This window comes from Mya arenaria, chromosome 4, assembly GCF_026914265.1.
Source record: "Mya arenaria isolate MELC-2E11 chromosome 4, ASM2691426v1".
In the NCBI taxonomy this organism is placed as follows: domain Eukaryota; kingdom Metazoa; phylum Mollusca; class Bivalvia; order Myida; family Myidae; genus Mya; species Mya arenaria.
The window spans coordinates 16,301,717-16,445,895 of NC_069125.1; the positions used below are offsets into that span (position 1 = coordinate 16,301,717).

The window sequence follows — 144,179 nt, forward strand, 5'->3', positions numbered from 1 at the left end:
GTCTTCTATACTGACTTACGAGAATTGGATTTTTGACGTAAGTATCAATGATTGCTTTCCACGTATATTGTGACGGAAAGGTCCCGCTATGCATGTAGTTTAGCAATATATCTAGAAGTCCGTATTTCGATAACAGTCTGTAAAAATCTGGTATACAGCCACGAGATTGGTTATCATATCCAAGGTACGTACACAGTCGTATGTTGAACACCTGTTTAGCGATATATGTATTTCGGAGCCGACATAATTGCCCGAAAAATTGAAGTTTTCGCAAATCCACATATGTTTCAATGGGTGGAAAGCTAAAGCACAGAGTGACCAGTCTGTATTGCTGCTCTTATGGAGTGATTGCATATATTTAATGCAAAATCGGTGCGCTCTTTCTAGTTTCAGTAAGTCCGATGGCGATATGAATGGCCATAATTCACACCCATATAAAGACTTCGGTATGACAATAGATGTATATATTGTCTTTGACGTCAGCGGGTTAAGAGTTTCAGGATGTAAACCACTATTACAAATGCTGATGAACGTTCCCTTCAGTTTGGTACATGCGTCACGAATAATATCCGAAGTATTTAGATGCGCGTCACATTTAATTCCCAAATGAGTATAGTCCTTTGCTTCATTTAGAAGTTTTTCACCAAGTTTGAATGTTCGTCTACTCTGTATGTTCTTACATTCATTAAATACCGATATTGAACATTTGTTAGCATTATATGTATATCTCCACTGTTTTGAATACAACTCGCAAATGTTTAACATGGAATTAAGTCCACTGACAGAAAAAGAGATAAGCACCATGTCATCTGCCACTGTTGGTGATCCGAGTTTCATGTCAAACATACAAAAACCATGACCGCTATTTTGTAGAGTGTTAATTAGTTCGTTGATGTATAGGAGGTAGATCAACGGCGAGGCCTTGCCCCCCTGCCTGGTACCCTGCCGGACCGGAAACCACTCGGAAATATTGCCCTGGTAGCGAACACAGCTAGTCATATCTCGGTACATCGCTGCATAACTTAATATGGAAGTGGGGTCCATCTTACACTCCTTTAATAGTTTGTAAAGGATTCCGGTGTGCCACACGGTATCGAATGCTTTCCTACAGTCCATAAACGCTGCGTACACCCTAGACCCATGTTCACGTGCGAAATGTACGCTTTCACGAAGGAAAAATGACGTCATGGAACACCCAAGACCTTCCTGAAAACCACCTTGTTGTTTATTGATGTTTTCCATAATACACTCTTTACTTCGCACTAACAGTATCTGTTCATACATCTTAAATAGAACCGGCGAAAGGGTAATTGCTCGATAATTGTCAGGATTATCCTTCGGTTTCTTCCCACCTTTATGTAGTGTTATGATGACCCCTCTTTTCAGTGAATTGGGAATGTCCCCGTTTCTAAGCATCCACGTAAAAACGTTAGCAATAGCGTGGGATAACGGTTTCGTCGCATGAATAAGATGTTCGTATTGTATGCCATCCATCCCAGCAGCTTTACCACGCGGAAGAGCGAAAATGACGTCATAAACCGTATCCGGAAGTACTGTAGCGTTACGATCTGGTTCCAGTGAAGCGATAGTATCCTGAACCTCAGCCGTCACCGACCGTTCCCAGTCGATGTAGTCGTCTGCTATGTCCGACGGCGTGTATAGATCCCGGAAATAGTCAGCCCACCATCCGTTATCACTTTGGGATTTCGTACCACTGTCCCTTTAAAGTTTATACCGGAACACAGTTTACTTTTACCACAATGTCGCCTTTTATTCACAAGTTTCCAGAAACCGTTGGCATCTACTTCAGCCATTTTGTCAATATCATGATCGAGTTTCTGTAAATATTGCGTCACACAGTACCTATGCAGACGACGAAAGTCGGTCTTTGCCGTTTTATAGTCAGTATAACTTTTGTTGGTGCCACCTCGTGGGCATCCGTCAGCACACCAAACGATCTTCAGCGCACGCTTATGTTTATGAGCATTTTTCAAATTAGTGTTCCAGTATGGCTTAAGGAATTTCATAAATCTTTTCTTTGGGATACAAGTATCAGCATAATATGACAGTTTATCAGCTAACATATTACATGCATTATCAATACCGTCAATATCAAGATCACAAGATCCTATATGCAAAATATCTCTGTCTCTTTCAATGGAATTATTGTACATATCAATGTCACAATTGTTTGCTTTACGCCAGTTAGGACATACATTTGGTACATGGGCTTCGTTATCAGTGAAAACAATATTCGGAACATGCAATTGTAAAAAGACAGGCACATGCCTTGACACATTAAGACAACTATCATCAAAAACGAAACATTTTGATATACAGTCAATGAGCTCCCTTGGAATGCATATGAAGTCGATCAGTGTTCGATATTTCTCATCATATGACACAAAAGAATATGGTGAACCCGTACACATGTGTAAACAGTTAACAGGTACAGTATTACAATCATCGAGAAATCGAATTAACAATTTGTCACGGTTACTAATACTAAAATTTGGTATGAACTTGGCATTAAAATCACCCAGAAACACACAAACACAAACTTATTTTTTTCAATGTCAATTGAATAACTCACGTTCTTAGATATTATTCAGTGTATTTTGGAAAATAAGATTATTTATTGTAAAGTTACATTTTTATTTGAGTTCCATATTTAATTAATGTTTTAATAGTTTTAACAATGGGGTAAAATCAATAATAAGTGTCGGCTGTTGCACGTGACTCATCTGGCATGAGGTGGGGTACAAAAATGGCAAAATTTACCGGAAATGCCTGTCCGATGTGCAAGAAAAAATATTGAAAGATAGATCATTATATTATGAAGAAAATTTATTAATCAATACATGAATAAATGTTGATATTGATAACATATGTTGCAAGAGTAAACTTATGATAATGTGCTACATATCTAATGTAACGGAATCGGTTGGAAACAATAATATTGATAATGGCAACTATTACCAGTTCATTTTACACCAGTCATAATATAGGTGTATGAATTATTGTAGAATTATAACGCGCGATTATTCATTGTCTTTTGAAATTGAATACACGGTAAAATATAATTTAGTATATGAAATTTGTTCAACCTCGTTTATGAATGCAGCTACCATAGAGATAAGAATTGAATATTTGCTATAAAAATGTTAGACAAACTGGCTTACTGTTTTGCATCTAGAAAGTATCGTTTAATTGTTGTGTTGAAGCGTCTGGTGTTTGTTGCAGCTTATCTACATGTCTGGTATATGAGAGAGTTTTACATCATTAATCATTGGCATACATTGATGTTAAACGAATTTGATTGCAATAAGTTATTGTCATCCGATCGCAAGGAGAGGCAGAGAGCAATTGACAGTTTGCACATCTTTCAAGCATAAAATACGTTACTATGGAGGAGCTTGCTGGCAGTGAAACTCCAAAGGCAAAAGGCGATCAGTTGCCATACGGAACAGAAGAGGACACGGATTTTCCAGTCGAATTTCATGGAAACGTGGAACAGCTTCAGCGACAACTGTATATTATACACCGTCCACAAAATATTTATTGTATTCATATCGATGGCAAACTGTCAAGTAAAGACTTCGAAGCAGTGTATGCACAAGCCAATGGTTATAAAAATGTTTTTCTTACTTCTCGTAGGGAAATAATGGTACATGGAAGTGTCACTGAAATTCGCGCCGAACTAAATTGCATGGAGGATCTTGTTAATAGCGGACATCGGTGGAAATACCTCATCCACCTTCCTGCCATAAGTTCCCCATTAATGACAAATTCCGAACTTGTTGAGGCACTCAAGTCGCATAAGGGCAAGAATATTGTTCATTCGAATTGGCCTGAGGAGCATATTCAATTTAAAAAGAGGCATTTTCTGGTTATTAAACAAAGTACCAAGTCTGGATACATCCGCCATACACAAGATCTTAAATCGAAGCCTCCCTTTGGTATCAAGCCTACTCCCGGTTTTAGTACTAATGTGTTTACTCGGGAGTTTGTGGATTGGGTATTGGTGGATACAAAGGCAAAAGAATTACTCAATTGAATGTCCGATATTATGTTTCCAGCTCAATATTATTGGGCAAAACTTAATAATCTGTACCACAACGGCGTTCTGCAGACCCCGGGAGGTGACTGCGGCATGTATTGACTTCTGAAACACTAACATTATTATCAGAATTTGGGTTTTTTGAACCTTTCCTTCTGTGTTGGTTTCCTACTCTGTTGTTTCACTTTAATCAGATTAGTCTAATCATAATATATTTTACAACGATTGTGATGCAAGTTATGATAACTCGTACTAAGTCACTCTCGTTGGCGATGTTGCGCAATAGTTTGGTCTTGTGTTGTGTGGGAAACCGGAGTACCCCGAGAACCCCACTTGTCCGGCTTGGTGACCGGCTTCACTAACCAAACTCACATGCGCCCAAGCTGGGTATTGGACCCGGGTCACCCTAGTGAGAAGCGATTTACCACTGCGATAACCGGACAATTTAGATAGATTCAGATTGCCCATTTTTGGTGTCAATTATTAACTTCTTATAGAAGGAGATGTCTGGTTGTTCCATCTGAGTGACAGTGTTTCAACCATAAATCTGATGATCTGTTTGATTTGTTATTAATACATTGAATTGTCGTTATTATAAAGTAATACAATAAAACTAATAAATTACAATATGAAGATTTTGTTTTCAGATGCTCCAGGTTTAAAGCAGTTTAATTTCTACTTAATTGGTTGGAAAGTGTCTTCAGATCGGGAGTTTGTCGGGCGGGCCACTATGTTCACAACACATGCGTGTATAGCGTCCAGGACCTAGCAACACTCACACAAAGACGGGAACTCGTTGCGAACAAATTTGACATATTATACGACCCTATCGTGTATATGTACATGGAATCGTGGATAAAGATTAAGACCAAAGGAAATCATTTGCAAAGGATATAACAGAATCTTTGGCTACATTAAATGAATGGGACTGAAAACCCTTCTCAATCTTACCTCCCAATTTCCGTATAAATATTGAGTTTCTGTGATTACTTTCAGTTTGGTATTGCAGTCCTCATTGTAACATTTTGCCGCGTCTCGCTCATGTTTTTGTTAAATGCACTTTTTTGTATGACGAAATCAAGTGCGGCAAATCATTTGGAGTGTTAAAATAAGATACCTACGGCTGGAGACCTTCACCAGATGTTGATATATACTCAAATATAGTCATTGAAGTATACGACTTAAAGGTTGTGTCATCTATATGTTTGTGTATGAGTCCTTGAGGAGTGTTTTTTTTTTCTTTGTTTTCATTGACTGTACCGGCGTGGGTTTGAAACAACCAAAAACAAGATTTTCTTATACTTATGAATATCTATATATGTGTGTGTGTGTGTGTGTATTTCTCTCCGCAATTTCGGTATCAAATATTTACATGAAGTTTTGGAGGTGTTTGGAAGGCTGTGAACCGAGTGCTTTTAAAACAAGGGGGCCATGATTGCCCTAAATAGCTCACCTGACTAAAAGTGCTTAACCTTTGATATCAATATACACACAATAAAGCACAATTAAGTACACTTGTATATTGTAAGAAAACAGTAAAGAACATATGACAACAACTTAAAATAGCACGTTTGTTATGCCCGTTGGTTTTCTACTTGCAGTATAAAGAAATTACTTCGTCATGTAACGTTTAATGTTGTCGAATTTTCCGATGATGTCATTGTCGACCTAAATTGTGCGTTTCAATGTATAGCTTGATCAACAAAATACTCTTTAATCAAAAACATAAACAATCAACTTTAAATATTCACACTTTCCAATTAACCTCTAATTATGACAGTTTATTATTTTGACACGCAAGGTAATTTAGCGACATGCCTCGAACCTTCATAACAATTTTCTCACCTACAACTCGATCTACATACAGTTCGACATATAAGGGACAAGGAAAATGTGTGCAATTCGACCACTTGGACTGAAATAGGAGGTCGACATAGCGAAGAAATCGAGATAGAAAAATCGACACAAGCAGATTTATTTTATATAGATTAAGAAGGAATGAATTCGGGACTGGAGAAAAAAAAATCGACATAACCGGAAAGTCGAGATATCCGACGTCGACATAGTGAGTTTGCACTGTAGTTTGATATTTGTTTTCAAAGCTGTACATATGATCCAAATTTCAAAACTGTATCTTCAAGTGTAAGACAAAAGGAACGAAGGACAGTGCACCCTCCAACACAATATATACTTGCTATAACCTATGTGGATTTGATATATCTATAATTTGACTAGCCTATAGTAACAATGTCTCAAATTCCATCCAACAACATGACTTTCCATCTGCTATTGAGAGTTAAAGTCCTGTGTATTCACTAACCATGTAAAAGAGAAAGATTGTAATTTACAATGGTCTACATGTAGTGCATTGGAAAAGTCTGATTATTAAATTCATCATTTGGTAAAAATGAAATTCTTCTACAAATTGAAGAGATATGATATTTCCTAACCTATAAACCTATAAAAAGAACAATTATTACCTTAGAAGTGACTGATTCGAAGAATTAATAAGATATAACATATAATCCCTTGTTACTTAAATTAGAAAAACTAAAAGTAGATAATCCACTCTTCAACAGAAAGAGAGACCAATGTAGCAAGATTTGCTGCCCTTGCTTCAAGAGTAATTCTTACATAACTATCCAGATTTTAACTGAAAGCAAAACAGTAAGTCGGCCATTTTGTTGTTGTTGTTGTTGTTGTTGATCAATCTCAATGCATTGTTGTATTATTGTAGAGAGCGATGCAATGAAGCTTCCTGTAAAGTTTCAGTGAATTTGGCCTGGCAGTTTCAGATGTTTTTTAAATTAAAACATTAAGTTGGCTAGATTGTTGTTGTTGTTGATCAATCGCGACCCCTTGTTGTGTATTTGTAGAAGGTTACCAAATGAAGCTTCATGTCAAGTTTAATTGAATTTGGACTGGTAGTTTTAGACGAGGTGTTTTTTAAAGCAAAACAGAAAGTCAGCCATTTTGTTGCTGTGGTTGTCGATGATCAATCATGACCCCTGTTGTATTTTTGTAGATGGTCACACAAGAAAGCTCCCTGTAAAGTCTCATTGAATTTGGACTGGTAGTTTCAGCGGAGATATTTTTTAAAGCAAAACAGGAAGTCGGCCATTTTGTTGTTGTTGTTGTTGATCAATCGTGACCCCTTGCACTATTTTTGTAAAGGGTCACCCAAAGAAGCTTCTATTAAAGTTTCTTTGAATTTGGACTGGTAGTTTTAGATGAGATGTATTTTAAAGCAAAACAGGAAGTCGGCTATGTTGTTGTTGATCAATCGTGACCCCTTGTGGTATGTTTGTAGAGGGACACCCAAGGAAGCTGTGAAGTTTCTTTGAATTTGGCCAGGTAGTTTCAGAGGAGACGGACAGTCGGACGGACGGACGACGAACAAAGACCGATCACAAAAGCTCACCTTAAGCACTTCGTGCTCTGGTGATCAAAAAAGAGTCGCAGTAAGGGATATGGCAACTTTGTAGTACTCATACTGTGTACAAAAGATGGGGTAAATATCATCATCTCCATTTGTTCCAACGATGTTGAAACAGTATTCTTGGTCTTCTGCATACAGAACGAAGCGTATATATGATTTGGGTAGAAAACATACAGTTAGTTTACAATTCATTTATTATATGCTATATTAATTTTTGTGCTATTATCATTTAGTGAGCCACTGTCAGGTCTGGTACATATATCAATTTTTAATTGCATAAGATTAAGCTGACTCGTAATTTCTCATAAGATTATTTAATATGTGCAGGTTTATAATTTAAACGAGATTCTTTTTTCATCGACTTGTATCTATGCTGTTACATGATATGTTGGTATTAAATGGTTTCCCATTTAGCTATATGTGTCAAAATGTGACCTAAAATGATAATGAGATAATGTTACATAATCGGGTACGTAATATACATGTCATCATTGTGCGTATGATAATAACTGAATTTGTCATTATATACGAAACGTAGTAAACGAATAAAAGAAAATAATAAAATTGGGTTAAATTTATTTTTAAAGAAAAGGTTTTTATTAAGTCATGGGTTGTGTCGCGTATATTTCACAATAAAAATCTATTTCGGCTCAAATTTCTCGTTACTGGTATTAGTTTCTATGATAATGTTACCCGATTTAAAGGCTAAATAAAATGGCATTCTCATAATTATGTTACCTGGTTTAAAGGCTGAATCAGAAAATAATGACATTATCTTCCTACAGCCAATCAATTTGCAAACGCCATACATGATTAGGCTTTGGTTTTCAGGAAATATATGACTAGAACTCGTATATGAGTTATGGTCTTATATAATTAAAAAAGTCCCAACAGCTTTACTGCGCACATGAAGTATTTTTTGTCTATATATTTAAATTGATCAACGAATTGTGTGAGTTTGAATCTTGCAACGCCCAGTCACTTATCTTTTCATTTTAATGATGGATATTCAAATCAACGCCGAAGCGTGTCGTTCAATTGCAAATAGGTACAGATATATAGCGGATGAATTGGACGTAAAGTATACCACAAAAAGAAAAGAAATGGAGGACAGCGCTGCTACGATGTTAAAGGGCCAAAGGATTGCAAGATATATACTTTGGATTGTCGTCAAGGAGTCATTGCATTTATTTATTCGCTAATTGGTCCGTCTTCCCTGAAAGGACTTAACTTAATAGGTAGGTGTGAGTTCAGTGTCATTTATTGCTTGATAAACTTTGATACACTTTGTTATATGCATAAAAGCTACTCCACACGTTGACTTTGTATTTCCGTCAGGAAAGTAAGGTATTATTCTGATTTTTCTGTTTCATGGTCAGACATACAGTGTTCTATATTTTGTCTCTTGTATTTATTTCAGAACTATTCTCAATGCCAACATAGATGCAGTACTCGGTTTAAGAAATCAGTGCTGATATGATGATGATGACGATGATGATGATGATGATGATGATGATGATGATGCCGTGTTTGTTTTTGGCCATTTCATTCATCAAACAACGCTCTACCTGTACACATTACAATGGCGAGATTGGACAAAAAAAACAAACAAATTTCACTGTTTCTTCAACTGTTTATTATTTTACGACTTAAGTGTGTGCAGATTACAGTAAATATGTGTTGCGGCTTTGGTCGTCGTTTTTACAACAGTTGTTCAATGATTCTTGCAAACGAGAATTAAAACATTAACCAAATTCTACCTAGTTTGGCGATTACTTCGAAATGTGTTTTTAGAAAAAGAGCCCTTTGTTTTCAAATTCACAAAAATGTTTCTTTGAATGCGCGCCAACACAATTCCGAGATATTATGTCATTGTAAACATACAAATTTTCGAATACCTTTGGATCGTACATTGAATGTAAACAAATGTCAAATGTTTGGGGAACATAAACGAACATAGAACCGAAACCCTCGGAAACGAATGATTTTGACAAATCATCAAAGATGTTTTATAAGACATAAGATTTTAATAATAGGAACGAACAATGAGAAAAAAAAATGCTCTAAAACGTTATGGTAGGCGAAGTTTCCGAGAATTATCAATACAATAATTTTATTTCTCGTACACCGGATAAAGATTTCTAATGAAATTGGGCTTGCTGGAAAGTTCAATATGGCACCCCCATGATAGATGCGTCATGCGCAACAAAGCAACATTTCTTATTTATGTTACTGTTTGTGCTCCCATCACACTTAGCCACCTTCCAACTACGTCCTCAAAATCTGGCAGGACGCAGAATCAGGACGTAGTAGGAAGTTAATAAGAACGTTTTAACGACGACATGTACGTAGTGAAGGCGTAACTAAAACCTAGTAGGAACTTGTTTGACGTAGTGCAAGCGTGGTACTGGACGGGAAATATCGAATGGCGTTTTCATCGCGTTATCTCTAGGTTGTCATTGCGTTCTTGCTACGTCAATCCAATTCCCACCACAACTTTTCCACGCTTTTACTACGACTATGGTACGTTCGTGCCACGCTGTATATGACCTCGTTCGGTTGCTAATACGTTCTTTTGGTGCTTAACACGTCTTCGACACGTTTGTATTAGGTTATTACCACGTCCTGTCAGGTTCTTTACTAAGGGCATGTATTAATAGGGCTTCAACTCCCCTGTGACTTCATTTTATACCAACACTAGATATCAATGAAAAATATACCAGTTATAAATAGAACACGGTCATTCCATCTCGATCACATTAACAAATAAATTCAAGTCATTAGAACGTAATAAGGAAGTAGTAAGCACTTGATTGGTAAACGCGTGGTGCAGTCTTCCTGGTCGCAGTAAGAACGTATAAAGAACGCATTGGACGTGGTGCACGCTTATCAAGAACACCTTGGACGTGGTGTGCGCATGAAGATGCGCGCAGTCAAAAAGTATTTCGAACATGTGAGAAATAGTGAATGTCTGGCAGGGACGCAGTATGAACTTGCGTAAAGCATATTTTTTCACGAATTTGACTGCGTCATCGCCGCATTCGTTGAAATTACCAGGACTCAGTGCGGTCTTCAAGGACTTCGTCTAGTGTGATGGGGGTATTAGTTTACGTAGATACCAGTGTGGCATTTCAATAGAGCGCAATCGAATGTATAATTATTCAAGATTTTTTTTTTCACGAATTGAAATTAGAACATCTTTTTAAAGGACTTCTTATACGTCAAAATTAAAATAAAATCATTATATATTTCAAATTTATTTTTACGCACAAGTTTAAATCAATGTATGTAAGACAATACAACTGTCACGAGTTTCCAACCATCTGGCGCGCTAGGCAAGACTCGATAACGCACTTGGATATGACAGCAAAACAACTGTCACGAGTTTCCAACCATCTTGCGCGCTGGGCAAGACTCGATAACGCGCTGGGATACGACAGCAATACAACTGTCACGAGTTTCCAACCATCTGGCACGCTAAGCAAGACTCGATAACGCACTGGGATACGACAGCAATACAACTGTCACGAGTTTCCAACCATCTGGCACGCTAAGCAAGACTCGATTACGCACTTGGATATGACAGCAATACAACTGTCACGAGTTTCCAACCATCTGGCACGCTAAGCAAGACTCGATAACGCACTTGGATATGACAGCAATACAACTGTCACGAGTTTCCAACCATCTGGTGCGCTAGGCAAGATTCGATAACGCACTTCGATATGACAGCAATACAACTGTCACAAGTTTCCAACCATCTGGCGCGCTGGGCAAGACTCGATAACGTACTGGGATACGACAGCAATACAACAGTCACGAGTTTCCAACCATCTGGCGCGCTAAGCAAGACTCGATAACGCACTGGGATACGACAGCAATACAACTGATTTAAACATATTGCTTTCTGTAAAACCTTTATTATATAAAATATATAATGACGATCTGCTCAATTTTTGAGAAACGAAATATGTTCAAAATGGGGTTTTTCCATGTAAACCACCTGCAGGGTAAACTTGATAAGGTAACTTTTAAATCACGAGCAGTGAAGAGCTCACATGTTCTTTTCGTTCATTATTTGTTTGCCTTATGTCATTACTATAAATCATTTACTGTTATTATTGTACAAACATATCAAGTTTGAATGGTTTCCTCCCTTGATTAAGTAAATTTGGTCATAACCATGCCAATCATAGCAACATTATATGGCTCAAGACCACAGTTATCTGCCCTCGTTGACCAAGATCCGGATGTGAATACAGAAAAAGAGTGCTTGTGTTCAAGTATTAATATTTTATTAAAGTTGAATGAAAAAAATGCAAAAAATGTTCTTTTTGCAGAGAACTTGACTGAATTTGACACTCTATTGCAGAAATTGATAGTTTTCGGTGTAAATATTGGAAAAATCATAGCTTGTGGAAGTCTGAAAATTAGTTGTTTGTAGCCGATTGACTCCTTGACGAAAGGGTTATGTATTTGAACTCAATTTTGACAGTCGGGTCAATGGTCAACATGGTGTTTTCTTGTGATTATATTTTGTGTCTTGAATTGTTCTAGAGATGCCATGTCCTTTGTTTTTCAATTGGGATGTGTATAAAGTCAAAAGCTAGGTTAGTGTCTATATGAAACATATAGTAAAAATAACTGTGGTCTCACGCCATATCTAAAATAAAATAGGTCATATTTTCATATTTGTCACGAACGTTTTATCTATCAAAATAACCTGTATTAGGCATTTGCAGTTGTCTTTGTTTTCTTAAACGAAACGAAGTAAATATTGCGTATCTTATCAAACACACATGCAGGTATCAAATATATATATATATTGAACATTCAGTTCATAACGTTGTACTTCCTCGAGTTATACATACTAGTAAACATGGAATCAAAAGAAAAAGAAGTTGTTCGGAGATTGTCACTAATAGGGGACGAAATTTAATTACATATATTTCGAAAAAAACACTGTGTTTAATGAAGTAGATTTGAGTAAAACCGATAACTCAATTGATGGTCGTAACAGTTGGCTCTCCCTTTTAAGAAATGTTTTTGGATTTATTTGTTTCGGTGAATCAGTGCCCTAGACTTGAATAGATACTGTACATAGAGGTAGGTTAGGTTTTTTGTCTTAGTAATTGTTTATCTCATCAAGTTTCAGTAACATTTCTTTTCAAGTCATTCAAATTACGTACAGGTCACAAATCAATCAAAATGTATACCGGGCAAATGCATGCTAAGCCGAATAAAAACGACACTAATTGTGTGGTCAAAGGGTTTCTTTTATTATAATTATGAAAATGTTCATATTTAAGCACTTTTTAAGCATTTTTTAACACCATAGTGATTGTATATTTTACAGGCTTATGTGTGAAATGAACAAAACGACTTCCGCGCAGAAAGATTTGTATGCGGTCAATCTGCTCGCAGATCGCATAGTGTCAAATCGCATCGGCACATGCGAGAGTGATAGACTGCAAACGCATTGTCAACGCATTGTCATTCTCATAAGACAGCCGTATTCCTTACTGAACAATCACAACATGAAGCGGGTGTGTTTGTACAACTCCTTAAACTGTACAAACTTGAAATGTGCATTGTGCGATGGAAAATTGTGGTTTTAGGTAGACGGTGATCAGTAATATAGCTTTTGTCAAAATTACTTTTCTCGGACAAATGAATGTTTATGAAGTTAGCAAAACAGAAGTTGATCCATCTGTTACCAAAATGACTTTGATCGCTGTATATATTCAATCAATAATAAAGTATATGTATGTATATATCTATGAATACCAAAATCCTTTATATGTTGAGATACGCATAAATAAATGATAAAATATCAATACCATTGTGGTTTTCACTTTCGTACACTTGGGTACGGTTAGAAGAGCAGTGAGCATAACGAATAGAGTTTGCTTCCGGTTTCCCGACTACCTGTTTATTTTCCGCCCGACTCCTATCTATTTACTCTATCGGACAATTGTAAATGTTAACCCAGATCAGATCATATTGCACCGGATCAAAGTATGACACTGCTGTTCAGACACAACATCGATCGATCTATAAATTTTAATTGGATCTAAGAACGATATAACTAATCTGATTACTTGTCATTTATAACTGACTATTAGTGTTAATGATATAAGACTGTCAATCTTGCTTAAGTTGAGTATTAAATACCACCCCTATTCTTTTATTTTGAATCGGAAACAAACATTTTTCGACCGAAGCACACTCAGTTTTCCCAAAGGGCCGTAAAGATTGTATAATTTGGTAATTTTGAAAAATATATAACTTTTTTTAAATATCCTTTTTTATTGTTTTTTAGTAATCGCCTTATTTGAGTGTTGTTGAACGGGAGTCCCGTATGATAGTGCTATACTTTCGCACATGTTTAGAAAAGCAGGCTAGACCTTAACAGATTTAACCTACACAGTGATATCCCCTGACAAGGAAAATAGATCTATGCCACCATGCTTGAGTTTTAATCTAATTTCAATTAGTCAAGGTACAGTGTGGTTAAAACACAAAACAATTCAAATTCATGGTAATTAACAATATTTACCGATATTTACAGTATAATAATTATGAGTGTCTATGGACATGTGATTTTCACAGTGGCAAATATAAACTACTATAATTAAAGACACAATGCGTGCACTTGGTCTGTGCAATTGGCACCACAATCTGATACTCTCACTGGGAATGACGCCCATGTATCAATATGGTTCGTTGGCGTAGTACAAAAAAACGTTCATTCCACGAAATATTCAATTTGCGTCGCTTATGTCAATGATTGATTTCAACAACTCGCCTTAGTTCGTTGCTATGTGACGAGTGCTTACGCCATAAGCACAAACACATCCCCGTTGTTACTTTTCATCGTTTTTAAATATAAATGTATTTCTTCTATTTCCTCCGCCTCCTCCTGTCTTTTAGTATTTTGGAAAGCGGAAGTTCTGTTCAGGTTGACGCGCTAAGGTCGTCTATCAAGCGTGTGTTTTAAGTAGTTGGCAACTCTTAAAATTTCATATACTTGAGCTCTACAATACAACACCAGGTTTTAAATCAAAATCGATGTGTCGCAAATTATTTCCATGCAACGTTAGTGGTCACTGCTTTCTATATTACTCTTAATTCATATGTGACCTTTGAAATAAAACATAACTTAAAAACATAACTTAAAAATAGTCCATCATGGCGGCACCCGTATTGAATATGTTGAATGTGTTTTCAGTCGGAAAGAGATATATTAAATGAATACATGGCATAGAGTATGAAGCTATTTATTTTTGAACAGGGTTGTTTTCAACCCTGTTCAGTGTAGCCACAAACTCGACACTCATAACAGAAAACTCCTATTAATAGCAACAAATGTCGCCAGTCGATTTACCACTTAAAATATAGTTTGAAAAAGTGCAGACTATATAAATTGCAAGCTATGTTTCCAATAACCGAGGTACATTTGACAAAGCAAGAAGCTATCTTAACGCAATATCTATATAAATAATTTAATATGTTGAACTTAGATAAAGATAACATTAAAGTAGTAGCCCTGTGCCAAAAATGATTGAACATCGATTCGCAAACAAAGAATTACTATCCACTCAAAGCGCATCATTCAATCACGTGACACAATGATGAAGCCAAGTGAATTTACACTCGAAGAGAGATAATCCTGTAATGAGATAATGCAGTAAGTTAATCAGATTTCTCTCCCTTACATTTGTAAAGAAGAAGCGGGAAATCTCAAGCGTGATTGATTTTCGTGCATAGTTGAAGTTTACAGAGATGTTTGTTTTACTTTGATTTAGAAAACTTGATTGTTTTACTTGGAATCTGATGTTTTGATGGTTAGTATTGATTTGCATTTGTAGTTTTTTTTGTGTTTGTCTTGGGTTAGCAATGGATTGGACTGATCATTATTTCATTTAGCTGCATTTATTTAGTTTTGTCATGAATTTTTACGAATGTCGAATGTTTGAGGAACGTAGATTGATCGTTAACGAACACATGACCGAAACTCTCAGCCTCTCATGCGAATGATTGTGAAAAGATGTTTTATGATACGTCAGATTTAAATAATCGGAATAAACAACGAGCAAAGATTTTTCCGAGAATTATCAATACGAGAACTATATTTCTTGCACACCGGATAGGGTTAAAAGTTGGCGTGCAGACAAATATCATATGGCACCCCCATATTAGGTGCGTCATGTGCAACAACGCGCCATTTCTTATTTATTTCACTCATTTTGCTCCATTACACTCAGCCACGTTCCCACTACGTCCTCAAACATCTGACAGGACTCAGTCAGAACTTTGTCAACGAAGAAGGAACGTAGTATACGTAAGAGCGTGGTGTGGTTTTTATGGACGTGAAGTACGTTAGCGGACGTTGAACATATTAAAAAAAGGTGTAGTGATGACGTGATCGAATCAGGACGAAGTAAGAAGTTAATAAGAACGTATTAGCGAGAGCATGAAGGTAGTGAAGGCATAACTAAAACCATGTAGGAGCTTGATTGACCTAGAGCAAGCCTGGTACTGGACAGGAAATATTGAATGGCGTTCTCATCGCGTTGTCTCTAGGTTGTCATTGTATTCTTGCTACGTCAATGGAGTTCTCACCACAACCTGTCCACGCTTTTACTACCACTATGGTACGTTCGTGCCACGTTGTAGATGACCTCGTTCGGTTTTTAATACGTTCTTTCGGTGCTTAACACGTCTTCGACACGTTTGCATCAGGTTCTTACCAAGTCCTGTCAGGTTCTGTACTATGAGCATGTATAAATACTGGATTCAACTCCCCTATAACTTCATTTTATACCAACACTAGATATGAAAGAAAAATAGGCCAGTTATAAATAAAACACGGTTATTCCATCTCGATCAGATTTTCAAATGAATTCAAGTAATTAGAACGCAATAAGGAAGTGATAAGCACTTGATTGGTAAGCGCGTGGTGCAGTCTTCCTGGTCGTAGTAAGAATGTACAAAGAACGCATTTAACGTGGTGCGCGCTTATCAAGAACGCATTGGACGTGGTGCGCGCTTATCAAGAACGCATTGAACGTGGTGCGCGCTTATCAAGAACGCATTGGACGTGGTGCGCGCTTATCAAGAACGCATTGGACGTGGTGCGCGCATAAAGATGCGCGCAGTAAGAACGTATTTAGAACATGTGAGACTCAGTGAATGCCTTGCAGGGACGCAGTAAGGAAGTAGTATGAACTTGAGTAAAGCATTTTTGCGAATTTCACTGCGTCCGCGCTGCGTTCGTCGAAATTGCCAGGACTTAGTGCGGTCTTCATTGTTTTCGTCTAGTGTGACAGGGGTAAGAGTTTACATAGATAAAAGTGTGGCATTTCAATAGAGCGCAATCGAATGTATAAGTATTCAAGATTATTTTTCACAAATTTAATTAAAACATCTTTATAAAGGACTTCTTATACGTCAAAATTGAAATAAAATCAGTTCGCCCTATGACATCAGTAAACTACGTCGCAATTTGGTGATATTTGCAAAAAGAAACATATTTCAAAGTCATTTTTACACAAATGTAAAAAAAGATAAATCACGTGTTTCCAACCATCTGGCACGCTAGCCAAGATAACGCACTAGGATAAGACAACGACACAAATGATTTTAACATATTGCTTTCTGTAAAACCTTTATAACGTACTGTAATAGCAATCCGCACAGGTTTTGAGAAACGAAAATGGGTTTCTCCCATGTAAACCACCTGCAGCGTAAACTTGATAAGGTAACTTAATCACTACAGTGAAGAGCTCACATGTTCTCTTCGTTCATTATTTGTTTGCCTTATGTCATTACTATAAATCATTTACTGTTAATATTGTACAAACATATCAAGTTTGAATGGGTTTCTCCCTTGATTTGGGCATAACCATGCCAATTATAGCAACATTATATCTAAAAAGAATATAGGTCATATTTTTATATTTGGCACGAACGTTTTATCTATCAAAATAACCTGTATTACGCATTTGGATTTGTCTTCGTTTTCTTAAGCGAAACGAAGTAAATATTGCGTCTTTTATCAAACACACATGTATGTATCAAATATATAAATATTGAATATTTAGTTCACAACGTTGTACTTCCTCGAGTTACACATACTAGTAAACATGGAATTAAAAGAAAAAGAAGTTGTTCGGAAATTGTCACTAATAGGGGACGAAATTAATGACATGTATTTCGAACAGAACACTGTGTTTAATGAACTAGTTTTGAGAAGAAACGAAAAATCAATTGATGGTGGAAATAGTTGGATGTTGTTTCTACGGAATGTTTTTGGATTTATTTGTTTTGTGGGCACAATTCCCTAAACATGAATAGATACAGTATATGGAGGTAGATAAGACTAATGCTATAACAAAATTAATAACTATTTTTTGTCTAAGTAATTGCTTATCTTAAGCCGATAATTATCGATTCTCAGTAACTTTTCTTTAAAAAAAGAATCCAATTTAGTACATGTTTTCAAACAGAATGTACTCCGGACAATAAATTATGTATGCTACGCCGAATTAAAACGAAACCAATTGTATGGTGAAAGGTTTATTTTATTGTTATGAAATAGTTTATACTAACGCTCTTTTTAAAGCAATTAATTTTAACACCATGGTGATTGTATATTTTACAGGCTTATGTGTGAATTCAACAAAACGACTTCCGCGCAGAACAACTTGTATGAGAGCCAAACGACTCGCAGATCGCATGATGTCAAATGGCATCGGCAGATGAGAGAGAGAAAGAGAGAGCAAACGGTCAACCGAAATGCAGAACGTTGAGAAATATGACAGCACAGCAAAAACTGTTGATTCTTATAAGACAGCCGTATCCCGTACTGAACAATCACAGCATGAAGTGGGTGTGTTTGTACAACTTGAAATGTGCATTGTGCAATGGAATATTGTGATTTTAGGTAGACTGTGATCAGTAATATAGCTTCTGTCAAAATGACTTTTGTCGGACAAATTAATGTTTATGAAGTTAGCAAAACAGACGTTGATCCATCGGTTACCAAAATGACTTTGATTGTTGTATATATTTAATCATTAATAGCATATATGTATGCATCTATCTATGAATACCAAAAACCTTTAGACATGTTGAGACATGTCATAAATAAAAGATAAATTATCAATACCATTGTCGTTTTTACTTTCGTACACTTGGTTACGGTAGGAAGAGCATTGTGCATAACAAAACAGTTTATTTCCGGTTTTCCGATCTATCTGATTATTTTCCGCCCGACTCCAATCTATTTACTCTATCGGACAATTGTAAACGTTAAACCAGATCAGATCAAATTGCACCGGATCAATATATGACACTGCTGTTCAGACACAACGAACCGAACAATATAATTATGGACAAATGAAATATATCGATAGATCTATAATTTTTTATTGGATCTAAGAACGATGTAACTAATCAGATTACTTGTTATTGATAACTGAGTAATAGTGTTAATGATGTCAATGATGAAGGACTATAAAACTTACTTAAGTTGTATATTGAATACCACCCCTACTCTTTTCTTTTGATTAATGATGCGGAAACAAACATGTTAGCACCGTAGCACACTCAATCCTCCAAAAGGGCCGTAAAATTGTATAATTTAGTAATTTCGAAAAAAGTTACTGATCCATTTTCTAGAGGTTGGACACGTGACTGTTATTCCAGTGGTCGTAGGTTCATTCTTCCGTCTTGCCACTAGTAATACTAATCGCCTTCTTGGAGTGTTGTTAAACAGAAGTCCTGTACGATAGTGCTATACTTGAATGTTTCGAAAAGCAGGGTAGACCTTAACAGAGTTAATAATCTCCTACACAGTAATCTCCTCTGACAAGAAAATAGACCTTTGCCACCATGAGCGAATATAGCTTGATTTCAGCTATATAACCTTTCTTTATTATCTTTTTTTGGATAGTTTATATCAAATTTAAATTCTTTAAGCTGCATTGAGGTAAAAACTTTTTTTTTAAATTAAAGATAATTTACAATCTTTACCAATATGATATCTTAACGATATATGAGTATCAGTGGACACGCGATTTGCATGGCGGCAGTGATAACTGTACTGTCAGGGAAGTAACACTCTGAGGAGTTTGCAGAGTTGTATTTGGTCAGTGCATTTTGCGCCCCAATCTGATACTCTCACTTGGAATGACGCCCATGTATAACATTATGGTCCGTTGGCGTAATACAAAAAACGTAAATTACACGAAATACTCAATTTCCGTCGCTTATGTCAATTATGGATTTCACAAAGCCACACATATGGTTATTAACATCATCATCGTTTCAACAAATCCAAAAGGGTCATTCGGTATTGCAGCCAATGGGTGCGGGCAGGCCTTAAGGAAATCCAAAACAACAAGAGTTAACTAAGAACTACTTTAGTAGCTAAATATTAGTCTGCTTGAAAACACCGGATACACCGATATATGACTGTTTAATTAGGATTGGATATTGCATAAATATAGAATCACGAATCGTCATAAAATACTATAATGTTGTTAATTAGGTGATTTCATACTGGCCCAGTTATTTGTTTAAGGTTATCTGTATTTGCCTGAGCCCGAAGATCGAAGGCAACACAGCTGACCGAGGACGAATAACTCGGCCAATGTAAAATCACATATTTAATAAATATTTTATTAATTAACTATTACCATTTTGGTTAAAAACATTCTGATAACATACCTTCGTTCATATTGAAGACGTTTTTATCCCTTATTCGTTCATGGTGTCTGCTTTCCTACACTTTATTTTGCTGATTTTAACATGCATCCTTAAAGCGACATTGCACATACTTATGAATAAAGCACTGTACAGTGGCTTCCTAATCAAATAGCCCCAAAGTCAAATAGCCCTCAAGTCAAATGGCTCCCATTCTGGTCATATAGCCCACACTCACATTTTAAAATTGGTCAAATAGCCCCCAAAAAACTTTTTTTATTTTTTTATATGTATGTATGCATACTTATGTTATTCAAAAACATTTTTAAACCTTTATTTTTTCAAAATAAAGTGCAACCAATATTATTTGTATTCTGTACAGTATTGATAAATCTGACAATTTAACCAAGTAAGAATAACAAACGCTTTTAAATATTACTTATAAGTCAATAAATAATATAATATCATATCTACATTTTAAATGTTTGTTAGCCATAAGTTTTTATTGCTTTTCCTTTTTTTTAAATATTTTTTTACGCATCAAAATTTAAGGAACAAAAAAGAGACATAATTCAACTGACGGACGGACGACGGACAAAGACCGATCACAATAGCTCACCTTGAGCACTTCGTGCTCTGGTGAGCTTAAAAGAGTCGCATTAAGGGATATGCCAATGTTGTAGTCCTCATACTGTGTACAAAAGATGGGGTAAATATCATCATCTCCATTTGTTCCATCAATGTTAACGATGTTGAAACAATATTCTTGGTCTTCTGCATACAGAACGCAGCGTGTATATGATTTGGGTAGAAAATATGCTGTTAGTTTACAATTCATTTATTATATTCTATATTATTTTTGTACTATTATCCTTCATATATGTCACATATATCAATTTTAACTTGCATAAAATGAAACCGTGTATGGTCATAATTTAGAGGTTATTTAATATATGAAGGTTTATAATTACAACAAGATTTCTTTTTCATAGCTTTGTATTTATAACTGTAACATGATATGTGTATTAAATGGTTTCCCATCAAGATATGTGTAAAATTTTGACCTAAATGCGATAATGAGGTAACGTTACATAATGGACGACTTGATTAACATGTCGTCATTGTGAGTATGAGGCATAACTATATTTGTCAAAATATTCGAAACGCAGTAAACGAATAAAATTGGATTCAATTTTTTTTAAGAAAAAGGTTTTTTAAGTCATTGGTTGTGTCGCGTAAATTTGACTATGAAATAAAACTTCGGTTCAAATTTCGCTTAACTGATATCAGTTTCTATGATTATGTTACCTGGTTTAAAGGCGAACTAAAACAAAAAACATTCTCATAATTTTGTTTCCTTGTTAAAAGGCTAAATCAGAAAACATTTTCATAATGCCGTTATCTTTTTACAGCCAATCAATTTGCAAACGCCATACATGATTAGGCGTTGGTTTTCAGGAAATATATGACTAGAACCCGTATATGAGTTATGGTCTTTTATCATTAAAAAAAGTCCCAACATCTTTACTGTGCACATGAACTATTTTCTATATATATATATAATAGGACACGTGACTGTTATTCCAGTGGTCGTAGGTTTATTCTCCACTCTCGCCACTAATAATACTAATCGCCTTCTTGGTGTGTTGGTATGCGGGAGTCCCATATGATAGTGCTATACTTTCGCGCATGTTTAGAAAGCAAGGTAGACCCTAACACAGTTAACAATCTTCTACACAGTGATCTCACCTGACAAAAAAATTAGATCTTTGCCACCATGAGCGAGTACAGCTTAATTTCAGCTATATAACTTTTTTTTAATATCTTTGTTTGTTAATTTTTATCTAATTTCAATTATTCAAGGTACATTGTGGTTAAAACACAAATTAATTTAAAATTCAAGATAATTTAAAATCTTTACCGATGTGATATTTAACAGTATAATAATGATGAGTGTCTATGGACACGTGATTTTCACGGTGGCAACGATAGATGAACTATAAAGAAACACGCAATTTTGGAGTCACACTTGGTCTGTAAGCTTGGCATCACAATGTGATACTCTTACTTGGAATGACGACAATGTATCATTATGGTACGTTGGCGTAGTACAAAAAACGTTAATTCCACGAAATATTCAATTTGCGTCGCTTATGTCAATGATGGATTTCACAAGCCACTCGCATTATTATTAGCATCATCCTAGTTTCAACAAATCCGAAAGGGTCAATCCATATTGCAGCCAAATGGTGCGGGCATGCCTTTAGGTAATCCAAAACAACAAGAGTTAACTAAGAACTATTTTAGTAGCTTAAAATGGTCTGCTGGAATACACCGATATATGACTGTTAAATTAGGCTTGGATATTGCATAAATATAGAATCTGTAACGAAACGTCATAAAAACACTCCTTTATTCAACGAATTTAGGAAAATTGTGTTATCTTTCTTATCTTTACTAACATATTTCCTTGCCGAGATGAATAAGTGTGTATTATATTATGATAGGTGTCAGATTTTTTTTTCACATGCATTAATGCGGTATGAAATAACAAAAAAAAAACCTGCTTGTTTCAACTGCCAAACTGCCAAAGCAATACCGGAATAATTAAAAACAAACTACTTTTATCAGATGGTTTAAATTTCGTTTATAAGTAGAATGAATACTGATATGATACATGATTGGCAACTGTTAGAATTTTCTATACTTGAAGTCTACAATACAACAACAGTTTTAAATCAATTTCGATGTGTCACAAATTGTTCCATGCAACGGTAGTGGTCGCTGCATTCCTAATTACTCTTAATGAATTACGAATCGCAGGATAACTGAACAACATAATAGAGCATCACAGTGCACAATCGGAACACATCGTCCATTTTCCAACATATGTGACGTTTGAAATAAAACGTGTTTTTAAAAATAGTCTATCATATCGGCACCCATATTGAATATATTGTATATGTTTTCAGCCGGCAAGTGATATATTAAACTAACACATGGCTGAGAGTATCAAGCTGTTTTACTTTGAATTGAATTTCAAGTTGTTAAGGCAAGAATCAAAATCATTCATTTTAGCACAGTGTTTTCGATATCGAATGAGTCTACATAGCGTTATAATAATTGCATTAACCGGCAGGGGTTTCATCACATTTTCTTATATATTGAAGCCTTTTTCCCCTAAAGTTTGCCGGAAATCACCGAGTTGTTACGATTATCCAGTGCGCTGTGTTGAGAGATACCCGAAGAGCTCTAATCGTAGTGTAAAGAACTATATAGATAATATGCCCGATCATAGAGCCACACATTAATCGTAGTGTTACTGTACATAACATAACCATAAACATGGTGATTATATGGACACCGTATTTGGTGGGGGGCAAGGTTTATAAAGATTGCAGTGATGGCGAGTATAACAGTAAAGGAAAGAGTACCATGTTTGAGGCTGTTTTCTTTGTTATCGTCTAAAAATTAACTCCCGTGCATTGTAACAAGTATAATGGACATTATGGCTCAATAATAATCGTGCGGATTAACGCTACAACGCTATGCACTAAAACAGTACGCTATTTATTGAACTTGTCTCTAACAGCATGTTCAAAAACAGTGACGCCACCCTCTGATCTCGTGATTAAAACTATACTTTCGCACTGCAACTGTGTATAACTTTAACAATATTGGTTGTTGGTGCAGTAACTGTCATTTATCGGACGTGGGGAGCTCTTTGCGCAGAGAAGAAACACACATTGTCATGACACAAAGTGTATATCGAGAGCTTCCGTATGCGGTGTTAATATCGCTTGATGGTCTCAAACATTAACAAAGATATATCTTTTTATTTTGCAACACTTCAAGGTCCTATTCTGTTTAAAAAAAAAAAAAATATCAACAATATTTTTCCTCAATGTATGACAAATAAATAGCACTGGGGACCGCCCTTTTTTTCTTCTGATAGCTTTGATATATGCGAACAAATGAAAACATAAATTATGACCATCATGTTTATTTCTTTGCGAAATATTATCAATTTCATTAAAAACGCAAAAAACAAAACAAAACAAAAAACAAAACAAAAAACAACAAACAAACAGAACAACCAAACCAAACAGTGTGTGGAGTACTGGCATTAAAGAATAAAATGACACCCGGTCCTTTTGGTTGCTATTCATTGTTTGTATTGGTTTGTTTAAAAACGATACAATTTTATTGAACAGACATTGCTTATTTTAATAGGTAATGACCTAAGATTAACTGGAGGAGATTAAATCACTAAAATGACTTGTCAAACACTTCTAACATTTGCAAACAAAAAGTGTAAACAAAAAATGACACTCAACAATGCATGATACATGTACCCCACCTTTTTTATAATTCTCATAACATGGACACCAATGTTCCTTATCCAAAAAGGTGCCTTCCTACTAGGAATTTACTTCTAGTTGAATTATTCTGAAAAATGTTTTATATAAGACAGATGTGAAATGACGGGGTTCATAAACTTACTACACATTTATCCGTACAGTACTTTACAAATACAGAATGGACATTGTAAAACGTGAATTTGAACGAAAACTTCAATACAAAGGCGACAGAAAGTACAAACAAAGAGTGGTAGAACATCGCCGGATAGGACAAGATCGAAGGCAAATGATTCAAGAAGTTGTTAGATCTGTTTTGCATTTGTTTTATTTATTTGTTTTTACTTTGCCACAGTATTATTAGCCACACTGAAGATTTCTGAAGAAGACAGAAGAGGACATATACTATAACCAAATTCTACCTCAAATATATGGGCATTTTATACCATATACGACTCGTATTTTCTAGTCTCCCAGTTATATTTGACAACCGTTAAAATACTTTTGAGCGACATAGTATGAGGACGATTCAAACGGACCACCATGGACCCGGTAATGATGTCCACATTTCAGCGTTTACGACTGTCACTGAAGTCTGTACTTAGTGTAATTTAAAGAGGACACAACTCAGGGAAAAGTTATCTTGATCCGGGAAAAATATCAATATATCTATGAACAGATTGGCTGCAAGACAGGACGAATTACAAACTGTATGGAATATATTTAGGAAGCCAAGGACACAAACTAATAAATGATAACTAATGTGCACACACTGTCAATAAACCGATAGACACTCGAATGAAGACGGTAGAAGTCGCCAATTTTGCCTTTTTACATCATAATACACTAAATATTTGATTGGCAGTGACAAAAGAAATATTCATTTCAAACTAAACATTTATAACACATGAACAATTACATATGTGTTAACGATTTTATGTCCATTACAAATGATTAAAATATGCTCATTAAATTTCTTTTTTGTTTTGTGAATGCCAAGCAAATTGTAATCACGTGCAATTATTTTGTTGTGTGAACATGTCTTATATTTGTCTTTGAATTATAATTTGTTTATGCTGTGGTGATTTTAAGGACTTCAACTTTATCTCTCTAAGAAATGGTACATCTATGTGTTTCATTTATTCCCTACTGTTCCATAATTCTCTATTATATTTAACTGCTAAATCCAATATACAACCCATTGCATACCATTAACATGAAACAGTAACCAGTAAAAGAACTCACTGAACCAACCAGGAAGTTTATGGAGGACTGTCATTTAATTGCTAAAATGACGCCTGGTTCAGTGCTTAAGTCAGACTTTTGTTCACAAGCAAAACAACTGTATTCAATAGACGAGATATTTACGTTGTTGGTAACCCGCTTCGTTGAACAGTCATTTTTTTCTCACAGTTTATTATGACCCTAATCCTTCTTAACTTCCTTGATCTCGTATCATTATGAATTTTTACTATTATGCTTATTTCAACCTCAAATGAACCAATATTTATAAGTACATATGTAATAAAATAGCATGAATTATCAAAATATTTGGTTCGGTGTAATTATAGTTTATTCTACATGTAAATTTGACATGCGATACACATTATCTTGATATTTATGATACGACTATTATCTATAATACATATAAATGGAAAGCCATTTTTACCAGATTAAATCGGTGTTTTCCCATTACGAAGTATCAATTTCCAAATTATGTAATCCTCAAACACACAGATTATATAAGAAAGTAATGAAATAACGAGGTTCAGAAAACTTACAACACATAAGACCGTACAGTTTACAGAATGGACAGTTCACTGGAAAACGAAAGATCTTGTCGTGAAATTGGACGACAACTTCAATTCATAGGCGACGGGATGTACAAAGAGTGGCAGAACATCGCCGGAAGGGACACAAGAGAAAAGAAATGGCTCAACATGTTGTTAGATCGTTGTTGCATTTGTTCTTTGGTATCATTGGACATACAGCAGGCTTCACATGAAGTCCGAACAGGGCATAGTTTCCGCTTCCCTCTTCAGACAACCGCATGTGAACAGGAACTTGCATGATCGGTGGAGAGTAAAGGATATATCGACACCTATGTTGAGGAATTAAGATCATACATCGACGGTATCTCGATAGCGCCTTCATAACATAACAGGACTATTCATTTTTGAGGTACTCAGTCGGAAGCAGCAGCACAAAGGTCATTCTACGAGTTTTCATGGACTGCGCTGAAATCATCGGTAGAATGTTACATCGGTCTCAACTGTGCATCCATCAGGCAACCCAATTCTACCTCAACTATATGGGCATTTTATACCAAATATTTTCTAGTCTCTATGTCATATTTGATAACCGTCAAACTACTCTTAGACAGCAAAGTATGAGTGTGATTCAAATGGACCACCACGGAACTCGGGAAGAATGTCCACATTGTGTGGACAAAAGACATTGACATGAGTATTCAGTATGATGAAGTGGACATAGCTCAGACGGTATAGTTATTTTGTTGTTGGGAAATTATCCATCTATCCATCAAGGGAATGATAACAAAACAGAAGGAGTTACAAACTAAAAAGAAGATAGTTATAAAGTCACGGACATAAACTAGTTAATGATTAGTATTTTATACACGATGTCAATGAAACGAAGGACACTCGAACGAAGGAGGATATCTTTAAAAGATAGGAGGACTCGATCTAGCCTTTTGTATTCAACATTCCTGTTATAGGTGATTGACACTGACGAAGAAATGTTCTATCGAAACAAATATTGATAACACATATACAATAGTATTTATATTTACGAGTTAATGTCAATGATAAATTGCAAACTGTTGAAATGATCTCACTTTTTATTTTATATATTTGTAGATGCCATGCCGATTTTATTTATTTATAATTGGTTTGATGTACATGTCTCATCTATGTTAAGAGAGTAAATGAAAATAAAAATATTGAATTATACATAATTTGTGCTTTGGTGATTTTAACCACTTAGTGTTTTTCCTCTCCAGTATATGGAACATCTAAATGCTGGCGCACAGTTATTCCCTACCATTCATTAACCTTTTATTATATTAAACTGCCTTTGTTAAACAATGATATGCTTTCTTCGTGCTAGGTTCCATTAAACAACTCACTGCAGAACAAATCGCATTTGTACGATGTATATTTATAGACAGATCTCTGGTCCGCCCGGTTAGCTCAATCGGTAGAGCGTTGGACTCTGATTCGGACAACCCGGGTTCGATTCCCGGGACCCTTTAATGTGCTCACGCCGGGATCGGGAGAAGAAACTACTAACACCATCAGACAGATCTCCGAATACTGCATAATACTTATATATCTTCTTCCACCCCACAACATGAGCTGCTTTGTCAAACAATGGTATACTTATTGTTCCAATATCAAACACCCTGCAAAACATATCGCGTATCTAAAACTTAAATTTAGACACATCTCCGCATTCTATATAAAAGGTGTATAAATATATATATTCAACAACCCCCCACGATGAATTAATAGACCCTGATACTATCAGATTTATTAATATCCATTAGCTTATACAAGCACCGTCATATTCCTGTAATAAAACCATATTCAATGAACGAACATACAAAACTTCCCCTTAAATATTATGAGTATAGAGTTGCACACATGTTATCTGATACAAGGTTAAACGAAGCAATAACACAATGTCATGTAATCTGACGCCTTTGAGATTAACAAACTAGACTGTGTCCTTGCGTAATGGCCTAAAGAGAAAATGACATAAATTCGACAGAAACAAACTAAAAACAAGAAGAAACCAAATGTGATGATATGAAATTTCAAATATTAATAAATACTATCGTTGAGACGTGTTAGTTTTTTTACCCACAATAATTTGAAGGAAATGAACTCCTGCTGAGGTTGTAGATGACCTGTAGAATATTAAGTGACATTTAAAGGCCTAGTTTATAGACCGTTTGGCATGAGAATCCCCTGCTGTGCGTCTTCTGATAATTGCACTGGTGTCACATTAGGGACCAATTTCATGTATATTGGTTTATTAGCTTAGGGCCATTAAGGGTCCAATATTATAATGAAACCTCCAAAACTGCACAGCAGGATACACAGAATGGAGATCTGATAAGAAGGCACCAGGCAATTAGATTAAAATCAATACACAGAGGTTGTGTACTATACACCGATTTGGGGCGGGGGTCACTTATAGAAGGCTTAAACTAGCCCTTTAACCTTTTTCTGTTTCAGATTTATGTAGGGGGTCACTCTTACCAACGCTCTTGCCTCAAATAACTAATCATAACTGAAGTTAAAAATGTCAGAAATTCTCTTAATACCTAAATAGCCTAGGCTTAATGTCACCAAATGTTTAACAGGTCATATGACACCAAAACAGGATGACTGTGTTTGTTTTATAAGAACGACATCTGTCTTATATAACTAAAAGCATACATTTAATTTCTAAATGAAGAATATTAGTATAAAAAATTGATATTGACATAAGAAAATGTATTTATAATCGAAGATTCACAATTTAAGTCATGTTTCAAAATAAAGATGCGAGCTTTATTGCTTTCTAAGAAGTCGTTTTTACCTTAATTTGTAAAACAGTTACGATAGCGGATGACTCAGGTACAGACCAAAATACAAACAATTATGACGCAATCGTTTCTTTGACCACGTCGCTTGGAATAACAAATAAGTTAAAAAGAAATTTCCCCCAAAATTAAATGCACAATGTGCAATGACTTTGGAAACTCTTAATGACACATCGTCATATGATTTTAAAAATAAAAGTTTATACGTTCCCACAAAATTGATCATATTTCATCATTTGAGATTTCTCTTTGAAAATTAAAAATATATCTGACCTCGGACTTCTTGATCACTATATTATACGACAAACTAGTTGTTAGGTATACAAAATAATCATCAAAGGAAGCCGAAAATGAGAACATGATTACGGGTCATTGAATGCACAAGAATAAATGTATGTCTTATCTAATACTTCCGCTATTAAAATGAAATAAGATAAGTCCTCAATTAGGTAGGATTTTGTAAATGAAAAAGGTTAATATCAATTTCAGAAAAAAAAACAATAAAAAATAAATGAAATTTCAACATCGAAGTCTGTGAAACTTTTGTTTTAAAGCTATTAATGGTTACAATCATGTATAATAAATCGATTCCTCGCAGACTTTATTTGTTAAGGTAATCAATTTAAAATAATACCTATGCGACGCAAAATGTATGACGTATCAAAAAGGTACATATAATAAAAAAAATGCTAAGATCTAAAATATCTTTATTTAGAAAAAAAACTAAAAATAGAACGGGGCATTCCGTGTGGTGTTTAAGCTATCAAAATGTTGTCGCTTTTTACAAGCTTATTTTAACTTCAGATCTCATGATTTTATCAAATCATGATTATTTCGTTAAAAAGTCCCAAATGCATACTAGTTATATTATATATATATATATAATTAACTTAAAGTGCACATTTAAGTCCGTAATACATGCTTATGTGTTTTTCTTATATTAAATGCTTACTTAATACTTTATAAATTTGATATAGTTCCTAATACGTAAGTTCCCAAATACTGCAATAAGCCATAACAAATGCAGCCCCTTGTAAATGCGTATTTTCAGTCAATTTTAAATGCTTATTTGGGTCTCTAATAAATGTTTACTTTATACCTTATAAATGAGACTTAGTTCCTAATATAAAGTTCCAAATCCATGCAACATTTCCTTACAAAAGCAAACCCTAATAAATGCGTAATAATGTCCCTATAAAATGCTTAGAAGGCCTTCAACAGAAACCTGCTTTAATTTCGTTTTGGTTTTCGAAATCACACGCCGTCCTTCGGCCGTCAGTTTGGCGTTGTTAAACACCAGTCTCTGTATGGTCCTGTTTTGGCGAATGGCGGTGACAAGTCGGGTACACATCTCAGTGTTCAATTCGCAGTCACTTAGGTCAAGGCTTTCTAGAGAATGCGTCAACTTTATGTACTCTGCAAGGGCGATAATGCATGGCCTGTCAAGTCGAGCTCCCCGGACGTGCTTTCACACATTTGCATTCCTTGAAATATCGCCACGAATTCACTACTGTTAAGTTTTGTGTGACTCAGATCAAGAGCCATAATGGCTGTATTCCCATGTAGTTGATTCGCGACCTGCCCCGCACACATGACGTTGAAGGCACACCCAGTGAAGTTGATTTGCTCGATTGACGTTGGAATGTGCTGAAGCAAGTGATTCACAACAGCTGTCACGTGACAATTTACGAACGCCAACTTTTGAAGTGACGTCGTATTGCTGCACGCGGACTTCAAGGCGGCCCAACTCGCAGCGGACACTGGATGGTTAAATTTCACCTTCAGATCCTCAGTTATATACAATGTTTCAATATGGTCGCAGCTTCCCATGACGACTTCGAGATACTTCGCCATAAGGTCCAAGGACGACCACGTGAATTTGATTGACCGGATGTTGCGGCATTTTCCGGTGTAGGCGGCGAGCTGCAGGAAAACCGGAAGTTGGAAGTGGTGGTACTGATGTAGTTCAAGTTCAAGCTCCTGAATGGTGCATTCAGGGTGGTCCATACAGAGACAAAGGCCTTGCAGCGTCTTCAGGGCGATCATGCGTTCCGGTCTGATAATGAGCCTGAAATACCATTTTACCGAGATTTGTACAAACAATGGAGAAGTTTAAGTGAGTTTATCCAAATATAGCCCATATTCACTATTGTCTTCAGTCTGAATTTAAAAATACTAGTAAGACTAAGTTTGAGAATCAGGACAGATAATTTTCAAATTTCTCAACAAGTTGATATAATTATTCGATGATTGTTACACAAGATATTCATGGCCAATAGTTCAATGTTTGTTATAGCATAGGTGCTTGTTTTAAAAAAAATACAACTCATTCAAGATAAAAAAAGGTTTTAGTCCTGAATTCAGAGTCAACGCGGAAGCGAATATGGGACCATATTCCAAATTCAGAGTCAACGTGGAAGCGAATATAGAGCCATATTCCAAATTCAGAGTCAAGAGGGTAATGAGGGAGTGGCGTCTAAGCTCGGTCACAAAAGGTTAGTGTTTGTCAGGGGCCGTATTCACGTACATATACGTGAATACGGCCCCGGGACGTCGGTATCAAAGCAACTTATGATTTGTTTCTCACATCGGCGTATATAAAGGAAACAAAATATCAACGCATTCTTTTGCAAAACACACAATATGTTTCCATAAAATATGTGTGTGTTAATAGGTGCACTATTATAAAATGTTTCGTTTTTCATATGCTTTATTATCACAATGTATATTGTAATCATTCATGCGGAAGATATAATTGGTATTTGATGCAGCAAAAGCCACGCTTCTATGACTTGTCTTCGGTCATTAGGCTCCCGTCTATAGTAAGAATGATGCACGTTGAGACCAAGCACATTCGGGCCTTACTGGTAATTTTCATGTATCGTGATTTATTTATCAAACTGATCATTAAACGGAAAGATATAATCTAATGTGTAATCTGGATATTAAGTGCAAATAACGTAAATGAAATTTTTTTTTATGAGAGAACTTCAACACACTGCAACTCATAATGGTTTCCATTTTACCTGTAGGTTTTTAGGACAAATTACATCATTACTATAATAAGTGACCAATCAGAATATGAAAAGCTATTATAGCAATGATTATCACGAGATTAACCGGGTCCAGCTCTTCAGTACATTTATATTTGTCAGTAGTCAAGAACAAATGGCAATGTAGGCACATAGCACTATAAAGGTTTTTTTTAAAAGAATTGTATCATGCGAATTCATTGGAAGAAGGGTTGTCTCCCCTCATGCCTCATGCATATTCATTTAAAACGAGATTTTTTCAGTCAATTGCCGCACGGTATGTTTGAATTGTAATGGAAGACAGTACCGTTGTTGCCCACGATGAACACTCACTAACTACGCCCAATACATACCTCTGCGGAAGGGATTGTGCGATAGTCTGAACGGCGTCTTCGCGGGCTGGATACTCGGACAGACACTGGAGACTCGTAACAAAGTCCTCCAGCACGCCACGGGGAACCTTCGGTCGCTGCTCACTGGAATACAGAAGATTAGGGTTAATATAGACCTGCTGCCTCTTTATGTGTGATTACGTTTGCAGTTATATTCAGAGTTAATTAAAAGGAGTGAGGCAAGATCCAACATCAAGAATTATTCTAAAAGTAACTAATTGAAGTTTCAATCCCCATAGACTGTAAGAAAATGTGACGTCATAAGAACGGTTCGCCTAGTGATTTTTTGACACTCTATTTTGGACACGAAAAAATTGATGCATAGGATTAAATAATAATACAGAAGAAATACCGACCAGTATAAATACTTAAATAACGCTTATATGCTTTGATATACTCCGGATTATAAATATGGATTGTCGATAATCTAGCAGGCAGGCACAAGTTGACGTAATACTATGGTATCTCAAGTAGTGTTTATTTGGTCATGGTCAACGATGACTCAAATGTCGGAGCTGATAATTAGAACTCCGGATGCATTATTCATGTTAATATTTCAGAAGCTGACGTCATAAGTGACGTCATACAAACCTTGTCATGGACGCCGGTGACTCCAACGTCGGGGTCGGGAGATAGAAGCCTCGGATGCAATATTCGTTGCGAGCTGCCAGTTGGTCACATAGGGTCGTCACGGTATTGGCCACAAAGGAAAGACATCAACTGGACAAATATGTGGGGGATAAAACATGTGCATATAAATTCGAACCCGTTGGCTAGACCTCCCATAGACCGGCGAAATACGTTAACCTCGGAAAATTCGAGCGAAGCGGAAATGCTTACATTCAGTATAAAAATCGGTCCATTCATCTAGTTTGAGCCAACGAGAAATTCGAGCCAAGCGATTTCGAGCCAAAGGGTTTTACTGTATAGTTTAGATATTTAATCTCGTATAATAGTTTAGTCCCATGTTGAAATTCATTAGATTATTAATAATTAGCAAGCAAACCACAGTTACTTAAACTTAGCATTTTTGTTATCTAAACATATATAGAAACAGTCGAACCCCGTTGGCTCGAACTAGTTTGGCTCGAAAATTATGTTAAGGACCAATTTCTTTATACTGACGAAAATAATTTCCTCTTGGCTGGAATTTTCCGAGGCTCGAAATATTTTCGCCGTTCCATAGGAGTTCGAGCCAACGGGGTTCGACTGTATACCAATATCGGGATACTCATGTTACAAATAGCTTTTAAGTTTATTAGCATGACTAATAGAATGGTAAACGATCATGTAAGCTACAGACTTCTTAACAATAAAATAAACAAACCTGCGAATATTTCGCAAACTTGAACATCTTATTCTTCATAACGACAGTCTCAATATCTTCATATGGAATGTCGGCGATATGGCGGGCCGCGAGGAAATCCATGGAAATACCACAAGCGAACCGCAAGGTGGTTCCCGGCTGAAACCTTCTAAAGCCCCCAAACTGTAGAACCATTGGTTCCCCAGTCGACTGAACGACTTCTTCTTCTTTAAAACTTGGCCGCCCCGACATCAGACAATTGAACGCAAAATGATCCAACAAGTCTATTGCACTAAGAACTTCGTCCGGAAATTCAAACCCGACTATGTCGATTTGCTGTTTCCGGCAGTATTGCGTTGCCATGGCAACTCCGTATTTCTCCAGAATATCACAGGTCGTTTTCATATCTCGGAGCATAGTGCCTTTCTTCAAGATGCTAAACACAGCAAAAGCCATCACTGCTAGCATCGGGTTTGATAGATGTGGTCGCAGTAGCCATGACTCGCGGGATGCAAGATAGTACAGTTTCTCAAATCAGTCGTGCTCGAGTTGTGACAGAGATACACAGTTCCTAAAGCACCTTTTGATATTGCTTTCGCTAAATCCTAAGTTGAACCACTTCCGGTCTGGTGCAAATCCTATGGGCATTTTCGTATTGGGTCTTGCAGTCAATATCACAGTACTCTTTTTCAACCGTGTTCCACTGAGAATAGCACTAATATCTATTCACATTCCCGATCATAATCGTCAATGACAAGTAACACATTCTGGGCATTCCTTTCCAACATGTTCCAAAATTCGTTAACGCTAATCTTAAAATTGTCCGGAAATAGACTCCTGTACACAGCGGTCTCAAAATTGCCCTCAAGTTCTGCCATATTGAGCAATAGCACGTGCTGGTAGGTGTTCCGGAAATAGTTGGGCGTGGTCGCCCACATGTAGGCCAGCCATGAGCACAACAGGGACTTTCCACTTCCGCTTTCGCCCTCCAGTACTATCCTGTTGCCCTTCCCGTCTTTCCATGGTGGCGGAAGAAACTCGGTTGAGGATATCTTTTGCCTGTAGGCAAAGGGAGATCATGCAATTAAAGAACAGTATTTAGGCTTACAGGAGTACATGTTTACTTCTCTTTCATATCTCGTGTATTCCGTCAAAAGGCACTATTTCAACCTTGTCAGTAGTTCATAGCCTTGGGCCAGACTTAAAAGTTGGTTCCCCTTCAACAACAGACCTGAACAAAATCGGTCTGACGAAATAATTTTACCATGTTTTACAGCACAGCAAATAACAATAACGATCTGTTTCAGCAACATTTAAGCCTTATAGTGTTGCGTTATCTTCGCTCGTTCAAACATTAAACAACAAATTATAAATATCTAAGTATCTATACTTCCATAACAATACAAATCTTCTTTATTCTGGATAAAAATAACTATACACAAGTTACGAACCGATCCACACCTAATAAACCTAGGTCGTTGAGTGGAGCCAAAGAATATGTTTTGTCTGCCTTACATCTGCGATTTGTTATTTATTAACACAACCAATTGTATATACACGTGTTCTATTAGTTACATTGGTTTAACCATTACATGTTTTACAACGATTGTGAAGAAAGTAATTATAACTTAAACGAAGTCACTCTCGTTGGCACAATGTTGCGCGAGAGTGTGGTCGTGTGTTGTGAGGTAAACCGGAGTACCCGGAGAAAACCCACCCACTTGTCCGGAATGGTGACCACAAACCAAAATCACATGCGCCCAGTCTGGGAATCGAACCCGGGTCTGATGAGAACCAAGTGCACTAACCACTGCGCTTACCGGACAAAACAGCCCTATTAGTTACATTGTTACGTTGTAGATGGGGTGAATGGGATATACACCCTCAGTGGTTTTATACCATGCGAGAATGGGTGTAATTCCCAATCACCCCATCTACTAACAGGGTTACAGTCATATCTCACCGAGTACCTTTTACAAGTAATATATACTTATAGGGTATAAAATTACAAGGGCTGTATGGACAAAAAACTCCGTCAACGTGATCGCTCTAGACCAATCGAAGAGCGTCATTTATGTTGGAAGTGAGATATATAAGTTTACATACTTAAAGGGTATAAAATTACAAGAGGTGTAAGTATTATACACGCCCACCACGTGACCGCTCTAGACTAATCAGATAACGTCATTTATGTAGGGGGTGAGATATATGCGAATATGCATTAATATTTGAATTTACTCCTCACTATCCACAATTTCAAGCGGTGTATAGACGTCTCTTGCGGTACCGTACACTCCGTCAGTCCAGGGGAAGGGGTAGACACGCCCCAGCCGGACTTTGTACTGGTTCACCAACGCTGTTTCTGTGATTCCCTCAACATCTGTGAGTGATAAAGGGGAGGTAAGTATCTAAAGAGATTTCAGTTTTAATCAATGGATTATAAATAAACCTATGAAAGTTATATGTAATCACGATCTTTTCTGTATTCACTATTATTGAAAGAATAACTCCGATTTCGTATGATATTTAACATCCTCGGTTCCCACGTTATCATCACAATTTAAGTCATATATGTTATGAATACCATGGAAAACCAAGGATGGATATTTGATATCAGAACTAAAACATAGCAAATGATGTTTCTTTTACAAAAATACAACAACACATTACAGTTCCATATAATGTTTAACAGACACACTGTACATTGATTTGGAACCGTGTTACACTTGAATCAATTATGAGCCTAGCGTAAACATTATTCATTATTCATTGTCCTTTATACATAAGCTTCTTAAGAAAATGTTCACATATTTTAATTTCAGTTTTGGAAATTGTAGTTTCCATTTCTAAAAGTGTACGTTTCCCTATCTTTACGAAATATTATACACTATACATAACACTTTCCACCAGTGAAATGAAACAGTTAAGGAATGTGCTTTATTGAAGGAAAAGGTACAATTTTCACTTATGATTCATCTAAAATATGGACCTACGACTAATTTGCATGTCCTAGGACCTACCTATTGTCGTGACCACGCCTTCCTTGTACGTCTGTTTTCTGACTTCGATACAGTGGTCATGTAGCTTCTTGTATTTAAGCTTCATGGCGTCAAACAGCGCCTTCAACGAATATGCGAGCTTGGACTCCGATATCTTGTCCAACAGCAACTGTTTAAAAAAAGATTTCATGTAAATTTAAGAACAGTTCAGTAACGTTTTAGACACCTGCGTTCACTGAAGACGTCAGTGATGTCATAATTAATTAAACAATAACGCCATTTTTCTGCAAGAGCATTCCGTCAGTTTGATAACTTGAGGACCAGCTTCTTTCAAAGACGGTCAATGGCGCCACCATTTGCTACGTCATTATAACGCTGTCATAAAACATTTTCTTTTTCTTCGCGCAAAACCATTCCAAATGATACCTAGGTGATACAGAGTCACCAGGTATCAAAAACACCCACATTTGTGTATCGAATATCTTAAACAGATAACTTGCAAATATTAAATGAATGGACGTCACAATTAGGCCATGAGCGGAAAGGGTTTTGCCCCCCCCCCCACCAGGGGAAATTTTGTAGACCATGATTTTATGATAGTGTATCATCTCAAAAACATTTTAAGACATGTTTACGCCTTGGCCGTTGGGGCGTTTGGAAACTAGAGCATTTTAAAGTTCGTTACCAAATAATTTTAAACGTTCGAACGTAGCTTTCACTTGTAGAATACTGTCGTTTTTTAAAAGAAAAAGTTTAGAAAACTGTTTTAATTCAATAATATATAATGTAATTTTACGCACTAATAGTTTTTCAGCTAAAAACAAAGATGTGTCATGGCTCACTATACTGTAATTTACGTTACTCCAAAACTTGCAATATTTTATGACGAAAAACAAGCATCAAAATAAACTGCATCGATTTGGTCGTCAGTTTGGCGTTGTTAAATACCAGTCTCTGTATGGTCCTGTTTTAGCAAATGGCGGTGACAAGTCGGGTACACATCTCAGTGTTCAATTCGCAGTCACTTAGGTCAAGGCTTTCTAGAGAATGCGTCAACTTTATGTACTCTGCAAGGGCGATAATGCATGGCCTGTCAAGTCGAGCTCCCCGGACGCGCACGTGTCATATGCTTTCACACATTTGCATTCCTTGAAATATCGCCACTAATTCACTACTGTTAAGTTTTGTGTGACTCAGATCAAGAGCGAGAATGGCTGTATTCCCATGTAAATGATTCGACCTGCCCCACACACATGACGTTGAAGGCACACCCAGTGAAGTTGATTTGCTCGATTGACGTTGGAATGTGCTGAAGCACGTGATTCACGACAGCTGTCACGTGACAATTTACGAACGCAAACTTTTGAAGTGACGTCGTATTGCTGAACGCGGACGGCAAGGCGGCCCAAGTCGCAGCGGACACTGGATGGTTAAATTTCACCTTCAGATCCTCAGTTATATACAATGTTTCAATATGGTCGCAGCTTGCCATGACGCCTTCGAGATACTTCGCCATAAGGTCCAAGGACGACCACGTGAATTTGATTGACCGGATGTTGCGGCATTTTCCGGTGGAGGCGGCGAGCTGCAGGAAAACCGGAAGTTGGAAGTGGTGGTACTGATGTAGCACAAGTTCAAGTTCCTGAATGGTGCATTCAGGGTGGTCCATACAGAGACTAAGGCCTTGCAGCGTCTTCAGGGCGATCATGCGTTCCGGTCTGATAATGAGCCTGAAATACCATTTTACCGAGATTTGTACAAACAATGGAGAAGTTTAAGTGAGTTTATCCAAATATAGCCCATATTCACTATCGTCTTCAGTCTGAATTTAAAAATACTAGTAAGACTAAGTTTGAGAATCAGGACAGATAATTTTCAAATTTCTCAACAAGTTGATATAATTATTCGATGATTGTTACACAAGATATTCATGGCCAATAGTTCAATGTTTGTTATAGCATAGGTGCTTGTTTTAAAAAATATACAACTCATTCTAGATAAAATAGGTTTTAGTCCTGAATTCAGAGTCAACGCGGAAGTGAATATGGGACCATATTCCAAATTCAGAGTCAACGTGGAAGCGAATATAGAGCCATATTCCAAATTCAGAGTCAAGAGGGTAATGAGGGAGCGGCGTCTAAGCTCGGTCACAAAAGGTTAGTGTTTGTCAGGGGCCGTATTCACGTACATATACGTGAATACGGCCCCGGGACGTCGGTATCAAAGCAACTTATGATTTGTTTCTCACATCGGCGTATATAAAGGAAACAAAATATCAACGCATTATTTTGCAAAACACACAATATGTTTCCATAAATGTGTGTGTTAATAGGTGTACTATTATAAAATGTTTCGTTTTTCATATGCTTTATTATCACAATGTATATTGTAATCATTTATGCGGAAGACATAATTGGTATTTAATGCAGCCAAGGCCACGCTTCTATGACTTGTCTTCGGTCATTAGGCTCCCGTCTATAGTAAGAATGATGCACGTTGAAACCAAGCACATTCGAGGCCCGAATCGGGCCTTACTGGTAATTTTCATGTATCGTGATTTATTTATCAAACTGATCATTAAACGGAAAGATATATAATCTAATATGTAATTTGGATATAAAGTGCAAATAACGTAAATGAAAATTAAACTCGTTTTTATTAGAGAACTTCAACACATCGCAACTCATAATGGTTTCCATTTTACCTGTAGGTTTTTAGGACAAATGACATCATTACTATAACAAGTGACCAATCAGAATATGAAACGCTATTATAGCCATGATTATCACGAGATTAACCTGGTCCACCTCTTCAGTACATTTATATTTGTCAGTAGTCAAGAACAAATGGCAATGTAGGCACATAACACTAGAAGTTTTTTTTTAAAGAATTGTATCATGCGAATTCATTGGAAGAAGGGTTGTCTCCCCTGCCTCATGCATATTCATTTAAAACGAGATTTTTTCAGTCAATTGCCGCACGGTATGTTTGAATTGTAATGGAAGATAGAACCGTTGGTGCCCACGATGAACACTCACTTACTACGCCCAATACATACCTCTGCGGAAGGGATTGTGCGATAGTCTGAACGGCGTCTTCGCGGGCTGGACACTCGGACAGACACTGGAGACTCGTAACAAAGTCCTCCAGCACGCCACGGGGAACCTTCGGTCGCTGCTCACTGGAATACAGAAGATTAGGGTTAATATAGACCTGCTGCCTCTTTATGTGTGATTACGTGTGCAGCTATATTCAGAGTTAATTAAGGGGAGTGAGGCAAGATCCAACATCAAGAATTATTCTAAAAGTAGCTAATTGAAGTTTCAATCCCCATAGACTGTAAGAAAATGTGACGTCATAAGAACGGTTCGCCTAGTGATTTTTTGACACTCTATTTTGGACACGAAAAAATTGATGCATAGGATTAATTAATAATACAGAAGAAATACCGACCAGTATAAATACTTAAATAACGCTTATATGCTTTGATATACTCCGGATTATAAATATGGATTGCCGATAATCTAGCAGGCACAAGTTGACGTAATACTATGGTATCTCAAGTAGTGACGTCATGTTTATTTGGTCATGGTCAACGATGACTCAAATGTCGGAGCTGATAGTAAGAACTCCGGATGCATTATTCATGTTAATATTTCAGAAGCTGACGTTATAAGTGACGTCATACAAACCTTGTCATGGACGCAGGTGACTCCAACGTCGGGGCCGGGAGATAGAAGCCTCGGATGCAATATTCGTCGCGAGCTGCCAGTTGGTCACATAGGGACTGGAGGACCTGAGTGTCTGCCTCGTCACGGTATTGGCCGCAAAGGAAAGACATCAACTGGAAAAATATGTGGGGGATAAAACATGTGCATATAAATTCGAACCCCGTCGGCTAGACCTCCCATGGACCGGCGAAATACGTTAACCTCGGAAAATTCGAGCGAAGCGGAAATGCTTACATTCAGTATAAAAAATCGGTACATTCATCTAGTTTGAGCCAACGACAAATTCGAGCCAAGCGATTTCGAGCCAAAGGGTTTGACTGTATTGTTTAGATATTTAATCTCGTATAATAGTTTAGTCCCATGTTGAAATTCATTAGATTATTAATAATTAGCAAGCAAACCACAGTTACTTAAACTTAGCATTTTTGTTATCTAAACATATATAGAAACAGTCGAACCCCGTTGGCTCGAACTCGTTTGGCTCGAAAATTATGTTAAGGACCAATTTCTTTATACTGACGAAAATAATTTGCTCTTGGCTGGAATTTTCCGAGGCTCGAAATATTTTCGCCGTTCCATAGGAGTTCGAGCCAACGGGGTTCGACTGTATACCAATATCGGGATACTCATGTTACAAATAGTTTTTAAGTTTATTAGCATGACTAATAGAATGGTAAACGATCATGTATTTTGTAGACTTCTTAACAATAAAATAAACAAACCTGCGAATATTTCGCAAACTTGAACATCTTATTCTTCATAACGACAGTATCAATATCTTCATATGGCATGTCGGCGATATGGCGGGCCGCGAGGAAATCCATGGAAATACCACAAGCGAACCGCAAGGTGGTTCCCGGCTGAAACCTGCTAAAGGCCCCAAACTGAAGAACCATTGGTTCCCCAGTCGACTGAACGACTTCTTATTCTTTAAAACTTGGCCGCCCCGACATCAGACAATTGAACGCAAAATGATCCAACAAGTCTATTGCACTAAGAACTTCGTCCGGAAATTCAAACCCGACTATGTCGATTTTCTCTTTCCGGCAGTATTGCGTTGCCATGGCAACTCCGTATTTCTCCAGAAGATCACAGGTCCTTTTCATATCTCGTAGCATAGTGCCTTTCTTCAAGATGCTAAACACAGCAAAAGCCATCACTGCTAGCATCGGGTTTGATAGATGTGGTCGCAGTAGCCATGACTCGCGGGATGCAAGATGGTACAGTTTCTCAAATTGGTCGTGCTCTAGTTGGGACAGAGATACACAATTCCTAAAGCACCTTTTGATATTGCTTTCGCTAAATCCTAAGTTGAACCACTTCCGGTCTGGTGCAAATCCTATGGGCATTTTCGTATTGGGTCTTGCAGTCAATATCACAGTACTCTTTTTCAACCGTGTTCCACTGAGAATAGCACGAATATCTATTTCACATCCCGATCATAATCGTCAATGACTAGTAACACATTCTGGGCATTCCTTTCCAACATGTTCCAAAAATCGTTAACGCTAATCTTAAAATTGTCCGGAAATAGACTCCTGTACACAGCGGTCTCAAAATTTCCCTCAAGTTCTGCCATATTGAGCAATAGCACGTGCTGGTAGGTGTTCCGGAAATAGGTGGGCGTGGTCGCCAACATGTAGGCCAGCCCTGAGCACAACAGGGACTTTCCACTTCCGCTTTCGCCCTCCAGTACTATCTTGTTGCCCTTCCCGTCTTTCCATGGCGGCGGAAGAAACTCGGTTGAGGATATATTTTGCCTGTAGGCAAAGGGAGATCATGCAATTAAAGAACAGTATTTAGGCTTACAGGAGTACATGTTTACTTCTCTTTCATATCTCGTGTATTCCTTCATAGGGCACTATTTCAACCGTGTCAGTAATTCATAGCCTTGGGCCAGACTTAAAAGTTGGTTCCCCTTCAACAACAGACCTGAACAAAATCGGTCTGACGAAATAATTTTACCATGTTTTACAGCACAGCAAATAACAATAATGATCTGTTTCAGCAACATTTAAGCCTTATAGTTTTTCGTTATCTTCGCTCGTTCAAACATTAAACAACAAATTATAAATATCTAAGTATCTATACTTTCATAACAATACAAATCTTCTCCATTCTGGAAAAAAATAACTATACACAAGTTACGAGCCGATCCACACCTAATAAACCTAGGTCGTTGAGTGGAGCCAAATAATATGTTTTGTCTGCCTTACATCTGCGATTTGTTATTCATTAACACAACCAATTGTATATACACGTGTTCTATTAGTTACATTGGTTTAACCATTACATGTTTTACAACGATTGTGAAGAAAGTAATTATAACTTAAACGAAGTCACTCTCGTTGGCACAATGTTGCGCGAGAGTGTGGTCGTGTGTTGTGAGGTAAACCGGAGTACCCGGAGAAAACCCACCCACTTGTCCGGAATGGTGACCACAAACCAAAATCACATGCGCCCAGTCTGGGAATCGAACCCGGGTCTGATGAGAACCAAGTGCACTAACCACTGCGCTTACCGGACAAAACAGCCCTATTAGTTACATTGTTACGTTGTAGATGGGGTGAATGGGATATATACCCTCAGTGGTTTTATACCATGCGAGAAAGGGTGTAAATCCCAATCACCCCATCTACTTACAGGGTAACAGTCATATCTCACCGAGTACCTTTTACAAGTAATATATACTTATAGGGAATAAAATTACAAGGGCTGTATGGACAAAAAACTCCGTCAACGTGATCGCTCTAGACCAATCGAAGAGCGTCATTTATGTAGGAAGTGAGATATATAAGTTATACATACTTAAAGAGTATAAAATTACAAGAGGTGTATGTATTATACACGCCCACCACGTGACCGCTCTAGACTAATCAGATAACGTCATTAATGTAGGGGGTGAGATATATGCGAATATGCATTAGCACGAACTACACGAATGTATCGTTTGAAGGACATTTGTAGTACTTTTAATATTTGAATTTACCCCTCACTATCCACAATATCAAGCGGTGTATAGACGTCTCTTGCGGTACCGTACACTCCGTCAGTCCAGGGGAAGGGGTAGACACGCCTCATCCGGACTTTGTACTGGTTCACCAACGCTGTTTCTGTGATTCCCTCAACATCTGTGAGTGATAAAGGGGATGTAATTATCTAAAGAGATTTCAGTTTTAATCAATGGATTATAAATAAACCTATGAAAGTTATATGTAATCACGATCTTTTCTGTATTCACTATTATTGAAAGAATAACTCCGACTTCGTATGATATTTAACATCCTCGGTACCCACGTTATCATCACAGTTTAAGTCATATATGTTATGAATACCATGGATGGATATTTGATATCAGAACTAAAACATAGCAAATGATGTTTCTTTTACAAAAATACAACAACACATTACAGTTCCATATAATGTTTAACAGACACACTGTTTATTGATTTGGAACTGTGTTACAGTTGAATCAATTATGAGCCTAGCGTAAACATTATTCATTATTCATTGTCCTTTATACATAAGCTTCTTAAGAAAATATTCACATATTTTAATTTCAGTTTTGGAAATTTGAAAAAAAAAAATCTTAAAAAAGTAGTTTCCATTTCTAAAAGTGTACGTTTCCCTATCTTTACGAAATATTATACACTATACATAACACTTTCCACCAGTGAAATGAAACAGTTAAGGAATGTGCTTTATTGAAGGAAAAGGTACAATTTTCACTTATGATTCTTCTTAAATATGGACCTACGACTAATTTGCATGTCCTAGGACCTACCTATTGTCGTGACCACGCCTTCCTTGTACGTCTGTTTTCTGACAGCGATATAGTGGTCATGTAGCTTCTTGTATTTAAACTTCATGGCGTCAAACAGCGCCTTCAATGAATATGCGAGCTTGGACTCCGATATCTTGTCCAACAGCAACTGTTTAAAAAAAGATTTCATGTAAATTTAAGAACAGTTCAGTAACGTTTTAGACACCTGCGTTCACTGAAGACGTCAGTGATATCATAATTAATTAAACAATAACGCCATTTTTCTGCAAGAGTATTCCGTCAGTTTGATAACTTGAGGACCAGCTTCTTTCAAAGACGGTCAATGGCGCCACCATTTGCTACGTCATTATAACGCTGTCAAAAAACATTTTCTTTTTCTTCGCGCAAAACCATTCCAAATGATACCTAGGTGATACAAAGTCACCAGGTATTAAAAAGACCCCCATTTGTGTATCGAATATCTTAAACAGATAACTTGCAAATTTTAAATGAATGGACGTCACAATTAGGCCATGAGCGGAAAAGGGTTTTGCCCCGCCCCCCCCCCCCCAGGGGAAATTTTGTAGACCATGATTTTATGATAGTGTATCATCTCAAAAACATTTTAAGACATGTTTACGCCTTGGCCGTTGGGGCGTTTGAAAACTACAGCATTTTAAAGTTCGTTACCAAATAATTTTAAACGTTCGAACGTAGCTTTCACTTGTAAAATACTGTCGTTTTTAAAAGAAAAAGTTTTAATTCAAAAATATATAATGTAATTTTACGCACCGATAGTGTTTCAGCTAAAAACAAAGATGTTTCATGGCTCACTATACTGTAATTTACGTTGCTCCAAAAGTTGCAATATTTTATGACGAAAAACAGGCATCAAAATAAACTGCATCGATTTGATGAGAAATCTTGATATAGACATTAAATTTCAGACAGTACTGATGAATAAGACATAATGTAAAGTTAACTTTTCACATGTATATCACGTTAAATCATCAGAAAAGTATGTTGGCTGTTTCTACATATTAAATAGTTTGCAATCCTATCTATACAGTGATCCTTGTTTATGGCATAAACGTAAATTACAAATATATTTTAGAAAAACAATCACATTTTCTGATGAATGTGCATGAAGAATACGTTAACTTGTAAAGAATACGTTACAGACAATTTCTTAAGTAAACAGGTCTAGATGTATTAACTTCACACTTTTCACATCACAATTCTAATCTGTTATGCAAGATTGAATTGAAAAAACAAAATTAACGATCAAAACATCATTAAATTTAAATTAGAAATATGTCAACAAAATACTAATCTGCATATAAAATACTTTTATATACTTCAAATTTCAACTACATGACTTGACATTTTGAACCGATAAGTCATAACATATCACTCCTATATATTTTATGTAATAGGATTAGAAAAATCAATTACATTCTTAAATGGGAATACTATTGCATCTGTCAATTGTAGTTTACTTACCAGTGTTAACACGATTATTCTTAACCATGCAACGGGACAATATACAATTATAATTGTACACAATATATTTCAAATCACAGTCTAGAAATTTGCTGTACACGCTCGTGTGTACCTTACAATGTGTGATGCATGCAGTTCTCTTTCATGACATTAAAACAACTTGACATTTGTTAACAGTATGTGTCATATACGTGACATATTGTAATGCTCATACATCTTACCAATTTTGCATAATTTACATGAATAAAATGTCTACACGTTTTTAAAATCATTCATTATATTTTAATTTTGGAAAACATTGCAATCAGTGAAGTAAATTAACTTTATTTAATGTTTGTAATACTTTTAAAGATGTACTTTTACTTCCAAATATGATTTACCACAAATAATACAAATACTTCAATAAACTAAAAAGGATATATAAACGTCAAAAAAAAGTTCTTATAAGGACACCGAGTGTAGATGTAGACAACACGGTATTTCCAACTTATGAGACGAAAATAGATCACAGTAAATCTTTAGTACTCACCAATCTCAGAAAACTGCGTGTTAAAATCTGGTTATCATTATATACTATTTCACAAAAATGTATGTTTGCATAAGTTTCAAACGTAAAAGTTTTTTCACTCAAAATCTATGTTTGTTTTTATACATGGGTGTGTAAGAGTGTCACTCTACCTTATATGCTCGTAATATAGCAACGTCCTGTTCAAGTCTGTATCAGATTCATGTTCAAATACGATGTCAGTCATATTATCAAGCTCCACTTCCTCGTCATCCTTTTCCAAGTCACTGTAATTCTCATCTTCCAAAGTACACAAACTTTTAATAACTTCTTCTGAAACATACTTATTACATGTCCACACGTTTCCGATACTACTTTGGACGTATCCAATCACTTCATTTGATATCTCAAAGTTAAAGTGGAGAATTTTCATGGAATTATTGCCAGATGTACAAGTGGTTGTTGACCATGCACATGTTGATATTGTTTTAGGAGTCTAGAGAGAAACCTTGAACACCTAGGTTCTTTTTTGCAGAATGTGTCATATCCCAATTTGATCACCTGTGTTTATCTTGGTTTACCATTCAGCAGACAAAGCATTCGATTCTTTCAAGAATGTGACCAAGTTCAGACAGTGAACCCATATGGAATTGATAAAAGTCCCTTTTTGGGATTTCAAGGGGCGCCATTGTTGTATCACACATTGTGAAGCTATGAATGGATAATATTACTGAACAATTATCTTCTCATTTTGACCAATTTCATTTCCAAAGAAAAGTCGCCGCTTGTTACCTACACCAGTATGAAAAAAACTGATATATCTCGCTCAAACCTCTAGGACATCTGGAGATCTAACAATGAACGCTTTAATGCCTGCCTCTTGTTAGGACGATTGCAATGCCTTTTTGTGAAATTTTTCAACATTGGCACTTTCAAGACTTGTAAGATTTTAACATATTTAACAGGGTCTCAAAACTTTTCTGCAAAAGTTGTCATTTTTCCCTTGGTGGAAAGTAAACATGACATTTAGGTTACTAGTAAGTCATTGTTGCCCATAAAAGGAGTTCTTGTTTCGGGACCAAATATATAGAATGTTGGCGAAGTTCTTTTTTTGCATTCAACTTGAATAAATCAGGGTAATCAACCAGTTTTCCGAATGTATCAGGTACTCATAGTAGGCTTTGAATTGTTGCATTGCCGACATATGTTTGTGCAACATCCTCACATGGTTTTAAAAGCCTTTCTGTTAGCAGTTTCTAAGGACCATGTAACTTGTCAAGGTTAGGGCAGTTTTGTTCACAATTGGATTTAATCTATTTATATATTTATGTTTATGTTTGAAACTGCAATTTAATGAATGTTCATGCTGTATTGAGTATGGATTGTATTTTTTTTATTTTGCCTATGTACAAGTTCTGTTGAACAAATATATATATATATTTTATTTTTGTGTTTTTACATTTAATTGATTGCAACTATATTTGATTTTACCAATTTTCCACATGCAACTTAAAAAAACCATTCAAATATTTTGTCTAAGTAACGTAATCATGGTTACGTAGGTTCTATCACTGGTTCACATAAAAAAATAGAACCAGAATATATACGTATTTAAGATACGGCACAGCTCTTTCAACAAGCACAAAAACATGACTTTATTTGTATAAGCACTCTGTGTAACATATTATTTCTATAAAAACTTTGCTCATTATGTTACGTTTAATAAGTAACGTAGTTTACACCAATTCGCGCGGTATGAATTATTAGAAAACCTTCATCGAACTTACAATTATTTACCAACTTTATCTAATACGCGATCATTGTACGTGGAAGAATTAGTGCAAATAAAATTTAAAAGTTACTACTTAGGGTAACGTAGTTTAAAAGTCCGTTACTCACTTATGCTCCCTCCCCAGAGCGTAAACATATCTCTTTTTTTAGCGTTTTGCTTAAGCTTTAAGGAAATCATAACTCTTTAAAATAGGAGCAGGGTCAATTGGCAGCTCAAGGTCTATATTTCTTACTGAATTTCGTATTATATTACAAATCTACGGAACCCTACCGAACGACTATCGTGGCTGGATAGTATGACATTAACACAAGAACTAAAATCGAAAACAGTCGTTTTAATGCTTTTAAACTTCATGAAATGTCCGTTTTTGCAGTTGTATTAATCTTGCATTGCCATTGTTGAAGATTGATATCAACTTACTGTGATGTACTTGACATGATAAACATATGGGCATGGTTAATAAAAATGATAGTATACCCTTACACATTGACTTCTTCAATAAGCAATTAAAATGGTTAAAACTGTCACTTATTTTACCAATCTACGATGATGTTAATCTTGTTGTTTAAAACAGAACAAATTCAGGCGTAGTATCCAGATATTACGTCCGGCACTAATGAACAGTTTTGATATCCCTTTAAAAATGGCATGCTGTATTCACGTGTGTGTTTGCATGTATTTTTTCGACAAAACTAAGGTTGATAATTTAATGGGGGAGGTGTGGGCCCTGCCCCCTGGATTCGCTGTTGCCAAGGATTTACGTCAGAAAAGAAATATTGTTTATGGTGGCAGAAATTTCAGATACTTGTAAAGGGAGATCACTGTGTATTGAAACTATTTCGGTTTCCCACATTATTGAAAGAGTTATCATGCTTTTGGACTTGACGTGCCTGTTCAATTTACATTTATCAATGTTTTCATTTCCTTAAAAAAAACAATATACTAAAATGAATATAAACAGAGACTCTTTTTTAAAAGAAATACAACGACTAAACAATAAAATAAAGTTTAAGCAAAGACTCATTCAATAGTTGCTTTTTAAGTTGTGTTATAAGTATCACAGTACCACAATTAATAAAATTGCTTTAATTTATCGAATTGGTTGAATAAATATCGAAAACAATGGTTCCCATGAAGGATACCGTGTTTAAATTGAAAGAAATGCGCAGAAAATGAAATATTGTTTCTTTATGAGACGAAAATTGATCACTGTAAACCTTTTACAACCCACCAGTTATTATATATTTGCGCGTTTTCGGCTATTAAATAAACGGTTACAATCTTGTTATCAGTAATTAGTATTTTCCACAAATGCATCATTTAGTAAGCAGTTCAAGTATGTATTGTTTTCAATACAATTCCTATATTCTGTATAACAAAAAATACTATTTTTGCAAAATGTCTCCAAAGATGCTTTATATTTTCACTTTTGTACTTTTGAAACCTTTCTGTAATATATTTTTGACATATTTATCGACTACTGAAATTGAATTTGGCAATATGATATTTAATCTACTAATATCCTGTTCCTTTGTTTTTGTGTGTTTCTTATTGTATGTTAGCATACTGTTTTTTCCGCTGTAGTTTCTATTGTATCATTAAAACCTGATACAACTTAATCGATAGTCACGTACTTATGATGTGCAGGCTGTTTCCTCCTTTTATTTTATTGATTTACATAACATTTATGATAACATTATAAAAATCGGAATGATTGGGATGTATAGAAGCCGGATCGCTTATGATCAGAATTCCGGTAAGTTCATTTTCTTTTATATTGTTTTGCACTTTTTATCAACCTAGTAATGGGGTCATTTGCAGTGTTTCACACATTTCTTCAGCAATGAACTGTCTCTATTTAAACCGAACCTGCTACTATTAGCGCAGCTTTCTTTTGACAAAAAGAAGTCGTGGCACTTTGATATCATAAGTATCCTTGACGGTGTCATCGGTGTGCTACAACTAAATCAATGTGATCTTTGGCCATTACCCATAAGACGTTTAGGATATTCAAAAACAACTTAGAATTCAACTTGGAAGAGACAAATCGCAGGTGTGTTTAGCAGGACATTAACTCACGGCCCTTATAGTTGTTGACTTTTTTCTGAATATTAAATCAGGCGAGTATTGACATATGTTTACGATGCTGTTGTTTTACCTAAAATGGTGCGTTTTGATTGTTGTGAATTTATAGTGCATCCAGTTACATTGATAGTGGAAATAATTACCACGTGAATATCTATTTAAAACACACACGCTGTCGAATGTACTATAATATACCGCACATCACGTTGCTAGAGGTAGTCTATCGTGTTGCAATTATAATTTCTGTCAAACAAACCGTCTGTGCTCTTGTTATTATTTGAATTAATATGTATGTGTCCTTTGTTTCCAGATGGTTCTGTAAATATTCTGTTCATACGATCAAAAGGGAAAAAGTTGAAACGATGGATATCTTTTCAAAACCAGACGAATTTCACGAAGTTTTGTATCTACACGTGCGCCCTAATTGTTACCGGATTACTATGCTTAATGCTTGGAAATGGCTTCATTAGAACATTGGTCAACAGTTTCGAAATTATGGACATTAACGAATCTGGTTCAGAGCATCGCGGAGAAATATCTCAATGGCCAAATATGCCAAACCTTGGACTGAAGGACGACGATGTACTGAAAGCTGCAGCAGATAACACGCAGAAGGAGACAGTTTCAATAATATATACTGAGAAACCGAATGCATTTAGAGAGGCACGGCACGAAAACACATATGGACATTCTGAGAATGGCATACCAAAAGGCTTTAAGGAACAACTAAAAGAAAAAAGAAATGAATATGATAACAAAGGTCTACCGGCATTTTTCCTTGAGGAGCAGAAAGAGGCTACAACGGAATACCTTGACCCTATGGGAACCTGTGCTCCTACAACATTTCGGCCTCAGGAATGGTGGCACAAGCTCTTTGCTATCAAGAAGAGAAACTAACAATTCAGTTGGCTTCCGATCATCTGAAATATTATTCAAAGAGGATGAACAATTTGTTAACATACCACACGGAATAATATTATAGATTGATATTTCCTCTAGATTTCGTGCACAATAAAAAGTTCATACACTTTATAACGTGTACGTTATGAGCCTGTTTGCTAGCTTCGGGACAGCTGTGGATAACAGACACAGCGGAATGGTTCGTGTACATATATATCAACTAATAAACAAATCCTTGTTACACGTATTTATATAAACACACAGGCGTTAATGTAAATAAACCTTTTAGCTTAGCATAACTATGGTTAATCTCCGCTTAATGGACACAAGGTTCAACGAGAGACACACAATGGGCCGATTGTTCAGAACTTTGTTAAAGTTAAGAACGTGATTAAAATCATTGTTTTAACCTTTTAAATCTATTCTGCTCTGGAGGTTTAATAGATACACTTGTGAACTGCAGTATTTTCAATAGTGAAGACTTCTATTTTAGCCGATTTTAATTAAATATAATCAAATCATTCACGTTAAAAAGTTAACATAGATCTTGTATATCACGCTGTTTACTTTAACAAAGTTAAGAACAATCAAATATCATAACACAACAACATAGATCAAGATAAATATTCAAATACCGTTATCAATCAAATAAAGTTGATGCAATTAAAACAGGATTAAAAGGGGTGGTGGTACGGGGGGGGGGGGGGGTTGTTACCGGGTATGGATTAGTACTCAATATCACCTCACATTTGCTCCAACGATTATCAAAAAAGCATAAAATTAAACGGTCTCAAACGAAGACAATAAAATTGAACTAGCTTAATCATAGTGTGTATTATACCCTACTCGTGAGAGTTCCTCTAAACCGGACTGGAAACCAATGATATTATTACATACCTTAAAAAAAATGACTTGATCATTGATATAGAAAACGCATTTTTGTACATTTATAGAAAAAAAACGACGTTCAACCTTGTTAACTGACGTCATGCTACGTTTTATGTTTTTTTTAATGTTAAAGTGAAGACGGTCTTTTATAAATTGCATTTTTTAAGATAATTCATTGTCTTTTAGATATATTGTAGAGTTACATTTTAAATCGAGTTCCATTGTAAACTCATGTTTAAATAGTTTAACTATGAATAAAAATTAATAATAAAGTGTCGGTTGTTGCGCGTGACTCATCTGGTATTGGGTGGGGTATAAAAATGGCAAAATTTACCAGAAATGCGTGACCGATGTGCAAGAAAAAATATTGAAAGGTGAATCATAATATTATGAAGAAAAGTTATTGAGCGATACATGAAGAATACGTTGATATTGATAGCATATGTTGCAAGAGTAAACTTATGTTAATGTGTTACATATCTAATGTAACGGAATCGGTTGGAAACAATAATATTGATAATGGCAGCCATTACCAATTCAGTTTACAGCAGACGTAATATAGGTGTATGGAATATTGTAGAATTATAACTCGCGTTTTTAAAAAATTATTCCTTGTATTTTGGAAATTAAGATTATTGAATACACGCTACAAATATTTAGTTCTTGAACTGTTTTCAACATTGTTTATGAATGCAGCTTCACTAGATAGGAATGAAATATTTTCTATAAAAATGTTCGACAAACTGACGTTTTCTTTTCCATGTAGAAAGTATCGTTTAATTGTTGTGTTGACGCTTCTGATGTTTGTTGCAGCTTATCTATATGTTTGGTATATGAGAGAGTTTCACATCACTAATCATTTGCATACCATGGCGTTAAACGAATTTGACTGCAAAAATTTATTGTCATCCGATAGCAAAGAGATGGAGAAAGCAATTGACTATCTTGAGGGAAAGAACAAACAATTTGCACATCTTCCAAGCATACAATACGATACTATGGAGAAGCTGGCTGGCAGAGAAACTCCAAAGGCAAAAGGCGTTCAGTTGCCATACGGAACCGAAGAGAACACTGATTTTCCAGTCGCATTTTACATATCATTTCATGAAAATGTGGTACAGCTTCAACGACTATTGTATATTATACACCGTGCACAAAATATTTATTGTGTTCATGTTGATGACAAACTGTCAAGTAAAGACTTCGAAGCAGTGTATCGAGTAGCCAATTGTTACAAAAATGTTTTTCTTACTTCTCGTAGGGAAATTATGATATATGGAAGTGTAACTGAAATTCGCGCCGAACTAAATTGCATGGAGGATCTTGTTAATAGCGGACATCGGTGGAAATACCTCATCCATTTTACCGCCAAAAGTTTTCCTTTAATGAAAAATTCCGAACTTGTTGAGGCACTTAAGTCGCACAAAGGCAAGAACATTGTTCATTCGAATTGGCCGGAGGAGCATATTCAATTTAAAAGGAGGCATATTCTGGTTGTTGAACAAATTACCAAGTCTGGATACATCCGCCATACGCAAGATCTTAAACCGAAGCCTCCCTTTGGTATCAAGCCTACTCCCGGTTTTAGTACTAATGTGTTTACTCGGGAGTTTGTGGATTGGGTATTGGTGGATACAAAGGCAAAAGAAGTACTCAATTGGATGTCAGATATTATGTATCCAGCCCAATATTATTGGGCAACACTTAATAATCTGTATCACAACGGCATTCTACAGACCCCGGGAGGTGACTGCGGTATGTACGGACTTCTTAAAAACGTTATTTTAAGAAAACGCAAAAAAAGGTTTTTCAACCTTTTCTACTGTGTTAGTTTTCGAATCTATTGTTCAACTTAAAGCAGACTAGTTTCAACGCAATATATTTCACAACGACTGTGAAGAAAGTTATGATAACTGATACTAAGTCACTGTCGTTGGCACGATGTTGCGCAAGAGTGTGGTCTTTTGTTATGTGGGAAACCGGAGTACCCCGAGAAAACCCAATTGTCCGGCTTGTTGACCAATAATCAATCTCACATGCGCCCAAGCTGGGAATTGGACCAGGGTCGCCCTAATAAGAAGCGATTGCGCTTACCACTGCGATAACCGGACGACCTAGATAGATTCAGATTGCCCATTTTGGGTGACAATTTTTAACTTCTTATAGAAGGGGATGTCAGGCTGTTCCATCTGAGCAACAGTGTTTAAACTATGAATCCTGATTTGTTTGATTTATTATCAATACATTGAATTGTGGTATTTTTACAACTTGACATAATAAAACTAATAAATAACAATATAATTATTTCGTTTTCAGATGCCCCAGGTTTAAAGCAGTTAAATTTCTACTTAATTGGCTGGAACGTGCCTGCTGATCGGAAGCTTTGTCGTTCGGGCCACTATGTTCGCAACACATGCATGTTTAGCGTCCAGGACCTAGCAGCACTCACGCAAAGACGGGAACTCGTTGCAAACAAATTTGACATATCATACGACCCTATCGTGTATATGTGTATGGAGCAGTGGATTACGAATAAGACACGAGGGAATCATTTGTAAGGGACGTAAAGGGTCTTCGGCTACACTGAATAAATGGGAACGAAAAACTTTCTCAATCTTACCTACAAATTTTCGTATAAGATCTTAGTTTCTATGATTAATCTCAATTTCGTATTGCATGTAATATTGTAACATTCATCAGGGACACGCTTATGTTTTTTGTTAAATGCACTTTTTTGTATGACGAAATACAGTGAGGCAAATCATAATGAGTGTTAAACTTAGATACTTACGGCAGGAGTCCTTCAACAATTTTGATAAATGCTTAAATTTTGTCTTTGAAGATTTTGAAAAGCGTTATAAGCGCAATTTAACAAAAAGATTAAAGGCTAAGTTATCCGTATGTTTCATTCGCACATAACGCAGCGTATATATGATTTCGGTAGATAGTTTAGTGTAAGTTAACAATCATTTATTAAATTATTATATTCTTTTTGTATTATTATCATTTTGTTAGCCTCTGTCAGATATGTTACATATATCAATTTTTAATCACATTCAATTAAGCTGACTCGCAATTTCTCATAGCTTAAAGGTTTATTTATATGTGCAGGTTTATAATTTAAACGAGATTCTTTTTCATTGACTTGTATCTATGCTGTTACATGATATGTAGGTATTAAATGGTTTCCCATCTAGATTTGTCTCATAATGTGACCTAAAATGGTAATGAGATAATGTTACATAATCGGGTACTTGACATACATGTCATCATTGTGTGTATGAGAATAACTTAATTTGTCATAATATACGAAACGTAGTAAACGAATAAAAGGAAAACAATTGGGTTAAATTTATTTTTAAAAAAGAAGGCTTTGAATAAGTCATTTGATGTGTTGCGTATATTTGACAATGAAATAAAATTTCGGTTCAAATTTTTCGTTACTGGTATCAGTTTCTATGATTATGTTGTTACCTGGTTTAAAGGCTAAATAAAAAGACATTCTCATAATTATGATACCTGGTTTAAAGGCTAAATCAGAAAACATTCTCATAATTCCATTATCTTTGTACAGCCAAACAATTTGCAAACGCCATACATGATTAGGCTTTGGTTTTCAGGAAATATATGACTAGAACCTGCATATGAGTTATTGTCTTATATCATTGAAAAAAGTCCTAACATCTTTATTGCGCACATGAAATATTTTTTCTATATATATAAATCAATCAACAAATTGTGTGAGTTTGAATCTTACAGCGCCCAGTAACTTATCCATTCATTTTTATGATGGATATTCAAATCAACGCCGAAGCGAGTCGTTCAATTGCCAATAGATACAGATATGTAGCAGATGAATTGGAAGAAAAGTATACCACAAGAAAAAAAGAAATGGAGGATAACGCTGCTAAGATATTAAGGCGCCAGAGGATGGCAAGACATATACTTTGGGCTGTCGTCGAGGAGTCATTGCATTTATTTATTCGCTAATTGGTCCGTCTTCCCTGAAAGAACTTAGCTTAGGTAGGTGTGATTTCAGTGTCATTTATTTCTAGATACACTCTGTTATATGCATGAACACTGCTACACACGTTTAATTTTGTATTTCCGTCAGGAAAGTCAGGTATTATTTTGATCTTTACATTTCATGGTCAGACATACAGTGTTTTATTTTTTGTCTCTTGTATTTATTTCAGAACTATTCGTAATGCCAGCATACTAGATGAAGCACTCGGTTTAAGGGGTCAGTGCTTATAATTTATGAGGATGATGATGATGATGATGATGATGATGATGCCGTGTTTGTTTTTGACCATTTCATTCATCAACCAACGCTCTACCTGTGCACATTACAATGGCGAGAAAGGAAAAAAAGAACAAATATTCTTTGCTGTTTCTTTAACTGTTATTATTATTTTACGATTTAATTGTGTGCAGATGATGGTAAATATGTGTTGCGGCGTTAGTCGTTGTTATTATACAGTTTATAACAGTTGTTCAATGATTCTTGCAGAAGAGAAATAAAACATATACAAAATTCTACCTAGTTTTATGATTACGTCGAAATGTGTTTTTAGAAAAAGGAGCACTTTGTTTTTGTCAAGTTTTTTTGAATGCACGCTAATACCATTCCGAGATATCTATGTCATTGTAAACGTAACATTGTCGAATTCCTTGGGATCGCAGATTGAATGTAAACGAATGTCGAATGTTTGAGGAACGTAAATTGATAGTAAACGAAACACTCGGAAACTCATGCGAATGATCGTGACAAATCATCAAAGATGTTTTATAAGACGTAAGAATTTAATAATCGGAATAAACAATGAGCAAAAATTTGCTCTAAAACGTTATGGTAGGCGAATTCTCCGAGAATTATCAATACAAGAACTATATTTCTTGCACACCGGATATATATTTCTAATGAAATTGGGCATGCTGGAAAATTCCATATGGCACACCTATGCTTGATGCGTCATGCGCAACAAAACGCCAGTTTTTATTTATTTTACTGTGTATGGCCCCATCACACTTAGCCACGTTCTCACTACGTCCTCAAAAATCTGGCAGGACTCAGTCAAAACTTAGTCAACGTAAAAGGAACCGATAAGGACGTGGTATGGTCTTTATGGACGTGAGCTTGAACATGTTGAGAAAAGACGTAGTGAGGACGTGGTCGAATCAGGACGTAGTAAGAAATTAATAAGAAAGTATTAAGGACGGCCTGGCCGTAGTGAAGCCGTAACTAAAACCTAGTAGGATTGACTTAGAGCAAGCGTGGCACTGGACGGGAAATATTGAATGGCGTTCTCATTGCGTTATCCCTAGGTTGTCATTGCTTTCTTGCTACGTCAATGGAGTTCTCACCACAACCTTTCCACGCTTTTACTACGACTATTGTACGTTCGTGCCACGTTGTAGATGACCTCGTTCGGTTGTTAATACGTTCTTTCGGTGCTTAACACGTTTAAAACACGTTTGTATCAGGTTCTTAACACGTCCTGTCAGGTTCTGCACAGTGATTATGTATGAATACGGGATTCAACTCCCCTATAACTTCATTTTATACCAACACTACATGTAAATAAACAATAGGCCAGTTATAAATAGAACACGGTTATTCCATCTCGGTCACATTTACAAATAAATTCAAGTCATAAGAATGTAATAAGGAAGTGATAAGCACCTGATTGGTAAGCGCGTGGTGCAGTCTTCCTGGTCGTAGTAAGAACGTAAAAATAACGCATTGGACGTGGTGCGCGCTTATCAAGAACGCATTGGACGTGGTGCGCGCATGAAGATGCGCGCAGTAAGAACGTATTTCGAACATGTGAGACGCACTGAATGCCTGGCAGTAACGCAGTAAGGACATAATATGAACTTAAGTAAAGCATTTTTTTACGAATTTGACCGCGTCCTCGCTGTGTTCGTTGAAATTGCTAGGACGTAGTGCGGTCTTCATGGTCTTTGTCTAGAGTAATGGGGTATTAGATTACATAGATACAAATGTGGCATTTCAATAGAGCGCAATCGAATGTATAATTATTCAAGAAATTTATTCACGAAATTTAATAAGAACATCTTTTTAAAGGACTTCTTAAACGTCAAAATTGAATCGCCTTATGACATCAATAAACAACGTCGCAATTTGGCGATATTCACAAAAAAGTAAATTATTTTTACGCTCATGTTTAAATTAATGTATGCAAGAAAAAAACTTGTCACGTGTTTCTAACCATCTGGTACGCTAAGCAAGACTCGATAACGCACTGAAATGAGACAACAATACAACAGATTGCTTTCTGTACAACCTTTATAACGTACTATAATACCGATCCGCACAGTTTTTGAGAAACGAAATATGTTCATAATGGCTTTCTCCCATGTAAACCACCTGCAGGGTAAACTTGATAAGGTAACTTAATTACGAGCAGTTAAGAGCTCACATGTTCTCTTCGTGCATTATTTGTTTGCCTTATGTCATTACTATAAATCATTTAATGTTATTAATATACACATATATCAAGCTTTAATAGGTTCCTCCCTTGATTAAGAAAATTAGATCATAACCATGCCAATTATTGCAACATTATATCTAAAATAATATAGGTCATATTTTTTATATTTGGCACGAACGTTTTATCTATCAAAATAACCTGTATTACGCATTTGCAGTTGTTTTTGTTTTCTTAAACGAAACGAAGTAAATATTGCGTATCTTATCAAGCACACATGTATGTATCAAATATATCAATATTGAATATTTAGTTCACAACGTTGTACTTCCTCCAGTTACACATACTAGTAAACATGGAATTAATAGAAAAAGAAGTTGTTCGGAAATTGTCACTAATAGGTGACGAAATTAATGACATACATTTCGCACAGAACACTTTGTTTAATGAAATAGTTTTGAGAAGAACCGATAATTCAATTGATGGTCGTAACAGTTGGCTCTCATTTTTAAGGAATGTTTTTGGATTTATTTGTTTCGGGGGAACAGTGCCCTAGACTGTATATAAATACTGTTTATGGAGGTAGGTTAGTTTTTTTGTCTTAGTAATTGTTTATCTCATCAAGTTTCAGTAACATTTCTTTTCAAGACATTCTAAATACGTACAGGTCACAAATCAAACAAAATGTATACAGGGCAAAATGAATGCTACGCCGAATAAAAATGACATGAATTGTGTGGGCAAAGTTTTTTATTATTACGAAATTGTTCATATTTAAGCACTTTTTAAAGCATTTTTTTAACACCAAAGTGATTGTATATTTTACAGGCTTATGTGTGAAATCAACAAAACGACTTCCGCGCAGAAAGATTAGTATGAGGGTCAAACGGCCCACAGATCGCATGATGTCAAATCGCATCATCAGAAGAGAGAGAGAGAGAGAGAGAGAAAGGGGAGCAAACGCATCGTCGACCGTAATGCAGAATGTTGAGAAATATGACAGCCCAGCAAAAACTGTTGATTCTCGAAAGTCAGCCGTATCTCATACTGAACAATCACAGTATGAAGTGAGTGTATTTGTACAATACGAAGAAAACAAACCTGAAATGTGCATTATGCGATGAAATATTGTGATTTAAGGTAGACTGTGATCAGTTATATAGCTTCTGTCAAAATGACTTTTGTCGGACAAATGAATGTTTATAAAGTTAGCAAAACAGAAGTTGATACATCGGTTACCGAAATGACTTTGATCGCTGTATATATTAAATTATTAATAACATATATGTATGCTTCTCACTATGCCAGCTAAAGTTTTAGCTTTTTATGTTGAGACATGTGATAAATAAAAGATAAATCATCAATACCATTGTCGTTTTCACTTTCGTACGCTTGGGTACGGTTTGAAGAGCATTGTGCATAACAAAAAGAGTGTGCTTCCGGTTTCCCGACTACCTGTTTATTTTCCGCTCGACTCTTATCTATTTACTCTATCGGATAATTGTAAACGTTATCCCAGATCAGATCAAAATGCACCGGATCAATGTATGACACTGTTGCTCAGACACAACGAGCCTAACAATAAAATTATGAAGAAAATATCGATCGATCTATAAATTTTAATTGGATCTAAGAACGATGTAAGTAATCAGATTACTTGTCATTAATAACTGAGTAATAGTGTTAATGATGTAAGACTATAAAACTGCTTAAGTTGTATATTAAATACCACCCCTACTCTTTTCTTTTGAATCGGAAACAAACATTTTTCGACCGTAGCACACTCAGTTCTCCCAAAGGGCCGTAAAGATTGTATAATTTGGTAATTTTGAAAACAAAGTTGCTGATCCGTGTCTGATGGTAGGACACGTGACTGTTATTCCAGTGGTCGTAGGTTTATTCTCCACTCTCGTCACTAATAATACTAATCGCCTTCTTGGAGTGTTGTTGAACGGGAGTGCCGTATGATAGTGCTAACTTTCGCACATGTTTAGAAAAGCAGGGTAGACCTTAACCGAGTTAACCTACACAGTAATCTCCCCTGACAAGAAAAATAGATCTATGCCACTAAGCTTGATATCAGCTATATGACTTTTTTATATCTTTTTTGATAGTTTTAATCTAATTTCAATTAGTCAAGGTACAGTGTGGTTAAAACACAAAACAATTCAAACTTCATGATAATTAACAATCTTTACCGATACGATATATATAAGTGTAATCATTATGAGTGTCTATGGACACGTGATTTTCACGGTGGCAACTATAAACTACTATAAAGCAAGACACAATGCGCGCACTTGGTCTGTGCACTTGGCACCACAATCTGATACTCTCACTTGGAATGACGCCCATGTATCATTATGGTCCGTTGGCGTAGACAAAAAACGTAAATTCCACGAAATATTCAATTTGCGTCGCTTATGTCAATGATGGATTTCACTAAGCCACTCACATTATTATCTACATCATCCTCATTTTGCGAAATCTTGAAGGGTCAAGCCATAATGGCCAATAGGTGCGGGCATGCCTTTAGGAAATTAAACAACAAGAGTTAACTAAGAACTGTTTTCGTAGCTAAAAATAGCCTGCTTGAATACACCGATATATGACTGTTAAATTAGGCTTTGATATTGCATAAATATAGAATCTGTAACGAAACGTCATAAAAACACTCCTTTATTCAACGAATTTAGGAAAATTGTGTTATCTTTGTTATCTTTACTAACATATTTCCTTTACGAGATGAATGAATGTGTATTATTTAATGACAGGTATCAGATTCTTTTTCACATGCATTTATATGCGGTATGAAATAACAAAAAAAGACCTGCCTGTTGCAACTACCGAACTGACAAAGCCATACCGGAAAAATTAAAATCAAACTATATTATCAGATGGCGTAAAGTTCGTTTATTTAAGGAATGAATTGCGGGGTTGATGTCAGTATCGGGGTTTGTACGCAATTGGGCTGGTCAAAGTGTGTGGAGTCCATTTAAGTGTTTGAGCACATTTATTCCCAACCGTTCCATAATTCTCTATTATATTAAACTGCTTTAGTCAACTATCCAACCCATTTCATAGCATTAACTTGGAACAGTAACTATTCTATCAAAATAACTCACTGAACCAACCAAACCAGAAAGTTGAAGACTATAATGACACCTGGTTTAATGCTTGAGTTATACTTTTTTTCAAAAGCTATATTCAATAGGCGAAACATATACGTTGTTGTAAACTCGTTTCGTTAAACAGTCATTTATAAAAACGGATTTATTTGGTTTCTCACAGATCATTATGACCTTATTTTTTCTTAACTTCCTTGATCTCGTATGAATTTTTACTATTATGCTTATTTCAACCTCAAATGAGCCAATATTCATAAGTACATATGTAATAAAATAGCATGAAATATCAAAATCTTTGGTTCGGTTTAATTATAGCTTACACTACTTGAAAATATAACATGCGATACACATTATCATGCCATTTATGATACGACTATTATCTATAATACTCATAACTGGGAAGCCATTTTTTACCTGATTAAATCTGTGTTTTCCTATTACGAATTAATTATTAATTTCCAGTTATATTATGTCATTCTTAAACCTGCATATTATATAAGAAAGTAGTGAACTAACGAGAGAAAGAAAAGAAGACCCGATCTAGCCTTCTTAATTCAACATTCCTCTTTTAATTGATTGACTCTGTTCATTCAAAACAAACATTGATAACAAATAAACAATAGTACATATATTGACGATTTTATGTCAATGATTAATTGCAAAATATTGAAATAATCTCACTATTTTATTTTTATTTTATATATTTGTAGATGTCAGCCCTATTTTAATTATTTGTTATTGTTTTGATGTACATGTCTCATCTTTGTTAAGAGAGTAAATGAAAATAAAAGTATTTCATTATACATTTGTGTTGTGGTGATTTTACGCACTCCGTGTATTTCTCTCTCATATATGGAAACTAGTGTTGAAGCACAGTAATTCCCTACAATTCCACGACACTCCATTATATTAAACTGCTTATGTCAATCAATGATATACTTATTGTTCCATATCCAACACACTGAAAAACAAATCGCATATGTAAGATGTATATATAGATAGATCTTGACATTCTATATAAAATGTATATATCTTACCCTATTCCCACGATAAAAAACACGGCTACTTTTAGATTTATTAATATCCTTCAGCTTAAACAAGCACCGTAAAAATATTCCTGTCATTATCAACACATTTAATGAATGAAGTACATGACTTACTTTTATATATTTTGAGTATACATTTACATACATGTTATCTGATACAAGTTGGATCAAAGCGATACAGCAGTGTCATACAATCTTACGCCTTTAAAATGAACTAACTAGATCGCGTCCTTGGGTAATGACCTTCAGAGACAATAACATCTCTATTCGACAATAAAATAGAATGAAATGTGATGGTATGAATTTTCAAATATCAAATAAATACTATCGCGGACAAGTTTTAGTGTTTTGTCGAGAACGGCAACTGTCTTATAGAACTTAAAATGCCATTGATTTTCTAATTAAAGAAGTATTTGTGTATAAATTTGATGTTGTCAATAAGAAAATATTTTTATAATTAAAAAGTTCCATTATTGAAGTATCGTCTGAATATTAATATTTGAGCTGTATTTTATCTAGATGTTTTAAAACTGATAAGAAGTCGTTTTAGCATTACGTTGATTTGAAAAAAAGAGGATAAGATCGCACATGACTACGGTACAAAATTTTGTCACAAATAATGATTACGCATTTGTTTCCTTGATCACATCGCTTAGAATATCAAAATAGTTAGAAATAGTTTTTTATCAAAAATTTAAATGCACAATGTGCAATGGCCTTGGTAAACGCTGATGACACATCGTCATGTGAATTAAAAAAACATATTGAATACGTTAGCACAAAACGGATTATATTTCATCACGGGATTACTCTTTGAAATATAAAACAAAAATCATCTGACGTTGGACTGATGACTATTTATATGGTACACTGTTTTATTTTAAAAGACAACATTATTGAAAGTAAGCCGAAAATGAGAACACGAGTACGGGTTAATAAGTAAACAGGAATAAATGCATACCATTTCATAAACTTCCGCTACATGCATATTGATATAAGATATGTCATCAATGGGGTAGGTTCCTGTAAACAAAAAAAGTGAAATACTGATTTCAGGGGAAAAACAACAATACATGTTATTTCTAACAAGATCAGAGACCATTGTTTCCGCCATACATGTTTATATTTAAATATGTGAGCATATCATCAAATATTACACTTTAAAATGTTAACAACGATGGTGCAAATTGTTAACTTTAACGTATCTTTTTAACAATCGGCCCATTGTAGGAAGTACTGCCACCATTTACAAAGCAACTATTCATAGTTTGTATTGCTTTGTTTAAGTAATACTTGTTCAAAATCGATACACTTATATTCAAAGACGCATTATTTATTTCGCTGTAATTTCGCTTCATGAAACAATCATTTACGATTATTAACAATTTGGTTTAGTTTTTCTCAAACGTCAAAACCTTATAACCTTATCTCCTTTGATCTTGAATCATATGACTAAACTGATTATGCATGACATGTAATGTAGGTTAACAGGAAGAGATATAACGAAACCTTGATATATTGGTACAAGATAAGGACATAAGTAAAGTTCGACAATCTTTATCCTCTTTATTCAGGAGTTATCTGCCTTTTAAGGAGAGTATATGGGTCGGCATTTTCATTACCAATGACCTACCAGATAGTATATGTTTAATGTTCGCGGATGAAATTGCAAACTTGAAATCAACCATTTATGAGACACCAAGTTGGTTGTCTCTCTGCATACCATCTTCTTCTAGAAATTAACAAATAAATGAAAACAATCATGATTAGAATGTAAATGTATCTACTCGGATTCATTTTCTTGACACAACTCGTATATTATTTGTTTTATTGTGAGTGTCACGTATTTTGGGATGATGGCCATTATTTACTAAAAAATGTTTTGGCTTGAATTTTTTTGACTTGAAGTATGACTTGTTAAAATGCTCTGTAACTATGCAATACAAGAGCAAACTAAACTGACACACGATATGCAGACTTGAGATATTGTTAACATAGAACATGATACTTATTACTATAAACATGATTATTTTCGTATCATTGATATCGTAAACCTTTGTTAAAGCTGTACTCTCACATTTCTGCACTGATATGAATCATGTACCCGATTTTTTTTAGCATACTCATAACTGGGAAGCCACTGTTTCTAACCCGATATTCCTTTGGTGTTTTCCTGTTTCGAATTTACTTCCAATTGAAATATGTCATCCTAAAACATATGGTTTATATAATACAGTAGTTTTATGGTGAGGTTCAAAACCCTACAGCACACTAGACAGTACAGTACTTCACACATACAATATGGACATTTCATTGGAAAACGAAGGCGCTTGTCGTGAAATTGGAAGACAACTTAAATACACAGGTGACGGGATGTACAAACAAATAGTAGCAGAACATCGCCGAATGCAAATGGTTCAAAAAGTTGTTAGATTAGTGTTGCATTTGTTCTACAGTATCATTGGACATAAAGCAGGCTTCACATGAAGTCCGAAGACGTCATAGTTTCAGCTTCCCTCTTCAGACAACAACATTAAAACTGGAACTTACACATTCGGGGAAGATCAACAATAAAGGTTATACCGATAATTGTATTGAGGAACTGCGATGCTACGTCGACGGTAACTCGATAGTGCCTTCAGTATCAAAAACTAACCAGGACTATTCATTATTGGGGTACTTAAATTGAAGCAGCAGCACAAAAGTCTTTCTATGGGTTTTCATAAACAGCACGGACATCACCGGTTCAATGTTCCAACGATCTGAACTGTGCATCCGTCAGGGCAACCCAATTCTTCCTCAACTACATGGACATATTATACCATATCTTTTCTAGTCTCTAGGTCATATTTGATAACCGTCAAAATACTCTTAGACAGCAATGTATGAGCATGATTCAAATGTACCACCAAGAAACTCGGGAAGAATGTCCACATAGAGGCGTTTACAAAAGACATTGAAGTGTGTATTCGGTATGATAGTGGACAAAGCTTAGACGGTATAGTTTTTTTGCTGTGGGGAAAAATCGATCTATCCACCAAGGGAATGGTTACGAGACAAATGAAATTAGAACTATAAAGAAGATGGGTATGAAGTCATGGACACGAACTAGTAAATAGTTACTAATGTTTACATGCTGTCAATAAAACGAAATACACTCGAACGGAGGAGGAAATCTTTAGAAGATAAAAGGACTCGATCAATTTTTCTTAATTCAACATTCCTCTTATATATGATTGACACTGACGAAGAAATGTTCATCTAAACAAACATTGACAATAACAAAAAATGTACATATATTGACGATTTGTGTCAATGATTAATTGCAAACTATTGAAATGATCTCAGTATTTTATTTCATATATTTGTAGATGCCAAACCAATTTTAAATATTTTTAATTGTTTTGATGTACATGTCTCATCTTTGTTAAGAGAGTAAATGAAAATAAAAGTATTGCTTTATACATGTGTGCTGTGGTGATTTTACACACTTAAATGTATTTCTCTTTCATATATGGAAACTCGATGTGTCGGAGCACAGTAATTCCCTACAAGTCCTTAACTATCTATTATATTAAACTCATAATGTCAATCAATGATATACTAATTGTTCCAATATCCAACACACTGCAAAACAAATATCTTTGTAAGACCTATATATAGATAGATCTCCGCATTTTATATAAAAATGTATATATCTTCCCCAACCCCCATGAAGAAAAAAAACCCTGATACTTGCCTATTTATTAATATCCATTAGCTTATACATGTACCGTCATAGAATTCCTATCATTAAAAAACATATTCAATAAATGAAGTTACATTACTTCCTCTTATATATTATGTGTAGACAGTTACATTCATGTTATCTGATAAACGTTTGATCAAAGCGATACAGCAGTGTCATACAACCTGGCGCTTTGAAATTAACAAACTAGATCGAGTCCTTGGATAATGACCTAAAGAGACAATGACATATATACTCGCCGAAAAAAAAAGAGAAAGATGGCGATTGTTATGAATTTTCAATTATTAAATAAATACTATCGCTGACAAGTTTAAGTGTTTTGTCGAGAATGGCAACTGTACAACTTAAATAATACCATTGATTTTCTAATTAAAGTATTCGAATATAAATTTGATGTTGACAATAAGAACATGTATTGACAATCAAATTTCCGTAATTGAAGTATCGTTTGAAAATAAAGATTTGAACTGTATTTTTTTGTGCATGGTTTTAAATTGATAATAAGTCGATTTGGGATTTTACGTTTATTTAAAAAAACTTTTATCGCACATGTCTAAGGTACAGAATTGTGCACAAACAATGATCGCATTCGTTTCCATGATATATAATATTAAATCAGGTAAAAACAATTTGTACCTGAATAAAATGCACATTGTGCACTGGGTTGGGCAAGGCTTGCTAACACATCGTCATGTGAATTAATGTTTTTTTATTGAATACGTTCATACAAAAAAGAATCATATTTCATCGCGGGATTTATCTTTGAAATATAAAAATACATCTGACATTGGACTAATTACTATTTATATGGCAAACTGATTGTTTTATCTTAAATTAATCAAAGGAAGCCGAAATTAAGAACACGAATACAGGTTAATAAGTGAACAGGAATAAATGCTTGTCATATCATAAACTTCCGCTAAATGCATATTGAAATAAGATTAGTCATCAATGATTTAAGTTCCTGTAAACAAAAAATACTGATTTCAGGAAAAAAACAACAATACATGTTATTTCAACACCGAAGGAATGATTTCATGTTTCAAAATTAAAAAATATTAAAAAAATACTTATGCGACGCAAACGTATGAAATGTACATATGATTAAATTCGATATCGGCCAAGTTCTACCCATACAACAATCTAAGAAATAAGGGTTCTCAAATTCTTGCTATGATCAAATTATCTATTTTTTTATATTTATGGAACAAATGCATACAGTTTCTTTATTTTTTTCCATGGAATTTAACTTTTCAAACTCTAATTCCCTTTTCTCGCTTTATTTTGCAAATTTCTTTATACTTTAGAACTGATGATGTCATAAAATATACGGTACAAGAAGGGAATCACGATTTATGTTTTACTAGGTCTACAGTTATAAAGTTTGCGTTTGGGTGTCTTTAAGGTCGACGCCCAGCTAAAGTCCCCTAAGATTCGTTGCAACATCAAAACGTTCCATAATATTTCCTAATGAATACATATTTATGATTATTTCGTAAAAACTCCCCTAACAAACACAATAGCACAAAAAAACTGAACCGTCGTGACATTGAACCGATTGTTCAGAACTTTGAATTAACGTCAGCGTTATCAACTTTCAAATTTGTTACTGCTCTGGAAGTTTAATGGATAACCTTTTGATCTTCCGTATTTCCAACAAGATCAGAGACCATTGTTTCAGTTATGCCTGTAAACTCGCTTCATAAGACAGTCATTTACGTTTATCAACGATTTGTTCTGTTTTTTTTCCTCACACGTCAGAACATTTTAACCTTTATCTCCCATAAACTTCCTTGATCTTGTAGCATATGACTTTGATTAAACTGATTATTTTAATAGATTATGAACTAATATTAACAGGACTTGATATAGCCACGAAGTATGACTTGTGTCAAATATTATGCAATACAAGTGTACTCTAAAATTGACACACGACATGCATTGTCATACTTTCATGATACATGTACCCTTTTTCTACTCTCCTCGTAACTGGGAAGCCACTGTTTCTAACTCGATTTTCCTTTGGTGTTTCCCTGTTTCGCATTTTCTTCCAATTGAATTATGTCATCCTTAAACATATGGTTTATATAAGACATTAGTGTCATGTCGAGGTTCATAAATTTACAACACATAAGACCGAACAGTACTTCACACATACAGAATGGACATTTCATTGGAAAATGAAAGAACTTGCCGTGAACTTGGAAGACAACTACAATACATAGGCGACGGGATGTACAAACAAAGAGTGGCAGAACATCGCCGGAAGGAGCATCAGCGAATGCAAATGGCTCAACAAATTGTTAGATCAGTGTTGCATTTGTTCTACAGTGTCATTGGAAATACAGCAGGCTTCACATAAAGTCCGAAGAGGACATGATTTCCGCTTCCCTCTTTGGACAACAACATTCAAACAGGAACATAAACAACCGATGCAGATCAACATTAAAGCATATACCGATACTTGTGTATAGGAACTCAAGATCCTGCATCGACTGTAACTCGATAGTGCCTTTACATAATATACCAGGACTATTCATTATTGAGGTATTCAGCCGGAAGCAGCAGCGCAAAGGTCATTCTACGAATGTTCATGGACTGCGCTGACATCATCGGTAGAATGTTCCAACGGTCTCAACTGTTTATCCGTCAGGGCAACCCAATTCTACCTCAACTATATGGACATTGTATACCATATCTTTTCTAGTCTCTATGTCAAATTTGGTCAACGTCAAAATACTCTTAGACAGCAAAGTATGAGTATGATTCAAATGGACCACCAAGAAATTCGGGAAGAATGTCCACATTGGAGCGTTTACAAAAGACATTGAAATGTGTATCCAGTATGATAAAATGGACATAGCTGATAAGACGGTATAGTTGTTTTGTTGTGTGAAAAATATCGATCTATCTATCAAGGGAATGGTTACGAATGAAAAAGGATATCTTCAAATGATAGGAAGACTCCATCATAACTGTTTGACACCAACGAAGAAATTTTCATTCAAAACAAACATTGATAACAGATAAACAATAGAATACATGTATATATTCACGATTTTATGTGAACAATTAATTGCAAACAATTGAAATGATCTCTCTATCTTATTTTATTTTATTTTATATATTTGTAGATGCCAAGCCAATTTTATTTATTTGTATTTGGTTTGATGTGCATGTCTCATCTTTTAGAGAGTATATGAAAATAAAAGTATTGAATTATACATTTGTGCTGTGGTGATTTTACGCACTCCGTGTATTTCTCTCTAAAATAAGGAGCATCTTAGGGTTTAAGTAGCGTTATTCCCTACTTTTCCATAACTCTCTATTATATTAAACTGCCTTTGTCCACAATGAAATAATTTTCTTGCTAGGTTCCATTATACAACGCACTGGAAAACAAATCGCATATGTAAAATGTACATTTATAGACAGATCTCTGAATACTGTATAAAACGTATATATCTTCCTCCACCCCACACGATGAACTGCTTTGTCAAACAATAGTATACTTATTGATCCAATATCCAACACACTGTAAAACAAATCGCATATGTAAGCCGTATATTTAGATACATCTCCGCATTCTAAATAAAAGGTGTATAAATATATATATTTCACAACCCCCACGATGAAAAAATAACCCTGATACTTTCAGATTTAATAATATCCATTAGCTTATACAAGCACCGTCATAATAATCCTGTAATAATAAACACATTCAATGAATGAACATACAAAACTTCCCCTTAAATATTATGAGTATACAGATGCAATCATGTTATCTGATACATGTGTAAACAAAGCGATAACACAATGTCATACAATATGACGCCTTTGAGATTAACAAACTAGACTGCGTCCTTGAGAAAATGACATATATTCAACAGAAACAAACTATAAAAACGGAAAACACGAAAATGCGATGATATGAAATTTCAAATATTAGATAAATACTATCGTTGAGAGGAGTTAGTATTTTTACCCACAATCATTTGAAGGAAATGAACTCCTGCTGAGGTTGTATATGACCTGTAGAATATTAAGCGACATTTTTTTTTTCAGATTTATGTCCTACCAACGCTCTTGTCTGAAATAACTAAACTTAACTATAGTTTAAAAATGTAAAAATAACTCTAAATACGTAAATAGACTAGGCTTAATGTCACTAAATGTTTTACAGGTCATATGACACCAATGCAGGAGTTTATTCCCTTCAAATGACTGTGTTTTCAAAAGAACGGCATCTGTCTTATACAACTCAAAACATACAATGAATTTCTTAATAAAGTATATTGGTATATAAATTTGATGTTGACAATAAAAACATGTATTTATAATCGATAATTCACAATTGAAGTAATGTTTGAAAATAAAGATTCGAGCTTTCTTGTTTTCTACTTGTTTTAGAATTAATAAGAAGTCTTTTTTTTACGTTGATTTGTAAAAAAATGATACATAGCAGATGCCTCAGGTAAAAACCAAAATACAAAACAATGATGACGCAATCGTTTCCTTGACCACGTCGCTTGGAATATTAAATCAGTTATAAAAAAATTTCCCCCAAAATTAAATGCACAATGTGCAATGACTTTGGAAAGTTTTGATTACACATCGTCATATGAATTTTAAAAATAAATTAAAATGCGTTCCAACAAAGTTGATCATGTTTCATCACGAGAGATTTCTCTTTGAAAAATAAAAATAAAATATCTGACCTTGGACTACTTGATCACTTTATTATATGACAAACTAGTTGTTAGGTATACAAACTAATCATCAAAGGAAGCCGAAAATGAGAACATGATTACGGGTTATTAAGTGAACAAGAATAAATGTATGTCTTATCTAATACGTCCGCTATTAAATAAGATAAATCCTCAATTAGGTAGGATTTTTTAAATGAAAATGTTAATATCAATTTCAGAAAAAACACAACAATAAATGTATTTCAACATTCAACAAATTCTGTTTCAAATGGTTAAAATCATGTATAATAAATCTACTTCTTACATACCTATTTAACACATACCTATGCGACGCAAATGTATGAAGTATCAAGATAAGTATATATAATAAAAAAATGATAAGATCTAAATAATCTATTTTAGATTGATTTAAAAAAAGTCTAAAAATAGAATTGGGCATTCCGTTTGGAGTTTGGTGTTTTCTTTTGTCGCTTTATTTTGCAAACTTATTTCAACCTTAGATCTGATGATGTATCAAATTATGATTATTACGTAAATAAGTCCCAAATGCATATGTATTAATCTCTAATAACTGCGTATTAAGTCCCTTTTAAATGCATATGTATTAACCTCAAATAACTGTGTATTAAGTCCCTTTCAAATGCATATGTATTAACCTCAAATAACTGCGTATTAAGTCCCTTTGAAATGCATATGTATTAATCTCTAATAACTGCCACCTATTTAAGTTCCAAATCAAAGCATCATTCCCTTACAAAAGCAATCCCTAATAAATACGTAATCATGTCTCTAATAAATGCTTATTATATTATGTCTCTAATAAATGCGTATTTATGTCTCTAATAAATGCGTAGAAGACCTTCAACCGAAACCGGTTTTAATTTCGTTTTGGTTTTCGAAATCACACGCCGTCCTTCGGTCGTCAGTTTGGCATTGTTAAATACCAGTCTCTGTATGGTCCTGTTTTGGCGAATGGCGGTGACAAGTTGGGTACACATCTCAGTGTTTAATTCACAGTCACTAAGATCTAGACTTTCTAGAGAATGCGTCAACTTTATGTACTCTGCAAGGGCGATAATGCATGGCCTGTCTAATCGAGCTCCCCGGACGCGCACGTGCCGTATGCTTTCGCACATTTGCATTCCTTGAAAAATCGCCACGAATTCACTACTGTTCAGTTTGGTGTGACTCAAATCAAGAGCGAGAATGGCTGTATTCCCATGTAAATGATTCGCAACCTGCCCCGCACACATGACATTGAAGGCACATCCCGTGAAGTTGATTTGCTCTATTGACGTCGGAATGTGCTGAAGCACGTGATTCACGACAGCTGTCACGTGACAATTTACGAACGCCAACTGTTGTAGTGACGTCGTGTTGCTGCACGCGGACTGCAAGGCGGCCCAAGTCGCAGCGGACACCGGGTGGTTAAATTTCACTTTCGGATCCTCAGTAATATACAAGGTTTCAATATGGTCGCAGCTTCCCATGACGCCTGCGAGATACTTCGCCATAAGATCTAATGACGACCACGTGATTTTGATTGACCTGATGTTTCGGCATTTTCCGGTGGAGGCGGCGAGCTGCAGGAAAACCGGAAGTTGGAAGTGGTGGTACTGATGTAGCTCAAGTTCAAGTTCCTGAATGGTGCATTCAGGGTGGTCCATACAGAGACAAAGCCCTTGCAGCGTCTTCAAGGCGATCATGCCTTCCGGTCTGATAATGAGCCTGAAATACCATTTTACCGAGATTTATACAAATAGTGGGGAAGTTTAAGTGTTATCACTCAACTGATCATGAGTTTACCCAAATTAGCCCAAATTCACTATCGTCTTCAGTCTGAATTTAAGAGTACTAGTAAGAAAAAGTTTGAAACTCAGAATCAGGACAGATAATTTTCAAAAGTCTCAACAAGTTGATATAATTATTCATTGTTCTTTTTACACAAAATATCAATGGACAAAAGATCAATGTTTTTTTATACCAGGTGCTTGTTTTAAAGAATATTTACAACTCATTCAAGATGAAAAAAGGTTTCAGTTCTTAATTCAGAGTCAACGCGTTAGCGGTTATGGGGCCATATTCCAAATTCAGAGTCAACGTGGAAGCGAATATGGGGCCATATTCCAAATTCAGAGTCAACGCGGAAGCGAATATGGGGCCATATTCCAAATTCAGAGTCAAAGCGTAAGCGAATATGGGGCCATATTCCAAATTCAGAGACAAGAGGTTAATGAATATGAGGACGGAGTCTAAGCTCAGTCTCAAAAGGCTACTGTTGGTCCAGGACGTCGATGTCACAGCAACTAATGATTTGTTTCTCATAAAGGCGTATATAAAGGAAACAAAAGATCAACGCATTCTTTTGCAAAATACACAATTTGTTTCCATGAATGTGTGTGTGTTAATAGGTGCACCATTATAAAATGTTTCGTTCTTCACATGCTGCATTATTACAATGTATATCGTAATCATCTATGCGGAAGATATAATTGGTATTTAATGCAGCCAAGGCCACGCTTCTATGACTCGTCTTGGGTCATTAGGTTCCCATCGAAACAATGTAGTAAAAATGATGCACTTTGAAACTCAGCACATTCGAGGCCCAAATCGGGCCTCACTGGTAATTTTCATATATCGCTATTTATTCACCAAACTGAACATTTACGGAAAGATATCTAATCTAATGTGTAATCTAGATATGAAGTGCATATAACGTAAATGCAAATTAAACACCCATTTATGAGAGAGTTTCAATACACTGCAACTCAAAATGGCAGCCATTTATATTGTTTCATATGTAGGTATTTAGGGCAAATGACGTCATTACTATAAATTGTGACCAATCAGAATATGAAAAGCTATAATAGCCATGATTATCACGAGATGAACCGGGGCCGCCTATTCAGTACAATATTAATCGTCAGTAATGAAAACCATGTGTCCATTGAGGCTACTGACACTTTAAAAATTAAAAAAAAAATAAAAAAAATTGCAACATGCATTTGATTGAAAGAAGGGTTGTCTCTCCTGCCTCATGCATACTCATTGAAACGAGAATTTGTCAGTCAATTATTCCACGGTATGTATGAATGTAATGGAAGACAGTACCGTTGTTGCCCACGATGAACACTCACTAACTACGCCAAAGACATACCTCTGCGGAAGTGATTGTGCGATAGTCTGAACGGCGTCTTCGCGGGCTAGACATTCGGACAAACACTGCAGGCTCGTAACAAAGTCCTCCAGCACGCCACGGGGAACCTTCGGTCGCTGATCACTGGAATACGGAAAACTAGGGATAATATAGAACTGCTGTCTTTTTATGTGTTATTACGTTTGCAGTTATATTCAGAGATAATGAAGGGGTGTGAGGCAAGATCCAACATCAAGAATTATTCTAATAGTAACTAATTGAAGTTTCAATCTCCATATGTGACGCCATAAGAACGGTTCACCAGTGGATTTTTTGACACTCCATTTTGGACACGAGAAAATAGATTCCTAGGATTAATTAACCATTAAGAAGAAAAATCAACTAGTATAAATACTAAAATTACTCTTAAATGTTATGAGATATGTTGGATTACGAATATGGACGGCCGATAAACTAGCAGGAAATGACGCCATACTATGGTATATCACGTTATGACGTCAAACTGAAATTGGCCAATGACTCCAGTGTCAGAGGTTACTAGGTTTTAGCCCCGGATATCATTTTTGTTACAAGCGGTCAATAATTCAGAAGATGACGTCAAAGCAGCCAAAATTAAAGGGGACGTCATACAAACCTCGTCATGGAGGCCGGTGACTCCAACGTTGGGGTAGGAAGATAGAAGCCTCGAATGCAGTATTCGTTGCGAGCTGCCAGTTGGTCACAGAGGGACTGAAGGACTTGAGTGTCTGTGTCGTCACGGTATTGGCCGCACAGGAAAGACATCAACTGGAAGATGAAAATGTGGATGATAAAAATATATACAGTCGAACCCCATTGGCTCGAACTCTCAGGGACCGGCTTAAATACCTCGAACCTCTGAAAATTCGAGCCAAGCGGGAATGCTTACATTCAGTATAAATATATCACTCCTTTACATCAAATTCGAGCCAACGAGGAGTTCGAGCCAAGCGAGTTCGAGCCAACGGGGTTCGACTTTATATTTTTGATATTTAATCTCGTAACAGTGAATTATTGGAATCTAGAAAAAATCATTAAATCTAGAATGCTAAGTCCAAGTTGAGATTTAGATCCGAGGTTGTCACGCAGTGCATCGACTCTATACACTATATGGTTATGCACGATAATTATACCGTGACAGTACATATACTGGTGTTATATTCTATACCAATATATACTGTGCACTATATTCTATTCATTCTCAGAGGTGTTGAAGCAGTGCTCCTCTGAGAATGAATAGAATATAGTGCACAGTATTGGATTATAAATAATAAGCAAGCAAAACCACCGTTACTTTAACTTAGCGTTTCTGTTATCTAAACATATACCAATATCGAAATATTCATGTTGAAAGGTTTTTTTTTTTTTTTTTTTTTTGGGGGGGGGGGGGGGTTGAAGTTCATACACATATTTTAAAAGAATAGTAAATTAACATGTTAGCTGCAGACCCTTTTAATAAACGAAAAATTACACAAACCTGCGAATATTTTGCAAACTTGAACATCTTATTTTTCATAACGACAGTCTCAATATCTTCATATGGCATGTCGGCAATATGGCGGGCCGCGAGGAAATCCATGGAAATACCACAAGCGAACCGCAATGTTGTTCCCGGCTGAAACCTGCTAAAGGCCCCAAACTGAAGAACCATTGGTTCCCCAGTCGATTGAACTACTTCTTCTTCTTTAAAACTTTGCCGCCCCGACATTAGACAATTGAACGCAAACTGATCCAACAAGTCTATTGCACTTAGAACTTCGTCCGGAAATTCAAACCCGACTATGTCGATTTTCTGTTTCCGGCAGTATTGCGTTGCCATGGCAACTCCGTATTTCTCCAGAAGATCACAGGTCGTTTTCATATCTCGTAGCATAGTGCCTTTCTTCAAGATGCTAAACACAGCAAAAGCCATCACTGCTAGCATCGGGTTTGATAAATGCGATCGCAGCAGCCATGACTCGCGGGATGCAAGATGGTACAACTTCTCAAACTGGTCGTGCTCGAGTTGTGACAGAGATACACAGTTCCTAAAGCACCTTTTGATATTGCTTTCGCTAAATCCTAAGTTGAACCACTTCCGGTCTGGAACAAAACCTATGGGCATTTTCGTATTGGGCCTCGCAGTCAATATCACAGTACTCTTTTTCAAACGTGTTCCACTGAGGATAGCACTAATATCTATTTCATGTTCCCGATCATAATCGTCAATGACTAGTAACACATTCTGGGCATTCCTTTCCAACATGTTCCAAAATTCGTTAACGCTAATCTTAAAATTGTCCGGAAATAGACTCCTGTACACAGCGGTTTCAAAATTGCCTTCCAGTTCCGCCATATTGAGCAATAGCACGTGCTGGTAGGTATTCCGGAAGTAGGTGGGCGTTGTCGCCCACATGTAGGCCAGCCAGGAGCACAACAGGGACTTTCCACTTCCACTTTCGCCCTCCAGTACAATCCTGTTGCCCTTCCCGTCTTTCCATGGCGGCGGTAGAAACTCGGTTGAAGATATCTTATGTCTGTAGACAAAGGGAGACAATTAAATGAAAGAACTGTATTTAGGCTTACATGAGTACATGTATCCTTCTCTTCATATCCCGTATTTTCTGCCAAAAGGCACAAATAGGGTATAAACTTACAAGGGGTGTATGAATTATACACTCCCTCCACGTGATCGCTCTAGACCAATCGGATAGCGTCATTTATGTAGGAGGTGAGATATATACAAATATATAGCAACATGAACTATACGAATACATAGTATTTTTTCAAGAGCATAGGTAATAATTATATTTTTGAATTTACCCCTCACTATCCACAATATCAAGCGGTGTATAGACGTCTCTTGCGGTACCGTACACCCCGTCATTCCAGGGGAAGGGGTAGACACGCCCCAGCCGGACTTTGTACTGGTTCACCAAGGCAGTTTCGGTGATTCCCTCAACGTCTGTGAGTGACAGGGAGAAAAAAAGTTTTAGAGATTTCAGTTTCAATCTATATGGATAATAAATACACCTATCTTTTATAATATAATGTAAAATAATACTATGATTTACTCGATTCACCGCCAGGGAAAGAATAACTCCGACATAGTTTGGTATTTAATATCAAAACGAAAATACACATTTTGACATAGCAAACAATGTGAGTTTTTTTTTCTACAAAACAACAACAACGCACTGTTTAACAAAGACTCCATACATTGCTTTGGAACAATGGTGCAGTTGAATCAGTCATGAGCCTAGCGTATACATTAAAGTCAGGGTGCGTATTTTATGCTTCTTAATTATGAAATGGAAAAAAAATGGAATTGTAATATTTCTTGATTTTTTTAAATGGTGTTTTTATTTCTCAAAACGTGTCCATATTTTTACTGCATAGTATACACTAAAAATAACACTTTTCCCCAGTAAAATAAATTATTTAAGGATATATATGGTTTAATTTAAGTTAAAGGTACTCTTTTTACTTAAAATGCTTCTGAAATATGGCCTCACAACTAATTTGCATGTCCTAGGACCTACCTATAGTCGTGACCACGCCCTCCTTGTACGTCTGTTTTCTGACGGCGATACAGTGGTCATGCAGCTTCTTGTATTTAAACTTCATGGCGTCAAACAGCGCCTTCAACGAGTACGGGAGCTTGGATTCCGATATCTTGTCCAACAGCAACTGTAAAAAAGCTTTTATTTTTAAAATCATGTAAATTTTAGAACTGTTCGGAAACGTTTTAGATATGAGCAGGTGCGTTCGTTGAGGATGTCAGTGACGTCATAATTAATTAACCAATAACGCCATTCTTCTGCAAGAATCTTCCGCCAGTTTGATAATTTGTGGACCAGCTACTTTCAAAGACGACCAATGGCGTCATAATTTGATACGTAATAATAACTAATTCTGTCTTTAAGCATTTTTTTGCGCACCAATCCATTTCAAGTGTTACCTTAGTAATACAGAGTCACCAGGTATCAAAATAATACACCTTTGTGTATCAGATATCTTAATGAGTTAACTTGCAAATGTTAAAATCAGCGAATGACGTCATCATAAAATATACGATGGCATCATAAGTACCTGCATTCTCTCCTGTCTCTTGGCATGGGTCAGAATCTCCTGTCGGTCTGAGAACTTGAGCACCTGTGACTGCTGAAGCCTGTCAATGACGTCCTCAGCCTGAACGTTGTCCACCAACACTTTGTGGGTCTTCTTGAGCACGACATGGTCCTCCGCTGACAGACCTGAGCATGTGCAATAAGAATGTATCAGTATGTGTCCAAACGTGTATGACCACGGTTGTACATTGACAATTAAAGAATAGCCCAAACCACTTTGTTCAATCATTTTTGAACATGTGCAATAAGAATGCATCAGTATGTGTCCAAACTTGCATGACCACAGGTGTACATTGACAGTTGAAAATTAGCCCAAATATTTTTGTTCAATTATTCTTGATTTGTCATCATTGATTAAAATCATTAAAGAAAATAATTTTAGAATAAACTGCTAATATAAAACGCTAATACAAAACGCTTATAAATATTAGACTCCGAGTAGATCGTGAGCAAATATTAAAACTAACAATGAATGGCATAATTATATATTAATAGTTCATACCTTCCTCTGTTCCCTTGGTGCTGGCGTACGTCCGACGTGCCTTGGACGTCTTGCTACGTAGTGCATGTACTTTCTCTAATCTCTGTATAGAGTCAGGCTGCCACGTCTCCCGTAACGTCTGGTGGCAATAACAATAATACTCGTTACAGTTTTTTATAGTTTCATTGATATAATTGGCGCTTAATTGTGATTGAACTCAATTATGTTAAGACAAATTGCAAATTCCATGGATGTTTAAGAACAAGAAAACAGTTGGCTAGTCGAGTATAGGTAACTCGTCCTGTTATTTTAAGTTTATTTAGACTAGCACTCGGGCAAGGCCCATTCGTCGAGTGCTCCGATAAGATAGATTTTCATATTAGATTTTTGGTGCAAAATGCACACACGGATGTCACCCTGGTTAGAGCTACCCTGGTTCTTAAACTTGCACCAGTGTATAGCACTGCCACACGGGACCCCCGATAAGCGTCCCTCCCGGATGATGATTAGTTTTAAGTGATGCCGCGGGGAATCGAACTTGCGACCCCTTGATTGACATTCAAATGTGTTACCACCAGACCACGGATCCGCCACTAAAAATGTGTCAAGTTGTGTGTAAGCTTATTAATACTAGCACTCGGGCCTTGCCCATTCGGCGAGTGCTCCGTTAAGAGTGTAAGTCATTTTAGGTTGTTGGAGCATAGTGCACAGACATAATGCAACCCTGGTTAGAGCTACCCTGATTCTTTAAAGTGCACCACGGTGTATAGCTCTGTCGCACGGGACCCATATTTAGCGTCCCTCCCGGAAGATGACTAGTATTTTATGGTGCGGCGGGGAATCGATCTTGCGACCCCTGGATTGACACTAAGTGTGTTAACACTAGACCACGGATCCGTCACAAACGTGTGTCAAATAGAAGACATACCTTTATATAGTGTTGTTGCATTTCGAGATTAATAAGTTCAGACTCGATCCTGGCAACCTTTAATCTGATTGGAGGACCGCCTAGTCGCACGATGACGTCACGGATCTGGATGAACCAAGGAACGTAGGACTCTCCAGGAATGCCCTCTGGAATTAGTACACATGATCCATGTTATTGAACCCAAAGCCCAGACAAGTAGGCAAAGAGAATAATCTTGTATAGCAAATCGGAACTATTTGAATTATTAATGTTCATAATTTTACGAACTACTCCTACTATTGTACCGGAATACCGGAATATCCAAATGATTGTTGGCCGGTTTCGTTGATATCGTTGATTTTCAGCCTATTTCAAATGAGGAAATGTTCATACTGGTCTATAAAGGGGTTTTATTTCTACAATAATTAAAAGCACACGGTTGCATAATCCAATGTATTACTGCTATCGTCTCCGACAAGAAACCTCCGACAAATTGACCAGGCGGAGCAAGGCTCTCATTCATGTCAAGTTAATGGGCAAATCGAATACACCTATGCAAGGTTATTGATGATCAGCTGAAGGAGACTTTACATAATAAGACGACTCGTAAGAACTTTGCGGGGTGGAACTCATTTTAGGTGTATTCAAATGATGGCGTATGTGTCTCTAATCGCCGACATAAAGAAGAGTAATCTTACATCCGTGCTATAACAAAAACCCTGATTTGTAGAGGTCATATGACCCACTTGGATCATAAAATGCTTTGTTACATAGAACAAATCGGCACATCAAGATATCAACCGTCGCCGTTGCACATACCATGTAGTTACGTTGAAATTATTACAGTGGAAACTCGCTATGTCGAACGCAGTTATCTCGATGGTCTCAGGTTATGTCTAACTATATTCGAATGATTTTGGTTGGTTTAGTTATACACTGTTTGTATTTCGGTTTTATCGAACATTCGTTATCTCGAATTAATTCTCGAGGTCCCAACAAGTTCGAAATAGCGAGTTTTGACTGCAGTTTTATATTATGTTATAAAAAGGGACTAAACCTTCATGTACATGTAATACACAATCACATCAACTCACCAAGCCTCGCGATGTCCATGAAGAGCAGCTGCAGGCGGACTATGTCGGCGCTGAGGGAGCCGTCCTTGGGGAGGGGGTCCCGGGCCCAGCCATGGGGGTAGGGCGGGCACAGGTGACAGATGGTTTCCAGAAGAACCACGAGTATCCGGCTGTCGTACATTCTTGAAGTCGTGTGCTTCTTCTTCATGGGGTAGAGCAGCTTCCATTGGCGGTCCGTAAACACAGCCTAGGTAAAGAAAACAATGCAAGTTGTCGGTGACTTCCTTGTTCATTTAATTGATAAGCTTTATTTGATGATTAATATCTTGATTCCCTAATCAAGTAAATGCATTAATAATTGATTTACAGATTGATTAATTGATTCTATTGACTCATTGGGTGGATTTTGGATAATTCGCTGACTCACTGATTACACTTCATACGATTGCAACAAAGATTACTGTTCGCTTCGTGTACATTTATTCAAAGCGCTTAAAACATTGAAAGGCTGTCGGCCTGCTATGTTTTGTGAGTATAGTCATGTTATTGTAAATCAAACCGCCATAAACATCTAAAAGTAGTTGTTTCCTGCTCATGAGTTCATTCACAAATTCTTTAAGATCTTTATGCTGATACTCAATAAAATAAAACCGTAGCTATAAGAACAGATTGGTAATGCAAATTAGGTTAATGACCAACGCAGTTCTAACAGCACTGGGGTTGATACGCCCGTGCGCGCATTAATTCGTCAAATGATAAAAATGTTATGTCTATCTGGCGATCGTAGATTTCGATTGACGGTTATAAAAGTGGACAGGGCTTGCGGTCTACAACCTAAAATGGTTAAACTATCACTGAAAGTGATTAACACCCCCGAACGTTACCTGTTCTAGAAGCTTCTGCAGCACGGTTTTCACGTGAGTCTGTTTGAGATGCTCCCTAAGGGAAACGGGCGGATGGATGGAGTCAAAGGTGTTGCGGAGGGCGGAGGTTCCGGCATCTAGGAGCAGCCATGAGAGGCGGGCCAGCATCTCCTTCTCCTTGTCATGGCCAACTATTCGGACCTGGCCGGACTGTTGGTTCATCTCGGCGCTGAAGGAAGAAAGAAGGTAAGCGTTTGACAAGATGGAGGGGATGTCTGATGTATAGGTCTCGAACCAAAGAGAAAATCGAACCAAGATAGTTCGAGCGGAAGGGGTTCAAATTCGCGCGGAACGGGGTTCGACTGAATATTATGAAGACTGCATGTATACCTTTAACGATAGCTCCTGAACTTTTGCTCATATGTTGAAGAGCATCATGAGCGTATTCACGTGCTATCTCATAAAAACAGGCAAATAAATCACGGAAATTTGCCTTGTAAATGGACTTTGTTCAAAAACAATGTTTTCTGTACAAATGTTATAAGATGTCACATTTAAAAAAAACCTGCAAAATCTGTATCTTTTAGTTTGTGGTTTAAAGGACCGCGTTCGAGTTCTATAGGGCCAGGCACCGAATAGTTATTTCGAGTGAAGTGTGATCAAAATGCTTGTAATGATTAAAACATTCAAAAATTTCTCTATTATTAATACGTATATAAAATGCTCTAATTTGCCGAAAGCGTTAGCAAAAATATTGAAATCTGAATGACTTAAGGCCTTGATTGACAAAATTCTGTTCAGACATGTTTTTGCCATTGTCAGTTGCTGTTTGATCTTTGTAATAAATCAAGTAATATACGAAGGGTGCCTCAGAAGTTCGTAGACTTTTCTCATAATATTTTTAAAAGTTTAACTATCGCAATTGTATTTAAATTTGTTTACATTTTTCATGAAGTTTTTAATGTAACTAAATGCTAACAACGTTAAAAACTGCAAAAAAAATCTGTGATCGAGTCCCTTTAAAGGTTATAAAATAACTTTCATGACTAATGAAGGCCCACATTTAGAAGTGTTTTTTTTTTGTTCAATAAGTACGACGTTTCAAAAATGGTTAGGCCATAGTCATCATTAAGATGACCTTGTAAATGACGGGCATCAGTTGTCCTGTGTTGGTATTCAATATACAACTTAAGTTAATCTTATGGTCTTACAATATTGACTTTATTAACTCTATTAATTAGTCAGTTATTAATAGCAAGTTATCCGATAAGCTACATCGTTCTTAGATCCAAATAGCACCAATATTGATTAGAAGACCTGTTCATATTAAATCATCGACTTATAAAGGCAAAAAATGAGAATTATAAAAATATATCTCTCAGTCTGTCCGTCTGTTTGTTGGACTATCCGTCTGTCTGTCGAATCTATATCTTATTTCTTACTATTAACACTGCGCCTTTAAATATTTACAATCACAATTTGTTGTCTGTACGATCAAATTTGCGTGCATTTTGCATGAATCGGTCGACCCATTGTGACCTCTGTAGGCGGAGTTTTGCAAGACCTGGGTCATGCATAATATGTAAACACGATATCATTTTTTTTTCGATAAACGCGAAAATTATTACATCTGAAAATGTTATTACCACAATCATTAAACTACTAAAAATTGGAAAATGTATATTTAAGGATTAATTTTTATTTTTCGTGCGAAAGTAAAATTCAATCGTTAAGTATTAAAACAGAATAAACGAAATAAAACATCCCAATTTATGTACTCTTAGAAATAAAACAAAATCTTTCGAACAATGATTTTAAATTCTTATCGATAAAGAAGTATATCTGTTGTCGACGAAATAAAAAGATAGGTCAATTTAGACATTATTTTATAATATACCCAAACACTCGTGTTATATTTCAACTTTTAAGAATAATCAGGTTTAAACATTTCAATTGCTCTAAATAGATATATCTCTGACAGTCAAGCAAATAAACGATGTTATACAATATGGCATCGCAAAATGGCAGTAAATTCAGAACAATTAAATAATTATAGAAAAAAATCCAATCGTATTGAAATTTTATCTTGTAATCGCTCTTTTTATGAAAACACGGACAATAGAAATCCGACGCAGTAAAGAACAGCAATTTCAAACATATCAGATTAAATATTCAATAAAAGATCAATATGCAATTAATTCATTGCCTTATTTAAGGGGCATTATACCCTGATAGCATTCCAAAGGCACCGGGACTTTGGCGGCAGGGACGGCGGCCGCCACCCCATTATTTCGGCATGCCCCCGAAAAATCGGCCAATATTTTTTTTTCAAATAATATCTTTTATATCCTATTGCTTTTCAATATTCTTCATCGATTTTACCTCTAATCGATAGTAGGCCGTGTTGCTATGGTGATGAATATCCTATCGGGGTTTTTATTTCCCGATGGAGCATTATGGTAGGTATCAAACTAAACATTAATTGATGGCCATTTACTGGCAAAATGTACATTATTTATATTCTTAGTAGACATAATTAAATAAATGGCAGCCTTAGTTTTTTTAATATATTTATATTCATAAGATGAGCCAGAAAGCTCTTTTTTGCGTAGGAAACCCCAAATTATCCTTAATCTGGGGGGGGGGGGGCGAGACCCCCTCCAAAACCCAACCCTTCGCCGCCCCAATGTCAATTGCTTTACAGCCTAGGTATTTTTACTAGAAATGTTTAAAAAAATAACCAGATAGCTCATTTTTGTTTTGGCAACCCCCAATTTGCCTTAATTTAGGAAGGGGGAGACCCCCCCCCTCCACTCCAAAATCCCACCCTCTACCACCCCAATGTCAATCCGCTTACGGCACCCCTGCATTGACAATAAACCCCAACATTGGCCTCGCGTTGCCAAAGTGTTTTCAATCTATCAAAACAATTACAAAAAATATACATAAATATGTTAAGTCCCATTATAAACAAACGAAACATATTGTCTGCACATTGTACTTTAGCACAACAAAGAGATAACGTCAAACAATCATGGCACATTTTAACTTAAAATGCTTTATACAAATAGGAGATTTGTCTCCTTGTTTAACAATATTTTTCTACTTGTTTCATAAACGTGTTTAAGTCTTAAGATACAATCTGTCATGACGCAAAGCTCTATACCAAAGTTCATTTCATTCTTATGCGTATTAGGAAATATGTTGAAATGTCAGATAAAATCATATGAACATTCTATATTAGACATCATAATTAACTTAATATCATGATTGCTAAACATTTTGTTAAAACCCTACACTGCTAATCAATTTGTATTAAATCGTAAATATGAATGGTCGTACATTCAATTACAGTCACGATCAACTATGATTTCACACGGATAAGAATGCATATCATTCCCGCAAAACTAGGCCCGATTGAGATACGACTGCACTAAGATTGAAAACAATCGTAGAAAAATCGTTGCAGCAACACGACAGATTTGAACAGGTAAAAATTGTCGTAGCTCTTCCCGACTCTATAGTACTACCCAAGACCCCTTCAGATTCACGCCGATGCCGTCACCATTATATTCAGATGTATTAAGGTGGGTTTTTTAATTGTGAACATTTATGGTGGAATTCGTTACAAAGAAGCTCTTAAGATGTATACTGAACATCATTTACAGGCAAACAGAATAATTATATAAAATGTAAAAAATCAATCAATCGATCAATCAATCAATCAATCAATCAATAAATCAATCAATCAATCAATCAATCAATCAATAAATAAATCAATCAATCAATCAATCAATCAATAAATCAATCAATCAATCAATCAATCAATCAATCAATCAATCAATCAATCAATCAATCGATCAATCGATTGATCGATTGAACGATCGATTGAATGATCAAACACTCAATCCATCAATCTATCGGTTAATCAATCAATCAATCAATCAATCAATCAATCAATCAATCAATCAATTAATCGCGTTGTTACGCGAATTAAGCCATTTAAGCCGATTCGTTTTGGGCATTTATGTTATTGGCCTGGACCACTGGCGATTATATGATTTAAATAGAACATATAGCATCATTAAACGTCGGTTCTTAACTGTTTGCTAAAAATGTCGAAATAAATACTCCTATATCTTTTGCACAAAACACTATTTCCCCAACATTTACACATGTATCACGCATGAAAATGACATTTATCACTTACTACATCATCTGCCCAGTGCGTTGTCCAGGAAACCTGACATATACCTGCTGCACTTTTCCACCACCCCCTTGTCCGAAACTCGGGGGTCCGAGAACCCCTACCCATTGTCCGAAACTCGGAGGTCCGACACCCCCGCCCCCTCCAGTCGCCGGAGTGTTCCGCGGCGCCTTATTTCCGCTCTTTGCTCCAACACTGAGCGCCATACTCATCTCCGGAATTACTCTTGATTTCACGTTGTCTGTTGTTTGTGCCTTTTGATTTTGAGCAATATCGGGAAGCACCTGGTATTTTGACAACTCGTTGGCATTTCGCTTCTTTGCGCCCTCAGTCTGTGTGTTTTCGTCTGCTTTGAACGGCGACTGCCGGCTCTCCTTGTCGTTTTCCTCCGAATCCTTTAACGTAAACGTGTCGGTAGCAGTGTCGTCGGGAATAGTATACGACTGATCTTCGTTATGGTCGTCCATCTGCGCCCGCGCATTGTTTTCCTTTGAAGCGATAGTCCTTATAATATTTCCATCTTGTCCCTTCCCGCCACGTGATCCCTTTTGAGTAACTTCCGTTTCCTTTCCTCGCCCGTCCGGTGCTTTCACCGCGCTCCCATTAGCCGTTTTACTCTCCGAAACGCCGTCAGAAGTAGAGAGGGTTACGTCCTTACCATGAATGTTGTAAGAATTTTTCTCAGCGTATTCCGTAAAGGTTAGACTCCAATTATGCATAAGATTTTCATCATCTTTACTCGTGTCTGTCCCAGTCTTTTCTGAACTCGCTTGTGCACTTTCTCTCCTAGGGCGATCGTTTGACATATTTAGTGATCCGGTAATCCCCCGTCTTAACTACTTCACCCACTTCTGAATTATCAACATTTCCTTTGAATTCCTGCCTAGTCTTCACATCTCTTCAGACTTCACACTTTGACTTGCCAACCATTATAGACCGTAAGTTGCCACAATACCGCGTTCTTTTGCAACTTGATAGTTATCGGCGGTCTTCATGGTATACAGTCTTCAGTTTAAATCTTAAGGCTCAATATACAAACGTGGAAGGACCAAATACTTCAGTGGAGGTATCACCGTGGGCTTTAATTATTTTACATATGCAGCGATACATTTAATACAATGGTAACTCCGAGCTTTTTTCTCTACGTGGGGTAATCATAGTACAAGACAAATTTAGGCTGGTAGCCTAACAGATAATAACCTAATCGATGACAATCCATTGATGTATGTTTGATTAATAATAAATTCAAATAAAAACAGGGATCAAGCTTAAAACTTCACTGACCAAGTGTTTGTTTTATAACGTTTGTCAGTTGTAGCTTTTCACAAAAATACTTGGAGTCAATCATTCATTAAATAGTTTTCAGATCATACCAAAAAATACGGAAAGAAAAAAACCCGTAACATAACGAGTCGTCATTACAAAATGTTCGATCCGCATATTTAAAACGTTTATCTTTAAGTGCTCAATAAGTTCTGCATTAAAACTATTTGTAAATTAATGAAAATACTTCGCCCATATTTATCGCAAACTTTGTTCGGTTGAATAATCATATTTAAGAGAACATAATTCTACGATAAGATTGAACGTGTTAAGTGCCTCAGTTATCAAAATCTTCGCGGGGGTATTTTCAGTAACATCAGATTTTTCTTTTCAATCTTTACCCATATGACGATTTAATAAAGTGTTCAAATATCATCCAATTATGTATGCCATCTGATTAAGTTTGTTTTTCTGTTTCATTCATACATTTTAGTGTTGCTTGATAATAAAGCATCTTGAAAAACTACGGAACTTTCTGAAAGCTGACGACTTTTGCCGAAACTCTGATAGCGTAATGCAGATGATTTTACTGATCATTTCGAATGAGCTTTCGATAGGTATATAAGGCCTTAAAAAATATGTCTGTTTCGGGTAACCCGATCCTACCTATAAAAATGCGCCGACCCTAACTATTTTTTTCCGTGTCTGAGCAAAAACAATATTCGTTAGCAAATAGAGATTTACGAAGGGCGGATAAATGCATATTTTAATCAGAATTATTGTTTATATGATAAAACATAGTCAGGCAATGACAGTAATGTAGGAAAGACTGCCATGTGCAAGAAAACACTTTGAACTTACGACAGATTTTGAAAAAAATCAATAAAAAAAATCTTTACCAACCCTACCTAGAAATTTTGGGAAGGTTACCCTAAACAAACATTTTTTTTTTGCCTAATCATGCTGATTGGAACATTGAATGTCTTGACATAGAAACTAAGTAGTTTGTGAAAGGACATTTTTAAAAACATTATCTACAGACGATTTTGCTAATGTAATCGCTATCAAGTTATCTCGTAAGTACCAAAACTTAATCCTAAAATGAGTATTATTAGTATTAGGTCCGACAATTCAAATGCTAAATTTAAATGTTGTTGAAGAGTTGCAGATCTTTGTTTGCTCAAATATTTTCACATATTCCTATACAGAATAGTGTTTATTTTGAATGTTCTATAGTAATTTGCTGTGTCCAAAGTAAGGATGTTTTCTTTTTCTGAAGGACGCTTAAAGTGTATACTATTATGTTAAATGAATGTAATTGATTTTTGACCAACGAGAATTCATTCAAATATCTGTATCACAGCACGCTTCCAGGGGAATCAAGTGAAAAGAAACTGAATATTTTTCAAGTATCATCAAAAGCTCACTCGGAGCGCTCCAGACAACAAATTACATTATATATTTCGTCGTAGGTTTGAACCTCAAAACGACGTACTTTTATAATTTGCATTTTCTTAAGAAATCACAAGTTTTAGAAAACAATAACTCAGCGACTCAGCGTTATATGGCATATATACAGGCGTATATTTGAATACCGCTCAATTTTCATTGGTCCTAAAATACTTGCACACACTAAACACTATTATAATTAATCTCCGGCTCTTTAACAAACACTGATGTATAACAAGGGTGCATTAAAAATCGAGTTCAAAGGCAGGAGAGAACACTTTCAACTTTCTCAAATAATGTTTTAATATAATAGAGAACACATAAAATATCATCAAAAAACCAAATGAAAAAAACGAAAAAGCGGCCAAAATCGGTCTGGCTTTACGTAAAATTATGATTGAAATAGGTGTTTTCGATTTCTAGTTATTTGGCACATTTTAAGCGCAATGCATTACGTGAAATTCACGAGCTGTCGGCAGTTGCACAATTTTTCTTTAATTTCACCGTAAAATAGTATTTTACTTTACAAATGGGCATTGTTTAAGCTACATGTTATTAACTCTAAGCATTATTTCACTTTGCTTTCTTTAAAACATAATCAATAATGCCATTTTAGCTTCTTCTAATATAAATACGATATGTCACCTGTACTTCAAATTGCACTTCTGATCAAGTACACGAAATTGTTTTGTATAAAGGAAATAGCGTTTTTATGTACTTTAGTTAAATGTGTTAATTAAAAGGATAAATATTTCGATAGAGTTGAACAAAATATTTGGTTATTGGTTTAACTTATCGAACAAAAATATACTCCAGCAAATAAACGACTAAACAATTGTTGAAATAGTTATGTCAAAATGTACTTTTCTCCATTTATTTGAATTCATATACGATTCATTCTGAAGTAATTCCAATTAACGTTAATCGACCTGTCAATAAGATATACAGCGCCAATTATTTGAAGTTTTAGATATCGTATAACTACCAATTTAATCTAAAAGTTAACCAAACTGCGTTGTAGCTAAATGTATGGAGGAGTAGGGCTCCAAAGTTAACACTCAATGGCTGATTGATACTTTAGAATCAATATTTATACACCGGATTGAAGTTGCCGGCAATAGTCTTTTATAGCTGTCTTGAAGGGAGGCAAATCTTACAAACTAAATCTAGGCATTGCTTACTAAGTTGTTCCCCATAATAAAACTACAAAAAGAGACAATTCTTCCACGTCGCATACTAATGCTCAAATTTCAACACAATTGACACTTATCAGAAGTAATAATTAAGCAAGAAACAATTTCCACTGTTGAAAGAAAAAATACAATGGAATTAGTCTTAATTCTGAACTAGGACTTGAATCATTGTATACACATGAGCCCTGGTTTCTACTTAAATGCGCTGAGGATTGTTTTTAAAATCCTTTGAAATCTTCATGGAATATAGTAGCGTAACTATTCTCATTTTAATAACCGTCAATTGTTTCAACTGCGATTGAACAGATATTTAGAAAGTCATACGTTAAATTGAGAATGTCATACGTTATATTGTGAATGTCATACGTTATATTGAGAATGTCGTGCGTTATATTGAGAATGTCATACGTTATATTTAGAATGTCATGCGTTATATTTAGAATGTCAAACGTCAAATGTCGTACGTTATATTGAGAATGTCATACGTTATATTTAGAATGTCATGCGTTATATTAAGAATGTCATACGTTATATTTTGAATGTCGAACGTTATATTAAGAATGTCACACGTTATATTTAGAATGTCATACGTTATCTTTAGAATGTCATACGTTATCTTTAGAATGTTATACGTTATATTAAGATTGCATATGTTACAGTTAGAATGTCATACGTTATATTTAGAATGTCATGCGTTATATAGGGAATGTCATACGTTATATGTAGAATGTCATACGTTATATTTAGAATGTCATAGGTTATATTGAGAATGCCATGCGTTATATAGAAAATGTCACGCGTAACATACAAAATAGGAAACGTTATATTTAGAATGGCATGCGTTACATTGAGAATGCCATACGATATATTGAGCATGTTATACCAAATGTGGACGGTTATTCTTCAATAATAATTCTTTCAATTGTCACAGTTTCTTATTATTTCGGATACTTTGGACTTCTTTCTTACAGGTTGTCGTCTGTCAACAAAGCTATCAACAAAACACTAAACTAAGCAATACAAATATTTGAACGATATTTAAAAAGACGGAATTGCGAATCCTAAACAAAGTTGTAAAGTTTTTTTTCACAAGTGCTTTCAATAAATATAAAAAGAAAATATCAGCCGATCATACGAAATGACTTTCAATAACATTTTAAAACAGCAGACGATCATTCCAAATGATCTCATGTATTTTATAACCTTAATTCAGACACACTGTTGACACTTGAAGTACATATCACTATAGGAATTTGGGCACATAAATGTTTGCTCGCTTGTGAAGCTCATTTGTCATAAACAAGCGCCATGGTTTAAATAGATCAATATTTGGTTCAATAAACTCTAAGGATGATTACCGTACGATGTATTGAAGGAATGATTGAAATACTTCTCAAGGCTTATAAGGGCAAACACGATCCAACTCTTGACCGTGGGTTTTTGTCGTACAATTAATGTGTTTTTATCTTGTAAAGTAATTCTCATAAGCTTCCTTATCTCAGAGTTCAGCCTTATAGGTCGGTGGTTGTTTATTGATAAAAGGAGAAATGCAGTTAGCTTATACTAATTAATTTTAGCAGCTGACGGCTGTTTTGAATCATTCTCGAGGCCTTTTCCTTGGTATAAACGAATTAACTGGTTTCAATTTTGGGGTCCATGAGAAAAGTGCAGTCCGAATTTTAATGGATTAATATGTCCATTGTCTTATTGAACCTCGCCCTTTCTAAAATCTTCGCCCTTTCTAAAATCTTCGCACTTTCTAAAATCATCGTCCGTTCTAAAATCTTCAGCCTTTCCAAAACGTTGCCCTCTATTTTCTTCGCACTTTCTAAAATCACTATTTCCAAATCTTCAACCTTTTTAAAATCCTTATCCTTTCTAAAATATTGGCCCTTTCGCAAATCTTCACCCTTTCTAAAAAAAAATGCCCTATCTAAAATCTTTATCCTATCTAAAATCTTCGCCCTTTCTAAATTCTTCGTCCTTTCTAAAATCTTCGCCCTTTCTTACATCTTTGCCCTTTCTAAATTCTTCACCCTTTCTAAAATGTTCACCCTCTCTAAAATCTTCGCCCTTTCTAAAATCTTCACCCTTTCTAAAATCTTCGCCCTTTCTAAATTCTTCGCCCTTTCTAAAATCTTCGCCCTTTCTAAATTCTTCGCCCTTTCTAAAATCTTCGCCCTTTCTTAAATCTTCGCCCTTTCTAAATTCTTCACCCTTTCTAAAATGTTCACCCTCTCTAAAATCTTCGCCCTTTCTAAAATCTTCACCCTTTCTAAAATCTTCGCCCTTTCGCCCTTACTAAAAAAATCACCCTTTCTAAAATCTTCGCCCTTACTAAAATTTTTCACCCTTTCTAAAATCTTCGCCCTTTCTAAAATCTTCGTCCTTTCTAAAATCTTCGTCCTTTCTAAAATCTTCGCCCTTTCTTAAATCTTCGCCCTTTCTAAATTCTTCACCCTTTCTAAAATGTTCACCCTCTCTAAAATCTTCGCCCTTTCTAAAATCTTCACCCTTTCTAAAATCTTCGCCCTTTCGCCCTTACTAAAAAAATCACCCTTTCTAAAATCTTCGCCCTTTCTAAAATCTTCGGCCTTTCCAAAATCTTCGCCATTTCTAAAATCTTCGCCCTTTCTAAAATCTTCGGCCTTTCCAAAATCTTCGCCCTTTCTAAAATCTTCGCCCTTTCTTAAATCTTCGCCATTTCTAAAATCTTCGTCCTTTCTAAAATCTTCGCCCTTTCTAAATTCTTCGTCCTTTCTAAAATCTTCGCCCTTTCTTAAATCTTCGCCATTTTCTAAATTCTTCGCCCTTTCTAAAATCTTCACCCTTTCTAAAATCTTCGCCCTTTCGCCCTTTCTAAAAAAATCACCCTTTCTAAAATCTTCGCCCTTTCTAAATTCTTCGCCATTTCTAAAATCTTCGCCCTTTCTAAAATCTTCGCCCTTTCTAAATTCTTCGCCATTTCTAAAATCTTCGCCCTTTCTTAATTCTTCACCCTTTCTAAAATGTTCACCCTCTCTAAAATCTTCGCCCTTTCTAAAATCTTCACCCTTTCTAAAATCTTCGCCCTTTCGCCCTTACTAAAAAAATCACCCTTTCTAAAATCTTCGCCCTTTCTAAATTCTTCGCCATTTCTAAAATCTTCGCCCTTTCTAAATTCTTCGTCCTTTCTAAATTCTTCGCCATTTCTAAAATCTTCGCCCTTTCTAAATTCTTCACCCTTTCTAAAATGTTCACCCTCTCTAAAATCTTCGCCCTTTCTAAAATCTTCACCCTTTCTAAAATCTTCGCCCTTTCGCCCTTACTAAAAAAATCACCCTTTCCAAAATCTTCGCCCTTTCTAAATTCTTCGCCATTTCTAAAATCTTCGCCCTTTCTTAAATCTTCGCCATTTCTAAATTCTTCACCCTTTCTAAAATGTTCACCCTCTCTCAAATCTTCGCCCTTTCTAAAATCTTCACTCTTTCTAAAATCGTAGCCCTTTCGCCCTTACTAAAAATATTCACCCTTTCTAAAATCTTCACCCTTTCTATAATCTTCGCCCTTTCTAAACTTAAATCTTCACCCTTTCTAAAATCTTCGCCCTTTCTAAAATATTTACTCTTTAGAGTCAAACGAACTATTTTACTAAAGTTTTTAGATATATCAATAAATGTGTCCATTTCCTTAAAATCTTTGCACTTTCTAAAATGTGTGTACCTATTGTATTAGACAGAATAGTGTTACGCATCTCCTACCATTGAGGAATTAATTTGTACATTGCCTTAAATCTTCGCTCTTTCTAGCATGTGTCCCCCCCCCCCTTCTACACGTCATAAATCAATTAATCTGTTCATTTTCTTTCATTCTGCACCTTTCTTAAATATTGGCCTCTTTCTATTTGACAGAATCATCTTACTCAATTCCTATCATTAATCAATTAATTTGTAGCCTAATAAAATGATTTATTAACAATATCAGCGGAAATTATTTCCTTTTTAATTCGATATCATTGAAATAATTTCTAAATGGTTTGATTACAACCTGTTGACGAGATCGGTTTCGTCAATAAAATTTCTATTTAGGGAACAAATATGGAATAAAAACGAGCATTACCTTACAGAGATAAAACAAAAACACTATGGAATTCACGCAGTTTAACCATATGATGTCTTATCTACATTTACAACCCATATTTGCAATTTTACTGTGTTTGCCGCGCTTGTAATGGTACAATGTTTACATACGACACAGTCGCATAACTATATATCATTTATTATTTTTTATTTAAGTAAATTATAACAAGCTTTAAGTGTTTAGTGGTTTATACTTTATTGTGTTTACAACCAACTATCAGAGCTAGCCACTGTTTATATTTACCGTTTCACCTTATTAAAATCAATAACTGTTGAATGCTGATTTACTGAAATAAATGCATTGGAACACGTAAGAAATATGAATACTGCTTTCTCAATGGACAAATTATAATGTTGACCACTAAACAATACTGTGAGTACCATTTAATAATATTGTAACATTTAAACTAGCTTAAGGTTTCTGGTCCACAAGTCCATAAATAAGCCAGTCATTAAATGGTTATGCCTGGTGACCCCATATAATGTTTGTATTATTGAAAAGGGTATAGATTACAGATTACTGTTATGCTAAATGAATCACGCAAAATACATTTTATTACATGTCAATACTTTTAAAACGACAAATAAACTTTTTGACTACTCGTAAAACAATTGTCTTGTGGATTCTACTCGCCGGTTACACACGACTGGTCTTCAGCGGGTCTTACGCAAAATATTATTTTTATAAAGATCGCGTAACTTCATGTTGAACATCATACTGTTTAAAGGCCCACTGTCTCTAACATATGTAAAGAATGAACATTATTATGAAAGGTGTAATATTTAGAAACAGTGAAATGGTGAAATTATAGCTAAAACCTTTTTTCATCTTTGTATCGTACAACATCATACCATAGGTGATAATATCCGTCAGAGATGCTGCAATTATATTCAAAAACTTTTCCCACAATCTCTGACTGATACTACCTCCTATGCACCGCACATGTCATCACTTTAAATCATTTGTTTGCCAAACAAGTTTAAGCAAAAACCGCTTTGAAATACAACCCATGACTAGCTAATTCTATGTTGGATGAAGTACACTTGTAGGGTTTTCGAAACCTGATAAACTTTGTGGACAAACCTTTTATTGCAAATTTATTGAAAACAAATTTATAACAGATACCATATAATTAAATGGACCGAACGATGATAAACATACACTTACCTGTTATTATAATCCATTTTTTCCTACTTAAAAGTACTTTATGTGAATGATATTTATTGTACGCTATCAGAGACATTGGCTAAAGTAATCGATGATGGAACAGTCGGATTTCGCACATTCAAATAAACACATTTGAAATGTTCGTGATACTTTCATGATTGGTGTGTGAATTCCTGACTTTTAAAAGTCACTGTATCCCATGCATAGATACAAGAAGTATATATACAAAGCAATGAATACATCTTTGGTTTTGACACTAAACTTATGGAAGCGTATACCGTGTATACAGTAAATGCAGTCATCTCGGATTTCACACAAAAAAAAACACATTTGAAATGTTCGTGATACTTTCATGATTGGTGTGTAAATTCCTGACTTTTACTTGTCACTGTATCCCATGTATAGATACAAGAAGTATATATACAAAGCAATGAATTCATCTTTGGTTTTGACGCTTAACTTATGGAAGCGTATATCGTATATACTGTAAATGCAATGAGGTGGTGTTGTCGGCTTATTTTATGTCGACTTGATGATTTATAGCACCACATGTGGTCAAACTTATGTCAACTTTTGAGTGAACTGAATATGTTTATGTAAATTTTGTCGACAAATCAGAGCAACCGTGTTATGCCGACATCCAAAAAATGAAGTTGTCATACCATGTAAGACTTCTTTCGTCGACAAAAATGGAAGCATTGACATATGTTTAGCAACAGGCTGTGTTTTAACTTGTAACGTCGACAAAAAAAAAGTCGACATATCATCCGTATAAACGATATACGCTTCCATATTCCTCTACATTGACACTAAACCACAATCATAATATATGTTTGTACTTACTTAGCTCTCTGTTAAACCATCAAACTTTTACACGTTTCTCTATATCTATAACAGATATTTCCCCTGGTCATATACAAGTGATATTGTCTTCTTGAAATATCTCAATGAACTGTAGCACTGCACTCATTTAATTTTCTTCATTTTATAGCGCGCGCATCGAAAATCACAGATCATGAACTCGTTCGAAGTATCTTATAGATTGAAAAAAATAAACTTATAACATGATGTGTTAATATCCCATGGATTATACAGAGCTCTCTGATTGTTTTTGTCGATGGCAACACCAAACATCCACCCATACATTGGTACGCTAAGTTAACTCCAGCGCTTAAAGCGTGCCGTGACGCCCAGGAACCCTTTGATCAAAGTTATTCAATTAAGACATTCATGAAAGCGCACATTCATGACACTTTCATACGAAGCCATTTATTTTAACCTTGATTGAAATGAGGTCTACCATACGAGTTCATTTGCACTATTTATTTCAGATTTAATACAGACCAAATATGATACTCCCAAATTGAGTATATCAATGCATGGTTTGTAATATGCACTCTTTTTACGGAATAAAGTGTAGAATAGCATTTAGAGTGTTAATGTTTATATAAAATTATATTTGAAATGTGTTTTACAATATGAGTTATATATTTAACTGCTCTAACAAGGATCTCGAAAGATTGTTCAAGCATCTTTGCTACAGTTAAGCGTAACAATTTGCAAATCGTCTAATAGACTTTAATAGACGCTTTTAAATACCTTACATGCAGATCAATCGCTACATAGTTGAAATATGTTTAAAAAAATGCACTTCATCTTCTTTCGCCGTTTTAACTTAATCAAGATTAAATACTCTTTACATGGTTGTCAAAACGTTATGACCCATGGTTCAAGCATGTGTGAAGCATTCAATATAATGTTTTCATTAATGCAAATTTTAAATGGTTTTCTTAATAGTAGGCTCTAGTGTTCTCATCAAACGATTCAATATCAAAATCGTCTCAAAAGAATCGCTATAGACCTCTTAAAGTAACTCGCTCATGGTTTGTAAAATGCACCTTTTGTTTACGAAATAAAGTATGGCAAATCATAAGGAGTGTTAATGTTTTTACTAAAAGCTGGAACCCTTCAAATGTTGATTTTTGCTCAAATATCGTCTTTGAAGACCACAATTTTCATTAGCGTTTATAACGCGATTGAAAATTAATTACGGCTGTGGTGTTGGTTGATTGACATTATAACGTGATGTTATCAATGTATCCTTAACAGGTCAACATATCGTCCCATTTTGATAAAGTCCCGGTGGCCGTGCGGACTAGTCGACTGTTTTCTATTGTTTTTACTTAACCGGCGTGGGTTTGAGCTCCGCTAAAACCAAAATACTTTTTTATGCTATAATTGTATTATTTTTTTCTGCAATTTCGATATCATACAGTAAAAGAAAAGATAAAAAAATGTTTTCAGATGCTTTACGGTTAAAACTAAGTTTTAGTCCTAAAACATGAGCGAGTCACTTTAACACGTATATAAATCTCTAAAATAAATTAATTCCAAACATATTCAAAAGAGGCTAAAAATATTTATTGAACATCCGTACGGGATGGGATTACGAATCGTAGATCGATTAAGAGCAATTACTTTCGCAAAAAAATGGCAACAAATTAAAAAGCATTTTATTAAAGATCGAATATATTTGAATAAATTATTTTTAAATAACTTCATTGATTTAACAGACGCTATGTTACAGAAATTCCATAGGCCTCTTCAAATATTTTAAACGTTACGACAAATAATTGGTTAGAATGATAATCATATTTTTACTCACAGTAATAGTTCCTTATATCACTAAAAAATCAATCATACGTTGTTGCCATGCGAAATTTCGTTCGTAAACTGTTTTGATTAAAGCTGCGTGTTTAATTAAATGTTACAATGACCAACATGTTCACACAGTGAAATCCTATGTACATATTAACTTATTAAAGTGTTTCCCTGTTGTACCACAGACCTGCTTTGATTACTTAACCATTAATATAAACAGAATCGCTTACTTCGAGTCGTTTGTAAGCCAAAAGTAATACAAAGCAAACTTGTGCTAAAACTTTCAAATTCATAAATCACACAAACTGAAAGTACAATAAGTTTAAAGCTAAAAGCAAGCCAAATTCTAAAAACAAATTATAAAATACTATGGAAGTGTATATCGTATACAATGGTGACATGATAATGCAGAATGGAATCGTATATCGTATATACTGATGATGTGATCATGATGTATGGAAGCGTATATCGTATATACTGATGATGTGATCATGGTGAATGGAAGCGTATATCGTATACACTGATGACGTGATAATGCAGAATAGAATCGTATATCGTATATACTGTTGATGTAATCATGGTGTATGGAAGCGTATATCGTATATACTGTTGATGTAATCATGGTGTATGGAAGTGTATATTGTATATACTGATGATGTGATCATAGTGTATGGAAGCGTGAATCGTTTATACTGTTGATGTGATCATGGTGTATGGAAGCGTATATCGTTTATACTGACGATGTGATCATGGTGTATGGAAGCGTATATCGTTTATACTGACGATGTGACCATGGTGTATGGAAGCGTATATCGTTTATACTGATGATGTGATCATGGTGTATGGAAGCGTATATCGTATATACTGATGATATGATAATGCAGAATGGAAGTGTATATTGTATATACTGATAATGTGATCATGGTGTATGGAAGCGTATATCGTTTATACTGATGATGTGATCATGGTGTACGGAAGCGGTTATCGTATATACTGATGATGTTGTTATGTTGGATGGAAGCGTATATCGCATTTACTAATGATGAGATCATGTCGGATGGCAGCGAATATCGTATATAATGATGATGAGATCATGTAGTACGGAAGCGAATATCGTATATACTGATGATGAGATCATGTAGTACGGAAGCGAATATCGTATATAATGATGATGAGATCATGTAGTACGGAAGCGAATATCGTATATACTGATGATGAGATCATGTAGTACGGAAGCGAATATCGTAAATACTGATGATGAGATCATGTAGTACGGAAGCGAATATCGTATATACTGATGATGAGATCATGTAGTACGGAAGCGTATATCGTATATACTGATGATGAGATCATGTCGGATGGAAGCGAATATCGTATATAATGATGATGAGATCATGTAGTACGGAAGCGAATATCGTATATAATGATGATGAGATCATGTAGTACGGAAGCGAATATCGTATATACTGATGATGAGATCATGTAGTACGGAAGCGAATATCATAAATACTGATGATGAGATCATGTAGTACGGAAGCGAATATCGTATATACTGATGATGAGATCATGTAGTACGGAAGCGTATATCGTATATACTGATGATGAGATCATGTCGGATGGAAGCGAATATCGTATATAATGATGATGAGATCATGTAGTACGGAAGCGAATATCGTATATACTGATGATGAGATCATGTAGTACGGAAGCGAATATCGTATATACTGATGATGAGATCATGTAGTACGGAAGCGAATATCGTATATACTTATGGTGAGATCACGTAGTATGGAAGCGTATATCGTATATACTGATGATGAGATCATGTAGTACGGAAGCGAATATCGTATATACTTATGGTGAGATCACGTAGTATGGAAGCGTATATCGTATATACTGATGATGAGATCATGTAGTATGGAAGCGTATAAAGTATATGCTGATGATGAGATCATGTAGTACGGAAGCGAATATCGTATATACTTATGGTGAGATCACGTAGTATGGAAGCGTATATCGTATATACTGATGATGAGATCATGTATTACGGAAGAGAATATCGTATATACTTATGGTGAGATCACGTAATATGGAAGCGTATATCGTATATACTGATGATGAGATCATGTAGTATGGAAGCGTATAAAGTATATGCTGATGATGAGATCATGTAATATGAAAGCGTATATCGTATATACTGGTGATGAACATGTAGTATGGAAGCGTATATCGTATATACTAATAATGAGATCATGTAGTTTGGGAGCGTATATCGTATATACTAATAATGATATCATGTAGCATGGAAGCGTGTATCGTATATACTGATTGGGAAATCATGTTGGATGGAATCGTTTATCGTATATACTGATTGTGTGATCATGTGGCACTGAAGCGTATATCGTCTATGCTGATGATGAGATCATGTAATATGGAAGCGTTTATCTTATAATTATACTGATGATGTGATCAGGTAGTATGGAAGCGCAATCGTCAATATTGAGTATTAGACCATGTAGTATGGAAGCGTATATCGTATATACTGATGTTGAAATCATTTAGGATGGAAGCATATATCGTTTATACTGATGATGAGATCATTTAGTTTGGAAGTAATATATAAATGATTAAGAAGGGCTCATTGGATACCCTCAAATCGCCCATATTTAATCATAAGGACAATACTTCTATGTCATCTAATTATTACTGACACACTATGCGCTTCCATAGTATCACAAACCTGCTCTGACTACTTAAATTTTAACATAAACAGAATCGCTTACTTCGCGTCGCTCGTAAGCCAAAAGTAATACATAACAAACTTGTGTTAAAACCTTTAAATTTATAAAATACACAAACCGAAAAAATAATGGTATGAGCAAAACATACAAACTATAAAAGAGTATGGTAGCGTATATGGTATTTGCTAATGATGTAATTATGTAGTCTTGTTGATTTGTATTATGGCAAGTTATCATACGAAACAATGCCAACGAACTATTGGATATTGTGCCACATGTTTTGTTGAAAAACATACTAGTTCAACACGTTATGTTGACTTCAAAATGATAACGCCGATATATAATATTTCAAGTTATTCCTTTAAGGATAACTTTCGTTATTGGTATATTTGTAATGCATTTAATTAATGGTGCTCTATAACCATATGGCGAGCAATTGCATGACGTAACTTATTATACTGATCTGATTGGCCGCAGTGTGCGCCCTCTACAAGCACATGGTTATACAGGCCTCTTTGCTCCGACCATCGTATGAGAAAGGTCAGCCTTTTGCAGCTCTATTATTTTTGGCTTACTTTTCCCACCCTCCCAAAACCCCAAACTTCGTCTACATACAGGCATATACTTAATGAATGATACTGGTTTCGATGCATGTGTTCTGCTTGCTTCCTATATATATTTTCAGTAAATCCGGAGATTGACTCGAGGTTACGATCCAATCGTTCTGCACATCTCGCTAACCATTAGGCTTTCCACCTCACGCCGAAGTCCAGCTGATGATTTCAATACTAGATGTGCTGCAAACCTATTTTGTTTATTTGTTTTTTAACCATTTCATTATTTCGATGTTGATTTGTGTTGTGTTTTTCACTGGTAAGGCTCTGACGATTAAATAGCAATCATACCTAGCAGCTTAGTATTCAGAGGAAGTAGTATACCGCTTTCTCAGCATATACGTTGCTCGGCGATTGGCAACTCTCAAATAACATTTAATGGACAATTTGTGGTATTTATATAGATTGGTCGGATCTGATCATAGATATACCATGACAGAACCGTTGATATTTTACCGACATTTCGTCCGAGCCTTGCCCATTATTTCCCAAACATAAGATAAAGACAATGAAAATGAAATAAATATTGAAAAGGCTATGCTTTTCTTGAATGTAATGATGGGTAATAGAATATCCACTACGGGCTCCCCCTTGTTGCTGCTCTGCTTCTGATCTTAAGTATACCAATAAGTGTGTATCATTTCGATAAAAAGCCACTATATCCACAAGCTGACATACATTTTTCTAATTGTCGCTCTATAATCCGTCAAGTCGACATACAAGTCGACAAGCCTACATGATCACATCAACAGTATATAATATAATATACGCTTCCATAACAAACGTCTTACATTAGAAATCCCTTTTTCGTTTAAGTCAATGTTTGAATAACTTTAATTAAATGCTTCGTTTGCTGATTTTTAATCCTGAAACAGAATTCGAAATCTTGAACAGTAGGAGTGCAAACAAAATAAAACAAATTTTACAGGCATATTTTTATTTCGTTATTTTTTTGGTCAGGATTAAGGAGTTTATGTAAGCAATACACCACAATATCGTGGGTGTCTGAATGTCTTTCTCTGTCTGCTTTAATAGTCCATCTGCCTGCAGCTGCCTGTGCTCAAGAATAGCAGAACCAACGGTCTTAAAGATGCACTCTTACTCCCAAATAAGCAGTACCACAGTTAATTCAATTGTTTAAATAACCGAAAACGATGAATACATTTCGAAAACAATGGAAACTATGAAGGTTACCGTGTTTAATTAGAAAGAAAGGTGCAGAAATCACGGTATTCTTACCTTATGAGGCGATAGTTGATCACTGTCATTATTTTAAGGCCTGATTTAATAATATTTTATTGCATGAGAACACATTTGACAACGACAATATCAATACAAATTTCAACACATATTTAGACCGACATTATAGCATGCAAAGGGATTGGGCCACGAGATATGCCAACAATCATGTTACGGCCCTCACCCGAATCGTCAAATTCTATACCAAGCAAAGTTGTTTTATAAGCAAAAAAACAAACAATAAGAGTAATATCTAATGTATATTGCGTTGTTTAAGTTGAAAAAACAAACATGATACAGTTGAAGTTGTAGAGAAAGACGTGTGAGAGAAAGAGAGATCGAGAGAGCTCACCAGTCATTTAATATTTGTGCATTTTTAGTTGTAAATGTTTTTAGTAAGTAGTTAAATGTTTATCACTCAGAATTTATGTTCGTTACACATGAGCATGCATTTATTTGAAATACAAGTATCACTTAAAAACGTGCACGTCTTACTCAATTTCTCGTAACCTATTCGTATAACTGATCCCTAATAATCATATATCGTATTGAGATTGCAGTAATTTATTTTTCAATTTATGACCTTCTGATAGTAACTTCATATTTACATATTAATTTATTCTACATATTTGCTATAAATGGAATAGTTATTTGCATTTACTCATTTAATAAGGCAGAAAAACAGACAACTTTATTATGTGGGAAGGGTTACATATTTTCTTTCTAGGAAAACACATTAATTTTATTATGAGTTATTTAAGAACGTTATTGTTAGCATTGGCGAATGGCGTTAAAGTAATCTTCAGTATAAAACTTTAAAGGTTTTTAAACTTCATAATAAAACACAAACTAAAAAACCCACGTACTATAAATACGGTACGGGCGACGCCTATTTTGCAGGCACTGTCGGGTAACCCGAACCATAAGTGTTTTTGTTAGGCCTAAGGTCATGAAATTTAAGTTTGAGCTAATACAATCACACCCTGAGCTGATAAAAAGTCAATTCGTAAGAGATAAAATTGATTTACTGTCGAAATTTGATACCCCTCTTGTTCTTAATGCGTTTGGATATTAATCCGTGTTTGACCCAAGATTTATACCTTTGCAAGTATTCGATGCAAGTCTGCAATTCCAGAAACTATGACCGTGCATTGATGACTTATCAAAGTCATGCATCAATATTTTACGATTGTTTCATTAAAGAACGTTGTTTAATCATTGTAAGTCTTAGACATTTATCAACAAATATTTACATTCTCCAAGTCCATTGTGTAGATAAAACTTGATGTTCATACTGTATAACACGCAAAGAGATGTGACGTCATTGGGCCGATTGTTCAGAACTTTGTTAAAAGAAAACAATATTGTTAACGCCATTGTTGTTAACTTTTAAATCGTTTCTGGAGTTTATTGGATAGAGTTGTGATCTGCTGTTTTACAAACAAGATTTGAGACAAATGTTGCAGCTGTACTTGTTGATATTTAAATATGTGAAAACTTCATTAAAAATTGAATGTTTAAAATTTAACAACTATGTCGTAAATCACGTTGTTAACTTTAACAAAGTTCTGAACAATCGGCCTATTGTTAACTTCAATAGTGCACTTCGATTGGATAAGCACGACGTCATTTAACCAATGATGTACGAAGTAACAAAATTCAGCAATTCTTTTATACAAACGTATGCTGTCGGTTATACTTCTTTGAGAAGAAATACTTAAATGCAGAAGATACTGCTCACTTTTAATCGCAATGAATATATTTTGTGTAAATGTATATATGTACTGATCGCATTTTTTCTTGCGTTTATGATGTATGAACGCAGTAGGGCAAGCGAGCAAATGACCAAGAAGCGCTAGTGCGCTTCATGGAATTTGTTCGCGTGCTGTACTGCGTTCATAAACGCAAGAAACATGCCATTAACACTTAAAAAACATACATTATTGCTATTTTATGTCACATACATGTTTTTATGTCGTTAAGAAATGTTTCCTATTTCAGCTATTCCTGGTTTAAGTATAAAGTCATATATTTGGTATAAACAGCCAAGAAGGAATGTTAACATTACCCTGAAATAATAAGCTAAGTCTAATTCATGTGCTACAATTATAGGATTGTAATAATAGCAACTACGCCCTTATAGAATCTAAAATCATTACAGGACAATAACGACGGTGAATCACAGCGCGCACTCTTAGTAATAAATACTTTTATGTGTAAAGATAACACGTAATTATTGTAGCGAAGAAACAGGAATATCTGTAGCCGTGACTCAGGAATGCAAGAAATCAAAACTAAAAGAAGCTTTATTGCCTTTCCTAGACAATTGTGTTCTTGTCTTATCTATTATTTACAGACCAGAGTTACAGAAGATAGCCTTATACAATTTGTATGATCGGAAGCTTTGAGGTAATAGTTACTGAAGCAATCGTCCGAGTTATTACAATTATACACACACACGAAACGCGAGTTGTATAATTTCAATCACGAGGGCTCAGGGGGCAATAACTTTTTTGTACCATATTGTCAATGGAAACATTCAATAAATACCGTGCGTGTAAATGCATATCGTTGAAATTTATCCGTAACCTATACTTATAGCACGATGAGAGCTCTGCCTATAACGCTCTGGTATGGACGTGAGCCTATAAACGAAAACGAGGGAAACCACTATCATATAGGATACATATGCGATTTTGATTGTAAGCTTAAAGGTACTCGCTCAAGTTTTTTGGACCGCAAAAAAGGTTTTCATGGTAATGCATCTGCAAAGACTTAATTTAGCATTAATTTACTCTGTGATATCGATTTATTATGGTTTTCGTGGGTGCGAACCCACCCCAGTCAAGTCAAGAACAAATAGGAAACTGACGCCTTCACCAATAAGGCCACCAAACGTTTACAAAAGTGAAAGATATTTAGATCGTTTTAACAATACATTGATCACATCACGTGCTAATGTCAATAAACACATCACGCTAAGGAAAACTGTGGTCTTCAAAGACGATATCTGAGCAAATATCAACATCTGCTGAAGGGCTCCGGTCTACGGTATCTTAGATTTAACTCCTAATGATTTGCCACAATTTTATATCGTCATAAAAAGTGCCTTTTACCAAAACATGAGCGAGTCCCTTTAAGTCGAGCTTATGTTAGTATCTTTGTCTTTGGGAATCAGTACACCGACTTTCATATCACCACACAAAGGCAGTAGCAACCCTCCTTCATTATTTTTCAACGTTTTAAACTCAACACAATTCACGCATTTATATTTCTCAGCGGACATTTTAACACAAACAATTAAACATTGATAACTACATTTCTATGACAGAAACTTGCAACTATAGTGCCAGATGCGGTTCGATTTCTTTCATATAAAAAAATAGAAACAAAATGTTACCTTTCATCAACCTCTTGATTCCCGTCACTGGTTTGACTTTCTTCCGTGTTTTCCACAACTGACGTCCCATCATCAACTTGAGACGTCGTCTCCGCTGTGACGTCACCGGCTGACGTCGCCGATTTTGTGCGTTCCGTTTTGACGTCAAAAGACTGTACCGTTTCACTCGCATCTGACATTTCTATCGTTATGTCCATTTTCGTTGCTGGTGATGAATTTAAAGATACCTTTCCCTCCATAGTTTTCGTTTTTATCCAAATTGAATGCTCATTTCAATTTAAGACGTAATCATTTTCGCGAGCAATTTGAACAGCGTAATTACCTTTTTATGTTTACTTTTCAAAGAAGTATCTGTTATGAATTGAAAGCATAAAAGAAGCTTAAATACACGGCTTTAAAAGACCGCCAGTCAGCTACATAGGTAAATTAACCTTTATTCAGCTGAAATCGTTTAAACTCGAACAATATTCAATTCAAACGAATCATGAACAGTAAGTCCTTCTATTCCTCTCACAAAATCGCTTATACTGAAAGTATCTAAATTGAGCAAAAAATGCATACTTCCATTATGTCGCTCTGTAATTTGTTATAATTGTGTTCCATTCAAAACCGGTCCTTTCTTTACGATCGTTTTGCTTTTGCCTAAGTAACTTCGATGAACGTTTGAAGTTTAGAGTTTGGTATACATACACACAATACACAATAATCTTCACATCAATTTATTTCTTAAGTCACCAATCTCATTCCACTGTACCTAAGAGATTCTTAAATTACTTTGAATATATTAATATTTCCAAATTCATTAATTAAACGCCGTACCCTTTGAGATTATAAAAGTCAAAGTTAAGCGTATAATGCGTGTATTGTTGGCCTAAGTCAACGCCCTGAAATCGACAAAATCTTAAGACTTCTGTCCAAATAAATCAGCTAGTTCAAATACACCGCGTTTCTTATCTGAAGAGTAGTACCTTTGTTTATAGGGACTTTAAAATTTAAAGCAAAACACTTTTTAACCCTATTTTTTCATTTCAAGAATTTCGTACTCTTTAGCTGGTCATAATTTCAATACGTTTATTATATCTACCTACTTGTGTTAGCTTAAATGATCCTCAAAATATGGCACTTGAAGAATTACCATTGAAATCTAATTTATGATAATTGTAGTCTGATGAATCAATTCATGATTTTGAGTAGTTCAATAAATAATGTCAAAATGACGTATTGCCTAATAATTATCATGTATCGTTCAAATATAAAAAGGGCGTATTTTTTTCAAAACAGCATTTTTAATTTTCAAAATACCAAAGTGACAAAGAATATCGAAAGAAATTCAAATATTGGGAAAGAACACAATATTGTTCCCTGTTAATAATTAACTAAAAGCCCCATTAGATGCAGTCATGATGGTATCAAATATCAACTTTATCTGAACAAATTTGAAAGACATATCAACACACCAACCCATCCAATCTGACACATCTATATAAATGGTAATTTCTATTTCAGACTAGCGGAACCTTAAGACACTTTTTCCATGAACTATGAATGAACTATGAATAAGTATATAGTACAGTTCTCACTCATTAGTTGCCAATACAATCCATTTAAATGAATATCAATCAAAGTCCATGTAAACAACATACTTGTCAGCCCATTTATGACCATTTGGACATGTCATTGATAGTGTTATACATCACACTTGAAAAAAGTGGGCCTATTGGCACCTCGGTCAATAAGTTTAAAAGCACAAGCCATATGGTACAACATGGGTATTTATGTATATCATTTAGTTAAAGATATTGTGATAAAGATAACTCATAACAGTATCGATACATCGTAGTCTACCCCCGTTACTCTACTGAGCGCTATGCTTCGTTTTGTTCCGTGGGCGATTTTGCGAGGAAAATTTCGTAATCATAAAAAAATAAGGCAGTTTCATGGGACCCGCAAGGAACCATTGCGGAAATAAAACCCTGACATATGCACTGACACTCATACTAATACTTCCTCGTAGAAAAAGAATTCTGACCAAAGCTAGAATTCAGCTCAGTCCGCCTTATAGCTAAAAAAGCCATATTGACCACTCGCCACGCCATTTCGTTGGAAGAGAATTGTCTCCCCTGCCTCATGCATATTGATATCACGACATTTTGTCAGTCATTTCTTCCACGATTTGTATGAAGTGTACGGAAATAAAGAATCGTGGTTGCCGACGACGGTACCAATAAGGGCAGTTGGCTTTTGCTGATAATTATATTGAATAAAAGACCCTTGTCACAATACAGCGATATCTTCTCATGATAAACCATCACGAGACTCGCAGAGTTTCAGAACGAGGTTCTACGAGGAAAGTCGGTCAGTTTAAGCTGTCATCGCCGGTGCGTTATATGCAACGATATACATATTGCTAAATAGTATTAATCAAAATTTCAACATGGACCGTGATGAAAATTACGAGCACAAGTCAGTGCAACCTGACCTTTTCTATTATAAATATTTTCATTCCGTTCAAAATGTATCTTTGCTTTAAATTCAACATCCGTTTTTATTTCAAATGTGAAAAAAGAGAATGGAAATGATTTCAAAGTTTGGAAAAAAACAGTTCAGGACTTCAGGTTATATATATATATATATATATATATATATATATATATATATATATATATATATATATATATATATATATATATATATGATTGTTAAAACTCGCCAGTTTATTATTAACTTGGGACATATCTGAGTTATTTATTAAGTTAAATACTTAAAATTAAGAAAGTTTTACCCCACCCACAATGCAAATGAAGGATTAAGAATCACTAATCATGAATGAACACAGAAATGCTGCGCAATACATCAGTTTTTAATGCGTTATCTTATTGTTTTATTTTGTATTGCTAAAGTATTAAATCATTTCCTTTTCTTTTCAGTTTGTCATTGAGATAAGGACAAAATATAAAGAAGCAAAGGGCAGATGGTATGACAAGGGAAACCAAAATAGAGGCATGCACTTTTTTTCAATTACTAAGTTAAGTGATGAAAACCAAAAGCTTAAAAACTTATGATGCTCATTGGACCATTAGATTTGTGAGAAATATCAATGTTGTTTAAACCTTTTTTTATGGTGAAAAGCACCTGTTTGATTTTACACCATGACGTTGTCCTCTTCTTTGGTTTTAACAAACAAGAAAAAGCATGAATTTATTGAGTAAAATTTGGTCAAAAAACACATTTTCGGAAAACTACACGATGTTCTTCATGTTGTGTCATAGCTCTTAGCTTATTCCACTTTAAAGGGGAAGTGCCAGTGTTTGATCAAAGGCTATGTAAACAATATACCTGAAAAACACTTTGCGAACATTAATATCAAACATGCCATCTTGATGGTCATCAATCATATTTAAAACAAAAACGGGCCTCCTACATGAAATACGAGTGTTATATGACATGGGGCAATTCACCATCGAGTATAATCTTTTATACCTTAAGTATCATCTCGTAAAATAAGTTGTGTATATTAATTTGAGATAAGGCCGCATAACAACCACTTTACGCTCTTGCCAAATCCTCAAATTCTGAAACAAATGTCGCCATTTTGACGTCGATTGTTAATCTGAAAACTTTATCAAACGTCTTGAATTATATTAAAAGAAGTTAAATTCAAATGTATCTAAAGTATCGAATGCGGGCCTCATTGAATCCCTGTTCATTTTGTCTACTGTTTTCCATTTCGCCAAAGACAAAAAAGACTCCAATGATAAAAATAGATATAATTCAATAGATCTTTAAAAACACACATTTTTAACAATTTCAAGAAATTATTTCACTCAAACATTGTGTTGGGAGTAAAGGGTATAATTTACGTTTGTTGATATTGAACATATGTAATAAGCTTATATCTATATAGCAACAAATGTCTCCTCACTGGGATAATATTACATTATAGTTTGAATTATATAATAATAATAGTGTTAGTTATTGTAAGAAATTTGTCTATGAAATTGTATTTGACCACTGATCTATGAAGTGTCATGATATGTGTATATATGCATAATTCTTGTATGCTAATGGACATATGGCCTTTATGCATTTGAAATAAAACTATGAAAAACTATTATTGAGACGGAATAAGAAGTGGGTTGTATAACAATTGGGTAGAAACAATGGGGAGAAGATGCGATATGATGAGAAGTGAATTGGAATAAGGTAGGTTAAGGATATTTGATGGAACTTGGAAAACATGAAAAATGGGAATGCGAACAATAAAGAAAGATATGTGATAATATAGGAAGAAGAGATAAAACATCAGGAGGATAAAATTGGATGGGTAGAGAAAAAAATAACGAAAGTGAAGATTGAAGGAGATTGAATGAGGGCAAAGGCATAGTTGATATGAGATTCGTAATAAATGGAATGAGATGGGTTGTGAGTTGGGATTATGAAGATGGGATCGGATGGAAATGAAGCCTTACTTATATCAAATTTACGAATTAGGTCCAAGCTGCACACGCACAGATAAACCATTTTTACAACTTTTTTTATTTTTGTTCATGAAAGAGCAACGTTTTGTGTAAATATCTGCAAACCAATCATATAAGATAGCTGACAGATTGTAGATTATCATAGTTCCTTTCGAAAAGTAATGTTTTATGGCTAAAACCGTTACTAACGGTTTGAGAAAAATGCATCAATTTTTTAACTTAAATATAAATATCTGAGATCTTATTTTTTGTCAGCAGTCTTATATAACTGGTGTCCATAGATTTTCGCAACTATTGGCTTGTTCCAAGACAAAAAATAAAAATAAAAATGTCAAACTTAAAATCTGTGAGAGTGCAGCTTTAAGTCTTATGTATCACAGTTATTATCGCATATTTCTGTAAAAATGGACAAAAGGAAAACATATGATTTTAAAATGTATAATGTTAGTTTTTTTAACTGATGGTAAAATGAGTTTGCTAATGATTTCTCGATATCTCTGCAACTTGCGTTTACAAATATTTTGATATCTCGTTCTTCTTTTGTTACTTCTTACTTCCTTGATAAACCTGATCAGAACAATCCATTTAACCGGATACATCTATATAAATGGTAAACAGCGACAATTAGCGGAATCGTATAATAACACCTTTTCCATTGAATATGAAGGAATTAAAATCATATTTCTTTTTCCACTTAAAGAAAGAGTGCCATAGGGTTATCATAGCTCATATAAACAACATACTTGTAAACCGATTTATGCGAATTTGAGCATCGCACTGATAGTGTAATACATCTTAATATATGAAAAAGTTGGTCTATTGTCAGGTATGGCGTACACCAGTGTACTTAAAATCCAGTTTTCAAAGAGGTATGCTTCCCAGATCATCAAGGTCGTCATATAATACTACGTTTAAAGTAGGGGTTCAGTGAAAATTAAGCGGTTGACACTTTGCAGTTTGTTTTTGGAGAAGAAGGCACAGATCAACATTTCGCACGGAAATGAAAAATAAACCATGATAATCACGCAATGTTGTGTAATAACACTTTGACCTTTCCGCTTCAAGGAGGAAGTGCCAGTGATTCATCAAAGTCTATGTAAACACTGTACCTACAAAACACTTTTGCGATCATGAATATTAAGCATGTCATCGATACAGTCGTCAATCATATCTACAAAAAGTTGGCCTCTTACTACGAGTAGGAGTGTTTTATGACATGGGGCCAAGGCAACATGGAGTATGATCTTCTCTTCCTGAAGTAAAACCACGTAACAGTAATCCTGTATAAGATGTGTGTTATGAACATCCAGATAAGGAAGTTCAAGAAACATTTGTCGCTATTGTAAAAACTGTAAATCCCCGAACAAGAGACGCCTTTTTGACGTCGGTTGTTTAAATCTAAAAAACTTTCCTAACCGCAGTAAACAATTAAAGTTCTATTCAAAAGTTGCTAAGGTATCAAATCTGGGCATCATAGTATCCCTGTTTATGATATCTCGTCTAATGTTTCCCACTTCGCCAAAAACAAAAAGGACTCAACCAAAATAATCTTAAATAATTCAATAGATCTATATAACCCATATTTTGAAAATTCTAAAGAAATAATTCCACACAAAGATTTGGATTTGGAGAAGAGGATATTTATTTTGATAGGATGTTATGTGGAAACTTTAACAATTTTGTATACACATGACAAAGAACATCGGATAGGGTGGGTATTGAATTAAAATACGGATTTTTAAGGTTATTTGTTGAGAATAATGGGTGGAAAAGTTGGACTAACGCGGGACTATGAACAATGACGATGGATATGTGATTATATGAGATGTAGAGAGGGAACATGGGGACGAGACGATAAAATATGATGAGTAGAGGAAAGGAAATACGAAAGTGAAGATGGAGTGAGAGTTGAATGGGGCAAATTCAAACTGATATCGGAATTGTAATAGGTGGAACAAAAAAGACAAAGAGGGGGTGAGATGTGTTTTTGATTTGTATAATGAAGATGGGAATGGATAGGAATGAAAAAAATGCTTCTGTCAATTTGTAATTTAGACTGAAGTTTGAACGTCAAGTGTCGTAGTTAACCTCACAGATTTCTGTTAAAACGGATGAAAAAACATACAATTTTAGCATTGATAGTGTTAGACCATTAACTGTTGAAAATATTGTTTTGCTAAAGATTCCATCACAGCTGTGCAGCTGGTGATGACAAATAATTTCGTATGAATACAATTTCACGGTCTACATTTGTAACGTTTTACTTCCTTGATAAACCTGAGCAGACCAACCCATATAACCTGATCTATATCAATGGTAAAAAGCGATCTTTAGCGGAACCATTTAATAACACATTTTCCATTAAATATGAAAGAATGAAACCATAATTCTCATGCAATATTTGCAATTAATTAGTTATCTTTTTCCACTTAAAGAAAGAAAGCCCTAGGGTTATCAAAGCTCATATAGTCAACATACTTGTTAACCGATTTATGCGCATTTGGACATCGCTCTGATAGTGTAATACATCTTATTTGAAAACGTGGGTCCTATTTTCAGGTATGTCGTACACCAGTGTACTTAAAATCCAGTTTTCAAAGAGGTATGCTTTCCAGATTTGCGATGTATAATAACACAGAAGCACGCACTGTACTTTAGTCCAATATAGTCCTTAGGTTTTTGCTATAGAAAGGATGCAGTTTGAACAATTTCATTGGCAGATCATCAAGGTCGTCATATTATACTACGCTTAAAAAGGGGTTTCAGTTAAGATAAAACGGTTGACACTTTGAAGTTTGTTAAGTTGTGGTTTAAATGATAGAAAAAAATCTATTTTTTTTGAGAATAAGGCTCAGATCAACATTTCTCACGGATATGAACAATAAACCATGATTATCACGCTATGTTGTGTAATAACACTTTGACCTTTCCGCTTCAAGGAGGAAGTGCCAGTGATTCATCAGTCTATGTCAACAATATACCTATAAAACAGTATGCGATCATGAATATTAAGCATGTCATCGATACAGTCGTCAATCATATCTCCAAAAGGTGGACCTCTTTCTACGAGTAGGAGTGTTTTATGACATTGGGCCAAGGCAACAGGGAGTGTGATGTTCTTTTCCTTCAGTAAAATCTCGTAACAGTAGTCCTGTATAAGATGTTTGTTACGAACATCCAGATAAGAAAGTTCAACAAACATTTGTCGCTATTGTAAAAACCATAAATCCCCGAAAAAGTGTCGCCTTTTTACGTCGGTTGTTTGATTCTAAAAACTGTCTTAACCTTCATTACACTTGTCACAGTAAACAATGAACGTTCTATTCAAAGGTAGCTTAGGTATCGAATCTGGGAATCACAGTATCCCTGTTTTATCTGGTCTGCTGTTTCCCATTTCGCCAAAACAAAAACAAACAAAAACACAAAGGACTCAAATGAAATAATTCAATAGATCTATACAAACCCCTATTTTTTGAAAATTCTAAAGAGATCATTCCACACAAAGATTACGTTCAGAGTAGAGGATATTTATTATAATTGGATAAGGTGTGGAAAGTATAATAATTGGGTAGACAAATGACAAAGAACAAATTATTGAATTAAGATACGGATTTTTAAGGTTATTTGTTGAGAATAATGGGTGGAAAAGTTGGAGTAACGCGGGACTTTGAACAATGAAGATCGATATGTGATTATATGAGAAGTAGAGAGGGAACATGAGGACGAGACGATAAAAAAGGATGGGTAGGGGAAAGGAATTGCGGAAGTGAAGATGGAGTGAGAATCGAATGGCCAATTGTAATAGGTGGAACAAATAAGACAAAGAGGGGATGAGATGGGTTGTTGATTTGGATAATGCAGATGGGATGGGAGAGGAATGAAAAAAATACTTCTGCCAATTTGTAATTTAGACTGAAGTTTGAACATGTGTCGTAGTTAACCTCACAGAGTTCTGTTAAAACGGATGAAAAAACCCATATATTTTTAACAATGATATGTTTAGACGTTTAACTGTTGATAATATTGTTTTGCTAAAGATTCCATCATAGCTTTGCATCTGGTGATGAAAAATAACTTCGTATAAATACTATTTTACGGTCTACGTTTGTAACTTTTTACTTCCTTCTTAAACCTGATCAGACCAACCCATAAACCCTGATACATCTATATAAATGGTAAACAGCGATAATTAGCGGAACGGTTTAATAACACCTTTTCATTGAATATGAAGGAATTAAAATCATATTTCTCATGCAATATTTGCAATTAATTAGTTATCTTTCTTCCACTTAAACCCTAGGATATCAAAGCTCACATAAACAACATACTTGTAAACCAATTAATGCGCATTTGGACATCGCAATGATAGTGTTATACATCGTTTTAATAAAAGCCGGGCTAGTTTCAGGTATGTTGTGCAAAAGTGTACTTGAAATCATTTTTTTTTCAAAAAGATATGCTACACAGATACTGCGGTGTACGATAACACAGGAGCACGCAATGTATTATCCAATACAGTTCTTAAGTTTTTACTCAAGAAAGTACACTGGTCATTTTGAACCACTTAGTTGGCAGACCAACAAGGTCGTAGAGTTATATTTCTCTAAACGTATGGGGTTCAGTAAAGATTAAGCGGTTGACACTTTGCAGTGTTTTTATTGTTTTATTTGAACGCTAGAACTTATTTTTTGTTTTATTTACTTAAGATGGCTCGGATGAACATTTCACACAGATATGAAAAATAAAAAAACATGATTGTCACGTAATGTTGTGTATCCACACTTAGACCCTTCCACTTCAAGGGTGATGTGGAAGTGTTCTATCAAAGGCTATGTAGACTCTATATCTATAAATATTGTTTTGCGAACATTAATATTAAACATTTCATCTATACAGTCATCAATCATATTTAAATAGTGGGCCTCTTACTTGAAGTACGTGTGTTTTATGGCATGGGGCGATGCAACTTCGAGTATAATCCTATCAATCTTAAAGTGACACTCTTATTCAGAACCAATTCACACACATGCATAACAAGCATCAATTTTGAACCTTAAACTACTTACTAATTAATGCATTTATGGAAAATGTTAATTACTGGTAACAAGATTGAAACCGTGTATTTAGTAGCAGAAAACGCAAATATATTAAATGATTAGTGAATGCTAAAACATTTACTCTGGTCTACTTTAGTCTCATAGTGCAGAAATTCCGAGTTTCTTTCAAATTAAACTCGAAATAATTCATAAGAACCATTGTTTTTGACATCTATTCATCCTTTTTTTAGAATATCAAAACAATATTATTAATTGTGGTAAATTTTATTTGGGAGTAATAAGGCATCTTTAAGTACGACATCGTACACAAATTTATGTATATAACATTCGTTTTAAACATTCAGATAAGGCATTTAAACAACCATTTTACGCTCTTCTTAAATCTTTAATTTCTCAAACAAATGCCTACATTTTGACATCGGGTTTAGTTTGCATACGTTAGTAAGCTTCTTAACAGTGGGCACGCTAAAGAATTAAAGTTACATTCAACAGAAGCTAGGCCTGCTTTTCTCCGTTTACACCAAAAAGAATAAGACATCAATGAAATCAATGATCTGGCGGTCGTTCCTTGTGGCAGTTTATTAGCTGTCCAGATATGGACAAATAACTTAAAATACGGCATTCTAGAAAAAAATGCCCTTATTTCAATTCAAACATGTGTTGTTATTATTTACATACATAGTGAAACCAGGTTGTACATTACTCCGGAAACAATAGAACATAAATGAAATAATTATATAGATCTATACAAACAATTTTCATGACATCATTCCTGGCAAAGATTAGATAGGACATATAAATTTATGAGGAAGAACATTGGAAATCATGAGAAGTGAATTGGAACAAGGTAGGTTTTTGATATAGGATGATACTTATGGATTGAAAAAGATGAAGGTATATAGGAACATGAACAATGAAGACGGGTATATGCATATAGGGGAAGTAGAGAGGTCGATACGATAAAGACAATGCGATCAAATAGAATGGATAGATGGCATGGATAGCGAAAGTTAAGATGGGGCGATATTTGAATGGGACAAGCACACCTATAGAGGATTTGCTATAGATCGAACGACTCATACAACGAATTGATGGGTTGCATTGTAGATTTGGATGATGAAGATTGGATGAGATGGGCTGTGGATTAGGATAATGTAGGTGGGATGAAATGGGTAGTGGATTGGGATAATAAAGATGGGATGAGATGGGTAACGGATTGGGATAATGAAGATGGGATGAAATGGGTTGTGGATTGGGATAATGTAGATGGGACGAGATGGGTTGTGGATTGGGATAACGAAGATGAGATGAGCTCGGTAGTGAATTGGATTAATAAAGATGGGATTGGGTTGATGTAGATGGGATGAAATGGGCTGTGAATGTGGTTAATGAAGATGGGATGAAATTGGCGGTGGATTGGGATAATGTAGATGGGATGAAATGGGCTGTGAATTGGGATAATGAAAATGGAATGAAATTGGCTGTGGATTGGGATAATGTAGATGGGTTGAGAATGGTAGTAGATAAGGATTATGCAGATGGGATGAGATGAGTTGTAGATTGGGATAAAGAAGAGTGGATGAGATAGGTTGTGGATTGGAATTATGCTTATGGGTTGAGATGGGTAGTGGATTTGGATTATGAAGATGGGATGAAATGGGAAGGGATTGGGACAATGAAGATGGGATGAAATGGGAAGTGGATTTAGATAATGATGATGGAGTTTAAAGCGTAGTGGATTTGGATAATGAAGATGGGATGAAATGGGTAGTGAATTGGGATAATGAATATGAGATGAAATGGGTAGTGGATTTGGATAATGAAGATAAGATGAAATGGGTAGGGGATTGGGATAATGAAAATGGGATGAAAGGGTAGTGGATATGAATAATGATGATGGGATATAAAGGGCAGTTGATTTGGATAATGAAGGCGGGATGAAATGGGTACTGGATTGGGATAATGAAGATGGGATGAAATGGGTTGTGGAATTGAATAATGAAGACGGGATCAAATAAGAAGTGGATTGGGATAATGGAGATGGGATCAAATGGGAAGTGGATTGAGATAATGAAGATGGGATGAATTGGGAAGTGGATTGGGATAATGAAGATGGGATGAAATGGGTAGTGGATTGGGATAATAAAGATGGGATGAGATGGGAAGTGAATTGGAATAATGATAATGGGATGAGATGGGTTGTGAATTAGGATAATGAAGATGGGGCAGGATGGGTAGCGTATTGGGATACTGAAGGTGATATAAGATGTGTTGTGGATTGAGATAATGCATATGGGATGAAATGGGTTGCAGATTGGGATAATGAAGGTGGGTTAAGATAGGTTTTGGATTGGGATAGTGAAGATGGAATGAGATGGGTAGCGGATTGGGATACTGAAGGTGGGATAAGATGGATTGTGGATTGGGATAGTGAAGATGAGATAAAATAGGTAGCGGATTGGGATACTGAAGGTGGGATAAGATGGGTTGTGGATTTGGATAATGAAGATGGCATTAGATGGTAAGCGGATTGAGATACTGAAGATGAGATGAAAAGGATTGTGGATTGGGATAATGAAGATGTGATGAAATGGGATGTTGATTGAGATAAAGAAGATGAGATGAGATCAGTTATGGATTGGGATAAGGAATTTGGGATTATATGGATAGCAGATTGGGATACTGAAGATGAGGTGAAATGGGTAGTGGATTGAGATACTAAAGATGGGATAAGATGGGTTGTGTATTGGGATACTGAAGAGGGGATACGATTGGTTTTATATTGGCTACCGAAGATGGGATGAGACGGTTTGTGGATTTGAATAATGAAGATGGGTTGAGACGGGTCAGGGATTGGGATAATGTAGATGGGATGAGATTGGTATGGGATTAAGATAATGAAGATGGGACGAAATGGGTTGTTTATTTGAATAATGAAGATGGGTTGAGAATCGTTGTGGATTGGGATAATAAGGATGGGATGATATGGGTTGTGCATTAAATAATTAAGATGGGATGAAATGAGTTGTGGATTGGGATACTGAAGATGGGATGAAATGAGCAGTGAATTGGGATAGGTAGATGGGATCAAATGGGTAGTGGATTTGGATAATGAAGATTAGACGAGATGGATTGTGGATTGGGATAATAAAGATCTGATGAAATGGGTTGTAGATTGGGATAATGAAGATGGGATGAAATTGGCTGTGGATTGGGATAATGTAGATGGGTTAAGATGGGTAGTGGATTAGGATAATGCAGATGGGATGAGATGAGTTGTGGATTGGGATAACGAAGATGGCATTAGATGGTAAGCGGATTGAAGATGGGCTGTGGATTGGGATAATGAAGATGGGATGAAATGGGTAGAGGATTGGGAGAACGGAGATGGGATGAGATGGGATGAAATGGATAGGGATAATTAAAAGTGGATAAGCTAGGTTGTGAATTGGAATATGAAGGTGTGATGAGATTGGTAGTGGATTGGGATAATGAAAGTGGGATGAGATGGGTTGTGGATTAGGATAACTCAGATGGGATGAGATTGGTAGTGGATTAGGATTATTTAGATAGGATGAGATGGGTTGTGGATTAGGAGTATTCAGATTGGATGGGATGGGTAGTGGATAAGGATAATGCAAATGGGATGAAATGGGAATGAAAAAATACTTTTGCCAATTCGTAATTGCGACTTAAGTTTGAAAAAGGTAAGGCAAATAATTCTTACATTGATAGTGCTAGAACTTCAACTGATGGTAAAAAACGGCTTATAATTTCTCCATAGCTCTGCAACTGGCGATGACAAACAATTTTGTATGTTTTTTTTTTTTTTTTTTCTTATTCAACTTTAGTAACCTGATAAACCTGTTCACACCAATTACATATTAACCTAATGAAGGAATCATACCATAGTTCTCACACAATATTTGCAATTGATCAGTTGGCTTCTTCCACTAAAAGAAGAAAGCCCTATAAAAGGTCATGATGAGCATTAGGACATTGAATTGATAGTGTAATACATCTTATTTAAAAAACGTGGGTCCATATTTATGAATGTCGTACTACAGTCCACTTGATATCAGTTCTTCTATCAAAAGTTGTTCTACATATTTTGCAATGTAAAATAAACATAACAATATTTAAGCACTAAGGTTAAATCCAATATTGTCATTTGGTCATTGCTGAAGAAAATAATTATACGAATTCATCCTGAACCATTCAATTAGAAGATCAAAAGACGTCGAATTATACCACCCTTAAAACTCAGGGGTTTCAGTTAAGATTGAGTGGTTGACACTTTGCAGTGTTTTCTTTCGTTTCACCGATAGACAAATCGGAAATAATTATATTTAATGAAGATGGTTTGAAAACACATTGCACCACGATATAAAGAAATATATTTTCAGGCAATGTTGTGTAGTATTACTTGGACTATTCCGCTCTAAGGAGGAAGGTCCAGTGTTTAATGTATGGTCTTGTTAAATACTTTACGAGCATGAATATTAAACATGTCATATACTGATGCCGAAATATGACCCGAGTATAAGGTCGTGACGTTTGCCAAGCAATGTCAAGTTTCTGATGATAATTAAACAAAGTGAAACATTATACCTGCACATGTCCTTACGAATACAAACTTGTACAAATGGTCGTTCCCAACCAACAATTAGTAAGCCGCATAATGCATTAAAATTCGTGCTCCCGAAATATGACTAGGAAATAGGGCTTAATGTTTGGCAAGATATGCAATGTTTCTGATGAAAATTCAAAATAATAGAACAACGTTCTACATGTATGTGTCATTATGAATACAAAAGTGTACAAATGGTCTTTTCCCAACGAACTATTGATTCGCCCCATTTTGCATTGAAACTCATGCATGCAGCAATATGACCAGGAAATAGGCCCGTAGCGTTTGGCAAACTGTGCCATGTTTCTTATGACATTTGAAAACTATTACACAGTCTACATTTTTTTTTAATCTAAATGTATACATCCACATCCTTAAAGCTGCACTCTCACAGATATACCATTTTAACAACTTTTTTATTCTTGGAAAGTGCATATTTTTGAGTGAATATCTGCAAACCAATGATATAAGATTGCTGACAAAAATTCAGATCGCAGATTTTCATATTTCCGTTCGTATGTTTTATTGCTTAAACCGTTATTTATTTAACGCTTTATAAAATGCATAAAACTTAAATTTTTTAACTTAAATATAAAAATCCGTGATATATTTTTTGTCAGCCGTCTTATATAACTGGTTTCCATGGATTTTCGCAAAAACTCGTTCCAATACAAAAAATTAAAAAAAAGTTGTCAAAACGTTCAAACTGTGAGAGTGCAGCTTTAAGAATACAAAATTGTACAAATTATCGTTCCAAACTTACTGTTCGCGTTCACCGCATTTTGCAATGAAATTCGTGCATGACGCTATTTAACAAGATAGAGGGCCATTACGTCTGGCAAATATGTCATCTTTCTGATGACAATTAAAACAAGTAACAACATTGTACATGTATAAATCCTTATGAATTGATAATTGGACTAATTGTAGTTTCCAACAAACTATTGGTTCGCACCATTTTGCATTAACATACGTACATGCTTCAATTTGACCAGGGTCGTATTCAATAAGCATCTAAGTAATAACTTTCAACTTAGTGAAATATTGCCTTTTTTCTAATTTGAATTCCAAGTAAACGAACAATGTTTGGACACCAAAAATATGAAAATAAACAAGAAAATGGTCTAAACAATGTATGCATATGAATAAATCTGATGAAAAATAGTGGGTATTTAAAAAAACTGATGTCAAAAATTATGAAATTCTCACTAAGTTGAAAATATCCACTAAGATGCTTATTGAATACGGCCCCAGGTTAAAGGGTTTTATTAACGTTCTGCCAAAAGCCATTTTTCTCAGATGACAATTGAAACAAAGTATACCATTCTACAAGTATACATCATTATGAATACAAAATGTACAAGTAATCGTTCCCAACAAACTATCTATTTGCCGATTTTTCAATTGAATTCCGTGAAAGCCGAAATATGGCCAGGAAATAAGAACATTGACATTTGGAAAGAAAGTGCCATGTTTTGTTATAACAGTTACAGTTGAACACCGCTATTCCGAACACCGTTTATCCGAAATTATCGCTATTTCGTATTTATTTTTCGGTCCCGATTTTACCCCTTCTTTGTTTAACTATTTTTTTGGTCTTTAATCCGAAATCGCTATTCCGAAATAATCGCTATTCCGAAGTAATAATTACGGTCCCGATTTGGTATTTCACACCCAGTTATCAATTCTTAATTCGAACCTGATCGTTTCATAGTGTTTCACACCTTACTGCAAATGCACTCGGGTATCGGCTTGAGGTGACAATGGACAATTAGCGCTTATAAAAGAATGACATTAAGCACGCGTTTGTTACAAACAATAAATCAACAAATATTTTTATATACGAAATATAACCCAAACTGAGTATCGTATTGGTAACATTTAACCGACATTGCAATTTTTACGACTTAGTATTTCACGTCATCTATAATTCACGAACGCTGTCATTTGCGGAAAAGTGTTAATCCGAAACACCGCTATTCCGAAGTAATTTGTTGGGTCCCTACAACTTCGGATTTACGGTGTTCAACTGGTACAGTAATAAAAAGGTACATCATTCTAGAGAGTATAACATTGTATAATTTGTTGTTACGTACGAAGTATTGGTTCGCGTTTTTTTTTGCATTAATGTTCGAGCATTCCGCTTTATGACCACAACATGGGGCCGTATCGTTTTGGAAAAAGTGCCATGTTATGATGACACTTTAAAAATGATACAACATTCTACATTTATACTTCCTTTTGAATACAAACTTGTACAACTTACCGTTCCCAACGAACCATTGGTAGGCCGCATATTGCTTTGAATTTCATGCATGACGCATCATGACCAGGAAAAAGGGTCGTAACGTTTGACAAATAGTGTCTCTAATAGTGTTTCTGATTACAACTTAAAAAGTAAAACATTATTATACATGTATACATTTTATTGATACAACAATGTACACATTATTGCATCCAACGAACTTTTGGTTGGCTGCATTTTGCATTGAAATTCGTGTATGCCGCGATATAACCAGCAAATAGAGACGTAACGTTTGGCAGAAGGTGTAATGTTTGTGAGGAATACTTATGCGAAAAACTACAGAAACAAACTCAGTAGCCAAAATTTTAAACATAAACCCCGTTTAATGGCAAAGAGTAAACGCCAAAGACATAGAACACAAAAACATAAACATTACAAACAAGAAACATGGAACAACAACACAAAACTCCACAAAAAACACAGTGCATATATACTATATAGAACACTAGGTATGTTTATCAAGGATTGTTAGGTACCGCATTGGAACGGTCAGTAAAATATAATTTAACTGAAAAATAAAAAAAAATAAGATTCATTACTCTACTTAATAATATAAATCCTAACAAAAGCAAAATTTTAAAAATGTCGATCGTAGCAAATTATTGGTTCGCCGCTATTTGCTTTTAATTTCGTGTATACCGCAATATGACCAGTAAATAGGGACGAAACGTTTGGCGGAACGTGCCATGTTTCCGACGCCATTCAAAAAAGGGACAATATTCTACTTGTAAACATCCCTTAGATTATAACATTAGACACATATTTGTTACCAACGAAATATTGGCTCGCCGCATCTTGCATTGTAATTCGTACATGCCGCAATATGGCCAAGAAATAGAGCCAAAACGTTTAGCGAAAATTCCATATTTCTGATGGCAATTAAATATGGTACAGCATTCTACTTGTATTCATTCTCAAAAGCCTATTATAACATTAATTATACAAATTATCGTTTCCAACGAACTATTTGTTCGCCGCATTTTCATTGGAGTTCATGCATGCAACAATTTGACAAGGAAATAGGGCTGTGACGTTTGGAAAGAAAGTGACATAACTCTGATGACAAGTTTAAAATAGGTCCCACATTCAACATTATATATTTCCTTATAAATACAAAACTGTACAAATTATCGTTCCCAACAAATAATTTATGCACGCCTCAATACAATCAGGAAATTGGACCGTGACGTATGGTAATATGTGCCGTGTTTCTGATGACAATTAAATAAATAGTACATCACTCTTCACGACAATTGTATTAATTCTAATGAAAACAAAATTATGCCAATTATCGTTCCCAACGCGCAAGTGGTTCGCCGCATATTGCACTAAATTCGTGCATGCCGTAATATTACCAGGACACAGGACTGTAACGTTTAGCAAAAAGTGCAATGCTTCTGATGACAATTAAAAAAAGGTAAAACATTATACATAGGGAGTATAAGTTCATTATTCATATTTAGAAAAGTGGCCTTTTACTAGAAATATGTATGTTTAATGACAGGGCCAAGACAATATCGAGTATAATATTCTCTACTTCAAGTAAAATCACGTAAAAGTATTCACGTTACCTGTTAAGAACAGATATATACGACAGTAAAACAACCATTTGACGCTTTAGTCCTTAATTTCTTAAAGGATAGCAGCTATTTTGAAATCGGTTGTTAATATTGCAACATTATATCAATGTTTATTACACTGTGCATACAAAAGGTATATTAAAAAATGGCTAGGATATCGAGTCCGGTCCTCATAATGTTGCCCACTATCTCTTCTTTGATATGAGACACAACTGTTTTTAAAGTTTTATATTTCGGAACTTAACAAACCCACCTTTGTAATAAGACGAATCCTTAAAGAAAACAAAAACGCTCGCGAAACAGTAGCTGTACTCTGATCTGAGTTTATTACCTGAATTAAGAAATAAGTGCTAAAATATGATCCCTATCCAACGGCAATGTATCCTGCAGCGCCGTACGAATTACTCAGTGATCATTTTATGTCAGCAAACTTACTATTTGTCTCCCTTTCATTAACTTTCCCCAATTCATTGTATATCATTCTCATTCGTAATTTGATACTGATAAATTTAATGTGTACGCATAGCATCATTGCTCTGGTGTACGTGATAGATATACATTATGCACACTAATATAATGTGTCAACATGAGTCACCTTCCTATGAAGTTAATACATACAAGTTGAAATTTACCAAAGCATTTTCAAATGCTAGATACAGTTTCCTCAATAAAGCGATCATAAAGTATGTTAATGCGAACACTTTCCTTGGTATCAATTTTAATAATGGCCATAGCTTTGGTGTCGCTCAGAAATTTCAAAACCGTCGAACAGGCTCGAACTCGCTTGTCTCGCATTTCTCGATAGCTCGAACTAGGTGTAAAGGACCGATTTCTTTTTCTCTTAATTAAAGCATTCCCGCTTGGCTTGAATTTTCGAGGTTTACGTACCTGGTCTCAGTGAATAAACATACTACAGAAGAGCTTTAATTTTACGGAATGATATAGTAAAATGATTTAGTTAAAAGTACTACAATAACCTGAATAGTTTTGACTCAACACACCAACGTTTTGTGGCATTTTGATATTTGCTTTTAATTGGGAAGTATTCTTAATTTACTTTTTTTTCATATTGTTTTTTTAAAAATCAAGAAACCAGAATAATCTCTGCTCATTGGAATTTATGGAATGTGCCGGCCTAAAAAACATTTGATGTAATTGAAAGATTGTTCCGCTTGTGTGCAAACAGAATTAAAACTGGGATAAAATAATAAAAAAAGCAATTGCTGTCCGATACGCAAATACGAGAAATAGATCATTTTACGTTCGATTTAAGCGGAAATAAAAAGCAAATCTAGAAATAACAATAACATTATATATATATATAGCGCTTTCGAGATATAGATTCGACAGACAGACAGATAGTCGAACAAACAGACGGACAGACTGAGAAATAAAGATTTTGATTGATTGATTGATTGATGCAATACACTTTTATATGACTCCAGAATTTCAGCAGGTCAACGGTCACCAATTTGATATAATGGAGCTAGCAAAATATAAGCTTAATTGCGGGTCGGATTTCTTACCACACACAAACACGTAGCGTACTACATATGTTTTACCTCGGCAGAAAAGTGTACCCTAAAACTACTCCGTACACTTTCCATTTCCAATTATACGTATTATTGATGAAGAGGCTTATGATTAACATAAATGGAATAAGAGAAGTCTTTTTCCTAACTTATATGACCGAATTTTGAACCCAGAGGACACAGCTTCCGTGAACTCGCGGAAAGAACAAATGCAAACATGTCTGGTGTCCGATGATAAGACCAACCAGCCAATGTAAATATATCTCCGGCTGCTCAAACTAATGAACATGTCATGCAGATAGAGGATTTATAGCCAACAAACATAACTCGTTTATGCGTGTGTGGTAGTTTGGGGCATAATCTCACAATCACTAATTTAAGATTAATGTTGAGTTTTATTATTTATAGCCGACTGACCACGTTATTTGGAAAATAGTGCTCACAGCGATGGAATCGTATTTTAAAAGCTCGAAGTTTATTACATACAAATTCCATTGCATGTATTTGATTATAACGTTTGTGTTACCAGAAAAGGCGACAATAAGTATTTCTGTTGGCAACGACTGCGGCATCGGCATCAGTATCAGCAAACCCTCGTGCAGCCAATAACTAGAATATTTGTAATCCTATCATGACCAAACATGTTGACACGTCCCGGTCAAGCTCCATCGCCACATAAAACGCCCCAATAACTCCATGTACCTTTTACTATAGTGGATGGTGGGAGTATACACTGTGTAGACATTAACTTAACTATTTGATCTAATCATGATGAGATTTTGTAACAGTGTTTGTCGGCTTACTCACTCTGCCACAATCGTTAGTCAAATCGTCATTGTAATTTAAGAGAAATCTCCATTTTGCATAAGAGAATAAGGGTTATCTCTTTTGTTAATACTATCTTATGTTATTACTTACTGTTCATGATGAAACTTGGTGCCAGTCTCTAGAGACATAAGTTCTCGGCTTGCGCGGTAAATCGCCTCAGTGACACAACTTTCATGGCTTAACGGACACCCAACAAGCTAACAAACAAGCTAACAAAACAACAAAAAAAGATAGCAAATTCTTCTACTGGACTTCTCCCTTTTAATATGTTTCATGATGCTGCGTCAAGAGGAACAACCAAGCTTTCCCACGTTTAGTTGTTCTTAGCTCACAATACTCCAGTTCAGTCTAATACTGATGCTCGCTGAAACTCATCTCATTCGAATTCTAGCCTCCCTGGTAATACCACTATACATCGCTAATATTATGATCAAACGTTACTTGAAGACGTTGACATTGTTTCCTGTAATCGGTCTGAATATTTATGCGAAAAGCTACAGAAACAAGCTCAGTAGCAAAAGGTTTAAACATAAACCCGGTTTAATGGCACTGGGTAAACGCCAAAGACATAGAACATAAAATCACAAACAAGAAACATGGAAGAACACCACAAAACTCAGCACAGTGCATACATACTATATATAAAAAAAACTAGGTGTGTTTATCAATAATTGTTAGGTACCGCCTTGGAACGCTTGATACTAGGTTAGTGGCGTGGATGGAAGTTAAAACTTGTTTCATCCACGGCACTAACATAGTATTGATTAAAACACGATAACTTACCTTAAAATTGTCAAGTAACTTGTTTTAAAAAAGGGGACAACTAGTTTCCCCTGTTGTCATCGGCACCTTAGGTACCTATGTTTAAATGCACCTATAAATAGTTTCTAAAACTATTTAATTTTATTCAATACGTTTATAGTCAAAGTTATTCAAATTAAATATGTCATTATCAATTCAAAACCTTTATAGCTTTTAGAAGTGCATAAAAGTCATCAAGTATTATCTGATCATGTAACAAGTATTGCGCAAGTCACAGACTACACAGGTCATGTTTCAAGATCAGAGTTTACAAACAATCGCCACACGTTCAATGGATTTAATTCATGTTGATATTAAATAATAATGTGTTGGATGTTCATAACTGCACCGGCAAAGATAGAGTTCATTTCTGTTGTGAGTGAGATTTCATCTTTCACAACAGAAATGGAATTAACTATCGTTAACTATTGTTCAGCTTTAGCAAGTGGGGTTAGTGCTCATGTAGATTTTATGCTCGATTTTCTGTGCAAGTGTCATAATTATGCAAAGTGATTGAACTTTCTGGACGAGTGATTGTTGAGGTAGGTTGTTTGCCGGCTATAATATTGATAAGATTCTGAAGCATTATTTGTGCTTGTCTCTGACAAATTCAGAATAAACAAGAAGTCCGTGTTCGCGGTCACTTCACCAACTGCCTGTCATTTAACATTACGTGATCAACTGTCCTGACAGACTAAATTTGACCGGGCACCTTGTTATTGGACCGATTCTTTTGCAAGTGACAGGATAAGTTCCTTTAAACAAATACAAATATCTTTTGTCAACCTTATTGTTTTTGCATTAACACAACGCCTTAACTTTACCTCTGATATTTAAAGTTATTGATATCAATAAGCTTATAAAGTTCCTGCTAATAAAACAGATTCTACGAGTTCCTTCGAATGTGACATTTAAAAAACGGCGTGCGACCTATTCTTACACTTACGTAATGAGTATAAGCTAATGGGGGTCCATAAGTTACTTATATTTTAAGTAGGAATTAGATGTACTAACTTAAGCTTGAGTAATTATCAATTTACAGCTCATTATAAACATGACCTATTATATACATCCGCTAGTCGTGTCCTATTTTAGCACGTAGGGCTTTCATGCAGCGATTTATGTAATTTTCCATGTTTGAATGCAATGAATTAGTAGAAAATTGATTTCCCTTTTTATCGATGAATATCTCTGTCAGGTGTCGCAAGTTAAATAGGTGCACGAGGTTTTCGTGCAAATCTCAGTTTAGGCTCATTCAGCTTTGGGCAGCCGATGAACACGAACGTAAATTTTTCGTCTGCTTACTTTAACAATGACCGAAGAACAACCCCGTGGCGGTACAGAAATAGAGAATTAATTACAGCAGGTTTTGATTGAACTGCGACACCAGAGAAAGGACGTTTCATCTTTACGAGAAGAAGTTCAGGGAAACAATTATACTGTAAATTCTGAGGTGAAAAAGTTAAAAATTGCTAAAGACTTAGTTTGGAAATTTCATGGAAATAGTGTTCAATTTGACTTCAACGCGGAGTTGGAAGATATCACTAAACAAGCCAGCTGGGCTTTGGAGCACAGTAAAGTTGATTACTGGATGGAACTGTTGAAAAACGTAACAGAGAGACTCCGTAAGCGTAACAAGCTCATACGGATAGCGGACTCGTCTCCAGGTGGTTGGGAGACGGTTAGACTGTACGAAGCTAATCCGATAGCGAGCGACAGCGACGATGAGGCAAAAATCTACAAAACAGAAAGCCGGGCTCTCAAGCGCAAGCGTACTGCGACGAAGTGTAAGCCTGCACCTGAAACTGTTAGTCGTGCCAGTGACGCTAATATTGTGTCTCCATTTCCAATTTCTAACAGACCAATGCTGCAGCAGCCATTTCCTGCCAAATCCTTTCGAGGTTACCATTGACGTCCAGTCATTCCGTTCTTTGGAGCAAGTCCCATTAACAGAGGGTCGTGCTTCGCCTGTTGAGACTTCCGTCATTTCCGGAGAGAATGTCCCCATGTCATTAAGTCCGAAATGGAGACCAGTCTATTGCAAAGAAATGATTTGGATATGCAAGATGAGTATAATTTTGACTATGAACGTTTCACTCACGATTTTTATGAATATGAACAGGGCCAAAAGAATATTCTTGTTAAAGGTAGACTTAAACAAAATTTACAATTTTGGAAAGATATCCATGCTAGCAGTTTTATAACGGATTTGATAGAGTTTGGTTACAAAATCCCAATATTCAGTATGCTTCCAAAATGTTTTGTTAAAAATAATAAGTCTGCATTGCAGGAATCTGAATTTGTATCTGGAGCAATTCAAGATTTGTTAGATCGAGCGTTGATGTAATACAGCTCCTCTTGTTGTGAACCCACTGACAGTTTCTATACAAAGTTCTGGGAAGAAAAGATTGATTCTTGATCTCAGGGTTGTAAATAAGCACTTATGAAAACAGACCGTTAAATATGACGACATTAAAGTTCCACACGCTTTTTTACAAAAAGGGTATTTCATGATAAAATTTGATCTAACCAGTGCTTATCATTTTGTTGAAATTTTCTTGCCACATACGGAGTTCTTAGGATTTGCATGGCAACATGAAAGAGGTTCTGTAGCGTACTATACATATTTAGTATTGCCTTTTGGACTTTCTTCAGCTTGTTATGTTTTCACTAAATTAACCAGACCGCTTATTTCAAAATGGAGAGCTGAGGGAAAGTTAGTGTCTATGTTTTTTGATGATGGTTTTGGATGCAGTGATTCGTACGAGGGTACTTTACAAATCGGGTTTGAAATGAAATAGGATTTGCTGGCCTCTGGGTTTATTCCTAATGCAGAAAAGTCTGTTTGGCTCCCGGTTCAAAGTTTAATATATTGAGGGACATTGCTTAATTCTAAAGAAGGCAATATCTTTACACCTGAGTGTAGATTGATGAAGGTCAAAAATACTATAATCGATGTTTTGACAGCGCTTAAAGTACGTAGACGTGTAGGCGTGAGAAAACTAGCCAGCTTAGTAGGTCAGATAATTTCAATGTCGATTGTTATTGGTCATGTGACTCAGATTATGACACGGTGTTTGAGTATTGACACAGTACAGGCAAAAGGTTGGGATTTGTATATTAATTTGTCTGATGAAAGTGTATGTCAAATTAAATTTTGGCAGAAAAACTTGGACTGTATTAATTGCAGAGATATTTACGAATCGCACAAATGCTCTAAAGTAATATATTCTGATGCAAGCTGCACTGGTTATGCTGGTTATGTTGTAACTGCAGAAAACGAGGTTTCCCATTGAATGTGGTGTGAAGAGGAGTCTGTGCAGTCTTCTACATGGCGCGAACTTACTGCAGTTTATCCGGTTCTTCAATCATTGGCGCATTTGCTAGCAAATCAGCGTGTTATGTGGTTTACGGACAACCAAGGTGTTGCTTCCATTGTCTGTAAAGGCTCTATGGAATCAGACCTTCAGTCTGTAGCAATACAGATTTATAGATTTTGTATGATTAAATCTATTACTCTAGATATTGAATGGATCCCTCGGTATAAAAATGAAAAAGCTGATTATTTGTCAAAAATTGTAGGTTGCGGTGATTGGGGAATATCATTTGCACTTTTTCACAGTCTTCAAAATAAATTCGGCCTTTCTGAAGTCGACTGGTTTGCTTCTGAGCACAATGCCAAAGTTAAAAAGTTTTATGCACGTTTTTGGAATCCTTCATCGTACGGTATTGATGCTTTTATGACATGTTGGGGTGCACATTTTGGATTATTTGTGCCACCAATATCAATAATCCACAGAGTTTTGAGAAAAATGTCAGTTGATAAGGCAAGGGGTGTTTTGGTCGTACCTTTATGGACTTCGGCGCCTTTTTTGCCACTACTGTGTCCGCATGGACAAGTTATTCCTTCAGTTGTTGATTGGTTTGATTTGCCCATCGATAAAGAGCATTAAACTAGCTGTAAAAATGGCAAAGGCATATTTGGAAACGAGAAGCTGAAATTTAGAATGTAAGCGTTACATGTCAATTTTACATAAGTTGATTTTGTGGGCGAAATAGCCAAAGATGCAGTATTGCTAGTCGCACTGGTATCAGGCGGCTGATTGACGGCGGTATCGCCTGTCAAGTGATTTTGTGTAAATATCAAAAACATGTTTTGTAAAAGTGTTACATTTCAGTGAACATATGTATAATTTATTTTTTCTTTATACATGTCTTTATGCAGTGTCACAGAGATGAGATAGAAAAGCTTCCGGAAGTTCTGGCGGGCAAGATGGACCTACTCCCGGACATTCTATTGAAGTCACGTGCATCTGGTACTAGTCGGAAGTACGAATATGGGTTCAATCGCTGGAGAAAGTGGGCGTTGGGAAATGGTTTGGGGAGTGGGGATATTTTGCCGGCCAATAATTTTCCGGTTGCGCTTTACTTGATATCTTTAATTCAAAGTGCAAATACTGCAAGTTCAGTTATTAGTGCTTATTATTCTATAAAATGGTTTCATGATATATACGGTGTTCGTTCACCAACCAGTTCTCCTCTAGTTATCAATATCCTGGAAGCTGCAAAAAGAATACTAGCTAAACAAACAGTTAAAAAAGAGCCTATGACTGTTGATATTCTTTCAGATATGTATGACAGATTGTCCAAATATGAAAACATAAAAAATCAACGTATAATATGCGCCTCTCTTTTAGGGTATTCAGGTTTTATGCGTAGTGCTGATATGTTGAATATCGTTGTTTCAGATTGCGTTTTGTATCCATCTTATTTGGCATTTTTTATTGTATAGTAAAACAGATAAATATAGAGACGGGTCTTGGATATTGATAGCGAGAACTGGTACAAAACTATGTCCTGTGGTAAATCATAAAAAAATACATTACTTGGACACATTGGTTGTAATTGATATCTCAAAATCTCAGTGAAAACGGCAACCAATATTTTGTAGGTAAAAGGTTTTTACTTTTGTAAAACCTCTCATTGCTCAATTAAATATAATTGATTGAAAATGTTGTTAACGTTGAAGCTTCTGGTTATTCATTTCGATCTTTTTTTTCTAAGATACTTTTTGTTTTGCATTTCTAAACATTTTTACCACGAAAAACAGAAATTAGTATTATAACACTCATTTTGAATGATTAGTTTTATGTATCATACATATCAAAGATGTTTCCAAAAAATATAAAATAGGATTTTATAAAAGTACCCAAAAATCTTTAAATAATGCCAATGGGAATCATAGTTTTGCTTCCGTAGCAAGAACACATGACGTCATAATTGTTTGCTAACGTCATGTTTACTTATATTTACTATAATTACAATTTGTACTTGTCGCGGCTAATTTGTTTATATTGTCATATGCTTTAAGATTGCCGGATCAAACTTTTCAACTATTCTGATTTTATTACAATTTGGTTTTCTCCTTTTTCGTCACAGGCTGTTTGTACTCAAATAAACCAATACCTCATATTAATGATGTCAACATGTATGAACAGTTGCTGTTTTTCAAGTAAATATTTTGGCGGTTCCTTTGTTTTGTTTTTTGAATGTCAACGCAAAATAAAAAACGCCGCTCTAACCGTCCACACTGTTATCAAACACTAGCATATTTTCCTAAACTCCGTTCGCGTTTGCCTCCCTTTAGGATTTTAAAAATAAATAAGTACAAGCAGATCAATAAAATTTAATTCATTTAGTCAAGACATTATTTTGCAGTCTCCAAAATTTATTTTAAGGCGAAAACTTATTTCACGTGCAAACGTTCTACGGGCCGCAAAATAATAAACGAAAATCGGCCCGGGCCGCAAAACTGATAATCGCTGAGTCATGCAAATAATCGCGAAATCCCTGTACAAATGTGTTACTATATATAGTAACATATGTATTAATAAATAAATATTGACTGCATTGAGGGTGACAGTGCAAATTATCAATCTGAAGTTAACTTTCATCACGTTAGAATTACGCTCTTACGTGAAGAATATGAATAAAATAAACCACACAAACACGTAAAGTTTATTATCTTAAACGTTTCGGCGTAACGCCTTCATCATTAGATATATACAAATAATATAAACAGGAAGTTACGTCAACGTCATATACCTGCCGCACGTCGTTTGGCGGCAAAATAAGTGACGTTGCTAAATATATAGAAATTCTATATATGATAAAGAAACATACAAATAAGCAAAATATTATATGGATCATTATGTGATACAATAGCCTATTAGAAATCGTGTAGTAAAAATCGTAAAAATAGGCAAACATAATAAATTATGACAACCATGTAGTTTTGTTAAATATCATATAAAAGTTTATTATTTAGACCTTTGGGAAACATCGTTTTAAGTTTATGGGTCCAGAAAGTTTCCTTACATAGGCGGTGTGGATTATTATGAACAACATCTATGGGTAGAAAAGAAAAACGTGATGAAAGTAAACTTCAGATTGACAGAGGCGGCAGTGCGGCGGAGGGTGATAGTGCGCGGCGCTAGTAAAAATATTGCCCTTGGGATCTTGCTATAGGTTCTATAGAAGTGAGATAGAATTAATTATAATATTAACAATTCCTCAAAGAAATAGGGATTGTCTTTGAACGAACAACTATTCAAGTCATCACCGACCATTGACAGGCCTTTAATAAGCTTTCGTTTCTTTTTCTATATTTCTTACAGCTATGTGAATTGTTAATAACAGCGACGTGAAACCATTCTATTCTTGTCCGATTGTATAATATGAGATATGTAATTAACCATTATCATATGTCTATGAAAATAGCGTAGCTTGAAAAGAGATTTACTTTCTAAAGGTGATCAATTGCCAAACTTGGCAACCGAGTGTGAAATCACCCCTTCACATTTGGTGGCAGTCATATGATATATAACACTTGATTTACTATATAAAGGCGAATATTCGCACTCTCTATGAACGAAAAAGGAAATTAATTATACATATTACACGTATGTTTTATTTCTAGGAGACCGATCGCTTCTCTCAATTTTACAATGGTGTAAACCTGTCTGCAAAATAACTATTCACCTATTTCACCACTTTTAGCCAGAATAATTATAAAGGGGTCATAACTTGCATTACATGCACGATAATGATCTTACTCGATTTATCAAGTAAGTTGAGGGGTTGAAATGCAATTTCAATCAAGTAATTGCTGATATATTAATCCATGAGTGCTTACATGCAAAACCTTAACCAGAATACTAGATGGAATAATCAGGTGCCATAATTTACATTAGATGCAAGATTGTCATCTGAATTGATTAGGACGATGTATGGTTGGAAGCCCTTGTATATGTATAAAGTTTCAATGCAAATAGATAGCGTAGATGCTGAAATTTTGACTTTTATTGTTTCATGCAAAACTTTGAACAGATTTTTAGTCCAAATATTAAAGCATTGTATAAAGCCATATAAGAAATTTCGAAGATATTGCGTTCATCGGAATATGTTAACATTAGCTTAGTCCTTTGTAAAGATAAACTTAAACGTTCATATTGTATAACACACAAGGAGGTATGACGTCATTGTTTATTTCAAATTGCCCTCCAATTGGATAAACGCGAGGCTACATATCCAATGATATACTACGTTACAAAATCAGCTATTCTTTTATACAAACGTATGCTGTCGGTTACACTTCTTTAAGAACAAATACTCAAACCAGAAGATACTGCTAATGTTTAATTGCAATGAATATTTTTGTTAAACCCAAATATAAGTATTGATCTTTTTTTCTTGCGTTTATGGTGTATGAACGCAGTAGAGCAAGCGAGCAAATGTCCAAGAAACTCTAGCACGCTTCATGAAATTCGCTTGCTTCCCCGACTACGTTCATACAGCATAAACGCAAGAAAAAAACCCGTTTAATTCTGAAACGAATGCGATTGAGGGGATATGCGTGTGTATAAGGATATTCTAAAATAACTGCATCTTAAGTTTACTTTCTGAAACTTAATAGCTTTGATTTTATTGGCTTTTATAGCGAACGTGCATATTGCTGCACTTTATTTATTCTCATAACAGCTGTGTGCAGGTTTAATGCATCTTAAACCAGAGTAGAAACAGATGTCGTCCAATTGTTTTCCGACTTACAATCATTTTGATTTTTATGTCTTGTGCTGCACAATATGTTCACGTTTGTTCTTCTGTAGATACGCGTGATAAAATGTAAGCTGTGAATTAAGATGTAATCAAACTTTTCTGTCGGCATGTTTTATGACCCCTCCCCCAATTTATTATATATTATTTTAAGGTGTAACATACGTATATTTTTACCGTTTTTCTATAACGACCCATTTTTAAATGACCCTGTGCTAGTCAAAGCTAAAAGTTCAGCATGAACGCACCGATGACGTTTATTTGACATTCACGAAATAAAATCAAATAGTTTATACTTTACAGTGGTTGATAGAGATATTTCAGTGAAATATGATTAAATGTTCACTGTTTCAAATAGTGAAAATATGACTTCTTTATGTTTTACTGTTTTGATATTTTAGTCGCTCTCAGTTTCAAGTCAAAAGTCAGCGCACACAGGGCTGGGACCCAATTTCAACGTCTTCATTTCCGATATTACGTTACGTTTGCATGAAATATGGCGCGCAATGTTTTTACATTGTGAAACCTTGCTATTAGAATGTCATAAGTCGTTGTCCGGGCGGGTGGGAGGTATGCCACGGTATACTTTTAGTTAAGGTTGGTCCATCTTAATCAAGCCTGGTATATAGGAAAAGCTTACAGAGACGTCTAATGGAACTGCGTTTAGGGTCCTTAGGATCACGGTCAATGTCAATATTACTTAAAATTAAAAATTAAACGGTTGAAACGGACTAAGGTTGACATAAATTGACCAAACCTAATATGTAGGAAGAGTGTATGGAAATCTTACATTGTATTGCATGCGGGTTTATGTCACTGTTACTGAAAAAGAAAAAGGGCTTATATTGAATAACTTTAGTTAGGGTTGACATATGTTGACCAAACTTGGTATATAAGAAGAATTGATGAAAACCTTTCATGGGATTGCGTTTGGGGTCCATAGGTCAAGGTCACTGTTAGTGAAATAAAAAATCATTTTAAACTAAAAACCTTTAGTTACAGTTCATTTTTAAAAATTGAACTTTGTATGTAACGTTTTTTTAAAGAGAAACATGTTTTCTACTAAGTCAGATTTTAGGAAAAATATTCAAACCAGTCTAGGGCTATATAATTGTTATATTGACCTAAAGGTGGGTTGATGTGGCTCATAAGAAAATTTTTTATTTTATTCGTACCATTGCGCATATCTATGCACTTCATTGACTGCCATAACAGCTGTCTGCAAGTCTTAAGCATCTTATTCTTAAGGATAAACAAATGTTGTCCCATTGTTATCCAAAATGCAAGTAATTTGATTTTTATGCCTTGTGCTGCACAATGTGTGCACGTTTGTCATGCACTTTAAGACAATATATGTGAAATCAAAGAAGCAAGCTGTGGATTAAGATGTGATCAAAGATTTTTTGTCTGCACGTTTTATGTAAATGTATAATATTATATTATGTACTTATATTTATGGTGTAGCATATGCATATTTATTTCATTGTTCATTAAGACCTCTTTCTAAATTACCATGTGCTAATCAAAGCAAACAGTTCAGCATGAACGTACCTATTGAGTTTATGTGACTTTCATGCAAAGAAATCAAATAGTATATGTTTTCCAGTGGTAAATTTATTAGTGGCATTTGATTGATATTTCACTATTTCATATATTCAAAATATAAATTCGTTATTTTCACAGTTTTCACACATTTTATCCAGCTCTCATTTTCAAATTGTAAGATCGCAATTTATTTTACCCAGTGAACATCTAAAGTCCATTGTTTTACACCACTCCTGAATTATATCTCATAGTACTCACTTGGGTGATCATGATTAAACTTTTAAGATGATTGAAGCGGGCACCTGCCGCGATTGAATTGTTGCATGCTTAAAATCCTGTTATTTCAAATATTTATCTGTATGTTCTTCTGTTTTATTAGCGGATCAACAACATTAAAAACTCACAATTTATTATATTATAGTTTCTTACAAATTGCATATCCTGGTTAGCGAATGAAATCCCTATATCGCGTTGAAATTTTGAAGATTGTTTCTAATAAAATGACCACATTGAGTAAGTGACAATGTAGGTCAAACTGTATTTGTTTGTATTTTATGGAACATATCATGGTGATCGCAATTCTAGTTTGTGATATATTCCATAAATTTCAAAATACAAACTATATTTTAATATTTTTTTCAAAAAAATAAACCATTATAAATTTGAATATTCAGCTAGTGATCGTATTCCTATGGTATGGTAATTTTTATCTCTATATTTAGTTTATATACCCACAGATCAATGTCCATTTAGAACACATAAATTACAATTGATGATAAAATACTTATAAGTTTTCGATTATTGAAAAAATGAAACTGTTGAGACGACGTATTTATGTGTTAGTCTTAATAAACGGCTGTTCTGTTCCGTTCTGTGGCTTTCCAGTGATCAAGCAAAAGAAAGGGTCGATGAACTGACGGACGAAGCGCAAGCCCATTTTAATTAATTAAGACTTATTGAAGATCTTAGTTTTCTCTTCACGTAAAGCAATCTCCCCTAAGAGTACTGGCAAACGGTGGGGTGCCTTGTTAACTAAAGGGAAAACGTGTTGTTTGGATCATCGTCTAGTATATTTATCCAGTGATATTAATACTAATACCTTTACTAACGCTGCATTGTTTATTTCATGACTAACTGGGGTAGCATCAATATGATATAATATTGTCGTAACGTTAGCACAATAAAATGTAAAAAAAAACTACAACTGTACGCGAACGAGGCGACACATGTGTTTTTATATCGTTTAAACAAATGATGGTTTGTCCTTAAACATTGGCCAGCCAGAATCTCGTTATAACACGTTTATCATCTCTTTGACACGGTAGATATGCGACGAATGTTTGCCAAACTTCTAGCGGGGTACTCCAACGTCCATATGCGTATACCCAGATCCGTCATGTTTTATCGAAGACAAAGAGCAAAACTTCATTCAGTGGCATAAGTATATATGGTAGAGTCGTTTTTGGTGTTTTGCACAAGATGGAGAAGAACTCAGCGAGGCGACAGGCTGAAAGGAGCGGTGTACTAATGTTACTTTGATATTCAGAAGAAACCTGAGCAACTCATGTACCGCGTACTTAACAAGAAAGTTACGTAAATAACACGATCAATCTCACTAAATTAAGAGTAATTCAAGCAAAGAGAATATTGAATAAGCAGGATCTTTGTCCACAAATAGGTGCGAACGCCAAATAAGATAAAAGTAATTCCGAACAAACTTTGGTGAAAATAAATAATTAAATACATATGTAGGTTATAGCGATTTCACGTTCATTTTACTTTTATGTTTGTGCTTCCATGCAATCCCTCTGATAAGGTTCAAGTACAAGTTGATATTTGATGAGAGTATCCAGGAGCTTGTATCAATAATTGACGTTATAATATGCCTTTCCTAGAATTAATGTGATATAATTATCTTTAATGTTCTACCTGTGGCGTTGGTTTACTGGGAAGATATCATTTTTTCATAATGAACAAAAACTTTTTTATCTGCAATAAATATTTCTGAAAACATTGTGTTTAGTGCATATGGTTCACTCCGGATATAACACATTATTGACGTGCCTTATATGATTTATACGCTATATAATGTTTTGATATGAACAGTGGTGTGTGCCCATGTGCTAGGAGTCCAAAAGTAATATTCATTGATGCCAAAAAACTACAAATTACATACAAATTACATACTGCGAGCGATGCATGGGGCGTTGGTCGTACAGTTACCGATCCAAAAAGGAATATACAATAAATATTACAGGGACATGCCCATTAGCATAAACTTAACAATGACCATATTTGAAAGTACAATGGTCAATGTTTTACATGTGTGCAAAGACATTATCGTTTAAAATGATGCTTGGTTAACTACCTAAAACTGGTTAATGTTGTACCTCCTCATTTAATTGGTCAATTTTATTTTTACCGCCTTCAAACGAGCAATGTTGTGTTCACCGCCTTAAATCGGTCAATGTTGTGCTTACCGCCTTCAAACGGTCAATGGTGTGCTTACCGCCTTCAAACGGTCAACGTTGTGTTTACCGCCTTCAAACGGTCAACGTTGTGTTTACCGCCTTCAAACGGTCAATGTTGTGCTTACCGCCTTCAAACGGTCAATGTTGTGCTTACCGCCTTCAAACGGTCAACGTTGTGTTTACCGCCTTCAAACGGTCAATGTTGTGATTACCGCCTTAAATCGGTCAATGTTGTGATTACCGCCTTAAATCGGTCAACGTTGTGATTACCGCCTTAAATCGGTCAATGTTGTGATTACCGCCTTAAATCGGTCAATGTTGTGATTACCGCCTTAAATCGGTCAATGTTGTGATTACCGCCTTAAATCGGTCAATGTTGTGATTACCGCCTTAAAACGGTCAATGTTGTGTTTACCGCCTTAAATCAGTCAATGTTGTGATTACCGCCTTAAATCATCCAACGTTGTGATTACCGCATTAAATCGGTCAACGTTGTGATTACCGCCTTAAATCGGTCAATGTTGTGCTTACCGCCTTAAATCGGTCAATGTTGTGTTTACCGCCTTAAATCGGTCAATGTTATGATTACCGCCTTAAATCGGTCAATGTTGTGTTTACCGCCTTAAAACGGTCAATGTTGTGAATACCACCTTAAATCGGCCAATGTTGTGAGCACCGCCTTAAATCGGTCAACGTTGTGATTACCGCCTTAAATCGGTCAATGTTGTGATGACTGCCTTTTAACGGTCAATGCTGTGATTACCGCCTTTATATGTTTACTGTTGTACTTACCGCCTTTACACGGTCAATGTTGTGATGACCGCCTTATAACGGTCAATGTTGTGATGACCGCCTTATAACGGTCAATGTTGTGATGACCGCCTTATAGCGGTCAATGTTGTGATGACGGTCTTAAAACGGTCAATGCTGTGATTACCGCCTTTATATATTCAGTGTTGTGCCTACCGCCTTAACACGGTCAATGTTGTGATGACCGCTTTATAAAGGTCAATGTTTTGCTTACAGCCTTTAAACGGTCAATGTTGTGAGTACCGCCTACAAAAATCTACCTTAAAAGTGCTAATATTATTTGTATTGGTAGACATGATGCTAAATACGTTCATTGCTGGTCGTAAAGCAAAAGGAACTTGTGTTGATGCACAGTGTTCTATTGATATTCAATGCTGGTCCATGGTCATTAAACTTGCAATTATGCAATTGTCACCATCTCCCTTGTTTACTATTCACTTTTAAGAGTTCCAGGAGGCCTGAAATATTGCCATGGCTGGAAGTCTGTTATTGGGTTCTCTCTGGTTATTAAAGGCATTACGGTAATTCACACTGTCTGCTTTTATTTCAGCAGCTCTAAGACGTCTAACTTAGTATGAATCGGGTGTAATAAATGACAGGACTAGTGAAACATGTCTCCGGTTACTAAAGTACATAAATTAAACGAGATAGGAACAAACAACAGTTTCATAACAGGAAATGTACGTAAAACATATTAAGCATTTCTTTTTATAAATTATATGTTAGATTAGGAAGTATTTTTTTTTATATTTGAGGCCCAAATACTCAATATGGTGTTATAGTAGGTATACCATATACGTTTTGATTCCGATCTTTTTATTATTGCATTATTGAGCTTGTTTTTCTTGTCTTTCTTTTTTTTATTTGTCTTCATTTCTAATTCATTTTATTTCCTTGTTCTATGCCATGTATCACGTGAACATATTTCCTGTTTACTGATGCAAATCATGTTTTTTTAAGAATGTCTAATTTACATGTTTAAGACCATGTCTGTTAAAATAGCATTTAACAAACCAAACAAAACCAACGACGACAACGTTATCCAAAAAATAATAATACCGATATAATTATGTACATGCAATCTGCCTCTGTTGTATTGTGAGGTCATGTGACTCTCATTAAGTTATCTGCAAATGGGCGTGTTGCTGTTCTTTCCATAGTACAATATTCAGTATGTTTATTCATATAGAACTTATTTGTATTAAGATAATTTAAACATAATTGACCTAAGATAATTCTAATTTGGGTAGTGATTGTAAACATCAGAGAAACGTTTTTGTACAGTTCTGAGTAGTAGCATAGACGGTCAAAACATTGTATATTTTGTTTTTCGTCTGATCGCTGTGCAATTACAGAAAAATCGAATCACTGTACTGTCACAGGCCAGTCATTACCAGACACTATTATGGAGATTGATAATCCTTTTGTTCCTGGAACTGTACTTGCGTAATAACAACCGCGAGAGTTAGCAGAAGCAGAGCACGTTGACAGTCTTATGAAATATAAAATGTGACCCTGTTGTCCAGATACAAGGCTAATGGCAGAAATACTGTGGATATTTAGAAATATACATCATCCTAATGCATCAATATTCTGCAGTTGGAACGTTAATTTAATAATAATAATATTTGATTATGATGTATCCAACATACACGTGTCAGAAGGTTGGATTTGTCTCACCCATATTATTTTTGTTTTATTCTAAAGCGTTAAAGAATAAACAAAAATCACAATTTAAACTGCAATTACTGTATCGTTAGGTGTATTTGGTCATTTACGTGATATAGAAGAAATGAGCAAGCAATACGCTGTCAAATAATTCAAATAAATATGAGCATACAAGGAATTAAAATTTTACATTTTTTTAGGCTGACCTCGTCAATGGATCTGTCTTTGATGTTTAGTATATAATTTATATGCTATTCTAATCCATCTATAAACTATGAGGTTTCAGCAAAAAGATACAAAACGTATGAAAGAAAATAACTTTTAAAATCACTTTTTTTTTATAAAAATACCTGACCGTAACTTGACTTTATATTATATATATATTTCCCTCCCACATTGTCGAATAATTACATGAATTAGTTTCGAGAAAAAAACAACTCTTTATCAATAGAGACTGGTGAAAAAATATACATGTTCGTTTTATTGTCTCTTTTCCATGATTGGCTTACTAGAGAAAAAACTGAACATGGACAAACCTTTCGAAATGGGTTGGACAACACTCTTACTTGATTTTCCATGTACTTTTCATGCTAAATCAGCGAAAGTGATTACGGTGTTAAAACTACATTTTGTTTTGTTACACAGTCGTTTAACCAGTAAACATATCGAAATCATTACGTAAACACTAAAGAGACGCTCTTGGTTATTATCTTCTGAAAAACATTGATCTCTTATATACGCAGCATTTTAGAATGCCCAGCAGTTCGGGATTTATCTATACTGACACGGTATGTTGTTTCTCACAAAACAAAACACATAACAACAAAAGTGAAAGTGATTTTCATTGGAAAAACATAAAAAAGAGAATTATGAGAGTTACAAATCGACCACCACAGCGTTAGCTTGTAAACAAATTAATAAAAGAACTAGAAAGAAGCGGACGGAGATAGCGTTAGAACTGCGTAGTAGGGTAATAATACATATATACTTATTAATGGACATATCTGATTTATATCAATAACTATTTTAAAAAACGATAGAAACTACAAGACCATCGCACAGGATTTAAAAAATAGCGAATACTATGTTAAGAATCCCTACAATAAGGAACTGAATATATCGAGCACATTCATAAATCAATATAATTATTTGATAATTTGGTTTACTGTTTCCGTTCCACCTGCATGTTTTTGTTTTGATGAAAATTACTTTCGTTTAGACCTGCCAACAAAAATACCCCATCAGTTCACAGACACAAACGCCATTACAAAATTGGCTTGTGGAAAATAAGATTGTTTACTTCAGTTGGCATGCCATACTAAAATATGTTGTTTTCACTTGTTTTTGTGTTTTTTTTTATTGAATTTCTATTCTGACACAATCAGAATTATCTTGTTAGAATTGTGAATTAAGACGGGCACATGAGGGAAATGGTGGGAAAGTTGGTGGACATTGAAAGTTGCAAAATGCTCTTTTTTACATGTTGGTTTTCCAGAATTATCCACATAATAACACCTAAACATATCAAATTCACTGCATTTCTTTTATGTTGTTATAGCCATCTATTGCCAAACAATTAAGAGAATTGAGTATGTCCCTTTAGCCGTAAAACAGAGCAGACGACCTATTCATGTGAACACGCAAAAAGGGTTAAAAAGGAACTTAGTTTTAAGATCTACCTAAAACATTATGTGCGGGCATTATTGTCTTTTCAATATGAAATGTTTGTGTGCGTTTAAAGTATACAGAAGAGATATAAATTGTAGCCATGTTCAATGCGATTTAGCGCGTGCTTAGGCGGTAATCAAATCATTTATTGAAAATGCTAACTAATATTCATGATTCTGCTTGATGAGTTGTCTTTAAGTGCTTAGTTTATCTCGTCCAGTGTGTTTAAGCCTTGATATTGTTCCTGTAATACAATTGAAAATGTAAGACTGCTGAAGTTTCCAATAATGAATAATGTATAATCATAAATGTTCAAATCTGAGACAGAGTCCTGGATTTAGAAAGAAATTTTCCTTATATGCGGAAATTTTCCAATATATGTAAAAAATAAATAATGATATGTACGTAAAACTGGAGTGAATATAAAAGTGTTATGCAAAATAAACCTCAGATAATTCAACCAATCATTTCTTTTCTCCATATTGGAAAAAGGCCAATATAACATTAAACGTTGTCTATTTTCAAATAATGTTATATGAAACGCGGTGCTGAATGAATGGCTGGTACTACAGAGAGATTAAACTAGTATTGGAAAATTTGCGTCAGAACGTCACGCATCCGTGTTGGTATATATTGGGAATATTTTCTGAAAACATTCATTACTGAGACGCTGGCTCAAGACAGAAGCAGATTTAGATACCACAATGCCAAACATGTGGCACTTAAATTCGTATGTGCTCTGGATGCTAGATTGCCTTCAACAAAAATGGAAGTAAACTGTTTTTGGATCTTTTTGGTGTGAGAAACTGGTTTTAAAAATGATTTTGTTACGAATAAAAAAGGAAATTAATTCGAGAGGATGAACTAT

At 35.3% G+C, this 144,179-nt stretch overlaps 5 protein-coding genes across 11 annotated transcripts in view; 3 read left to right on the top strand and 2 right to left on the bottom strand.

Annotated features, from left to right (window-relative positions):
• Positions 1–29,516: 29,516 nt before the first annotated feature.
• On the bottom strand, positions 29,517–43,714 carry LOC128231705 (uncharacterized). 4 transcript variants are annotated; one of them, XR_008260430.1, is made up of 8 exons: positions 43,630–43,714; positions 40,602–40,753; positions 39,968–40,090; positions 37,858–38,639; positions 36,931–37,078; positions 36,156–36,290; positions 33,932–34,969; positions 33,240–33,324 (listed from the first exon to the last, which is right to left on the bottom strand). XR_008260430.1 is itself a non-coding variant. In XM_052944806.1 (7 exons), exons 5-7 carry the CDS (start codon positions 33,201–33,203, stop codon positions 30,588–30,590), a joined length of 792 nt encoding a protein of 263 aa, XP_052800766.1. In that variant the 5' UTR covers positions 33,204–33,324; positions 33,932–34,969; positions 36,156–36,290; positions 36,931–37,078; positions 37,858–38,105; the 3' UTR covers positions 29,517–30,587. The 4 variants fall into 4 exon arrangements, 2 of the variants coding, with proteins under 2 accessions (XP_052800766.1, XP_052800765.1); XR_008260429.1 differs by lacking the exon at positions 43,630–43,714 and adding an exon at positions 41,363–41,554; XM_052944806.1 differs by lacking the exons at positions 39,968–40,090; positions 40,602–40,753; positions 43,630–43,714 and adding exons at positions 29,517–31,248; positions 32,566–32,688 and having other exon boundaries at positions 33,196–33,324; positions 37,858–38,105.
• Positions 43,715–49,862: 6,148 nt separating this feature from the next.
• LOC128231703 (N-acetyllactosaminide beta-1,6-N-acetylglucosaminyl-transferase-like) lies at positions 49,863–55,254 on the top strand. Of its 3 annotated transcripts, XM_052944802.1 has the most exons (4): positions 49,863–49,959; positions 50,599–51,387; positions 52,890–53,831; positions 54,393–55,254. In XM_052944802.1, the coding sequence occupies exons 3-4, from the start codon at positions 52,910–52,912 to the stop codon at positions 54,632–54,634; spliced, it is 1,164 nt and encodes a 387-aa protein (XP_052800762.1). In that variant the 5' UTR covers positions 49,863–49,959; positions 50,599–51,387; positions 52,890–52,909; the 3' UTR covers positions 54,635–55,254. The 3 variants fall into 3 exon arrangements, with proteins under 3 accessions (XP_052800762.1, XP_052800763.1, XP_052800761.1); XM_052944803.1 differs by lacking the exons at positions 52,890–53,831; positions 54,393–55,254 and having other exon boundaries at positions 49,869–49,959; positions 50,599–51,844; XM_052944801.1 differs by lacking the exons at positions 49,863–49,959; positions 50,599–51,387 and having other exon boundaries at positions 52,651–53,831.
• Positions 55,255–58,996: 3,742 nt separating this feature from the next.
• Positions 58,997–59,797, top strand: LOC128231707 (uncharacterized). The gene is made up of 2 exons (XM_052944807.1): positions 58,997–59,113; positions 59,360–59,797. Exons 1-2 carry the CDS (start codon positions 59,047–59,049, stop codon positions 59,653–59,655), a joined length of 363 nt encoding a protein of 120 aa, XP_052800767.1. The 5' UTR covers positions 58,997–59,046; the 3' UTR covers positions 59,656–59,797.
• Positions 59,798–69,480: 9,683 nt separating this feature from the next.
• LOC128231702 (uncharacterized) lies at positions 69,481–106,902 on the bottom strand. 2 transcript variants are annotated; one of them, XM_052944799.1, is made up of 12 exons: positions 105,824–106,902; positions 81,792–81,999; positions 80,929–81,154; positions 79,856–80,001; positions 78,949–79,066; positions 78,409–78,572; positions 77,859–78,006; positions 77,140–77,281; positions 75,815–76,853; positions 74,954–75,105; positions 74,320–74,442; positions 69,481–72,890 (listed from the first exon to the last, which is right to left on the bottom strand). In XM_052944799.1, the coding sequence occupies exons 1-12, from the start codon at positions 106,060–106,062 to the stop codon at positions 72,002–72,004; spliced, it is 3,594 nt and encodes a 1,197-aa protein (XP_052800759.1). In that variant the 5' UTR covers positions 106,063–106,902; the 3' UTR covers positions 69,481–72,001. The 2 variants fall into 2 exon arrangements, with proteins under 2 accessions (XP_052800759.1, XP_052800760.1); XM_052944800.1 differs by lacking the exon at positions 105,824–106,902 and adding an exon at positions 85,981–86,066.
• A 37,116-nt stretch (positions 106,903–144,018) lies between these two features.
• The window catches only part of LOC128231704 (G-protein coupled receptor 161-like), a 3,903-nt gene continuing 3,742 nt past the window's right edge, over positions 144,019–144,179 (top strand). Inside the window, exon 1 of the mRNA XM_052944804.1 lies at positions 144,019–144,179. This exon is cut by the window's right edge and continues 3,742 nt beyond it. The gene's annotated coding sequence lies outside the window, so the exon portion shown is untranslated.

What these genes read in the sequence shown, in the direction of transcription:
- LOC128231702 (XM_052944799.1), bottom strand. Translation starts at nt 106,062, where the DNA reads ATGGAGGGAAAGGTATCTTTAAATTCATCACCAGCAACGAAAATGGAC. An exon ending in AATCAAGAGGTTGATGAAAG is followed by an intron (nt 82,000 to 105,823) that starts GTAACATTTTGT and finishes TTCTTCCTTCAG; the next exon opens with CGCCGAGATGAACCAACAGT. An exon ending in AGAGACAGGAGAGAATGCAG is followed by an intron (nt 78,007 to 78,408) that starts GTACTTATGATG and finishes GCTTTTTTACAG; the next exon opens with TTGCTGTTGGACAAGATATC.
- LOC128231705 (XM_052944805.1), bottom strand. Translation starts at nt 41,536, where the DNA reads ATGGTTCTTCAGTTTGGGGCCTTTAGCAGGTTTCAGCCGGGAACCACC. An exon ending in TCACCTGCGTCCATGACAAG is followed by an intron (nt 40,091 to 40,601) that starts GTTTGTATGACG and finishes TCTGTATTCCAG; the next exon opens with TGAGCAGCGACCGAAGGTTC. An exon ending in GCACAATCCCTTCCGCAGAG is followed by an intron (nt 38,640 to 39,967) that starts GTATGTATTGGG and finishes ATGGTATTTCAG; the next exon opens with GCTCATTATCAGACCGGAAC.
- LOC128231707 (XM_052944807.1), top strand. Translation starts at nt 59,047, where the DNA reads ATGTTTTTGGATTTATTTGTTTCGGGGGAACAGTGCCCTAGACTGTAT. An exon ending in TATAAATACTGTTTATGGAG is followed by an intron (nt 59,114 to 59,359) that starts GTAGGTTAGTTT and finishes TATATTTTACAG; the next exon opens with GCTTATGTGTGAAATCAACA.
- LOC128231703 (XM_052944801.1), top strand. Translation starts at nt 52,763, where the DNA reads ATGAATGCAGCTTCACTAGATAGGAATGAAATATTTTCTATAAAAATG. An exon ending in GACCCCGGGAGGTGACTGCG is followed by an intron (nt 53,832 to 54,392) that starts GTATGTACGGAC and finishes TTTCGTTTTCAG; the next exon opens with ATGCCCCAGGTTTAAAGCAG.